General features: G+C 39.0%; 1 protein-coding gene and 1 long non-coding RNA gene across 6 annotated transcripts; one reads left to right on the top strand and one right to left on the bottom strand.

Moving 5' to 3' along the window:
* Positions 1-15,389: 15,389 nt before the first annotated feature.
* On the bottom strand, positions 15,390-18,066 carry LOC133211033 (uncharacterized). Its single transcript, XR_009725079.1, has 2 exons — positions 17,206-18,066; positions 15,390-16,264 (listed from the first exon to the last, which is right to left on the bottom strand). It is a non-coding gene; the product is annotated as an uncharacterized LOC133211033 (long non-coding RNA).
* A 6,694-nt stretch (positions 18,067-24,760) lies between these two features.
* On the top strand, positions 24,761-143,763 carry ANKRD28 (ankyrin repeat domain 28). 5 transcript variants are annotated; one of them, XR_009725082.1, is made up of 29 exons: positions 65,433-66,905; positions 67,969-68,052; positions 88,885-88,963; positions 99,253-99,323; positions 101,850-102,050; positions 102,824-102,911; positions 107,037-107,179; positions 108,271-108,483; positions 115,804-115,882; positions 116,054-116,168; positions 116,596-116,678; positions 118,928-118,991; positions 120,251-120,319; positions 121,840-121,980; positions 125,583-125,694; positions 126,332-126,358; positions 127,282-127,356; positions 127,631-127,832; positions 129,295-129,382; positions 129,863-129,980; positions 130,558-130,777; positions 132,173-132,260; positions 132,357-132,440; positions 132,947-133,092; positions 133,252-133,334; positions 133,473-133,555; positions 135,810-135,901; positions 139,965-140,158; positions 141,744-141,880. XR_009725082.1 is itself a non-coding variant. In XM_061351036.1 (28 exons), the coding sequence occupies exons 1-28, from the start codon at positions 24,829-24,831 to the stop codon at positions 142,028-142,030; spliced, it is 3,162 nt and encodes a 1,053-aa protein (XP_061207020.1). In that variant the 5' UTR covers positions 24,761-24,828; the 3' UTR covers positions 142,031-143,763. The 5 variants fall into 5 exon arrangements, 3 of the variants coding, with proteins under 3 accessions (XP_061207020.1, XP_061207019.1, XP_061207018.1); XR_009725083.1 differs by having other exon boundaries at positions 139,965-140,061; positions 141,744-141,877; XM_061351036.1 differs by lacking the exons at positions 65,433-66,905; positions 139,965-140,158 and adding an exon at positions 24,761-24,855 and having other exon boundaries at positions 141,744-143,763.
* The last annotated feature ends 416 nt before the right edge of the window (positions 143,764-144,179 follow it).

Here is a 144,179-nt window from a genome sequence, read left to right as displayed (position 1 = left end):
TTTCCCAGAAATAACCATTTCTCTGTAATTAGAAAATGGGGAAACCAGAAGGACCAGGGGCAGCTGGGGGAGGAAGCCCATTCCAACCCAAGCAGGAGGTAATCTCCAGCTTCTGGCAACTGCCCTGTATAAATGATTTAAAGCTGTGATGAGAGGTTGGCAGGGAAGTAGCTCCATGTCAACATGTAAATAGCCATATGATCAAGCACATCTAAGTCTAGCAAATTCCTGATACAAGAACTTCCTGTATACCTTACACAAATCAGTTTAGACAAGGGACAATGCAATCAGGCTGAAACTGGCCTGCTTTAGGCGACAGATAATATCAACACTTCTTGTTTCTTTGAGAAGCAGTTTTGCTAGTGGCTCTCCCAAAACAGGTTCATTATCTCACACCTTCATTGCTGTCATAATCAGGTTCTGAAGCTCTTTGCTTTACCTCCATTTCAATTTGTTAGGGTTAGTCTCTCAAATGTTTCATACACAAGTTCAAAGACTCGGTGATGTTAGTAGCACACAGTTCACATCAAGCATAGTCTTGCTTGTTTTATTGCAACTGATAACCATCTCATTCCAAAGAGTGGAAACACTATTTCTGACTAATCAGGTCACACGAGATAATGTGCATGCTTCATTCAGTATATGATTACAGTTAAGCATTACCCCATACAGAGAATATATTCAGCAAACTCATTCAATCCTTGTAATTGCGCCTATAAAAGTGTGTAATGTCCTCATATAGTTGATGCATTGTCATGACCATGGTACTCTGAAGGAGAGAGATTCTATTCTTGCAAACAGCTAATTGCTACAATATAGCCAATGCCATAAGTGATGAAGTCCTGAAACTACCTCACTGGGATTTGGTCTTCTGTATGTTGCACTGTAAAAATCAACTGAATGGCACCATATACAGATTCACAGAACGGTTTGGGTTAGAAGGGACCTTAAAGCTCATCCAGTTCCAACCCCCTGCCATGGGCAGGGACACCTTCCACTGGACCAGGTTGCTCAAAGCCCCATTCAGCCTGGCCTTTGGGGAAGGGGGCACACTAAATGTGTTATCCAAAAAGGATTGCAGACAATACTGCATAACACTGCAATACTGTATCAATACTGTCCTGCCACTTCAGTAATACATTTTTGCAGATAAACCCTGTTTAGCAGGGTTTCAACATTTCTGGATGTGCACTGCAAGCACAAATCAAAAGGGCTGAGTCCTTCCGAAGTTCCTAGGTGATTCCCGCTATGCTCTGATTCTGTGGTTGCTTTAGCTCTCTGATGACAAAAATTTCACAATTCTTTTAAGACTTTCTGCCAATCACACTGTTTGTTCTTGTAACTCCAAGAATTGTTCAAGACCTTTTTTATACTCCAAAAGGCAATTAGTTGCGCTCTGCCAGGCTTGCAAACCAGTTGAGTAGGAAAGCACAAGCAGAAATAACTGACATACAAAGCAACAGTTTTATCTGTGTGGAGATGCATACAACAATCCCTTACAAGTTTAAAACTTGCCATTGCACAGTTGATTGTTCAAAGTAGTTTGTACTGGACATTTTGGTGTTGCTTGTCTACTGACTGAACTTGTGGAAACTACTCCTGATTCTGGCATGCTGAAAACTCTATTGACCGACTAAGGATGTAATTTATTGCTGATAAGACACCATGCCATTGGACATGTTAAAGAGTCTCTTGACTGGGATGGTCTTGTAATGCTTGGCAGGAATGGAATTTCTTACCTGGCTCTGGTAGAATAAGCTGCATATTAACAATAAATTATCTCTGTTTGTTAAAGGGAAATTTTGTTATAGGGAATACAACCCTTTCCTTTATATGCTCCTTTTTCCTCACCTGATTTTCCCTTTTGCAGGTAGACACACATACACAAAACCAAAATAGGAAAATTAAAAAAAAAAAAAAAGACAACTAGGTTGCACGATGACAGATTTCTCTCTGGTTGCAATCATGCGAAAGTCATCTTAATGAGAAAACATGTGCGTCCAGCCGCACCTTGCGTTTTGCATAATCACATCCTGGAGTTTTCATGAATTCGTGTGCTAGTGCTTGTTTTCCCCTCTTCATATTGCTTTCCTCAGCATTTGCACCCTGAGGAGGAAATACACGGCACTGGCTGCTGGAATCCAGGGGCCCTTTCAGTCTAAGGGTCCAAGCCGATCTGCAGCAGCCCCACGCGCTGACTGCGCTGCCCCAGCCTATCTTGTAGCTTCTTCCTCCATTGCATCTGTTAGATCTAAACATGTGTTTGTATCTGCTGCCAAGATCCTTCCAAGCATGGATTATTCCCATTCCTTAATCATGGTTATTGTTTGCTGTTCAGGAATTATTCATGGATAGTGTGTTAGCCCTGAAGACTGCTGAATACACACCCAGGGTGAAACTCTTATTAGGATACCAAGCAGTAAACTGCATCCAGAGAAGGATACTGTGAGGATATTGTAAGAGGATAATTGTACTCTGCTTTTCCTCCCAGTAGATGCCCTCTAGTTCTTTTATAATGCAGAGAAGTGGCATAAAGTAGAACAGATGGGCTTGGTAAAAAGCCAGTGGTTAAACTGGTCAGCACTGAAAAATGCCAGTGGAGATAGGGGAGAAAAGGCATTACCACCTTAGAGCTGTGCCTCTAATCTTCAGAGATTACTACACAACAGAGCTGTTGAGAAAAAGGCAGAGACCCCTACTCCAAGCAGGAACTGCCGGCAAGCCTTTTGTGACCATTCCCATTCAAGGACAGGAGCAGGGGGAATTTTTCAGGAATACCTGGGTGTACATCCCCAGGTGATGAATTTTATTGCTTCTGCTGTGCTAAGCATCAAATTCTCTATAAAAAAAGGTGCATCTTTTTCCTGGAGGGTCATAAGCCTTAAACTGCACTCAAACATGAAGCAAACACGAGACTGGCAAGATGCAGACACTGAAGATTTTTCGCAGTGCCTCAGTTTTCATGAGGTTATATAGACCTGTAAAGCAAATGGAACTTTTAATCAGTTTGCTCTACAAAGATGTGCACAGAAGAAGACAGCAAAGTTAAATAAAACCCTACATCATGCTACACAAAGGACAGTGGTAACACTATGGCTTTTAAATTAAAGAGCATTGGATATTAATCAGTTGACTAAAATTTCTGTGTTGGAAAACAGACCAGAGAGACCTTTGGGGAGGTTAACAGTCTGACACAGGCTGGGAGAACAGGCAGCCTGGAAAGCTTTCTAGCTCTATTAGTCTATCAGCCCCAGGCTACTCATGACTTTGAGTCCAGGATATCCAGTTAAGCCAAAGAAATAACCTATCCAGTGAGCTAGAGAAGGGAACCAAGAGGCAAATGAGTTGGCAAAACTGCATTTCTATCTCTTCATTTTTATTCTTGTTTCCTTCTCCTTTCCTGTTGTATGTGCCTCTTGCTAAGAGTTCAGCCTTGCTGTCCAAGGTTAAACCTTTTTAGAACGGAAGTTGTGAACTCATGAGAAGAAATAACCTAAAAAAACAATCTTTGCTAACTATTATATGTACAATTAATATATATGATGCAGTGGCTGGTCGGACTGAGCTGAATTCTTGCTTTTCTTCAGCCCTGACACTGCAGATAAATGCTGAATCTTTGGAAATCTCTGGTACCAGACCAGTAGGGCTGTACAGCCATGGTGCTCTTCAAAGCTACTTAGTCTGCTCAAGAAAGGGTACACTGTATAATGATGACATGGTTCAGAAGTCATTGGCTCAAAGAAAATGTGCTTTTGCTACCTGCTTTCCTTTTCTTTGCCTCTTTTCCATGTGTTTTATCTCCTCTTTGTCAAGACTGAACGCAAAAATCTGAGTATTGAGCCACTCCCCATGCCCAAAATAAATCTTTTACCCTCTCCGTTACTCCATTACTATCTAAAAAACATCACGCATCCATTATTAGACAGAAATAATCCCATAAGGTACAAGAAAAAAGCGAGGCATTAAGTGAAAGGTCAGTACACAGTTCTTCCTTCCATAACCTTAACTCCTATATCTTCATTAAAAGTTTCAATGGATTTGTAGTAGTGGTTGATGATATGACTAAGCAACTCTCCAGCCTGACTGGAGAGCAATGTGTCCAAAGCATACAAGTCGTGCTGTCAAGCACACATGATGTCAAGTGGCCATCTGGACTGCACTACCACCCTGACACCTGAGAAATACCCCCAGATCCAGACTTTTTGCATCATATCCTCATGTCTGGCAAGTATGCCCACAAAAGAGTGGAGCCTGCAAGTGTTTCGGGCATTCATAACCATCCTTTTGCTAGATCAGGGCCTGTTGCCAGGATTTATGCTGTCTTCTGCTGGCATAGACCAGTATTTGAATCCAATCCTTGATATTAATTAAGAACAGTATTTGGAGCATCTGTTTGCAAAAGCAGTCAGAGTGTATCAGGATACCAAATAACGAGCACTTGCAGCATGTTGTGAGGCCATGTATTTTATCATTTAGAGCTTTCTTGGAACTAAATTCCTTGCAAATACACACAGGATGAATTAGAAAAGGAGTCTAAATGTTCTTTCTTCTTATGCCCCCCCAACACAGTAACGATCGTATAGAAACCACACTGCAGAATCACTCAAAGAAAATGTCTTTTAGGCCATATGATACACCTAAAATTAGAGCACTAGTTTAGCTAAAGAATTGGCTTAGGAAGTCAAAGCACTTAAGCTGAACAGAAAAGAGTAGAAGGAAAGATGCCAGGAGAGTAAGAAACAAAAAGTGTAGCTTGAATTATCTTTCCTTATTCATTATCATAGCCTTGATTTGACAGTTGGGGTTTTTTTCCAAGAAAAGTGGATGATCCTGCTTTAAGCTACAAGAACATAATTATTATTGTATCCAGTGCATACAGTATGTTTTACACTATTGAAGTCCTACTGAAATGCAATGAGAGCTATTTCAAAGTACATGACATTAACCTTACACACTACAGAATAATAGAAATGGCCCCATCTAGATTTTGTTTCTGATTATAGCTTTTGGTGAGCAGCAGGATTTGATGGACTTGTCATTAATCCAAGAATCAGAAATGCTGGTTAGTAATAGAATAAACCCTGCTTGCTCCCTCAAATAGCTATTAGTGAATGCACTTTGACATCTAACTTTGATTCTTATGCTCATTCTTTGGGAAATTGTGATGGGGACCTTTCTCTTGTGTTACAGTGCATAACAGAATTGAATAGCTGGTGAATAAGGTAAAAATATCTCAGAGATGAGCTGTAAAAACACTAAATGCTTCCAGACAGGTCTTTCAAGAGAAGTTAGCGATAATAAACATGAGATGCAGTAACAACCTTATATTAATGAGAGAGGACAAACCATGATGGGACTTCATAGCGCATTTATCAGATGTTCTCACATTCCGTGCTGATGTCACCCGCAAGGCTAGCAGCACTTTCAACATGCTGCAGGAAAACCAATCTGCAGATACCAACCATTTGCAGAGAAGTGTTGATGAGGCACAGAAACAGAAAATGCAGAAAGACAGGATATAATCACTGCAGCCTCCCAGGTATGTAGGAGCAGGGAGGGGCAGATAGTACCCAAACACAGTTTATCCCCAGGGACAGAATGGAAGTGGTGGGCCAGACCTCTTGGGAATGACAATCCAGGAAGGTATCCTCAGCCATGAGTGTATGGGTGTGGGTCTGGGAAGTTTTGGGGAACACTGAGAAGGGCTTTTTCTGCATCAGTGTTTGAGCACTGTCAGTGCCTGTTCTTTACCAGGAGTGCACACAGTAACAGCAAGGGACTGCCCAGATGGCTGTGTTGCATCTTCAGCTCCTCCAAGAGCAGGCAGGAGGCTGATAAACTATGCTAATAGCTTCTGCCTCTGTCAATAAATGTCAGGCTGGGATGTGGCATTTAAATTGCTCTGTAAGAAGGAAGATGAGAGATCTTTATTTTCCATTACATGGAAATGCACACAGCAGTTTTCTTATTTAAACTGGCATATATTCAGGAAGGTGGAAGCAGAGGAAACTACATTCCTGTAAGAGGGGCAGAGGGCTTGTCTTTAAGGACAATACATAAAGATGAGAGTTCAGGTAAAGTAGCTTAGTCTTGGAATCCAGGGGAATATCAGCAACATGTAGGGCAGCTCTTCCTAGGACTAGATTTCATCTCAGGTTCTTGACTTCCTACAGCCTGAAGGAGACCCTAAATTAGTCTGTGCACATGTAGGCATTCCCTTTTGGATGCTACTGGTTTATATGCATGCTTTGATGCTGGGGAGACTTTCCCTTGCACGTAAGTCACCATTTTCCAAAATAACATAGATATCTGTGAATGTAACTTCATGTTCCTATCTCCTCTGTATGGCTTGAAAGCTGTATTCACCATCAAGGTTAAACTGGTTTTATTAAAGCAAATTGTCATCTGTGTTTCTAAAGATTCATTACATTGCAAGCTTCATTACTTTGCAATGTCAGTATTAGACCTATTTATTATTATTAAAGTTATTTGCTTACCATTTGTGTTTTATTTACATGGGCTGTTAAACTGTATCAGTTATTTAACCTGTTTCTGATAGGTTTCATTTTAGGATGTGACTAGCATAAAGGCATGTTATTTAAGAGTACACATTGTAAGATAATGGAGGAAAGTTCACTCGTTGCTTAAAGATTAATAAAAAATAGTTCTCTTAATGCTATCTTAATAAAAACGATGCACCTTTTTTTTCTGCTTTTTTTTACATAATCCTCTCAGTGACCCTTCAAGCTACTGCTGAGCATCCAGCCTCTAACCTTCCAAACTGAAATAAAGCAGAAGCATTCTACTAACAGGGCTCTTGATAACTCACAAATTCCTTGAGTTAGACCACAGCACACTCAGAAACAAATGACAGTGCAACGATGGATGCAATGCTCCACTCCTCAGAGAACTTCTAGCCACATTTGCTCATGTATCCCATGAATAAAATGGATTTAATGTGGGAACTAATGTTGCTGGTCAAATTAGTTACAGAAAGGCTTTCCAGCATGATGAATCTCAGAAATACAGTGAGGAAGGCTGGAAGGGAATCCAAGAACTCGAGAGTAACGTTTGACTTTGCACAGCTTTATGACGTTGATTTTTATGCAATTTGTGAGATATTTTAATTGGAAATGGTGCGTGTTAATTAGTTTGATTGTAATCATTAGAATCAAATTGGGATAAGTAAACAACGAACACAACAGACATCTATTTTTGATTGACTTTCTAGTAGGACCTACCACTCTCTGTCCAGTTTTTACTATTTACACAGAAAGAATTTGTTGTTACTTCAATACTTGAATTCCTGGAATTTCTAAAGCCTGTGATTTTTTGGTTTCTGTCCTCTTTTATTGGGGTAGATAGTGCCATCATCTTCTGAAGGTCTGCTGTAACATCAAAACCTCTTCAAATTTATAATTCTTATAAAGTAAAAAATATTCTCTTTCATTCATAAAAACTAAGATGAGAAAAAAGTTATTCAAGGTAGACCAGCCTGTAATATACTTGCTTAAAAGAGGCTCCCTATGTGTATTTCACTGTATTGCATCTTGCTGCAAGTGTTTCGTGTAAGAGAAAAAGGGACAATTTTTTTCAGTAGGTGTCTAAAAATAAAATGCATTTGGGTTCTTATGTTAAAAGAATCGGAGTCTTTGTAAAACTGCTTAAATACCTTAAAGAATCCGGAGCCTAGGGAGATTTTCCAAGTGCTGAGCTTCCTAATTTCATGAGAATCAAGAGAAGCTTGGTAGCAAAACACTTAGGCAATTTGGAAAGTCTTTTTAGCACCTCTCAGTAGCCAGGCAGATGTCCAGTGCTGTTTTTTGAGCAGTTAGACTGTTTTGATTCTGCTCAGTGAGATGAAGGGGCAAAGCACCAAAAGACTTCTTGTTCATTTCTCATGCCTTGAAGGAGCATTTGGCCCACCCAGTACTGCCTTCTTCCCAGACCTCAGCAAGATACTGTACCTTACTTGGCAGATTCCAGAGAATTACTGAAAAATGTATAACCCAGAAACATAAAAATATAAGCAGTAATGCTGGATGCTGCAGCTTGCATGAAAATAATTGATGCCAATTCTAAGTGTATAATGCAAATTACCATAACTAGATTTGTAGACACTAAAATAACGTCTGTGTCTGACTTTCAAGATGCGAAAATGGAACAACGAGAGGCAAAAACATCTCGCAGCAGAAAACAAACTCAGTGTTGAAATCGGTCAGTAGTGCTTTCAACAGTGGCTTGCTTAATTATTTCTTGCTTTCCTTGTGCTGCTGCCAAGACCAAAGGTCATGTTTAACGACTGCCTAAGTCATTTGCAATATTTTTTAGACTTGCCCTAGAGGTAGGTGATGTAGATCTTTTTGTACTTGGTAGGAAAATCTCGTATGGATTTCCATGTTAAAGAAACATTGTCTGTATTTTTCCTTCTGAACTGATTTGAATCCCTTCACATCCTCCAAAATACACACTTCTATTCCTTTTCTGTTTTCCATCAAATGTTGTAGTGACAGCTCCAACAAGGCAACACTGGTTGTTTCAAGATTATAGAGCACTCAGGACACCCACACCAGCTTTGAAGTAAATTAGTGGAGCCACAACCACTTTCCTCTGCCAAACACAATAGAATATATGTCATCATAGCATCACTGTAATGACATACAACCTTAACCAAGAGTCAGAGACAACAGCACGAATCTGAGGACCTTATTCTCCTTAGTCTTGTCTCTCAAGTAGAAAATGTCATGACTCCACCAGTTGGAAGGAGTGGTTCTAGAAAGTGAAATTAAATACAACCTCATTGTTTTTAATGACAGGACACTCCTAGTTGTTTGCATTCACTTCTCTTCTTGCTTCTCTCAGGGCCAGTAGTTGAGCAGTAAGCAACAGTAAAGTATGTTACAGCACAACACTTCATGATGAGGTGGAAATAGAAGAAATAACAGAAGAAAATGGAATATTAACTTTCTAATACTGGGGACAGCCTGAGACAGACTGCTGGGTCTGCCATCAGGCCCAGAACTGCAGCACGTATGAAGAGTATGCCACAAGAAGGAGGGTTGACAGTGGAAAGAGCTGGGGCTCAAAGTAATGAACTTCATTCCATCTGAGGGACCTAGGTCCTATTACAGAAGCGACCTTGTACTTTCCATAGTTTTTAAAACATCTCAGTAGGCCACAGGGTGAACACAGGGTTGATGCCTACGCTTGACACCAAACCAAGTCATTTTCCCTCCATTTTCTCCTCCCATCAATAAAGATGGTCCTGCCCCATGGAATAAAATGAATCCCACATTTTTTACTGCTTTTTTGAAAACTGGCCCTTGAAATCACAGACTAACTACTTCAATCTGTCCTGTTTATTAAAATATAGGCTTTAATATTAGTGTATGATGGTTACTTTTCAACACTGCTGAAATCTGCTCTCGTGTCCATTATCTCTTAGTCACAAAAGCTGGAAACTAAACTTGCTTTTGTGTTTTAAATGCACGCTGATATTCTGAAACCAGTCTTTGGCCCAGGAGTATGTGCTGGTAACACATTAACCAACGTTGAGAACTGGTAACACTGCATCTATACCTAGGCATGTACTTTCAGACCTTGCAACACAGAGGGAAGAGACAACAGCTAAGCTGTGCATATGCTCCCTGTTTCCCTCAACGTGGCTACAAACAAGCAAATTGTTACACAAACTCACATATCAAGATATTCCATTGAAATGATATACTATAAGCTATCAACAGATTGTCACTTAAATGTCATCCTGAAAGAGTTATTTACAATGAAATAACTGTAGCAGAAAATCAAGTCACAGTGGGGAAGTTTCGCTTGTAGGAACTTGCTGTCCTACTATGTGAGAGCCTGATTTGTTTTTAATGCAGTGGGTAGTGACATGGGTAAAACTTACCCACATGTTGTATCATGGAGACCCAGCAAATGTTAAAACCTTTTAATTAGTCATTTGTACTGATAGCAAAAAATGTCCACAATTACTCTTAATAAGCCTAAACTGGAAAGCTGGCTTTCATTCCTCAGGGAATAGGCACAATACCAGATCATCAGAATGAGGAAAAAACTGCTTTCCTGAGTGCAGTCCACATGTGTTCATTATTAATACATCTGTCATTCCCAAACAGCATGACAAGAGACCCAAGCGCAAGAGGAAGGCACGGGAGGGAGAGACTGTCAGTGCATGTACTTGCACGAGCCTGGCACTTCCTAACACACATCTATAAATTCTACTGGTATTAAATAGCATGAATCCTTGATTCAGAATCCGATGCTTTTACTTATACAGGGCTGTTCCGAAGTTTGTTGCACTGTGTCCAGCAATGCCCATTCTGCCAAGGAATGGCTTGCCCATCTCACGTCTTTCCTCTGGGGTGCTGCCTCACCATCGCCAGGTCCTCCTGGCCCGCAGCAGGATACACGTGTCTATTGCAAGGGGCACTATTATTTCAAACAAGAATTGTGGTAACACGTGGTGGCAGCAGCGAGTAGCAAGCAAGGAATGATGAAATCGCTACTGGAGCTTCAAACAGCATAAAGTAGGGGCAAATCCCACACAGCTGAGTTCTGCACATACCTTTACTCCTTCCTCCCATTCTATACTTCTGCATTCTTTGTACACATCTTTTGCAGCTCCATGTAGGACATGTGAGGGTTTTTGAGGGCATTTTATCCAGTGTGTGTACCTCAACACTTCTAATGAGCGGTTCAGATCATACATACAAACAGTATGATCCTCAGAAACACGTGAGGATGGGAGGCTGAAGCCTGCAGTGAAACGCAGAGGGAAAGTTCTACCTTGCTATAGTGGGATGTCATGTCCTTGCTTCTCTTTGTCAGATGGAGACATTTCCTCCTGAGCATTCCCTTGGGTACTGACAGCTGTTTGCCCCTTTGCTCTGGAGTCAGAGGCAATGCTACCTGTGGTAGAGAACACAGCTCTTTTTTCTAAGCGAATCCTTTCCTTGGAGTATTGAGCAGATGGCAAACATAATTAAGTTAAAATAGAGCTGTATGTAAGACAAAAATAATATTACTGAATCAGTTAAGCAAATAATAAAGGTGTTTGTTGATGGTTTTTGTTTTGTTTTGGGATCTATTTTAGAAAAACAAATACTAGTTTTCTGAACACTGCCAGCACTATGTGGTAGTGCCAGTGCCTGGAAACTTCATTTTGGAAATTAGCCTGTTTTGGGGTCATCTGAGCAGCCTAATGGTCAAACATTATAGTACATCTCTGGGCTCTAACTCAAGAAAAGGCAGAGTAAATGTCAGGACAACCTGACAAGATTAGGTTTTCTACCTCATTTTGAAACTGTGAAGATACATTTTCAAGTGGCAGACTGTAAATGACAAGGGTTTAGAAACTGCTTCATGAACAGCTCTGTAGTCTATGGAGTGGGGACAGAGCAGGTGATCTGCAGGTCATGAGTTCAAGGATGCTCCACACTGTAGGCTGCCTTTGCCCTTTAGCTAACACCCTGTGAAGTAAAAGAGGAACATCGGCATGGATTTGCAAGCACGATAGTGAATGAAGTCTATCCCCAGAAAAGCTGCCAGCCACTAACTACTGTGCTAATTCCAAACATCCATTGTCCATCATGGAATTAGTGTCATTAGTGGGATGTCCCTTTAAAGGCAGCTGAGAGGATGGGAAAACACAACAGCACAAGATTGTTTTATAAAAGGTTAACATTTGTAGGTTTTCATTGATTTTACAAAACGATTGTGGACTGCAGTAGTCATGGTCTACAAAGCCATGACAAAACTGAAGGCAGATACATTTGCACCAGCGGTGATTTCAAAGCTGTTTCCATAAGGCTGTAGCATTTGTAATAAGTGTGCGTGGAGAAAGGATGAAGGGCTGCTGAAACACTGCAACCCTGCAACTGTGGTGGTGCCAATTGGATTTACTGTGGGAAAAACAAAACAACTAGTAAAGAAGGACTTTCCACTGATGCAAGAAGTAATAGCCCAATAATGTAAAGACTGGTCAATCTTGCATTGTCATTTTCTCTTTTCCTGACTAACCATGCGTAAAAGCTTTTATTCTTGATGAACCCAAAATCCTGCCTGTGTCTTCCCATGATCTATATTAATTATTCCCACCACACACTAAAAGGGTCCTCAGCAGGATTTTATGCTAACCTTACTGGTGTTGTTCACATAAGCTGATTTGTACCTTGGCCCACGATGTACTACAGAGATGTTTATAACATTGCCAGGCTGTAAAGATGTTTCTGTAGTGCTGATGGAGAAACTCTAAACCCTAAGTATGCATAGGTCCATATATATATATATATACTGTCCATCTAATATGCAAATGGGTATTGAAATTACAGCCTGAGGTGATGCACTGAGGCCACCTGCTACTACCCTCTGCTGCAATTTAAGTCTTTAGGCTTCCTGATCGAGGCATTTATTTTGAAGTTATGCCTACAGAAAGTATGTGCAGCTTCTAGTCAAAGGGCATTGTAAGGGGGAAAGGAATGTAGGTATTTCAATGTGTCAGCTTCGAAACCCACACTTTTTGCTTAGGAAGAAGAGTTATCCTTGTGCAGAAGCCACTGAGTGAGAGGACACAGAGGAAAAGAGAAACCACATGTGACTGGTCCTGCCTGAGCCTAAAGCAATGCTCAGCCAAGGCATGAATGACGTATTTGTGGATGAGATCTTATCAGCCCCAAAGTGGAAATGGAGCCAGGAAATTAAAGATGTGCCTTTGTTTTTCTCAGGGGCATCTTTGACTTTTGCTAGCCTCCTATAGCTTCCCAGTGCCTTCTCCTAGGGATGGAGCATTGCTGTGGAGAGAAAAAAGGAGCAAGAAAGGACAGTATAAACATCATTTACATTAGCCTTGCATCTTCTGGAGATGTGTATATAGGAAAGGTAGAAAGGTGATCACAGGAAAAACATTCCCAGATTTTCTACAGTTACCTGTTGCTTGCTTTATCTTTTTAGCACGCTTAGGTTTTAGGCACATTTGGCATCACTTCCATCATGCAGTAAATTTCAGCACTGTATGTGGTTATACGCTACACAAATTTAGTTGCTGAGTGTGACAATAGTTTTACAGCACTGTTAGGAGATGGCAAGAAGCATGGTCCCATTAGCATAAGTGGCATCCGTACTTATATGGATTCAGCATTACTGAAGCTGTTTCAAAGGGACTGATTATGTGCTGTATCCTTTGGAGCAGTATTTCAGGCAGATATCCCACTGGGATGGAGCAGACATAAAAAGAAGCCCTAAATTTTATAGTGCTGTGTCAGTATTACTGCAAGAAAAATGTAGTATCTAAAAGAAGGTTATCACACATAGACAATTACCAGCTTAACAGATTTACACTGTTCTTTTACATTTATCTTGATCTGTTTGTTCCCTTCCCTTGATCATCTAATAGGTTTGTTCTTTCTCTAGAAAACAAACGTCAGCATTTTCTGTTACTTGCATGAAAAACATACTCACTTACTATGTGATCTTGGAAATAAGGTGTAGCAGTACTCTAACCACACTGAACTATACAGCTTTTACATACATATATATGTATCTTATATATATTTTTATGCATTCTATGCAGATCTAACATCTTATAAATATTTGTGTATTATCCAATAGGGAATAGTGAAATGATGAAAAATGTCATGTTTGCTAGTGTTACCGTATGTGCACGTGCAGCTGTCTGTGTACAACCTGTAAGACCTGAGGGCGGCCAAGTTTCCCTGTCCAGGTTGGGTCCCTGACTGCGACCGACAATTTACAAGGATGAAATCTAATCCAACGCCAGCTTTTGCTTCCACAGACAGAAACCCAGGCACACGTTCTGGAGAGCAGCCATGACTTCTTTATGAAGAAAGGACTCCAACAGTAGGTCCCTGCCATTCAATTACCCAAGAATTGAAGGGATTCATCCTTAAGTCACAGGGCTTAGCAGCTACAGTATTATACCCAGGTTTGTTATGGGGTACAAATCAATAGACATGACAGTAATGAAGGGCTAATAGTTTTTCAGCTAATCCTTTTTTGTCCCTTGCCACCCCCAAGTTAATTTATCCCTTCCCATACCCTGACCATGTAATCAGATGATTTTAATGTATTCCATGCTTTCAAATTAAGGTTCGGGGGGAAGGGCTGGTTCTTAACCCAAAGGAGACTAGGAATGCAAATATAAAACATAATCTCAGAAAAGACCACAGGCTCCCTTACACTGTCTTTGGGACACATACTGGAGGAGAAAATTGGGTTCTCCATTTTCTTTATTATACTGCTGTGTGAGACAGCAAAGGAAGCATTCCATATTTCTTTTGATATATTATAGAAAGTAAGCTACAGGGTGCTGTAAAACACTGTTAAATATAAATACATTTTGGGAGGATAATTAGACTTAATAAGAGTATTTAAAAACAGGCCTAAATACGTCAGTGTGAATGCAAATAGGATACTTTTTATTTTCTAAATGAAACTGATACAAGAAAAAGTATTTACTTTTTTTCTTTAATTTTGAAGAAAGTAAAGAAAAATTAAGTTTATATTACAAAAGGAATAGCAAGGATTTCCTTTTTGCTCTCCAGAGTTTTCTTAAGCCTGATGTTTTGAATCAATGAGTTGGACAGAAGCAAGATAGCTCTGGATCCAAAACGAGGAACCACATACACGTGGAATTGATGAGGTAATGAATATCACTTTCCTGCATGTTTCAAAGCAAATCAGTTGTGTCCTCCACAAAAGTGTTTGTGATGCAAACAAACACTCACTATCTCACAGCTTCTTCATGTTGTTTCAGTAGGAAGAAGAATGGCACAGGCTATTTGAAGAGCTCATTTAAGAGCATGTTTAGCAAATACTGAAGGGCTCTAGTCGAATCAGTGAGCACCCTGAGATGTCCCAGCCTCACTAACGGATGTGCATTACACACACGCATTTTGGCAGCAGCCAGCGGAAGCAGTCCCATGGCTCCCAGCCCTGTGCTGTCCTTGACCACTGCCGGTAGGATTATTTCTGTGGCTATGCAATGCGCTGGCTCATTGGACAAAGCTCAGTTAAAAATCACTCAGGGAAAAAGGGAAAACAGAATAAAAAGGTGTTTCTCTTTCAGCCAGGCTGACCAGGCAGCAGAAGCAGGTGCATGGTGGTGAGATGCTCACATCTCCAAGGAGGGGTGGGGATGCTTACACCAGATCATGTGAAGCCAAAGCCTCACTGTGAGCCTCCTCTGCTGAGGCATTGGAAAGAGTGAGGGAAGAGCTGGTAGTGCACTTCACACACCCTGGCATTTCTCAATGTGGAAGAGCACCATGCTGGCTCCAGGGATGTAGTGAATGGGGCTGTGTGATAATGGAAATGAGGGTAGTGCCAACCCCAAGAATTCAGTCAGGCGGAAGTCATGAGATTTTTAAAACCAAGAAAGGTGGTATCCTTTTTATTTCCCTGCTGAAGTCTTAGACTTCAGGGTACAGGAGTTACTGAATGTACACATTCTTAGACTTTTCAAACACAGGGACTAGAGTCTTTCTTTGATACAACCATAAACCGAGATTTTCATTCTGTTCATAAAATACATTCAGTCTTATCTTGGTGAATGTTCATTAACCAAGCACATCTGACACTTGTGTATCAGAAAAATGAAGCTGGAAGATAACTCAAACAAGATTTCGCAGGCTGCTGTTGTGGTTGCTGGCTGCCTGGGACTGGCTGTGATTCCTCGTTGCCATCCCCGGTGAGCAGCATGGTCCCCAACCTGCAGACATCCATCTACTGATGTGCCATACACACCAGTTTGGATCATGTCCTGCTCTGGAGCCTGCCAAGATGGTTATCCCCAGGAAATACTGCTTCCCCCCACTCTGCTGATTTAGTTTTGCAAACCCTCTGAAGATCAAAACCTTCCATGAATAGTAATAGTTTCAGATAATGTGTACCTCCTCTTGGCTTTGAGGTTGATCAGAGTATGCCCATACATACCATTTCTTATTCTGATGAAGCGTTTGGACAGAGCTTGAAATTCAGCTACCAGGAGATGGTTCCAGCTCGGCATAGCCGATGGTCCAAGAGAAATCAGAAGAATGATTGCATTGGGTGAAAATCTACAGCTTAGCACACGCAGACCTACCAATATATACACACAGCTCTTACATCCCGCACTGAGATATGTAGCTTTTTACTACCATAACTGAAGTACCAACTTTCTTCTTCCCTTCCATTTTCTCCTGTGTGTCCTCACACGGCACAGCCTTATTCAGGCCTATCCAAAAGTGTACTGAAAGAAAACAAACACTGATTTAGATAGATGAATAGGTGGTTCCCAGCCAAAATCATTTTACCTTGCACATTATTTCTGCTTTGCCTTGTGAGTAATTGTACATCCTTTTATGCAGGATCTGGCCATGTCAGTGCAGAGGGCATTTCTGGGTTTCCATCCTGAGAGGGCAGTGGTGCAGTGTGCTCAGCCCTGAAGATGTACATGTCTCTACCAGATGCCAGGTGAAGGTGTTTTTGTTGGATTTTCCATGGAGAGGAGCAAAGGTATTAACCAGAAAAAGGCGTCTGGAGCTACATTTCATTTGATCTGTTTGGCACAAGGAGAGGTACAGTTCTAGCTGGTCTCCACAGGTGAAGTTATTAATAATCTCTAAGAGCAGATGTGATCAGGCAGTAGAGCTGGCTTGTTGCCCCAGCCAGCTGAAATGCCAGGTTAGTGAGCGGCTGGATGCTCAGCGGGGCTGGGGAACGTGCACCAGGGGCTGAGGCAAGCTTGCTTTCCTCCACCAAGAGCTGCCAGGGAGCTGTGGGTTCAGGGCTCCTTATGCCCTGTGATGCCGATGGACATGTTTATTTTCTGGAAGTGTTAAAAGCATGGCAAGATTAATTCTCCTCCACCTCACTGGTTTGACCCCACCACTTCAGACCACTAAAATCAGCCTGGACAGGCCAGCATCTCTGACCTTCCACTGAGCAGTGCAGTAGCCATTCCCTCCTCCATCCAAACACCCAGAAGGAGGGATCCCCACATGCCTTGTCTGCCATCATTCAGGCACTCCTCCTCCACTGCAGATGTCTGCAGTTGTGCAGCCCTGCCTTTCATGGGGAGCCCACCAAAAGCTAATCCAGCCATTACCTCAACCGGTCATCACACCTGCGAGCACCCAGCGCTGCTGAGGTTACCCTTAGCTGACACCAGCCACCACTGCTGTGGCTTACCTTAGGCTTTCAGGGCATGATCTCTGGAGGAGAAAGTGCCCTTTTGTTCTGTGCTTGTACAGTGGCTACTGCTAAAATGGACTCTCTTCAGCTGAAAGTGTGCTGCTTTGATATTTATAACACATTGCAAAAGAAGCTAATGGCAGGAAATCTTAGCTATAACACTAATGCAAATAATAATTACAGTAAAATCAAAACTTTCACATATAGGCAAATGCCCACTCTAAATGACAGCAGTAAGGAAACAGATATGTTTATGGAGTATAATGGATGTGTGTGTGGGTGATTCTGAGCCATATTTCAAACGTGAGGAGGATGCTACGTGGCATTGTATCTACGGCAGGTCTAATGGCGATTCTCTGCCAAGATTCGTACTTTGGAAGGCATTCAACTTACAGCTTACTGTGATAACACAAGGTGTTTTAAATTCCACAGTAAGACTGCATGACGTCATTCTCAAAAACCTAATAAATTAATTTTAAAATATTTTATATAATTGGAAAACCTGCAATTCAGAAATAAAAATCCAACGTGTGTACAACATTTTCAATACATGTTCATGTTCTGCTTCACTTACTAATAGGCATGTGTGCATATGCAAGGTCTTTCCCTAAATCAACACTGCACAGACCAGTTGCCTGGTGCAGAACCATTGCCAAATATGTCACATGGAACTTTTCCAGGTTTTCAATTTAATTATGTTCTTTCAGTGTATATAAATTTGAATTTCCAAAATTCACCTCATGGCAATGTAGAACTCTACAGTCAGTACTTTAGGGAATATTTGGTGTTAATGTCTTCAGTAAAAAAGCTTTAATTACATTCATCTCAGTGCTGGCTGATCTGGAGGTTATTCTCTCCCCTTTTCCAAAGTAAGTATAATACTTTGCTATTTAAAAAATGAAAATACAGGTTATGCAGCATGCCCTACAAGATATGAAACTCAGGCTGTGGCAGGTGAGGAGGGAGAGCATGCTCACCAGTACAGATCCTGAGCACAGAACACACCGCCTGCAGCCTACTCACACTCAGGGCTCAATCTTTTCACCTACTAAAAGAAACCAAACACTGATTTCAGCGCTGTAGTGCTAGACCCAGCTATGAAAGAGCTGAAACACCTTTCTGATTTCATTTGTCATGGCATATGTTTTAGGGGAGGATGGGGGGAGCAAGTTATCAAATCGTAATTAATAACAAAGTTGTAGGTGGTTTAATGCATTCTCTCTGTGTATGTCAGCTGTCAGGTCCCAAGCAGCTGTAAAATCAGTGCTAGTGAAAACCCTCAAACTAAAATAACCATGTATTAGATTCTCTAACTGCTGCAACTGACAAGAGTACTAACCCTTACCTGTAAGACTCCATTTCTCTTTAATATTTTATATGATGGAAATCCATTAGCATGAGAATGAAGACAACATAATGAAAACAGGAATAAGGTTGTCTATTAAGATGCAAAGATAAATGCAAACTGTTTGTTTCATTCTCTCTTCTTTGAGTTACAAATTTCTTGCTGTCATGAAAAACCTTTTCATCTTCCCTGAAATTCATCACTGTGGCACTCAGTTGACAAATATATTCATCACAATAGCGTATTTCCCAGAGCTTCCTGTCTTCTGCCTCAAGCACCTTATTCCTTTAGATAATAAAGTATTTATCTAAGAGTTTACATACATATCAGTGTGTCTCTGGGCTTTCATACACCATCAAAGTACTCAAAAAAATCATACTTCAAGAAAAAAGCAGCTTTAAAGACAGATATTCTTCATGACAGAACCTTTATTCCACGATGGATGTTGAGTGATTATCCTTCCACTGTGTTTGGACAATTAAATGCTCTCTGCTGTAGCAATTAAGGAGCCTGTAAGTGTGTTTTATGAACTTCAAAGTTTTATCTGAGGTTCTCAATGTGTGGCAATGCAGCTGCATCACCACATTTGTACGTGTAGAAGAAGGCAGTAAGTTATTACTGGGTGAGAACACGTGTCTAGTTGCTGCATTTTGGTTTACATTGCAGTCTTGAGGGGAGCAAGAGCTGAGAAAGTTGACTATGACTGTGGTATTCATAAATCAAGCTTTTCTTCATCTTCACCTTCTATACAGGACACGCTGTCTCCATTTTTGTGGTGCTTACTCCTTCAGTACTGGGTGTGGAAAGGGAACATGTGAAAGCAGAATCCCCAACTGTCCTCCTTTCCGAGCTCATGTTGTGTTACATGTAGCTAACTTTCAAAAGTCTCATTTCAGCTGGAATCTGGCCATTTGAAAAAATGTTTTTTTCCTCCATTCCCACACCCCCTGCCCTGGTGACCAATTCAGTGCTTTGTAACCAAATATGTAGACTATATGTATATGTAGACTATACACTGGAAGCACTTTGCCACAGCTGAAACCAGACCACTCTGAAATCAAAAAAACCCAGAGGATATAGTCAATAAGGCATCTCTAGATCATCAGGACAGGAAAGTTATGTACGCAGACATCTTCTCTAAACGAGCAGCTGGCTGGAATATTAGAATTACATCATCCATCATCAGAAAGTAAGGAGTTTGAATGCTCAGAAACTTATCATTCAGGAGTCAGGAACTTTATTTTGCTTCTCACATGAAAATAAACATTTCCACTTTAATACTCCCACTACTTCCACTTACTATTCCATTTAATACTTTGTTAGAGTGCTGGCAAAATGCATCTTTAATAAAATACCCCTGAGTAGCGTGGCACATAAAACCTCCCAAGACTTTTACTGTGCATTAAGCTTTTGGCTAGCCAAGATGACTGACCAAAACCCATTCCTTTCTCTGCTTCACTTTGGGTGTTACTCTTTGAAGAACTGGCCAAGCCAGAAAAAATAATTTGCAAGATCACATCCCACTGGAGTTTCCAGTTAGTCAATACTGTCCACTCTGAGGTGCAATGAGCACGGCAAAAAAGACATTTTCAGACATTTGTTTATTTATATAGACAAACCAGAATATTTTGTTATTAAAATATTGATAAAATATTTTGTTCCTATAAAGAAATATGTAACAAAACATTCTGTTCTATAAACAGTAATTCAAGGTAAGCTGATGTGACAATGTGTAAGGGTGCTGATATTCACAGTGTTTTAAGAAGGAGTCATTTTGGGATGTATTAATACTAGAAAATATGTTAATTATGTCTTTTCTTTTTCTTTCCTTGTCTCAGTTAAGATTAAAGGTACAATTTATTTCTTTATTTGATTCATTTTGGCTTTACAGCTACTCAGAATTAATAGTCTTTTCTGATTGCATTTGCAAAGGTGTACAACCTCTTTTCAGTAATGTTTGGACAGTTTGAGAGTTACTAAAACAATAAATCATAACAAGATTTGGGATAGAATTCTCCTCTGTGTAAAAGTTAGCACAGAGCTCAGGGTCCTTTATACCTTCTTTATGCCTCTTTTAGACTTTCTATTATCCTGCTGAAGTAGATAAACTTATTATTTTTGGGGGGGGTGGGGGAGTTGCATATTATTTGCACTAGAAGAAATGTGATGTGAACAAGATTTCTAATATGCAAGTCAAAATGCTGCCTACATAAAAGGCACCTTTGTATCCCCTTGATTTATCATTTACTATTAATACTGGCAATTATGCAGCATAAAGACACCCCAAACATCTTGCAAACACCCCACAACATTTTTTCCATCAAAATGCAAGTGATATAATTTCTTACCATTGTTGCCTCACTCTATATATTCTTAATTTTCTGTTTTCTCTCACTTCTACTTGAATATTCCTTAGAACCTGACTGATAGGAACTCAGAGCTGTTTGGCAGGTCCCTGCTGCTTGCTGGTTGTGCGAAGGTCCCTCATATTTGCCCCACCCTCCTCCTGATATTAAATTTGTTCTTTGAATAAGAAGGGTACATGAGTTTCTCTCCTCCTGTCTGCTCCGAACAGGGACAAAATGGGTCAAATGAGCATCCATAAACATAATGGTGCTTTAGAAATGCCAATCGATGGTATTTGATTGATGATGCCATTATGATATTCGATATATTTCCATTACAATCAGTAACTAAGAACAGCCAATTGTTCAAAATGGGAGAGAATTACAAAACCTTGACTATTTTAGATTTTGATGGATAAAATGTGTCACAGCATGTGTAAAAACCTTTATGGTGACGGTCCCAGCATACCATTATGAGTGTGGCTTCCACTGGAAGACTAGCTCCCAACTAATGCTGATTCAGGGTCATAAAGATAAAAGCATCCCTCCATAGGAAATGATAACATTATATTGATTTCAGACACCTTGTGTTCTGTGTAAAAATAAACTCAGCCCTGCTTTGATTTAGGAATACAGGACAGTGTTTGGAGCAGGGCAGAGGCAATCAGGTCCCTGGATTCTATTCCTAGCGCAGCAGTGACTCATGCCATGACCTTGTGTAAGCCTGTTGACCTCTGTGCCTGTTTAGCCATGTATAAGAATGAAAAAAGAATAAATACCTGCTTCACTGGGGTTGAAAACCTGTTTAGAAAGAGCTACATATACAGACATTCCTGGCAAACTAAATAAATCATGAGCATGTTACAGATGAGCTCACAAAACATCTCCAGTATGAGGTTTCCATGGTCTCTTCAATTTGATCCCATTATGTATTTCAGTGCAGCACATATGGTCCTATCTTTAAAACACTGGGTAGTGTTACATGCTGTGGAATAAGTTACAGTGTGAAGATTTAACATTAATGGGGAGCCATGCAGTTAAAGTCTGTGGTGCTCTGCTGAAAGTGTGCTCTAAGGAGAGCAGTGTTGCTAATAATTTACAAACTGTCCCATTTAAAGTGTAGTGGAAATTTCTGACCTTGGCAAATGTATATTCTGAACATTATCAGAAATGCTGTGGCTTTCACTGTTTGTCTGGCAATACTCACAGAATTCTGTGAAACATTCTGTTACTGTTCCTATAGGCTGCCTCAGGAGTTACCGACCTTCTAACACAGTTGCATTTAAAAGCAACATAGGTGAAGTTACCCTGGAATATAGTGTAATAAATAAAGAAAAAGCACTCACTTCCTTACAGCAGAGTTACATTTAACTTTTGAGGTTTCATTTCTGTTATTTCTATCACTCTGCAGTCAAATAATGCACTTTGTGGTACATTAGCAGATGATATTGTTGGTGATGTCATATTTTTTCCAGTTGTAATAACCACTTGGACTGTTCTATGCAGAATAAGAACAGGACAATAATTTATATTGTGACTTGAGAAAAAGTATCCACATGCAACTGATTGTTATAATGGAAACAACACCCAGAAAATGTCCTACTTCTGTGTTATTCACCTTCATGTATGTAATCCACCTCAGCAACCCCTCGTGCTTAAACTGAAACAGGATCTCCAGGATCAGCATTATAACCTCCATGTTTTACCCCTTAAACTTCTTCATATTGTTTTCATACTTCATTACTCACGGGGAGGGGGAAACAAAACCAACAATGATCTGGGGTCAGAGTTCAGTTGGTTGATGACATATTTAAGTACATATGGTAAAACCAACAGGCCTGTCCTTAGCTATAGTCTGAGTATTGGAGTAAGGAGCTGGGAAACCAATACAATAAAGATGCACCCTCCCCTAGTGAAACAGTGCCTGGCTCCAAGCTGCAACAGGTGCTAGTGATTCCATGTACCACGTTGTGATGTGATGACTTGTTGCATACAAAAACTGCTTTAACTAGCAGGTGAACTGAAAGTAGATGTTTGTTGTTTTTTCTGAGCAACTCCATAAAGTGAGAAGCTTCACAGGAGGAAGCAGAACTTTATCAGCTCCCAAACATTCCCTTCACTTTGAAAAGGAGCAGTCTAATTTGTGGACAGACAAAAACAATGTTTCCTGATGTCATTTTCTCCTTCACTGACTGCATTGATAAAATTATCTCTAATTTCCACAACCATCAGTCTCTTTACCACGTTGTTATCACGGTCCTCGACGATTTTGCATAGTGTCAAAATCAACCTGTTTGGTATTTGCATACAGTACGCTTCTATTCATAAAAAAAAAAAAACAAAAAAACCCAAGTAGGTAAAAGGCACAAGTACTAAAGTAGGGGGCTATTTGAAATTAACTAAAATATTTACTTACCATAATTACAATTTCTGGACATATCTGGATGTCAGCAAAACTTATTTATAAAGTGTGACAATGTTAAGGCTTTTTCCTTTGCTGGTGAAAAAGGACTGCAATCTGAACTGGTTAAAATAACATAACATGTTAAGCACACCCCATCAGGCCACTAGTATTCAAAGGTAATGAAAAAGATGACCCTCAGCTAACACCTATAGAAAACTCTCATTTTCTCATGTTGCATCTCATCAGGAGAGTTTGTTCCCGTGTCAGGCTCCTGCCAGAATCAAGCTCATGAATGAGGGCAAAACTTCACAAACGGGCTTTCACGCAGAATGCACGTAGCTGCTTTATTAAGCTGTCTTTCTCCTTGAGGTAATTCTGAATTCTAAGTAGATTTAACTACATGTGGAGTGTTAGTGTGAGAAGTCACAATTTTGAAGGCACAGGCAAGTCAAGAAACCTGGATCGTTCACATTAGTGCTGTCTGTAGCAGTATGAGATTCAAAAAACCCGTCTCTTCAGTTTGTTTTGGTATTTTGGGGAGAAGGTGTCACATTTCAGAAGCAAACACGCCTTCCACAGCAGAGGCATCTCACTGGGCTGTGCGTTACGTTATGGAAGAGCTGCACTTCACGTAATTTCTGTGCTGTATTTTGTACGATGCTTTTTGTTCCGTTCACAAGAAGCTTTCAAAGCCTTATCTATGAAGGTGTCAATTCTATTTACCAGCCTACCACCAAGCCTGCAAATTACTTCTCAAAACACACGAGACTCACACAGGTGACATCTCTACTCATCCTCCACCAGAGATGAACATTCAGTACCTAGGTGAGGGCGGGTGACGCCTTTTCCTCTCGGCAGCGAAAGGACTCACAGCCGCTGGGGGCTGGCAGGCGGTGACCGCACCCCGCACGGCCGCAAGCAGGCGCCGGACGCTCCCCCAGGGGCCAAGCGCTACCCGTGGCCGAGGGGTGCCGGGGACCTCCTGCCTCGGACCAACTCCCGAAAGAGGCTGTACCGAAACCCCGCCCCGGAGCAATCTTGTCCCGACATGTCGCCGCGGCCGGGCCTGGCTCCTACGGGAACAGCGGCTTCTCCGTGCCCACCTCACGTTATCTCCCCCTGCCGGCCCGCCCCGCCAATCAGCACCCCGCTTACTCCGCCCAGTCTCTCGCGGGCCAATCAGCACTGCCCTTGGTGGTGCGGGCCGGGGCCGCGGCCCGCGGCGCGGGCGAGCTCCTTTGATGTCTGCGGGCGGTTAATTCAGGAAGCTCCGCGGGAGAGAGAGGAAAGGGGCGGGGCTGGTCGGGAAGGGGGCGTGGCTAGATCAGGCCCCGCCCCTGGCGGTCCCTCCGCGCGCGTTCGGAGCGAGGCCACGGCGCGGGGTGGCGCCGGCAGTCGCGGCGGGCTCGGAGGGGGGCGTGGCCGGCGCGGGGTGGGGGGGCGGCGCGGCGCGGCGAGGCGAGCGGAGCCCGTGGTGGCCGGAGTCGGCGGCCGCTCGGTCGGTCGGTCGGTGCGGCGGCCTCGCCATGGTGTTCCTTAAACTCCGCGAGCAGGTGGGTGCTTTCTCTTCTCCTTTCCCCTCCCTCCCGGTGCCGCCGGGCGAGGCGGCTGCGCGCCCTTCCCCGCCCCCTCCTCGCCGCGGTGTGTGTGTGTGTGACAGGCGGCGGGCAGGGCGGGCAGCATGGCTGCTTGCCGCGGCCCGGCGGGGACCGGGCTGGGTGGCGCCCGGCCGGCGGCGGCAGGCGCCATGTGCTCCTGGTGTTGTCGCCGGTGCCCCCTCGGTGGCCCCGCTGTGCTGGCTGTAGCCGCCGCCCAGCGCAGGTATCGGGCCTAACAGGTGGCCGCGGAGCCCGCCCGCCCCCTGCGCTGCTTTCCCCTCCCGCTGCCAATGCGGGTCGGCTCCGGAGCGGAGGGAGGGAAGAAGACGCCTTGCCCGTGTGGGGCTGCCCCGGCTGGGGTCCCTGCCGCGTTTCCCGCCAGGGGAGCGGGACAGGCCCGGCAGGGGTAACGAGGGGCTCTGCGTGCTCCCCAAGCCGATGTAGAGGGAACGGGAAGGTCTCTGCAGGAGCCTGGGCCCCAGTGGCTGCCCGGCGTGAGGGGACCGGCTGGAGCCGCCTGGCTGCGGCGGCTCGGGAGCCGCGGTGGAAGGCGGCGTGCCCGGCAGCGGGAGCTGGCTCCTCTCCTGCGGGATCCGGAGCGGGCCGAGGCAGTGCACCCGGTCGCAGTTTCCCGTGCCAGAGAACCGCCTGCTTGTCCCTTCACGCACCACCTTCCCCTTTCAGGCCTTTAAGAATCTTTTGTTCTGCTGCTGTGTCTTTTGCCTCCTCCATGGTGTTGACAAACCTTCCCCGAGTACGCTCACCCCGTCTGAAAACAAGAAGGTTTCTCGTGCTTTCAGTGGTTGCTTTCATCACATCACACCCTTCTTTGTTTGCTAGCCTCTTCCTTCGGTTTCCATCCCTGCTCATGAAAAATACTTATCTCGGCTGCCCTGTCCTCTGGTGACTCCCCTGTCCTACCTATTGTCTCCTGTGCAGTACCGAGATACAAAGGTGGGAGGGTCTGCTCTGCCGGTTTGCCGCCTGTAGAAAGGTGCTTGCTAGAAAATGTGTTTTCTCATGGTTGCATGTGGGTTACACCAAATTCAGTATAAAGGCTCACACGCCCTGCTGCTGGTCTCCTTGGTACTCCAGATAACTGACTGTAATGCTTGGAGACTCCACCCCCCCAAAAAAAGGCACGACAGGATAAAAGCCCACCTAGAAACTTGGCAGTGGTTGGCAGCTGGTATCCTGTGTCTGGTTATGATGCTGATCGGTATCGGCCCATCCTTACCTGATAGTCCTTTCAGCAGTCTGCATCCACGGCTGTCTCTTTACAGGTTGCATAGTCCCTTTTGATATTTGTTCTAAAAAATGTTCAGCAGTATGGGTCTGGGATCTTTATGTCCTGATGTATACAAACTTAGTGAAGTCTCGTAGTATTTTACAACTTCATCTATGAACGGATCGAAATACACGTAGCGTCTTTGAGTTAAGTTTCTTGTAAGGCTTTGTTACTATTCAACGTGAGGCTCTCCATAGGAATGAACACTTGTTCACCTATTAAATAAGTCCTTCTGTTAGAGCCAAGGGATGCAACTTTTCTGCAAGTAATCGGTGTGAGATAACTCACAAAACCCCCATCCTCAGTATGTTAACATGAAATGACTCTAGAGCTCTTCTTCTGGGAAGGATCCTGCTGTTGGCTGATGCTGAGGTGAGCTACTGCACTATGTGGGACCACTGGTCTGACAGTGTACTGTCTGTGAGGATTTGGGCTTCTGTCATAATGCAGGTTTTAATCCAGAAGTATGAGGTGGACTGCTTTAAAAACTTAATGGACATGTAAAGGTGCATCAGTACTGGGAATTGGAATATTCTTTCACTCAGAGGGGCAGGGAAAGGAGGCAGAGGAGGGAGTGGAGTGCTGGTTTTGAAGAAGCCTTTGTAGAGGGGGAGTGATTTTTTAGTAGCACCTGTATTTCTGCTGGATAAGTGTTGGTTCCTTGATAAATCTGTTCTTACAAACTAAATTCTGTTAAAATTGTTTTCTTTAAAAATGCCCAAAATCACAAGGAATTACCATGAAATATCTCAGTTTTGTTAACTGTGGAAAATTCCTCCAGGTCAGTGTTCTACAGTATGCTGAGAGATGTGTTGACTTCAGGACAAGATGCTGCACTAAGATTATAATACCACCTGCTCATTATAAAAACCACTCTGTGGTACTATATGAAAGCAGAGGTGTTTGCCTCTGGTATTTAATGAAATACGCTTCTTGTCTGCTTGAACCGTATACTTTCCTTCACAGTGATATGTTCATTTAGAATAAATTGTCATGTGTATTTGTAATCCCTATAGTAAGTCTGTCTCTAAAGTAGTAGCTGGGTTTCATATGCGAGTGCAAAGGCTGCTCTGTAGGTTGTACTGTTCAGCTGGTAGGAAGTGATTTGCTAGTTTCCAACTGCAACAGCCAGATCAATAACTTTCTGGAATAAAACTTCTACTAAGTAAGTTGTTACTTTAGTATAGTTCTCAAGATTGTTTTTTTTCCAAAATCAACATAAACCTGTTGATTCGGTTCTTTGGTAATGCATTACTTAGTTAATGTCCAGATTATGCCCAGGAAGAGGCAGTGTCAGGGCATGCAAGCAGCTTATTATTTTCTTACACTTGATTTAGTTTAGTTTTTGAAGTTACGGCAAGCTGGTGTAAAAGCAGTGCTTGTGAGCTTAGAGTGAGGTGAGAAACTGCTCTGAGGGTCTTAGGTGAGCTCAGAGGGTGAAGTCCCGGTTCCGCTTGCAGTTGATTTAATTTACTTAGTGCACTGATAAACAAAACTTTGGTCCTATGGATGCTTAAGGTGTTTGTGAAGCTCAAATATTTGGTTATCTTTGGAGGGTGATTTGATACGCTTGACTTTCAGAATAAATGTTTTCTGTGCACTGAGAAGAGTAGGACTTTCCTTGGGTTCAACAACCAGCCAGCAGGTACATTATCTACAGCTTGTGTTAATGCTGTTTGAGCCTTATTGCTTTGCAACCCGATGAGGTAGGAGTATCTCTCAAAGTCTTGAAGTAATCCAGGGTGCACTTTCTGAAGTGATTTACATTTGCTTTCAGAGTATATAGGTATAAAAAAAACCCCACATGTCATATTTGCAAAAAATTGCTTTTGAAGCTAAATTGAGCAAAGTTGCTACCTGTAATGCTGAGCAAACGTTTAACTCTGGCAGAGAAAGAACAGTCATTCAAGTGTCGAGGTAGAAGCTGTGGACTGCTCTTGTTGCTCTGGGTTTGATGTGCAACTTTGAACAGAAACACTTAAAAACAAGGAAGCAAACCTGCCAGTGCTGTCACTGAAGGTTAAGTTATGCAGGTAGAGATGAAAAATATTGTGAGATGAAAAATATAGTAATTGTACCTTATGATTAAGGTATTTGCTCTTCAGTTTGTTTGCCTTCCTACTGTCTTTATAGATTGGTGCTTGTATACCAGGTTCTTCTCGATCAGAAGCTGCTTTAACTGCTCAAATGCCAGGTGAGAGGGAAGCTGTAAAAGTCTGCTTCTTCTGGAAGCACTGTGGTACTCTCCTGAAATCAACTGCCTTGAAGGCAGAGTTTAGGTGAAGGTTCACTGGTGTTTTATCAGGCCTTTCTTTTTGTTTTTGAAGGGGGAGAGGAAAAGGCCTAAGTTGTGAATCTCTGTAACAGTATGCCTTGGTGTCCTGTGTAAAGCCCTCTGAACTCTGCATAGCTAACTCTGAATGGCTAAATGTCTTTGGGTTTTTTTCCTATTCGTAGTTTCCAGGTACGCCATCTGTTTCCCAGGCCAAGTACATTTTCACTTTAAAGGGTTGTGAGTTAGTCTCTCTTACATCCAAGGAGTAATTGACAGTTTAGTTTTTCTTAGTGAGTAGGTGGAATTTGGATTGCCTAACAACAGAGGGGTTTGTTGCTTCTCTGTTACAAACCTTGTCTGTGTATGTGCCTACAGGTTGTCTTCTAGGCTAGCATAGGCCTACATTTCAGTATGCTTTTGTTGAAATGCTTGAAGCTCTGATCAAAATCGCCTTAATTTTTCTTTAATTTTGCAGCTGTAGAACTATTTGGGACAAAGCTCATTGGATGCAGTGTCATGATAGTTGATAAAGCTTTATTTTCTTTTTTCTTTTGGTATATCATAGTTTTAATTATATGTTTCCTGTTTTGTCTGAATCTGAAATATGTAATAGGAAGAAATCTCAGGGCTCACAATAATGAACATTGGAAGAGAATTTGTATGGGATTTTTCTGTGTGACTTTTACCTGCTTGGGGCAATGCATTTATTCCCAGAGTCAGATGCGAGTGGAAAGGATCAACATATGAACAACTACATGAAGATATTAGAGTGACCACTTATCTTGAAAGTCCTTGAACAGTAAGAGCACTGATTTCTTTATTGCCCATTTATATCTTTCGCTTAGCTAAGATGGATCTTGTTCAATTGGCAGTTAAACAAATGTTTGCAGTGTCATAGTGAACGCTCTGAATGCCTCTATGGTTGCTATTTTCATTACTGCCAGCGTTAGAGTTCATTCTTTTAGAATTCATGCCAAGAATAAATGTCCCAACTAGTTCCTTGTTACACTTAGAGGAGGAATGGTCTCCTGTGGTGATGAAAAGGAATTGCTGCTGTTTGATGAAGGAGGGGTATGGCAGGAATGGAATTATGTGGTATTGCTCTATAAATTCTGTTAGGACATAAGCTAATGAGATACGTGGGTTTGTGTTGTTTTGGGTTTTTGTGGGTAGAAGTTACTTTAAAGTTACTGTTTTTTAAAAAATACTTCTTCAGGAAACTTGTTGAAGTTGAGAACCACTCTGTTCTTTATTCCCCATCACACCTTCTTCCTAAAATTTGCATCTAATCTGTTTTAACTGTATACAAGATAAATAAATTAGGAAGCTGTAATACTTACCAAGATACCTGAAGTCTTTACTGTTAATTCTCATGTTCCCAGGCTAAGAACCCACATGTACTGACAAGATAAGTTTCTTTAACTGGTGGACAACTTTGAGTAACTTGAACTCCATTTATCTTGTTATATGAAGTAATTACTAGCCCTTCCATTAGAATGTATTGAGAAAACCTGGTTCTACCACGTGTTCATTTTGGGGGATCAGATAGCCTGATGGTAACTCAGGAACTTTGACTTGTGAGCAAGCAGTTCTCAGTGGAGAAAATAAACTTCTTTATTTTAGAATAAAAGGTGGGGGAGAAACAAAGCAAGCCTTGATTCTGCAGTCAGATCCTCAAGGCAGATCCTGTTAACTCTATGGCCTTCTGTGGGGGTATAAAGGTCTATTCATGTAGATAGCATTGAAGGTTTGTGACCATTTGATGCACAAGGGGGGGGGGGGAAGTAGGCAAATGTGCATTTGCCTATGAAGAAGAGACTTCCTTAGCACTCACAAGAAAGTCGGTGATTCCTGTAGGAAACTAACATTTGTTGAGACTGAACTAGCAATCTGCTATCTGATGTGGATTGTTACATTCCCAAATTCCTGTCACTGTTTTCATTCACTGAAATGGGTTGTGGAATAAGATGACTGAAATCAAATACCTTTGGTAGTCCACACTTCACATCTTCCGCCTCATTTTTATCAGCTACCTTGCTTCTCGGGTGCTGTACCTTTTATTCCTCTCTGGTCAGCTGGGCCTTCCTGAGGTCAGACTAATACCCGATCATTTGTTTTCTTGCTCCTGCCAACTTCTTTATTTTGTTCTTACCTCTGTTCCTCTATTCCTATTTCTGGAAATTGAGTGGGAGACTCGTTGCCTTAGTTACAGCGAGTGACTGTTTCAAAGTTATTTATAATATTTGTGTTTAAATTACCTGTATCATAATACAGATCACAAAACACTTCACGTCAATAAAAAAATAAACAAAGCAGCCCATTGCTGAGTGCTGGGAGCAATCCTACAGTGCTGACTGTTGGGGGGCTTGTTTTCCCTTGTTGGGGGTGGAGGACAAGATCTAATCTGGCGTTTGATGATGAATGTGGAATAAGCTGTCTTGGTGTTATCCTTTGTGCAGATGAGGACAGAATCATAATACTTAAGCTCTGAAATTTCGGGGAGTGTTATTCTTCCTGTCCCTTGTAATGGCAGTGTCAAGGGGTGGGTATATACCATTTTAACCGTGTTACTTCAGTTGTGATTGCTCAGGTGTTGATAAATTGTACAGCACCGATCTATTTCAGCACAAACTTAGAGCTAATACAAGAGTCATGGGACTGAGTAGGTGGGAAAGAAAGGAAGGTAAGACTGATAGCCACTTGAGTGAGTGCAGAGTTAAACAGGAAGCACCAGCAGTGATATGCAAATGAAACAGGGTCAAACTAGTTGGTCCTTAGGATCCTTGTAGATTGAGGAACTACTTGTTAGCTGAAGCACCTAATGTCTTCTCTCCTGTAATAATGAGGTGATCTTTACTGTGAACTGAATATAACCTTAGATTTTCATTGATTATTTTTACAGTAATGTGTGTATGTGAATTGGGTGGACTATACTAGTAAATAGATCGCGTATGTGACTAAGCCTCCCTATTTAGGACAGCCTGAACACATGAATGCTTTTCTCACAAAATTACTGGAACTATATTTGAGAAGGGTAAAGCAAAGGTCTACCTATTCTAACACTTCGCTTATGTTGTTAGGGGGATGGAGAAGAAAGAAGTAGGAAAGAATGCCTCTTAACTATAAACTGACTCATGTTAGGAGAACTTAGTGAATGTTAGGTTTTGAACATAGCTTTGCCTGTTTGTGTGGGTTATTCTATTTCTGACCGATTCCTGAACTGCCGTGAAGCCATCCTAAATATTTAATGCTTCCATGCTCTCAAGCAATGAACTGTCACTTAGTGGGCTTCCTAATTCCTGCTGATGAGCATTTGCTTGTAAATTATTCTTGGTCATTCTGCAGTCATACTTGAGGTTCACTCTCACTTTATGCTGAAATCCTGCACTTCCATCCTATACAGAGAAGAAAAGATGAGCACATCCGCATTATTTATTTATTTATTTATTTAATTTTCAGGAAAGCAAAGGTAACATTACGTTAAGGAAGGATGAGAAGGGGGCACGAGCAAGGATTCTAGTCAGTATGACAAAATGAGAATGAAATTGCAGTAGTTAAAGCATTGAGGACAAAATGAGCTGTTTTAATGCTTACAGAAATTCTGGTAATCATGAGGAATTCAGTGTTTCATTTTAAGATTTTGCTGTTTGTCCTACATTTTGATAGCTCCAGCTGTACTGGTACCTCTAAACAGGGAGGAGGTTGAACCTTCCATTCAGGAACGTGGTCATCCAGCAGCTGGCAGCACAAGAGACCAAGGATCTACCTAACTTACAGCTGAAGGACTTACTTGAGTCACAGACAGCTGAGCTGGGAAGAGAAAAAGAACTAACAAACCAAACCCCCCTTTCAGGAAGTTCTGTAGTTATTTATATACTAACATAATCTGTAACTAATGCATAATGCAGTCATTTAAATCCGTTGTTGCAGACACAGTTTTGTATAATGTTAGGGGTAATTGGTATTCTCTCCTTCCATGTCCTTTATTTAGGTCATCTGCTTCTTGTGTCCATTGCTCATGATAGTGGTCAGGTAGTCTGTGCAACGCCTTTCTTTTCATCCGAAGCATTCATGTCTCTTTCCTGTCTCAGATCTCTGTGTGGTGTCTGTTGCTTTTACTCTGCCTCTGCTAATACTTAATTGTCTCACCAGCGTCACCCCACAAAGTACTCATAGGCTAAAATGAAGGGAGAGCACGCATAAAATAAACAGGTGAAGAAAAACAAATTGCTAACGTTACTTTTTTGGTTATGTTATTACTCATTGCTTTGAATTAGTGAAATATCCCAAGTCATGGTACAAGGACACTTCAGATATAGCATGTTAATGGAATTCCCTCCCCTTTGCCTCAGTTCCTTTGTAACTACAGAGTTCTGTTTGGTTCTTGCTAATGTTTGCTAAAACATGAGGATCAATTGAAAGTTGTCATATGCTTAATAATGTGTTGCTATGCAGTCTCTTTGTCAAATTAGAACCATGTATTGGTACCGTCTGATAGCTTTCATTTCTTCTGCTCCTGTCTCAGTTCCAGGAGCAATATTTTGTTTTATGGCTCTGCTGTATCTGTTGTCTTACATAAATAATAAATAATAATAGTGTTCTTTCATTCTGGGGGAGGTAATTTTCAGTGTTAAGGAGGACTTGTAGAAGAACACTTTTTCTTCTCACTTCTCTGTCACCTGAAAGGCTGCAAATGCTGTTAACGTCCTGCATCATTCCTGATCCCATAGTAACCACCTAGCTCATCTTTTTTTTCCCTTCCACTTCTACCCCATGGTGCTGTGTTCTGTTTCTTTCCATCCACAAGCACACAGCTGTTGAAAGATTATTGTCTGTGCCCACAAGTAGAATTTTGCAGAAAAATAGGCATGAGTTAAAAAGCTGTTGATGACATCTGTGTAGTTCAACCTAAGGTTGCTCTGAAAGTCTCTTTAGCTGTTGCAGTGGCTGTAAAAAATACTGTAAGTATTTAGGGTATCACACTGGTTTCCTGTCTCGACATCCAACCCCTTACATGGGGGAGCAGTCAGATACGTTTCCTTCTATAAAGTTCTTCTCTGGAACTTACATAAGCCAAAGAAATAGTATCTGTTCGAATGACAGGAGGAATAGCAATGCCAGCGGTGTCTGTGGAGACTGTCAGAGGAGAAGTTCAGCTCCCCTTCCCTGGAAGCTTGCCATACTGGTATTAGCAGTGCTCTTCTCCATGCTGGTTGGAGGTGTTGCAAAGTTGTTTGGAACTGTCACTCTGGAGTAGGTTCTATAGAAAACTGGCTCTTTGCTTTCGGCATGACCACAAGCAGAAATAAATCTTCTAGGCCTGAAGTTTGGTCTTGTGGTAGCAGTCAGCATGCTTATAGCTGGACCCAAAGAAAGAATGAATGTGTCTGCAGGAAATGTCTGCTGGAGTTGAGCCTTCTGCACTGTGGGAGCCCTTACTGCCTCTACTGAAGTACATGTGTTTTAGAGATGCTCTCAAAACCCCCTTGGTTTTTATATATCGTAACTACACTGTCCCCTGTGTTGCCTGACACCACTTCTTTTTGGGCAAGATAGCTTGTAAAAGTAGGATGAATAATTCAAGAAAGAAGGGATTGTTGGAATGATCTCATTTGACCTGAAGATTTCACGACCTGGTCTTGTGTAGAGCGCAGTGACATGTAGCATGGCTGTGAAGCAATGACTCATCACAGGGTGCCTGTTCAAAATGCCAGGTTCTTAGTTTGCATACTGTATGGCGTGGTTGCAGAAGTGAGGTGGCAACTGCTTTGGTGTGTATTTGCACTGTCATGGGTTTTTTTATGAGGTAAGAAGCAATGAAAGTGACCTGTAGCAAGCAAGGTTCAGTGCAGGCAGAAACATCAACATACATTTTTCTTGTTATTCTGTTCTTCTTCTACAAGGTTAATTAACAGCCAAAGCATTGCTAATTATGTGACTTACTTAGAAGTTCTTTACCACAGTGAAGGCCAACTGCCAGATAGGAGAAGGAAATACATGAAGGACTGAATGCCTGAATTTCTGGTAGGGCCTAGGGTAGGATTGTGTGTAAGAAATGGAGTAGGTACATTGCCTGAATGTACCTCAATCTTTATAGTCAGTGGATAAATACATTTTTGTGAGAGGGTAGGAGTTACACAGGTTTAGGGTGGAGTTTAATGACAAGCTGCTTCTTGGGTTATATTTCTTCATTTGCAGAGTTTCTAACAGTAATAATTGAATCTCCTGCCTAAGGCCACAGTTTGATACCTGGTTGTAGCTGAGCCTAAGCAGTCCCTCATTCTTTTCTTCTGCAAAGTGGTGAAAAGGGAGAGGACCGATAAATTATTTAGGTTAGCAAATGACTGCAAAGTTATTCCTTGAAAGTTTCCCTGAGTAGGAACTAGAAAGGAGTGTTTTGGCTCAGATAAATTTACTCTAATGTCTTCCTTTGTACCAGCAGTCAAGAGGTGCCTTCCGTGAGTGTCCTTTGGTTTGGGGGCTGGGAGAGGAGTGAAGGAATTTGAATGTGGTCTGCCTTGAGCCTCCCTGGGAAAGTAGCTTTAATGCTCTTGGCCTGGAACTTCTTAGAGTGTGTTTTGGAAGTTAGCAGTGTGCTTAATTTTCTTGTCTGGTTCTGGATTGCTTTGGGGTTTGAGTGTGGTTGTGAATTCCTCTTTAATTGTGGGAGAACCTAGGGTCTTAAGGATGCCTGCTTCTGTTTATAACATCTTATGTTGACTACACTGACTGTGAAAACACTGAAACAAGAAAAGTTCTTCTGTAACATACTTGTTTACCACATGTGCTGCCTTTCAGGGCCCTTGGCTTTTTCCAGTCTCATGTATGACAACTTCATGCCAGCTTTCTTTAAAATGCAGCATTTTAAAGTAGTTTTTCTCCCTTATTAGGCTAATAATGTGCTCTACTACTCATAGTTTTACATTAGAGCTCTGAAAATTACATCAAAAAGACTTTTTCTTCCCTTTATCTGTTCTCGAGAGATTATAAGGAAAGTATAAGATCGTGTTTGGGTAGTCCAGTTAAGTGAAAACTGTATGGCAAAAGTAGTCTGAACTTGCTGCAGCCTTTTCCTTCAGAGAAACATGCATGCACAGAGAGCCCTTCAACTTCTTAACTCCCTTGTATGCTTCTGTATGTGCAGCTCTAATTCTTGGAGACCATCCAGTGACGGCTTGGAGTCATGCCTGTTGTGACTGGTGATCCCTCTATCTCCCTGCAGGAAGATACCTGCTTGGGGCAGGGAAATATCTAGTAAGAAAATACACTTGTAAAAAAATTACTAAGTTGGCATAAACTAACATAGTAATTAGTCACTTCTCTACAAACAATAATTAGTGAAGCATGTCAGCATAGGAATATACTGAAGTCTTCTGTAATGGAAGAAAATATTTCATCTCTGCTCTGTGAGAAATTGAGTTATAACCAGTAGTTAAGCTTACTGGTTTATATTCCACATATCACCTCATATGGTTGTATGGGATACCACAACATAAGCACATTGGCTGTGCAAATATTTTTATCAGCAGTTGGAAAAGATAGTGTTTCAAATTGCCATTAATGAAAACCTTATCAAAATGGACTTCCTCACTTCATTCTGCTTCCCAGTTTGATCCTGCTGCAAAGCTGCTCAAATCAGTGGGTTACGATTGAGGGCATTCATGCATTTGACTCTGGTTTAATTTTCTGGTATAAACGATGATAAAACTACAAAGCTTGAGTGTTTGGTGGTGTTTTTTTTGTTGTTGTTGTTTATTTTAAATGTTTTGACTATGGGATTGCACTGGGAATAATTATTTTGGAAAGTAAAGGTATAATAAAATTGCACTTAGAAGTCTTCACCAAAGAGCTGTATACATATCACTTGTATGTTTCTTAGGAGATGTCGTTGTTATAAGTAGTTTTAGTTAAAAAGTAAGGAATACAGAAGGGTTAAGTTAAAGCCCTTGGCCTTCATAATTGTTTATTTAGAAGCTGGGAAGACTCAGTGAAGGTCAGGTTACAGCCTCTGCTTGGTGCTTGTTCTTGAAACTGCTCCGCAACAACATTTTTGTTTTTCAGTTTTTATGTATTTGCTTAAAAATCACAGTCCTCCAGGGGCTGCTCCATGGCTGTCATCTGTCTCTGCTGCGGGCTGTAGAGCAGGTGAGTGGAGGATCATAGTGTTAGTGCTGGTCCTGGTAGGTGTCAAAGCCCGTATAGGTGACATAAAAGTGTAAAACACACAAATGGAATGCAGTGGTAGGGGAGGCACACACATGACACCAGGCTGACAAACATTCAATGAAGAAGTATTTTACAAAGTGTTAATTAAAAAAGTAATTTGATATGTAAGAAATCTTACCTAAGTATCCAGTTCTACCTTTTCTGTGCCAGAGGACGGAGTATGACATGATAGCAGAATCTTATTAAGCTATGCTGAAATAAATGAAAGCTGTTAAAAGTATGCAAAGTTCTGAGAACACCTGTGGCTATTAGTGTTTAAAAATCAGGTTCAATACTGTGAATTATGTGGCATTTATGGTAATTTTCTTGCTCTTCTGTACTTAATGTTCTCTATATTACGAGAGATACGCTGTACTTTCTGTTGTGCTTTTTGTATTATTTTGTACAAAGGTTCTTAGTGATAAGACTAGACAAAAGGTTAATCTGTTTTCAGTGTGGTTTATTGGCGTGGATTGTGGGAACTTTGAGGGAGCGTTCAGCTCGAGGATGTAGTGAACAGGACAGGGAAATTTCTAATTTAAAAGTTACATTAGGGAAATACATGACTATAACTTGTTAAGATCTAAGTATACCATCTGCTTGTATACAAAGGATTAAAAAAAGATGCTTAAATAGTGTATATATTTGTTGCCAAAGGATTAAATTTGAGCAGTTTCACGGGCGGAAGTCATGAGCTAAGCACTTGGAAGGAGTTTGTTAAAGTTCAGTGCTTGAAAGTGGTATTAGACAACAGTAGTCTCTTCTGGAGCCAATGGTGTTTTCTTTACAATTACTTCTCTTACTTGGTTTGTTCAGTGTTGAAAACCAGAAGAATCTGGGGAAAAGAAAAGCTTCTCTTACGAAGTTTGGCACAATTGTACTTATACTGAAACTCTTGACAGCTTTGTGACCAGCCCCAAGTGGTTGATTCAGCTCCCTAACTGTCCATAGTAGTCCCTTCATACAACTGCTTAATTCAAGACATTTTTGGAAGCTTTTTAATTAGTGGCACGTGTAGTCAAACCAACTTGAAATATTTTTCATTATTTTCTGGTTTTATCAAATGCCCTGATAAAATCATGCATTTAACTATAGCAAATGTTATAAAAGTGAAGTAGTTAATGCATTGTAAAGATTATTGCATGCTATGTAAATGCATTCAAAGAGCAAAAATAGAAACCAGGATAATTTACTTTGATTTGGCTGCATCTGCCCTTTGTCTAAATATAGGTAGAAATCAGCTTTTAAAGTGTTAGTAAAGCAGTCAGCTCTCTGTTCTGAGGAGGGGTATGCCTGGTAGGGAGATGTATTTATTCTCCCCAAGTACTTAGTGCTAGTTTGCTTGTCCTCCCCCCTGTGTGGAGGGATTTAAAGAGTCTAGGACAGAGGGCAGAGAAATTGCTGCAGCACTGCTTCACTACTGTGGAGAGATGTGGTATGCTTGCTGGAATATTATTTTATAGGGTGGTTCTTTTGTCCTGATTTTGGTTGTTTTGGATTGCATCCCATTAAGTGCACATCACTGTTTGGTTCTGTGTTTGGAAGGTTGTCCTTTCCCAACCTTTTCCTATCTGACCCCTATCCTTGTCACCCCTGAAGAAGTAAAGAACATTACCATTCTGCATGGCACCATTCTCCCTGGGTTCCTGTCTGTCAAGGAAAAATCTGACTTTATTTATTTTTAAAGAGTGCTGCACCTAAGTATTTGAGGGTAACCATATGTACTTTGCAAGTTCTGTTTAGTTAGTGTAAGGCCACATCAGCTATAAATGAGCAAGGTCTTGGTTTCATTTAAGTGTTCAGCTTTAGGTTGGTGGCATTACTTGGCACTGATTTTTGTGGGAATGTCTGTGTCTGCTGTGCAGGTGGGCTTATCTCTAACAGTTAACCTGTCTTTTCACACCCCTTTCAGTACTGCATTGTCTGTGAAAATTTAATAGCATTTTTTAAAATGTTTTCTTTACTCCTTAATTTTCCTTGCAAAACCCCTTTTTTCTTGTGTAGTGACCCATCCTGCTGAACTTAAAAGTTGTGCCCCTATGCACAGTAGTCTTCTGACCAGACAGAGAAGATGACCAGCTTCTGGCACCTGACTTTCTCCCCTTTGCAGGCTGCATTAATGCAGCCGAGTCAGATATGCCGCTTCTGCATAGCAGGTAACAATGCCAACTTTGCTCTTGCATTCATGTGGAAGTGACAGTTGTGACTGAAGCTTTAAGGAATTGGCAGAGTGCAGGTAAAAGAGATGTTTGGCTGCTGAGCTCTATATCCTGTCCAAGCAACTGTGTTGTTCCCTGGAGGAAGTCCTGGAGCATGTGGAAGCGTCCTCTGCATTTCCCATGGAGCCACACTGAGTTGTAAAACACAAATCACACTTTTTGCTCAGATACCTGACCTGTCATTGGCTGATTTGGGCCTCTTGTAAGGTGAAGCGCTGCTACATCCATATGCTGAAATTATGCCTCAAGTCTGCAGGCTCTTCTAGAGCTTGCATTGAGCTGTGTCAAAAGAAATAGTTGATGTGTCCCACCTTAAAGCCATGTCTTTGTCCTGTAACAATAGCCTGGAGGCTGGTACAACAACAAAACCCCATGTGCATCAGCAGTTCTGTAAATATTTATATGAAATTGCATACTCATAAGTTTGTTCCAAAACCTGCTTATTCCATGTATTTTGTTATGGTTTTCTCCCTCTTTTTTAAATGGCCTTTTGAAGACATAGTCAGTAGGATTAAGTTGACAGCTGCTGCTTGGGTTGGTGGCCAAATGACCGCATGCACTGTTATTCCATATGTGTTAGCAGCACTTTCTCATTAAAGATCCAGTGGGGCCGTTTGGATGCACTCCTGTTTTTGCTTTCAAAAAATGACTCTAAAGGTAGCCTTTTAAAATGTATTACTTTCCTTTTGGGGGGTGGGAAACTCCATGGAGGTTTTTACATATGATGATTTGCTCCTGTTAATGCAGGAGCTGAATGTTTCCAGTAGACATTCCTTTTATGCCTATCACTTAATTTCATTTCCCAAGTGCATATTTTTTGTTTGAAATAGAATGATAAAACATAAATCCTTTCTGATGGGTGTGTAGGTTCACAGTATTTTCTAGAATGCGCCTAACCCTCTGTGTTTTTCCCACCCTCATATTAGGTTGACTGGAAATGTTAACATTCAGGTACATGGAAATAAAGTTGTGGTGGTTAAACCCCATTGATTAAATACAGAAGTTCTTAAAGGTAATACAACTGGTACGAGGTTCCGTCAGCAACTGCCACCCTGCTATCCTAGAAATACTATTGATCAAGTTTGATCTTTGCTCCTTGGCAAATAGCTAAAGTATTTGATGCTTTCCTCCCTTTACCCAACAGCCATTTTAACTGTTGTTTTCCAGTGGCTGTTCTAAAACATGTGACAGCTATGTACCAGAAAGGCACTGTTCCATGGTAATAACCAGAGGGGTTTTAACTCTTCAGTTCTCTTGTGTTTCGAGCACTGAGGTTTCTGTGAAGCCAAACTGTGACCTTTGAGAAGTAACTTGCTATGGGCAAACGTGTACTAAAATAGCTCTGAACCTGTGTTTTCTTCTTTTATTTTAACATGTATGAATATCAATTCTTGAATTCTAATCTCCTCTTTGAATGTGACAAGCCTGTTCAGGTTGGAAAGCATGACTCTGTTCTGGTCTTATTAAAGTGCAGTGTGTTTGAAAAGTAGCTGTAGGTTCTAAAAAAAACCTGTCCTGGTTGTGAACTTTCTTGATGGATTGATTCACATCTGAACTGCTGTGACTCATGGCACGCTTCCTTATTTTTATCCAGATAATTACCTTGCTAAAAGATGTGTGAAACAGTATTTAAAGATTTGTTCCCTCAGTTTAAGAAGCAGTGCTATTGTCTGCCTTTTTATCAGTCCTTTTAGTGTTATGTCAGATGAGAATCCATCTTCTACTTGCTTTCCTTCCCCATTTTTTTTTAACTGAAATTATATCTGAAGCACTTAAAAAGAGTAGTAAAAATGAAATTGAGGACTGTAAAACTGGTATCTGAGCTGTAGTAGGCTTGATTTAGTTTGTGCTTTTTTAAACTATCTCAATCCCAGGTATAGAATAAGAAATTTTGAAGTTGATAATGACTTTTTGTGCATGCAGTTACTGTTTGAGGAGATCCATGTGCACACACTGAAATACCGTGTAGGTAAAGGTCTCTGGAATCTCTGGAGGATCTTGGTCCTCTTCTGCCTTGATCATTTTTGATTTTCAACAGTGTTGTGAACATCAGAGGATCAACACGTGTTTTCACCTAGGTCATTTGCAATGCTTCATATATTCAAGATTCTCCAGGCTTGCAGATTCATTATTTCACCTCTTGTTTTGTGCTAGGGAACTGTTCTAGCTCAAAGCTTTTTTTTCTGAATAGCAAATCATTAAGTAGGATCCAACAGCAGGAGTGCTCTTACATCTATTTTTGAATCTACTTCTGTTTAAAAATGGCATAATACTTTTGCCATGATCTCTGACAGTTCTGCCAATTCATAAGGAAACAGCTTTGAGTTACTGCTTCATTTGTCTGTGAAGCTCCTCTGAGTGGTAGCCCTTGGTAAACAGGTAGTCACTGAGGAAGTGGTATGGTTATAGCATCCTCCTACCCCCCCTCACATCCTCCCTTCAAATCAACTCTGTTCACAGCTGGACGTATATATTAATGATATTTGGTTTATGTTAATGTGCCTACTTGTGAACTGTGATTACTGGGGGCAGACATCTTTGTGAATAGCTGCTGCTGCTAAACCTACTGGGAATTGTAAATGCTATTAATATAACCTGCAGAATGCACCGCAATAACATGCCTGATTTTACCAGCAAAAAAATTAGAGGTTAAAGTAAATAAACCAACATAAGTTGGTTTATTTCTTCTTTTCCAGATTTTTTTTTTTTTAAGGATAGTGAACAATTTTCTCAAAGAACTGAAAGATGAAGGCAAGAGGAGAAAGTGAGATGCCATTTTAAATTAATTGTGCTTTTAACGCTCCTTGAAGCCTGGTATAAACAAATTACCATAAGGGTTTTGGAACAGTAGGTAGATGCCTGTTCTCACCCCTTCTAGCTTCTGAGATGTCAGGGATATCTTTGGGAGAATTTGTTGTCCTTCCTGTAGGTATTCTACCTTAAAAGTAACCATCATAAATAAGCTACATGTTTGTGCTATGTTGAAACAGTCTGTAACATAATTTCGTGCTACAGACTCTGAGCTGATGTAAAAAATCATAGAATTGCAGAATGGTTTATGTTGTAAGGAACCTTGAAGCTCATCTGTTTCTGAGCTCCCTGCCAGGGCCAGGGACACCTTTCACTAGACCAGGTTGCGCCAAGCCTCATCCAGCCTGGCCTTGAACACTGCCAGGGATGAGGCAGCCACAGCTTCTCTGGGCAACCTGTGCCCAGTACCCTCAAAGGGAAGAGCTTCTTCCTAATGTCTCATTTAAATCTACCCTTTGTTAGTTTAAGTGTCAACTAAATCTAAGTCTAAATCTACCCTCTGTGAGTTTGTATGACAACTTGCATATCCTGAGATTGAAAGTAAAGCTTAAGTTTTTGTATTTTAAAATGTATTGTCTTTATTACAACAAATAATGTTCAGCCTTCCATGTAGTTTTAAGGACTTTTAAAAAGAAAAAAAACCCCAAGCTTTAAACATTTTTCCAGTATCAATAATTCGTTTCATGATAAGCCTTTACACGTTGGTTATGGTTTCTGTGAATTCACGTCCCTTGCCCACACAGCTCCATTCTGTTGGGATGAGACCTCTGAGGCATGTTGCTGGTAGATGTTGGCACCGGTTTTGCCCACCTTCACTCGGATACTGCCATGACACATCTGTTTGGATGAGACCTCTGGCCCCTTTGCTGGGGTTAGTCTCACACCCCATCTTTGCAAGCTCCTTATTTCTTCCAGTGTGGTTGTTGCTTCACTCTGATCAGCACAACTCTGTTTAGAAGGCTGCTTGTCAGCCTTGATTCTGTTATTTTTTTTCCTTTGTCGATGCATTTTGTCTTGTCTGTGTAACAAATGGTTATCTTAAATAGCTTCTCTCTGAATTATTGATGTTCTGGAATGACTTCTTGCTACTATTTGCTTTCTACTTTGATCGTCTCTTGCATTATTCTGTGGGATAAATATATTCATATGAAATACAACATTAATCAGCCTCTGCATTGTCTTTATATGTCAGTCTATAGTATCTCTGTAGTACTATAGGTTACTGTGTAGAATTCTACCAATAATTCAGATTCTGAGAATAAGGTGCACAGTGTGTTGTTAATGTGGGTAGTTCCTATTTTAACTGGTAAGTCTTCCTCTATTCCCCCCTTTAAATGCTTCCATAACATTAAAAGCAGAGCGTCATACTGCTTTGTGTTCTCCCTGCTATCTTGCCAGACTATCCTTTGAATGTGAGTACAGATGGTATGACTCATTTACACTTTTCCTAAGCAGGCGAGGTACTTAACACCAAGTATGTTCCTCCAGCTTTTGATTCCTGTGAAAAAGAGTGTTTCCCTCCCCCTGCCCCAAGTAGAATAATGTTGCTGTAAATCAGGTTTTAGTTCACCTTCCTTTCTCAGTTGGGCTTGCGGGGATTTTGTTTGCGTCTCGTTTTGGTGGTTTGGTCTGGGTTCCCCCCCCCCCCCCCCCCCGACTAAAATGCAGTTGATTTAATTTTAAAAAGCTAACTTACATTTTAAAAGGTGAATTCTGCTGATTTTGTGGAGGCCACTTTTAAATAGGAAAAATGTAGATTACCTAAGAAAGTTGCTCCAGCATTCGAATGTAGAAAATACCCTGAGGTACTGTAACCCTACTCTGCTACTTCTTCAATACCTTTGAAATACAGGTAACTACTTACCTGGTGTTAGGAAGCTAATATATTCTGCACCTTGGGCCATGAGTACATTGGCAAACATTCTCCCTGCTCAACTAGACTGAGCCTATTAGAGCTTCAGTGTTAACCAGACCTCATCCAGTAGGTCCTGAATGTGCTGAGAAAAGGGTTATCTTCCCTCTAGCAGGAGGAAAAGGAGACTTGAGAACTTGTGTGTTTGGTTTAGGGGAGGGTGGGTGTTACTTTCGGTTTTAGTAGGATCATTCTCCCCTCTTTTATCCATGCCTCAGGGGAGTATCTGCTTTTAACAGGTAGTGCAGAGGAGGGTACGGCCTGTTAAATCATACTTGGCACTGAACAGCAGCAAGGGAGAAGTGAGAGCATGGGATAAAGCACAGGCTAATGTATAGATGAGTGCCTTATTTGTTTTGCTTGTCCTTTTTCATTTCAGTCAGACCCAAAATCAAGCTCCATATGGCAATGCATACAGTATCCTTTTGTACTTCTGAAAGCAGTAAGCTTACTGAGAAAGCCAACCAGGAGCACCTTTTTCCTAACTTTTATTTAGTATTACTAATTTAAATGGACAGATCTTGGAAGCTGTTGTTCAGTATTCCATAGCCGTGTCTGCCTCTATATCAAAACTGTATAGTAGCAGTCGTTGTTTTCTTGCTGCTGTTTTCCATATATGCTGTTTATCAACAAAAAATGTGGAGGACCAGCCCTCCCTTAAACCTGTGTAGGTGTTCATAATCACCCGGGAGCTGCATGTCTGCTCTCCCCTGGAAGCTGAATGCCTTTGTTTAAGGCTTGTACTCCCTCTGATGGCAAATTGCCGTGCTAATCTTGCTTTCTGTTTGCTTTCATCTCTTGGTCTCCATTTTATCTTTTTGCTGTTATGATGGATTAGGCCGAGTTGTTTCATGTGTGTGTTTGTGTCCCCCGATGAAAGTGTAGTTTTAATAAAGCTGATCAAATTGAAGGGCTATACCAGACTGCATATATACTAGATAGCAATAAGCTATTTGGTCAGGTGTGGGGAAGGAAGGGAAAGCTTGTCCTGTCTATTTGAATTTATTTTATATTTTTAAATATCACAGTTGCTTTTCTGTGCTTCATGTGGAGTGTATTTCCTTATGCTTAGCTTAATGTGATGACTCAGTCTCCCTAATGCTTGAATAATGATAGTTTGTTCTCTGAAATTCTTTGTTTCAGATGTCAAGTATTTGAATAGTATCAGCTTATGTATAGTACAAAAAAAAATCATGGTACTATAAATACTTTATTGCTTTTGCATGGGATCATTATTAAGAAATGTTTAAGATCTTGAAATTATGCTGATCGACATTTAACATATAGAAAATACCTCTTAAAAACTTCCATTGCGACATGTGTGATAATGATGTGATGGCATATGGTAGTTTCTTATTAGCCATAGGTAAGTCTGGCATGTAGGGTGCAAATAGTGCAAAATAAAGCTGTTTATCATCTATATACAGAAATAAAACAACGATTTGCATGGCTTTGTACATGCTGCTGTACAAGATCAGTTTGAGAGAAACTGTTTCCCATGTGGTAAATGAGCCGTTGCTACATTAACAAGAGGGCAAGGAACAGCAGATCATTGTGTTCTCATTACATCTTCTTCCTGCTTCAGTAGCAGTAGCTTCAAACATTTCTTGGATGTTTATTAAATTATTTAATTATTATGACCTATTATTCATTTAATAAATCTGACCTTTGCTTAGCATAAATTATTTAAATGGATAAAGACTATAAGTTCTGGTTCATTGTCATGGTTCATAGTAGCACTGTCAGGTATTGACTGCATGTGGTGTGCTGCCTTTCATATGTAATGCTCGCAGTGGTATCAGGTGGTCGAAGAGATGCTAGTAGAAGTTTAAATCACTGTAGTGAGTTTTCTGGTGTGTTTGTAGACCTTTTCTGGCAGCATGGGGAGAAGGTAGAATCCAAACTGATGGTGTGTCTGAATCAAAGTCCCCTGTTTAGTTCTGTTTGAAAGAAGAGTTAGCACCAGTGGGATGTCAGGCTTTCAAGTTTTGCTTCTGTTTGCTTGCCCATGCTTGCACCTGCTTGGGAATGTTATTTAGCATGCACTTGGCAATGCATGCTAAATCTTGGTGGAGGCAGGTGAAGCTGTAAACATTAGTCAGAAAGACTGAAGTAGAGCTCTTTTAATTTTGAACCTTTAATGTCTTCTTGAATGTGAAGTCACTAGTCTTAAAAATTTAGGTGCCTATGTTAAATCTTTGAACCTGACTAGAGCCTTCCGGGAGTTCTGGCGCTTGTATGAGAGACGTAAAGGAGCATGTGCTGACTGAGAAGTTTTGCCGTCTTGCGCGAGTGTTTCGGTTTTCTTTGGTGTGCTGCCACCAAGTGACAACACTTGACATTGCTGCGCCTTTTAAGAGGGATTTCCAGCCGTCGTGATCTTTTTCTGTCTTTCAAACTGAAAGGGTATTACTTTGCGCTTTTTATACATTCGCATGCAGTAGTCTAAATTATTACTTGGATAAACAATTGGACTGCTTGAGAAGCCTGAAATTTAAAGGAAAGAAAAATCATCAAAACAAAGCTTTTGTGTTTCATCATTCTGTTCAGCTTAGAGATTCTGGATTTCTGTCAACTGTGGGAAATAATCTGCAGTTCAAAGCAGTGTAATGCAAGTACAAATCCAAACACAAAGGTCAAGTTAAAAAGCGCAGAGATCAGAAAGCAGTAATTGTGGGATCGAAAAACGTGCAATGTATTACAGAAACAAAGTTTGAATCCTGTTAAGACATTTCTTTTCAGGGTAGCTTTGAAAAATCTTATAAAAATATTAAGTATATTGAACTGATACTCTGACCAGTACTCAGAGTGCTCAAAATACTTCATTGTGCTTATCTAAACAAAAATTGCTTGCCAAGTATGTGGTAAGTGGAGAGTGTTGCAGGTGGAGCGAGGGTGTTTGTGCGATGCTGAGGGTGACTTGCAGCTCACACATCTGATGTATGCTGTCTACTTTACCTGCTGCTGAGCACTGTGTGTGGACCGGAATGATGGGGGCTGTGTGTGCAGGATATACAGAAAAGATGATGCATCATCCCTGGTTAAGTACCATTGATTATGTTTACTGTTTATTGTCTGGTCTTTATAGACTTTTGCTCTGTAATTTCACTGCTCAGCAATTTTTGTACCTTCTTTCTAAGAACATAAAGAAAGTAAGACCTTATTTACAGCATAATTTGGGAATATGACTAAAGGCCTGAATTACAGATGAGACCAGAAGCCAAGATGCATCTGCACAGATGAGCAAAGTTACTTTAAATGCTGTCTGAAAAGACAGTAAATTCAAGCCCATGTTACAAAAGTAGTCTCCTTTAATATCCCTCCCTTGTGAGTTTCCTCACCCTCCTCTTGCACTGGTGTTCAGCTGATCTTAGAGTAGGTCACTTTGGGGGATGAATTGGCCAAAGTATTCTAGCTTTCTGCCAGTTGGACTTTAATAGGACAGCTTATGAGCTAGGAAGGTAACTGCGGTGGCAGCACAAGAAAAACACTAGGGACAGGTAAATAGAGCAGTAGCCCCTTTTTGCCCTTGCCTGTATCGGGACTCAATACATTGCCTGCTGCTCTGCCCAGTTTGGAAAGGTGACTGAGGATTCTTTTTTGACCTGAGTAATTAGTTTATCATTAAGACTTATCTAAAGATTGCTGTAATTATACAGTTATTTTGGAAGATTCCGTACCTGCTTACCACAGCTTTAACCTCTCCATTTGCCCTAATTCGACAAGCCCTCTTAACTGTGAAAGCTGAATCTTGAGGTTTGCTTCACCCATATCACACACACCACACTCCCCAGGAGTAAATGAGGCTTCCACAAAAGCTAAAATTCCTTTGTAAGCATCCCAGATAAGAGGAGTAGGGAAAACCAGATTCCTTCATTTTGTCCTCCAAAAAGATGCATCAGCAAAAAGTACACTGGCAGTAAGGACCACAGTTGAATAAGTACACTGAAACTTCCAGTGGTCTCCTCTCTGGCTTGGGAAATCTCACGTGTTGCTGACTACACTGCCAGTTCTGTCCCAAGAAGTGCTGGTGTATCAATATGCTGCTTGTGCTTCTTATTCTGCAAACAAAAAACAGAACAGCAACCCAAGATACGGGTTTGTTTGCCTCAGTAAACAATAGCAACAGTTTTCACATACTTTAAAGCTTTAGTTCTGAGGTGACAGTAGTAGTTTCTGTAAAATACATCCAGCTTGTGATCTGCTGGGTTATATTTAATCATAGTGAAAGAGTATGTAACTTCTGATGTTTTTTCATGTAAACTAGAAAATAATTTTGCCTCTGGCCATTTCTACTCCATTCTTAATCTTTCTTTGTTACGTTGTGTAAACACTACTGCACCTAGTCATATGGCACTTTTCATGGTCAGGAATTTCTGTATTCATTTAAAGCTGTCTGGCATTTCTGTTTTCTGTTTCCTTGTTCTCCTGGTGTTCTTTGAGTGCTCAGGTTATTCACTGAAATAACATAATAGAAAATTAAGGAAATCTAGCATAGGTTGTATGATGTAAGTTTTATTGGTCTCCCTCTCAGAGCTGATCTATACAGGAAGTGTCTGAACTGTTAGGGATCTTGGAGAACTGGAATCATGGATAGACTTCTTAATTGAAAAATATCTACTTTCCTAACTCACCAAGCAGTAAGGAGGTGTAATTAAACAGTGTCTTTATTCCGCTTAACGTAAGCGTGTCAAGGTTGCACGTTACTGTAATTCTGCCATTTTCTAGCTTGGTTTAACTGATGGGCAGCTTAGCCTCACACAGCGATTGCTTGCTTCCCCTGCCTGCATGGGGGAGAGAACTGGCAAGGTAAAAATGAGAGAACATGTGAGTTGAGATGAAGACAGATTAACAGCTAAAGTGAAAGCCACATACAAGCAAAGCAAAACAAGGAATTCATTCACCGTTTCCCATGGGCAGGCAGGTGGTCAGCCATCTCCAGGAAAGCAGGGGTCCATCATGTGTAACAGTTACTTGATAAGACAAATGCCATCACTCAGAACATCCCCTGCTTTTCTTCTTCCCCCAGCTTTTATTGCTGTGCATGATGTCATTTATTCTGGGATATCCCTTTGGCCAGTGAGCCAGCTGCCCCAGCTTTGTCCCCTCCAATTTCTTCCATATCGCCACCCTTCTTGCTTGGTGGTGTAGTGTGAGAAGCAGAAAATGCCTTAGTGCTGTGCAAGCACTATTCAGCAGTAACTAAAATCCCTGTGTTACCAACACCGTTTTCAGCACAAATCCAAAACATAGCCTCATACAAGCTACTGTGGAGAAGATTAAACTGTACCCCAGCCAATACCAGCGTGCTCAATAACCTGAGATAGTGTTCCTTATGCAGTATTTCTGTCCTTTGCATGTTTGGAAAAAGGTAACTATAGCTAAATATAGCTAGCTATATTTATAAGTAAATACAAATAGGTAGCTATTTTGGCATGTAGATAAAATAGGTAAGCAAAATAAAGCTAAAACTTGTCAGGAAGTGATGCCTCTAATTTAAACTTTCATAGCCTGAAAACAAGCAACCTGTGTAAGATCATTTGGCTTGTGCTGGTATTCTTTTGTTGCCTATAGCAGCCTTCCAGTACCTGAAGGGGGCCTATAGGGATGCTGGGGATGGACTCTCCATTAGAGACTGTAGTGATAGGACAAGGGGTAACGGGTTAAAACTTAAACTGGGGAAGTTTAGAATGGATATAAGGAGGGAATTCTTTCCTGTTAGGGTGGCAAGGCACTGGAATGGGTTGCCCAGGGAGGTTTTGAATGCTGCATCCCTGGCAGTGTTCAAGGCCAGGTTGGACAAGGCCTTGGGTGAGGTGTCCCTGCCATTGGCAGGGGGGGTTGGAATTTGATTATCTTAAGGTCCTTTCCAACCCTAACGATTCTGTGATTCTATGTTTATTTTGATAGTTTCTGGGTTGCGTAAGGCCGTGAGAAAAATTCTTTTAGACCTTGTATTGATATAGCAGGTGGTGGAAGTCTTCAAAAGAACACAAGTAGGCTTGCGTTACTGCTGTAGTACCTTTGATGTGTTTCAGCTTTATACCTGAAGTTGGACTCAGTGTGATTTCTTGTGAGATTTTTCTTTTCTTTGCTTCAGTTTCATAACTGTTTTATGTGTCTCCATTTCAAGAATGAGCATCACTGTTCCATTTGAAAAGTCAGATTATTCTTTTTTCACTTGGGTCTCTTGTGTTCATTCATGACAGTGACTCTTGAGTGGGACTGTTGCCTTTCAGTTTAGGCTCTAGCTCAGCTACTTCTGTGCCTGGCAAAATCTTGGAGCAGATTCTCCTGGAAGGCATGCTAAGGCACATGAAAACCAACAAGGTGCTTGGTGACAGCCAGCATGGCTTCACTAAGGGGAAATCCTGCCTGACCAATTTGGTGGCCTTCTATGATGGGGCTACAGAACTGATGGACAGGGGCAGAGCAGTTGATGTCATCTACCTGGACTTGTGCAAAGCTTTCGACACTGTCCCACATGACATTCTTGTCTCTAAATTGGAGAGACATCAATTTGATAGGGGGACCACTCGGTGGATGAAGAACTGGCTGGATGGCCACACAAAGAGTTGTGGTCAATGGCTCAGTGTCTGTGTGGAGACCAGTAACAAGTGGTGTCCCTCAGGGATCGGTGTTGGGACCAGTCTTGTTCAACATCTTCATCACTAACAGGGACAGTGGGATTGAGTGTGCCCTCAGCAAGTTTGCCGATGACACCAAGCTGTGTGGCTCGGTTGATACGCTGGAGGGAAGGAATGTCATCCAGAGGGACCTTGACACGCTTGTGAGGTGGGCTGATGCCAACCTCATGAAGTTTAACCATGCCAAGTGCAAGGTCCTACACCTGGGTCGGAGCAATCCCAGGCACAGCTACAGGTTGGGCAGAGAAGAGATTCAGAGCAGCCCTGTGGAGAAGGACTTGGGGGTGTTGGTTGACGGGAAAATGAACATGAGCCGGCTTCAGTGTGCGCTCACGTCCCAGAAACCCAACTGTATCCTGGGCTGCATCAAAAGGAGCGTGATTGACCAGCAGGTCAAAAGAGGTGATCCTGCCCCTCTACTCTGCTCTTGTGAGACTTGTGAGACATGGAGTATTGTGTGCAGTTCTGGTGTCCCCAACATAAAAAGGACATGGAACTGCTGGAACAAATGCAGAGGAGGGCCACAAAGATGATCAGGGGACTGGAGCACCTCCCATATGAAGGTAGACTGAGAAAGTTGGGGCTGTTCAGCCTGAAGAAAAGAGAAGGCTGCGTGGAGACCTCAGAGCAGCCTTCCAGTATCTGAAGGGGACCTATAAGAATGCTGGGGAGGGACTCTTCATTAGGGACTGTAGTGGTAGGACAAGGGGTAATGGGTTAAAACTTAAAACAGGGAAAGTTTAGATTGGATATAAGGAAGAAATTCTTTACTGTGAGGGTGGTGAGGCACTAGAATGGGTTGCGCAGGGAAGTTGTGAATGCTCCATCCCTGGCAGTGTTCAAGGCCAGGTTGGGCAGAGCCTTGGGTGACCTGGTTTAGTGTGAGGTGTCCCTGCCCATGGCAGGGGGGTTGGAACTTGATGATCTTAAGGTCCTTTCCAACCCTAACTATTCTATGATTCCTTTTTTTCTTCCTAGCATGGAAAAATAGGTTGAGACTGTCTGCACTTAAAAGTAGTTCTGAAATTACAGAAAGAGCATTTGTGTCAAGTGCTTCCCAATGGGAGATTATCCCATGCTAGAATTGCTAATGTAGTGTCTACAGATTCTCTGAACAAAGTAGTCCATGTTGGCAAAAGTTGATGTTAGAGTTTGCTTGCATAACTACTTCAGTGGCATAAAGCCAATGTCCTTCCCAACTTCCATAGTTTTACTGGAAACAATTTTTGACATAGGTCTGAGCTGAAAAGCCAGTTGTTTGCTGTTGAGTTTTTACGCTACTTTTTTGGTTCCTCTTGGAAAATTTAAGCCCTTATGGTTTTTATTCCTAGCTATACTGTTTTGATACTGAAGAAGACCCCTACCCTGAAAGAAGCAGCACTTACATGTTTATTTCAGTCTTGCTACCACCAGGTTAGAAAATAGGAGGCCGTTTACCTTCAGCCTAATCTCACCCTGTTCCTCATACCTTTCACTTGAAATTAGATTAAAAACAGGCGTATGTTGAGACATACGTATGTGACATATACATGAGACATATATATATATATATATGACATACATGTCAGCATGTAGGGAACATGCTGAGATTTGCAGAGCCTCTTCCTGCTCCCATCAGTCTATTCAGTCAACTTTTGCATCCTAATTTGGGACTGTCCTGTGAAACCCAGCCTCTTAATTTTTAAGATACCTTGTGCCTTTCTGAGGATTAACTTTAACTTGATCCTTACAGGGAGAAAAGTGGCTGTGTTTTCACTGTGTTCCAGTAGTAAAACTGTTTTGTTGAAGTGCCTCAAAGAACCTGACTTGACCTCATTTTCCTCGAGAAGTTCCATTAGTCTCTTTCCTTGTATAATCAAGTGAATTTTGTACCTCTAATCATCCTGTTATATCCCCATAGGTACGTACAATAATCAAGTGTGTTCTATTCTGTCCTGGTACCAGTCGTATTTTTACAGTTTTGAAGAGCTGCAGTTCCTGTTAGTTCCTTAACCTCATGTACTAGGAATCTGGAGACCAAGCTGCTTTCTGGTGTAGATGTGTGAAGCTTCAGATTGCAGACCTGTCCTCTCCTCTGATCTTTACCACTTTCATATGTTTGGTGGTTTGTTTTTTTTTTTTCCTCCCCTGACCTGTCCTGAACAGGAATCAAACCAGCACAACTTAAAAGCAAATCAGTCTGTTAAGGCAAAATGTCTTGACTTCCAGGTGGTGGAAAGAAGTGCTGGTTTCCCCCTTTCCTCTTTATGTCTTTCTTGGGCATGAAGTGCCTGTAAAGGTAACAGTTAATAGGGGTTTAGTTAGAAAACTGAAAGCCATGGTTGCTGATACACCTTATCTTGTTCTTGTGCAAATACAAAAGCAATGGACATTCTTGTTTAGAAATACAGTGCTAGCTAAAATAGTACCAAAAAGTGCACTTGATGAAGGATGCGTAGTCTTCGGACAGAGCTTAATAGTCCACTTTTAACAGGTTATGGCTGAAAATTATTCTCTGGGATAAGCAATTCAGAAAACTGGGTTGCCAGACAGCTACAAGCTATTTGAAAATGTGTAGTATGTAGATAAGAGACTTCAACTCAAGGACATTTGGGCTGATTTTTGACAGTCCAATAATAATAAAACCACAAAACGTAAATCCATTATTTGTGTGTAATGGGTATCAGAATAGTGCATGTTTGTTTGATCTTCCAAAATGTCATGTAGCAGCTACTAAATAGTGTGGTGCTGTAACTTTAATTGCTATCAGCAATGCTATTGATGAATATAAAATTAATTTTTCTCCTAATCTTAGTAATAGATGATTTATTTTTTATTTTATTGTTTGCCCTCCCCTGTGGTCTTTAACTGATTCTGGCACCTGATGCAGAAAGCCTGCATCTGAAGTTTGGCTGAGTTGCAAAGCTGGATATGGTAGTTTGTATCATCTTATCAAAGCTTATAGTAGTTAGTATCATCTACCATTTCTGCACGTTGCTAATGCTCTTTCAAATATATGAGTGGAGCAAAATAAGCTTTAGTTTTAATTGCGTTGCATCGGATTTTTTGTCTCAAGTGTGTGCTTCAAGATGACCTGATTTTAATCTTTTATAAATGAGAATAGGTGCGATATTTCCCTTGTTGTTGACCAGATGGTGATAATATTGACTGAAAAGTATACTCTGTTTCACAATGAATGGAATCTACCAGCTGCTGCTTTTTGGCTGGGGTGGAATGGAATGTGTTGGGAAAATACGCTGACTGGCAGTTTGGTTGTTCCGTCTCTGCTAAAAGCCAGGAGCCCTGTGGAACAAGGAATTGATGGGATGTTTTTTCTCTGGGATCCAAAGTGAATCTTTCTGTCCTTCTTGGTTTGGTTTTAATGCTACAGAAGGTCCACTTGAGAAGAAATGTAAAACAAAGTTTGTATTAAGTAAAGAATAGATACTTGAGAATCATTTCCTCTTCCCTTAGGCATGGAAAAGAGATGAGGTAAAGGATTTTATTACATTTGGGTTTTATAGTTTTATTTATAAAAACTGCCAAGCCTCACAGATTTTGTCAAAATATTTGAATACTGTCTTTAGGAAAGCCAGAAACACTTCAGAAAACAAAATTCAAGTGTTCTGTACAAGATCAATAGATTTGAAGTAGCACCTCTAAAGAAAAGACATAATGGAGCTTCTTTTAATTTTTAAGAACTAACAATATCCTTTGTAGTAGTTTTGTCTTGCAGATTTAGCTAAATACATGTATTTCAAAAGAATTAGTTGTGGTGTTTTTTCCCTGTATATTAATACTGCATGGATGTTGTTAATTAAATTAGCTCTGCAGTATTTTGGAAGAGAGGTAATACCCCTAGCAAATAAGTGTTATCAGCCTATTGCATTTATATTACTCTCATACTTTTCAGTGCTGAGGACTTAATCGTTTTATTCAGCAAGGAGTAGTTTGTCAGTGTATCAGACTTGAGATGTATGATGTGTGACTTGACTATTTACATAGATTGCTACAGAGTTTTTCCTTGTCACATGGGATTTTGGTTTGCTTTTTTTTTGGTGGTGGAGGGAGTGTTTTTTCTGTCTCAAACAAGAGGGAAGAAATAGCAGAGGGTTGTTTTGTTCTCTTCATACATGTTAGCCTGTTGGGAAAAGTGAAGGATAACACACTTCTACCGCAGAATGCAAATCTGTAAGGAGCCTTGCCTTTTACGTTTCTTTCTATGGTACAACAGTGCTAAATAAAGCTCCTTGCTACTTGGACATAAATTAAATTGGAAATGGTGAATTTTGTTGACATTCTTAGGTAATCATACAATAACAGAATGGCTTTTGGTTGTAAACATCCCTGGTTCCAGCTGGAGAGAGATACCTTGTCTTTCTGTGTTCCGTGGTTCAGTGTTTGGGGAGGTAGTCCCCCTGCTCATCACAAACAAAAGCTAAGTATTTTATTAAGAGAAAATCAGCAATAGACCAAATGGTGCCCTGGACGTTTCTAAGGAGGACAATGAGACATAAAAGAAAAAGAAGTTACTGGATTTCTGAAACCAGAGAAAGACAGTGCCAAGAGAGTAGACGCTAAAAGTTTTTAAAATGTCCATGAGGTGTCAGTGTACATCAAGAAGAAACCTGAGAAATCAACACATCCTTCTGAAAAAATAGTTGGTTGCCTGTGGATTTTTGGAGGCAAGGGTACATAAAAGTTAATCCTCATGTTTTAGATAAGTAATGTACCGTTCACATACGTTACATATTCTGTTTTGATACCATCTTTCTGATTCTGTATTATAAGTACTCCTTTATAAGGCATTTTGCTGGCTCATAGGAGTGCCAGAATTTTGGAAGTTCTCCTTTAGGTGTCTTCTTAATTAAATAAATCACTGATTGAAGCCAGTGCTAGGAGGATTTTGGAAGAAATGAACCCCAAAAAATCCTGTTTGAAAAACAAATGAACAAAACCCAACAACAAAAACCTAACATCAAGTTTAGTTTTTAAGTCATTTGGGGATAACTGTGTAAGGCTGTAACTGCCTTGCTGTGCCTGTATGGTGATACATGACTTGTTCGTGTGGATTCTGCACACATAATTGTTTCTATGTGCATGTTTTTAAACTGGGCCCTAACATTCTCTATCCTGTTCCTATTGCCATGTGCTTTATAAATGCAGTTAGTGCTGTAGGGACAGTTCAGTAACATAATCTGCGACATCTCTGCCTGGCAAAATGCTATGTTGTTTTAAAAAGAAACTTACCAGGAGTGATTTGTAAGTCATGGGAGAAAAACTAGAGTTTGTCTTGTGAGTTTTTGTGTAATTGGAGTGGATTTCGTGAGAGATACACTTGATTGTAGGAGTGTGCACGTCTGGAGAAGTTCAGGTGTCAAGAAGGCTGGTTTGAGATACTTAAAGGAAAATGGAATGAAGTCATTCTGACACATTGCTGATGAAGGGAGCTCAGCTCATGGGTGTGGTTTCGCATAGCAATTGCATCGCTTTCTGTCACTGTGAGCAGTTTGAATGCTCCCACTGCTCTGTGTCAGCCGTCAGGCTGTGCTGGGCTGGCTCGAATAATTCACCAGCAAAAGAACCCAAAAGTTTGGGGCACTTGAGTCACAGAGGGGCCTGTGCTGGCTGAGGAAAGGGATATGAATGTGCATGGTTCATGAGGGGAAGGGAGGAGTGCAGAGTCTCTCTGGGGGACAGCAGTTAAAATCAGACTCATCCACTGCCTCAGATGGCACTAAAAGACCCAAACCTAACACCCAAACCCCAAACATAAAAGAAATGGATTTCTGGGCTGATAAAGTTTTAATTAGTGTTCTAAATTAATACTTTGTATAATTTGTGACATTTAATTCAGTAATGAACTGCTCAGCTTTTTAAGGAGAGTGCCTTTAATCTTCTAAGTAACAGAAAAACTGATAGCAAAAGTAACTTACGAGAATAAATGTTGCTTACATGCTCTTATCCTGAAGGGATGTGTAAGAGTCCTCCTGGGAGCTGCCTCCCTGCTGGGGCATTGAGGAGAGGACTCTTTGCAAGGTTTAAAGCAGGCCAGTGAGATTCTTGGCTGTTGCTGTATTTCCCCTTGCTCAGTTTTGGGAACAGCCATCCATTTTGGCAGCTGCAGAAGGTTCAGATGAGCTCTCTCATCCCGTAGTAGTGTGTGTGCGTGTATGTGTGTGAATGTGTGGATTTTATCCAGCTGTGTTTTCCAGTGTTTCCAGTCGCTCTTTCTTGGACATGAGGGAGGTGAAAGGGGATCCTAATAATTTCTAGGAAACACAGCTTGCCCTGAATCAGAAAATCCTGATACATAAGACAGCTATTGGCCCACACTACTTTAAAGAGAACCAGAACAATTTGTGTATGGTGTTGGTGAGTGTTTACACTGAAGAGAGATAAAATGCATAAATGTGGTGGTATCCATAGCAACTAGAAATCATTTTGTTTACTTGCATATAGTATTTTGAGTCCCTGGTATGTATGGAAACAAAATCCCACATGTGAGCAATCCAGCTGAACTGCGGCTTCTGTGGCCACAGTCTATTCATATCTGTCCAGAACTGTATTACAAGTATTGCACTGGTAGGAATGGGATATGCGATTTTAGTATTGTACCAGTCAAATATTTATCATCGTGTTTCAACTCTTGTAACCGTTGTGCAAGAGAGAATCCGATTTAAAACATCTTTAACAGAAACCTCTCACATCTTTTGAAGAAAATTAGTCAGTGTATTCAGGATGCTCCCCTCCCAAGTCCATCCTGGAAAAAAAACCCTCACCACCAAGCTTCCCCCCAGCACAGCCCCTGGCACAGCACTCCTCCCTGGGTGGGACAGGGAAGGGGGAGCCTGGGCTGTAGTCAGATTGTGCCATCACATGACTGATGAGGAGGAAAATCTGAACAGAAACTTCTAAAGGCAACAATTTTTCTTGGGGTTTGTTTTTTTTTTTTATTTTTTCTAAAGTTTGGGAATTTTGGAGCTGTGTTGTATTTCAGACTCTTCCTCCCCCCACCGTTACTGACTTCCAAAACTTTCTGCTAGGAGAGTCTCAGTAGTGACAAAAATAGAGAATAGTCTTTTTTAGGGAGTACATTCTGTTGTGCTTTTCTTGCTGACAAGATCAGAGCTGTGTTCTGAATGGTACAAGTTGTGTAGTCTTCTGAGGAAGTATCTGCTGCTATTGCTCTGTCATTCTAAATACAGTGTTTCATGTTGATAATAGTTCTTAGCGCTTTGATTTATCAGAATGTTATGCATATGAGTGAATAGCAGACAGATATTCAAAGCTAATTTAACTTTCCTAAGATGGCCAGACTAGGGAAGTGATAGACAGGAATTGCTTCCATGCAAAGTGTCTCCTTTCCAATGCCCTTCTCGTAGGGAAAAAGCAGCCTATGTTATATTATTGCACCAGCTTAGGGTTGTTTTCCTTCCTCAGTCCAATGCTTGTTATTTCCCCTCATGGTCATTTAATCACAGGAGGCCAATGAGTGCTGTGTAATACTTCTTTGGATACACTGCTGTGCTCTGTTCTTAGCTTTTTCACATGCTGTTCGTTATTCCTTGCTTTTAATTGTTTATATCTTGTTGCCTCTGTGTCTGGATTAACGTTTTGTTAGTACTGGCTGCTGAAATCACACAACAGTGTGAGCCCAAGCCAAACATGGACCATGATGAATCCCCACTAATGTGGCTGAAGCACAACAGGTAGTGGGCTTGCTGAAGCAAAAATTCCAAGCTAATTTTTGCAAATACAGCTAAAATCAAACTTATATAGGTGTAATTATCAGCTGGTGGGCTTTTGGACTTCGACCTACAGAGATACGATCCTCTGAGCTTCTTGGGGTTTGTGTTACCCTTTGGGGAGGCAAAAAAAACCCCGCAGCCCTTCTCCTTTTATTCTTTCTTTGATAGTTGAATGGTTCTGTTGGAAGCAGATCAGTCTTACTTGTTTTCTTCAGTAGTTAACAGCTTATTTTCTTCAATAGTCTAAAGCAATTTGTTACTCGAGAAAAGCAGCCGATTCTGGAAATGTCCTAAGCTGATGTGAGTCATCACTGAAGTTTTTAAATAGTTGAATGTGATGTTTGTTTCCTCCCTTCCATGGCTCAAAATGGTATGAATCACTTTTTAGTGTTTCCCATATAATAGTCTGAACGGAAGTGGTATGTGTTTCTGACTCAACTTCTTTAGTGTTGGAGGAGCACTCCCAACCACTGCTGGTTTTGGCCATGTGGGAATTCCATAGGAATTTCAGACAAACGTATAAAAGCAAACATTTGTAACCATGACAACTTACCCACGAGGATTCATGTGGTTGGTGATGCAAAACTGTGAAAGCCTTCTACTGACTGGCATAACTGACTTCACTTTTCTGCCTAAATTCTGTAAGTGGTACAGGATTAAAAACTCACTCGTAAGAATCACTTTTCAAGTTTGTAGAAGGTATCGTAGAACACAAGGATTTGTGTTTTGTGGCTACCTGCTACTGTTCTTATCTCTCAAAATTGAAATTTCTCTTATGAACCTGAATCTTTTCTGTCATTTCAGTGCTTTCTACATAACATGAAGCACAGCTCAAAAGTGGTATATACTCCGGTGCAACTGGAACGGTGCTGAGAAAACTTAGTCATCTAATGAATATTATGGGGGCCGGAAAAGGAGACTGGCACATCTGCATTAAACAGCAGTATTGGGAGGAATAACCTTGATGTGATTTGGAATGGAGTAACTGCTTTGTGTTATTCCAAACTCATCCAACATGCTGCAGTGACAGCTTTTATGTGTCATCATTTAGCGTGGAGATAGCAATAGAATCAGATTGGTCACTTGTAACAGGCAGCAGAACTAGGGATCTACCTGACTGGTGTTTGCTGCTTCAGAAGCTCATCAGTATGGCAGTCCAGCAGAGTTTTAATGTGGAAATGATAAACTTGATTCCATGTTTCGGGTCCACCTAGAATTCCCTAATTTTCAGTCTCAACACCAGCACTGTCCAGTGCTGAATCTGGGTGCACTGCTTTGTGCTGCCCTTCTTCTAAGGGGGTTTCCAGCCTCCAGCAAAAGAACCAAAGTTAAGGAAAAAGAAAAGTGAAGATAAAGGTTATTGTCTTGTAGCCCATACAGCTAAATGAGCCTCAGTGGGGAAGCTGACTGCCCCAGTGGACCAAGTATTATGTGTTCCTAATCATCCACTGGAGAAGCAGCGGTTTGTTAAAAAACAAACCAAAAAAAGCCTCTGAAAGCAGGGAAGCTGGAACTTGTTCTTTTCCCATGTAACAATGAATGATCACAGTCAGGGTTTGCTTTCCTGTTTGGTTTGGTTGGGGTTTTTTGATTAAGCAGTTGGTGAGAATTGCTTCATTTCCTTGGGATACAGGCATAAGCAATTGGTTTCAGTGCATCAGAGCAAGACGAAACTGCTAAGCCTTTTATGCCGTACTTTAGGAGATCTACTAATATTCAGGGCTGCAGCCTCTGAGGGGTGATGATCTTGTGCATTATAGCCCCTGTCCTGGAAGAACAGACCATGCACTGATCTGCAAGCCCCAAAATACGTCTCTGAAGAGGGAAAAGCAAGCTTATCGTATGGTGAAAATAAGACAATGTTATACTGACCTTTTATTATGTGGATTTGGATTTAATTTTAATAAATGATGAGCTTGATTCTGTTTGCAGAAGCAGTATTGCAGGAAGAAATTTTTTAAGGGAAAATATATAAGATCAGTACTTCCTATGCTCATCATTAGAGTATGACTGTAGATCAGTGGAAAAGTAGATCAAAGGAGATGTACTAATTCTTGTTGGTGTATGTGTGCGCCTTTGTGCCCAAAGGGAATTCTCTTAGTTGTTTTACCAGCTGCCCTAATACATCTTATTAGGATTTTAATTTAAGTTGTAGTTAATTTATGAGAGTGCATGCACTATGGGTATAAGCACTTTCAAGGCAATATGATAGATGGTATAAAACCGAGATTAAGTATTCTGCAGTCATGCATTTGCTCCAGCCAAACTACCTTTATCTGTTTCTTCTCCTTGGGAGGATGCAATAGCATTGCTTCCTGAAGCATCAGGCTGTCAGTGCCAGCTGTGACAGTGGGTTGATGTCTTCCAGTGTCTCTGGGTTGATGTGTTCGCTCTGCTATTGGTGCGTTCCTGCCCAGCCTCACCTCCCAGCAACTGGCTGGGTACTGCTGGGAGAGCACAGCTGACATGTGAAAGAGCAAACAGGGGTTGCTGAGACTGGGCCTTTGATTTTTGCTTGGTTTGTTTCCTTCAGCTCTGCTCTCAGACCGATGTGCACAGCTGAAATTGCTGCCTTCAGTAATTCTTCCTGGAAGGGTACTGTGGTTATTATAGTAATTGATGCTGTTTTCAGTGCCAGAAAGCAAAATTAGCTGTGGACATGGTCTGAGCTGCAAGGAACTAAGGGGACCAAAAGTATTCCTGGTGTCTGTGGCTTTTCTGCCTTCGCTATGCCAACAGGTGGAAGTAATGTGTAAACTATCAGTGAGGCTTGCTTCTGGTATTACAAAAAACGCTTTTTAAAAGCTGTCATACTTGCAAAACACCCTTAAATGTAGAGCTAATAACTGTGGGTTTGTGTGGGTTTAACAAATGCTGAAGTGTTTTGCCTGCTTTCTCTTTGTGCTGGTATTTTGAGGTAATATCTTCATTTTCCAACAGAAGTTGTCTCCTGTCACTTACCTTCTCCCCAAAAGAAAAACTGCTTTAAAACCAACCCTTCACCTGTCCAAAAACCACACCATACTACCTGAAATAGGTTGTCTGTTCTGTCTTAATGGATGCAGGCTTATCTTAACTATCCGTAACAATGTATGTGGATAGATGCATTTTTTTTTTTGTGGTCTCTCTTTCCTCAAGCAGGAGTTGTTTTGAATTCTAGTTGATTTTATAAGGATAACAATTCCACCATCAGACATACATGGTTATTAGGAAAGCTGTTGGGTGTAGTAGCTGCCTTCCATTTCAGTCAAAAGACGGGGAAGTGACTGCGATTAGATGCTGATGTTGAGTCAATAGGAGCCCCCAGCCAGAGCACATACATGTGGAAGCTTACAGTTTGGTTAAGTGTACAAATTAAGTTTACCTCTTAATCATAAACAGACATCTTGCATTACAAACTTTTCTTGTGCTGTTCCAGTAAAGTTAGGATGAATGCTAGATTGTCTTTGTCATGCTTATGTCTCAGGTTTTGTTGCGATGATATCGTTTACTGGATTTTCTTAATTGCAAAGTGTAATGAAAAGTCCTCTGAGACTTAATAGAAGGTATATACTTGCATCAGAAAAAAAAGAACTGGCTGTGGTATCCAGGAAGTGCAAGCAAAGCTATTTTGCTTGTCCTTGGAAGCAGAAATGTGGAGTCTGGAGGTTAAAACTACTCTCCTTTTTCTGCATTCCAACTATGTTCTGGAAAAAACAGAGCAAAATTGAGAAGAAAGGTAGTAATTTCTTGTTGCTTTTGACTGTTTCTTTTGCTGACTCCACCTCATTCCCTCAGGAGTGGGGAGGAAACAGCAGAGGAGTTCAGATGAGTGACTCACGAGGCTTCTAGAAGTATTGTAGCTTATATTCATGGTGATGCTGAACACTCATCTCTGTCTATATGTGGGCAACACTTTAGTAAATATTCTAGCTAAATTATATAAAAATCTGCTTTTACTGGGACATGCCTATGTGCTTAGAGCTGTAGCTATTATAAGCAGTCTTTGTCTTCTGAAGAAATCCATAGATTGAGGTTTTTGCTTTGCAGAACTCATAAGGATTGTTTAAAAAATAATTCGCAAGACTTGGTTCTAAAGTTTGCATTTTTTCCGGCAAGTGACAGAACAATTTCTGTCCTTTCCTAGATCCTTAATTACACAAAATACAAAATTAAACCAGTTGGATTAATCTCAGCCCAAAAAAGGCTTGGTAAGTGCTGATTGACAAGAGAGAAATCTTTATTTGGGTAGGTGTCGTTGATACTGAATGTGCTTCAGTGAGGTTTTCAGTGTCATCAGCAGTGGTAGCTCTGTAGAAAAGGATGCTATATTTAGCCAATTCAGAGTTCATGTTTTTACTGTCTGGTGTAGACATGGCTGCTGTGTTTTAACCTGCAGATTGCATTCTTGTAATACATTCAGTCTGTATGCACCCATGAAAGTCTCTTGTTTGAAATTTCCATCATTTTACTTACTGTTTTGTATTATTTGCAAACAGGTACTGGAGCCAGAGCACAAAGGCTTTTTTTTTTTTTTTTTTTTAGCAAAAATGCATATCCTCATTATTGTCCACGTGAAAATTCCTCCTATTCTCTCTCCATTGTACTTCTTAAAACTTTAGACTTAATATGTAAATCTTACTTTGCTAACCATTTGATATTGTGGAGGCTATTGGATAATCACCCTCAAGCCTCAGCAGGCATGATGTTCTTTTTTCTTAAGTTAGGCCATTTTTGACCCTTCTTGGCTACAACTCGTTTAATAAGCTTCCTTATAGGAATTATGTGACATTTGGAGAAGATGGATGCTAATGAGCTGTCTTCAGTTACTTAAAGTTTTATTAAGATAAACTGAAAAGTTTTTCTTGGGAGGTGCATTGTTCTTTCTTCATACCTTTGCAAAAATCCATTACGATCCCTACATTAGTTTGGGGAGAGGATGCTTGAATTAATCCTCTTGAATTTACTCTGCTTTCATTCTCTGTTACTGTTATCTCTTCTCCTGTATTGAAAGTTAGAAGTATTAGACAATCTGCTGAAAACCTGAAACCTTTGTTTGATTTCTTTTAGTGTAATTGTGAAATTCACCTGTTGGCTTTCAGAATAGCTGTGGGGTAGCATTAGGACTCTGTATTTTGCACCCCAAGATACCTTGGATGATTAGAGATGGTGTTTGCATTGAGGTGAGGGCTCTGCCTTCAGTTGAAAGGGATGGAAGTGGAGAAGGTTGTTCTTTTAAGTAACCTCTAAGTGCTACATCATTGTAACCAAAAGTTTAATGCTTCTAGAACTGGGTTGTCCTTTAGTTACGGAAGTAATTGCACACATGCACATTCTTAGTGCAAGTGGGGGGGAGAGGTTCTGCTTACTTACATGGTTTAGATTGCTATGAAGATCAATGTAATATTGACTCAGTTGAGTTGGTTCTCTTCTAATGCAAACTGTGATGTATTGGCTTTTAAGTCTGTGACCTTAGTAATGTCACCATTCAAAATTACATAATGTTATGCAAGGAATATATTAACTTGTTTTTTTTAAATAGTTTGTATTTTATTTTAATTACATGTAAGATTTCTAGAATAACCATCAGGGTAGAGTCAAATATTAATTCTTCTGTATTTTCACAATTGACTTCTGAAGTCATATACCTTTTTAAGGTGACTAGCTGATTTTAAGTGTACTAAGAACATTAGCTTTTGGAGAATTTGAGCTAAATTGGACATTATCTCTCTCTAGCAACATGTCCAGTTGGTAATTCCAAAGAAAGCATATGAAACCGTTAGCATTTGCTTACTATATAAAGGTACTGATTGGACAAAAGTGTTTATTTCACTAAGCATATGATCTTAGTTAGAAGATCATTATCCAGCAAGTGTGTGTGTGTTGTATGAAACCCAAGTACGCATTTTGTCAGTGTACTTTGCTCGTAGACTTAACACACCCCACACCCCCCTTTTTAATATTTCTTGTTATTTTTAATGAGTGTTTAGTTATGCAACTAAGCTACAGCGTCTATTCCTTAGGGCATTTTTCACAAACAGAAGGCAAACTGTTTTCTAGTTTGTGGTTGCTGTGTTCCTGAGCAGGCAGTGGGGTGTTGCAGTAGATGAGTCTTGAGGATGTCCGTGGTTATATTTAAACTGGTTTTGCTGTGGCCGAGAAGGACATGAGTTGTCATATGTGTTCATGTGAATCTGTGCTGTTTCTTGTTAATAAATCGTTGAAATGCTAGAACAAAGCAGTGCAGTGTACTAACAATGGGGCTCTATATAATGAACCGAATACATTTGTAGAGATGTTTTGTTAGTCACATGCTAGAAATGGGAGCACTTGGGAAATCTGAATCCGAATTTTCATGGTGAATCAGACACTGGTGCTATATTCAGCCAGATCAGCAGTCCCGAGCTCAGGAAGCCTAAGGCTAAGGTGCTCTTTTGCATTTATAAATCCCTTCACTTGCATGAAGTGTCAGCAGGGGTGTGTTAAGCAATTCATTATGTTGCAGTGAAGCCATCATAGACATTATTTCAAGAGTGGTGATGTGAGCTTTTCCTGCCTGTGGCCTCCAAAGGTGGGAATTCAGTATGTCTATTAATAGCCAAGCCATTTAATGTACTGCTTAAACCTGTCTTTCTGCTGGGATTTATATGTGAAACCTGAGTACAAATGCTTTATTGGAAAGCTGTGAACTTGTTCACCATTGACAAAATCTGATCTCTCCAGCCCTGAAGGACAAGTGCCTTCATATTGCACAGCAGAAACAAAATCCCTCCCTCTGTTCCTGTAACACTGAAGCTTATCCAGCAACTTTGACAGAAGCCATTTATGTAATACACCCACAAGCCAGCACCGTTTAGGCAGATTGAAACTGAAAGATTTATTCAGCACGTTGTAGGGCTTTATATTATGTTTTATTATCTTATTTTATATTATATTTAAATTATAATCAATGCAATTTTTGTCAAGCTGAAGGGATGTTTGTCTGTACTAGTTGCAAGTAACCAAGGGTTTGGTCATTAGTAGCTGTCTTCTTAATGGTCAACCGATTGCATTGAGAGTGATTTTACTTTAATTTTCAGATTATTCACGTCCTTGTCTTCAATGAGTTAAGCGAGGGCTATTTGCTGCTCTGACCAGTGCCATACGAGAGCAGTTAAAATGCTAGAGTTGTTTACTGCTCCAATTGTTGTTAGTCAGCAGAGCCAGCACACCACATTTCCTTGCGGCTTTTAGTGGAAAATCTGAAGCGGTTGCTCCCAGTTATAGGATTTTTACGTTTTCGGCTGCGTTAGTCACAGGGCTGGCACAGGCTTAACTGCAAAGACTGCCCCCAAAAGAGAGAAAAAGGCGGCTGTTTTTTGTGCCAGAGGAAGTTGCGCTGGGAGCAGTGGCTGAGCTCTCTGGTAAGTGTGACATGTGAGCATTACTAGGCATTTCATCCCGCCAGCCAGGCTGCAGTCGCTGCTCAGTGGGAATGCTGCTGTGGCAGTGGTTTGTCCGCTGCTCCTACGGGCTGTTAGTGACCGGCTCAGACAGACAGGCTTTTTCTAAGCTCTGCAAGGCTATCTGCTGATTGTGTAGTTTAACTTGTCAAGTGAAAAACCTGATGAGCAGCAGCTCTAACTGAAGAGGAGAAGCAGGTTGGCACAGTGACAGATGTTTGGATAAAGAAGTTGGCTCACAGAAGATGTACGGAGTCTAATTTTTTTTCTTTCCTCTCCCCATCAATCTGAATGAAGACTATCATGGGAACTGCATTCACATGGTGATCAAAAGAAACACTTGAGTGATGAACTGCTTCTGCAGAAGAAATCTCAGGCAGTAGTTCAAGCTTTTGTGTGCAGTAGCTGTCTTGTTTTGCTGAAGCATTCCTCCTCAACACTATTTCTCCATAGTGCGTTCTCTGATGGAGCTACTGCCCGGTGAAGGGGAAACGAACACTCCGCATTGCTCGTCTCCCTGATGGAGTAACACTGTCTACGCCGCTGCCGTTTGGGGAGGCTGGATTCCACCGGCAGCATTATTCAAGGAGTTCATTGTCCCTGTGGTCTGACTCATCGCATGTAAATGTACTGCAGCCGCGCTGCACGTTGCAGATATTTTTCTTGCATGGGAAAGAATTATTTTCCTCTAAGCAGGTCCTGAATAACTGTGGAAATGAGATGTGTTTTCTGGCTGGGCTGTTTCTGGCGCTGAGAAAAGGAAGCTGTAGAATGACAGGATGATCAGAAGGCGCGTTTATTTTCAGTCACCAGAAAGGCTGCGACGGTTGATTTAAAACTGACCTTGCGGGAGCGGGTATAGCTGCGGCGTCTCTCTCAGGGCAATTGTTCCTTGTTCTGTCCTCAATAGGACGGTGTTGTGTCTTCTGCAACAATGATTTCACTGTGAGGGTAGGAGGACACCGTGGAAGTTGTGACATTAACAAAGACAAATTTGCCTGTGAGAGGACAGCTGTGTGTGGCAGTGAGTGCTGCTCGGATGGAATTGGATCGTGGGATATTTTTATCAGCCCTTCCACAGTTCATTTCTGTGGCTTCAATGCCTAGGGAAATCTTATTTTAATGAGAACAACCTTTTTTGTGAGCATTGTCTGGAGCATCTCAGGGTGTTTAGATCTGAAAGATGAAGTGTAAGGGGGGATTGCAGTGTCCTGTTTTAAATGCTAACGCACCAGCGGTAGCACTCACAACTTTGTGAGTGCATGTGGAACAGGTGAAAGTGTTTCCTCATATGGTCCCTGTTGTTATACCTGCGGTCTGGTTCCAAAAATACCATTGCTGGCATTTTTCCGTTTGCTTTTGCTTCCTCAAACGGATCGAATGAGTCGAGTCTGTATTGTTGTTTTGGAGGAGGAGGAAGATGATTCTCCCACATTCATTTCCAAATTACCTCAGGAAAATGTATCTTTGCGTCCATCGCCCCCTGAAAACGTGCTGGTAAGGCATGTCCTTTGTTGGCATATTTTCTGCTTACAGTACTGTTGCAAATACCAATAGTAATATTAACGTGAACGTGCATGATGCTGAAACAAGACAAAGTGGTGAAAACTGCTGATACTGAAGAGGGAAAAAAGCAGAAAGTTAGTTGTGGAGTTAATATTTGCAAGGGCCCTTTCCTTTCCATGTAACTATTTATGGTGCAGCAATAACAGATCTCAACTCTTGTATTAATAGCAGAGGGTTTTTAGAAGGCTTTGTAAACTGTACTTGAAGAAAATGGTTTCCCCTGTTGCACTCCCTCTTCTTCAATGGTACATTTATGCAATACTGCTTTAGAAACTGATGTAACCATTGCATTGCAGTAATATGCTGTGTTTATTTTGAGAACTGATACAGTATATAATGTACCTCAAGCAAGAGCTATTCTCAGCTAGAATAAAAAATAGCATAAGTCAAAATCTTGATGTAACTGATTCAAATCCCCACTTTCTGGAAATGATCAACGCTGGTAACTGCACTTTTATTGATTTATTTTGTTTTGTCAAGTGACTGACTTGACTTAACTTGCTAGCATACTTCAGCAGCTTTTCTGACTAAGAAACCCTGCTATATTTAGTAATAGATGTATGTGAGTGTGAATTTGTTACCATACTGATCTGATACACTTTGCTTTCCATTCTATCCGAACAGGTGAAAAACTTTAGTAACTTTAGTCACTTGTGAATGTAAAAGGGGTTTGCTTGCTTATGTTGTATAGAATTGGCAGCACATAACAGCCCTAATTTTATTATGAGGAGTTTTGTTTTCAGCTGTTACAAGCTAATCCGGCCGTTTTTTTTCCCTCAGTATTTCTTTGACTTGCATTATGTTGACGTGTCTGAGGTTTTTGAAACCTGGCATTTCTTCAATTCTAAATGCTGTTGCTGGTTTCTTTATTGCTGCCTGGGATGTTTTATTTCATCATCATCTTGTGTTTGTGTTATGTATCAAAAGAACATGTGTGTATCTCTGAAAGCTGAAAGGGGTTATATTCTAAGATGGGTTTTTTCCTTCATTTCAGCCACCATTGGTTCAAGCTATATTTAATGGAGATCCCGATGAAGTTCGAGCACTGATTTTTAAGAAAGAAGATGTTAATTTTCAGGTAAAACCAAACACCATTAGCTTTGAATACATTTTAGCATTGTTTTGATACAGCTTTCTGCTGTACTGATCACTTTAAAACTGCTAATTTGTGAGCTGTAGATTTTACTGCTTTTACATAATAAGCTAAGTAAAGCCTATACCTGTACTTAATACTGGGAAGGAGTGTAGCTTTGTAGATTTGGGTTGTGATAGTAAAGACCTAATTCTGTGTTCCTTTCAAATGTTAGTTCTGCAGTGCCTGGGTAACTGAAAAGTCCGTTTATACAGTTGTATCAGACTTCTTAGAAAGTTAGACAAGTTAAGAGTGATGCTATGTAGGCCTTGATTAAATACAGTGTATAGTATACAGTAGACTAGTATAAGAAAATAGTCTGGGGTTTCAGTAGGGAGGTTTAATAGTGGGTTTTAAAAAGGGAAGCCTAATGGTTATGTTAATAAGTAAAAATGAGAAATTCTGTTTATATGTCCCATTTGCAATGCTGCAAACCCAGACACTGCACTACAGAAATGAAAGGGAATTTATTTCACTGGATGAACTTCCAAGATTTGAACAACATGCAGTTATTGTAGTTAGTTTCTATTGAAATTCTAGTACAAGTTTGACATTGTGCAGGGTAATATAGCATAAGCTCTTTACCTTGATTAGAAGTTGCTTTGATTATTAAAGCAGACTGACCTAAACTTTTTGGGCTGTAAAACTATGGGAATACATGTAGCTGTCTGTCTTTCAAGTGACCAGAGCGAGAGTGGTGCTAAAAAGCGAAGGCCAACATCTAGATGCAATGTAGTGGCCAGTGCAAGACCATGATAATTCTTTACATTTTCTTTGTAAGAAGATGTAAACCGTATGTTTGTATATTTTGATATTTAAAAGCATTATGCAGAGTTTTATGTCTGACCAATGACAGCTGAAATACAAGAGAGCCCTCACATTGTCTTGAAGAATTTGAGTTAGCACCCCCTATAAATCAACTTGTTGTCAAATCTGAAGTTCTGTTTGATGAGATTGGACATGTTTCCTTTTTCAGTAGCTTTGCATGTTCTGAAGCAAGATAGAATGGTGCTAATACAGTATCAAAAGACTTGCTCTCATAACTGAACAGCAGATTATCAGTTGCATATCTTTCCAGGCTTCTCATATGTTCACTCTGGTCATGTTGCCATTTTTATTTTTGAAAGATGGTTAGTCTGTATTGTTTCATTTTTGTTCCTTCATGTGTAAGTCAGATTTAGCATTCATAGCTATAGTCCCTGTGAACAAAGTTAGGTTAGTATCTCTCTGTTTTTTCTGATTATCTATTACAAAAGCCTCTGCTAGACTTCAGTATGTGTGCGGTAGTGGTTTGGGTTTGTTGTCTGTTTTATCTCAAGTTTTGTCAAATAGCTGCCTATAAAGACAAAGTCAGCAGATGTGCTTAAATAGGAAAGCAGACAGTTGTTTGATGTCTTTGAAGGTGATTACTTCAGACTAACAGGTAGTGAACAGTGAAGAAAAATGCTGTAGATAGAAAATGAAAACCCTGGAGGTGATTATTCCGTTCTGCGGACACATGTCCCTTTAACAGAATGCGTGTCCATCTTAGGCTAGAAACACCTAAGGTGTGTTTAGAATCTACCCAGTACAGATATGCAGCCACCTTGTTCAGCTTGGGCAGATGCTTCATCATGTGTGACTACTCCTTCCTACCATGGCACTTCTAGTCCTACTACAGTATTTAATATTACATTCACGTGTATCCCTTCAAATGCTGTTGGAACTAAAGGAGTACCTAAATTCACCCATTATTTGGTAGATACAAAGTAAACTGCCTAGTGGGTTTTTTCTTTATGTCTGCCTCTGTGTTTTGTTCTTTTCCTTAGGTTTCCATTTGCTGTATATACTTGGCTGGAGATTGTATGTCCTTACATATTCTAGATCCAGAATTTTCCCCTTAGTTACATGTTATAAATTGGTGTGGACAGGAGGGAAAAAGTGAATAAAATGAAGTGGTTATGTATATTTCCTAATAAAGAGAAGGACTCTGATAAACTGCTTTGACAGTTGTGGATTATATTAGAGCAGTGTATATGTTAGATTTTTTCCACTTTGTTATCCAAGTGCTTCAGTGCAGTTGTTTGAATTCTGGAGCCGTTCCCTCCAATGCCTCTGCAGAGTCATTTCCCCCTCTCAGGAGCAACTAATTATTTTGCAGTTTGTATTCTAATAGCTGAGATTCCTTCCTTTCTCCTGTCCCCAGAGCATGGGTTGGACTCTGCAACTGGAGACCTACCAGGGTTCTGCAAATTACTTTTGCCTGGTAGTGAACTGAAGATAGAGCTGTTGTAGGTCTTTGTTGTGACGGTGACATTCATCTAGAGAAGTTGTTAGTGTCTTGATGAAATGTGGGTGTTTTTTTCCTTCTGTTATCATTGAGCTTCTTTTACCTATTTATTTCCAGGGCATGTTACCATTAACATTAATTGCAGTTGGCTCAGTCTTTCAAAGCTAAGGGAGCTGAGTTTGTACATTTGTCTTTTTAAAGCTAGCCAGTGGTAACTGTTAGATATTATGGTAGTATCTAATGATTGCACCCTGGTTGGGCTGTATTGGAGCATTATTCCTAAAACAGATGATGTCTTCTACCATAGCATTATATTTAGAAAGATTCTGAGATAGGCAGCTTTTCATAGCATGAGTTGCTGTGTGCGACTGTAAGATGACGTACTGATAGCAAACAGGCTTTTTCAGGAAGAAGATTGTTCTCTGTTCATGCCACACCAGACTTCTTGAGTCACTGTCTCAGTCTAGATTTAGAAAGTATGCATTGTATTCCACCCTGCAGTTGTAATCTTTTGAGAAGAAGGAGCTAATGGAGGGTATCCCTAGCTGCTTAAATGGTGGTTCAGAAAGGCTTAACCTTCTCTGCAAGTTGGAAGGGGGCAGCATCTTTATAGACGTAACTGGTTTATAGGAACTTTGTGCAGATACATTATTTGGAAAGTGAAGTCTCTTGAGGCTTCCATTAATGGAAAAATGGAGGGGAAGGGGTTGTCCCCATCTCCTCCCACCTTCCCCAAGAAAGCTTGAGAAACAGTAACTGCTTTTGTTTCATGGATCAGACTTAAATCACACCTACCACATATGTCAAGCCTGGTGTAGTTTCTGTTTTATGCATGGCTCTTGCTACGCTCTCTGTGTGAATGTATATATATGTATGTCATTTATTACTATTTCTTCATACCATCCTGAGCTTTTTGAGACTTGGCAGTAAGGAAGACCTTGTGTCATAACTGACACATTTGATATCTTATCAGTTAATGGGGTTCGTCAACATTTCCTGCTCTTGCTAATTAGATTAGTATGGCTGGTTTGAATGTTACATACTTTTCAGCAGTTAGTTTCAGCTAACTGAATTATTTCAGCATTGCCTTTTTTATGTCAGGATTTGTTTGTTTTTCAGAGTTGGAGACCTGTTACTGTTGCAAACTGCTATTTCCATTCATAACCAAAACTTTTAGGATGTAAGCTCAGTTTAAATGATCATGAAAAACGGAATATTTCATCTCACCTACTTACTGGTCATATAATTCTGTGGAGGGCATACAAGCTTACTGTTAAAAGTAGTTTAAAGGTTTCCTATCTGACTGTTGAAATGATTGTTCAAAATCAGAACAATCTGTCCTCCTCCTAGACCTATTAGGATAATATTTCTTGCCATGAAAAGTGATACTTCAGGTAACCCAATATGCAGTTTTTATAACCTGATTGCATTTGATCTTAGCTGAGGGGGTGAACATCTGATCCTCTCTGGAACTGGTGTCAATGTGCCCCTTGATCTTATGCTAAGCCAAACAAGTGTTCTATTTGGAGGAATCCTCAAACCACACAGATCTCCTCCAGTGTTGGACAGTTCTCACTGCTCCTATTTAAGATAGTGATGTTGACATATGTGAAACGTAGATTAAACACAAAACACCTATATCTTACTGCTCATTGTGCTTTGTGAGATTAAAATAAATATAAACTACAAAACATATTTTAAAGCTGCTTTGTATGAGAGTTGGTGTGGTTTCTTCCAGCATAATAAGATGGGAAAGTGAAATTCTGCATACTGTACTGAGTGAGGACTGTTGGAATCAGGGTTATCTGTACGATTTCTAGTCTGAACTACTTGCCATTCAGCACAGCTTTTTTCTATAGTAAGTAACCCAAAAAAAAAAAAAAGCTCACCTGTGCTGCTATTTTGGGAAGAAAGGAAAAGAAAACAAAACCATAAAACCAAACAATCCTGTCTGCCCTCCTTACCCCACCTGGACTAGATAATGATAAACTATTGCCTATAAACAATGAATTTTGCTCCTGGCACTTACAAGAGGTGTGATTTGGTAGCACCAAAGTGCCAGGTACAAATAGGAGAGTAAGCGTAATTATTTGAATCTATTATATTGAGCAATAGGGTTGCTGTCTGCTGGCTGTTGTAGTAAAGATGTGGGCTCCATTCCCAGCCCTGCCAAAGTTTGGGTAACTTCTTAGTGTTATTTGTGTGCTAGGAGAATATTTCTTGATGTTGGTCTAGGGTAAGAGATAACATCTTATTTGATTTCCTGATGATGTTTTAGCTTATTTTACTCTGGAGGTCATTGCATATACTGAAAGAGAACAAAATAGGTTTGTTGGTTTGGTGACAAGTCTAGGACTTCACATACAGCATTGGGTGTGGGTACAAGGAGAAATAGGTTACTGAGAGTTTCAAATATCCTAGAAATTCAGGAATGAATAATGAAAATTAGAGCATGATTTAAAAAACCGAGAAGGATTGTTTGTGATGCCAAGTCCTGAAAGAGGTTAAGTGGGACAAAAACTGGTAGTGAGTGTGTGAGCTCCTGGCTTTCATCTTAACCTTGTGGGTTACTGGGTTTTTTTCTGCAGACTTGAGAATGCAGTCTAGAACAGGGAATCCTGAATTACTTGGCTGAAATATGGAACATTCAATGTTCTGATCATACAAATACATTCAGTACTTATTTCATATATTAAAAGAATTTTATACATATATCATTATGTGGAAAACTAATTGCTGCCTAATTCAGCAATTGCCTTGAAATAGCTCTGTATGTCCAGAACCTTACAAATAAACAAAAAGCCTTAATGTCTAACAAAGTAAAAGTAATCTTTAGGAATATTTTTACCCTTATGTAATCTTTCTGTGGCCAGTTTTTTGACCAGTGAGTAATGTGGATATGTTTTATTGTTGTTTTTGATAAAAGGTGTGCATGCATGCAGCTACAGATATAAACTCACTTTTGTTTGACATACCTATGCTTCTAAAAACCTCTTTCTGCTTTAATTACTTTGCATTAATTGTTTGAATTATACCTTTCTTTTTGTTTTAATCAGTGTCTTTTGTAACGAGTCATGTTTGTGTAAGAATTTGCTGGTTGGGACAACTGGAAGTTAGTGCTCAGAGGAGGTTAATACATAATGCCTTTCAAATAGTGGTGGTTCCTCTGCAATACCATGTTTCTGTGCTTTTGGGGGGGGTTCAGGGAGGCTTTTTTTTAACAGGGAGTCGAAATAGCTTTGAAAACACTGTAGTTAGCTTTGATAGTTTTGCACAGAGATTTTCATGGGACAGGTGAATGCAATGGGAATGCAGGCGTGACAAATCCTACTCCTTTGCGCTTTGGGAATACTGAAACTATTGATCAGAAAAAAGGGTTGTGATGTTTTGTAACTGTTTGTGGTTTGGTAAACCCGGAGAATGCTTGCAGGGAAATAATTTTCCAGGCCAATTAATCTGTAACACTTCTTGTTATTAGATAAAGCTTTTGGCAGTCAGAGCAAAGCTACCATGTGGCTTTGGTATCTGAACTGGTGAGGATAAATAGGAGTTAAAAACCAGCATAATGTAGCAAAGGCTAAGCAGGAATCATGCAGTTTTTAACTCTTCAAGCTGCTCCTGAAGAGGTGAGCGATTACGTGTTTGCCAGCGAGTCTGTTTGTCCCAGGCGTGCATTGGACCCAGTCTTAGTAGCTATTTTGTCATGATTCTGCAGGCAGCATAGACTATTTGCAGGACTTTTTTGTGTTGGCAGCTGGAGTTGGCAACAAAAACTTGCACTAACGTATTTGGTAGTGTGGAGCAGTCTCTTACTGTATTCCCTGGCAGGACAGACTGTGCAGTCAGCGCTCTTCACTTCTGGTTTGCTGATGTAAATGTGAGGGAGGAATTCAGAAGGCATCCAGAAAACAGTAAGATATTCTGAAGAGCACAGTTTATTTATTCATTTGGTTTAGTTCCTATGTGAATAGGTCAGGATATGAAGCATGCCTTTCTTGAGCAATACTTTTAAAAAATAAGTACTTTTTTTTTAATGGGTCTTTGCTAATTTCCAATTGCAGGCAAACATTTAATAAGGAGACACTGTAATTATTGTAACTTGAACTGTCTAGACTGACAATGTGAATGTGTAGCTGTAATAATGCCTTGGAGGAATGCACAGTTTGGACCTATTTAAAACAATCTTAAATTTAAGACCTTCTCTCCAAAAATGTTGTAATATCTTGAGTCTGTAATCACAGCAACATGACTTTTGATGTGTTAATAAAGTACAGAGAAATATTTGCATGTTCTCCACTGCTGAGAACACTTCTTTTTTTTTCTCAGGGAGATTTGGAATGAGGGCAAATTTTCATTTCCCATATTTTAGAATGTGTTAGTTGTGGCTGATGTGATGCATTATAGCTTCAGGTTTTATCAAGGAAAGATAGTTTTAAAACTGTTTGTTAATTTTCCAAATTATTTGTCAATTTAAAATTCTTTTCAACTTTCGTGTTGGTTTTGGGGGGTTTCTTTGTTGGTTTGGGTTGTTTTTTTTCCCCACTAAGAAGGTTTGTGCTTGGTTGAACATTATTTGTGATCTGGTTTTATTTCCAGTTTAGAATGTAGCAGATTTAAGGGATAAAATTACAGGTGTTTGTGAGTTTGAAAGACTTTTCAATATGACAAGAACATAGGATGAATTACAATTCTAATTTGGTACTAGTAATTTTAATCCAGTTTCATCCATTGGATTATCAAACACAATGACTTGGTGTGATTTTTCCCTCCACATAAGAACTACATATTGAAAAGACACATATGTACATGTGTGTGCCTACATAGATACACAGACAAGTTATATATAAAACGTGTCTATAATCGTATATTTCACAAAGTATGGTAGCTTATCAGATGCTAATGACACAAAACATGTAATGAATTGACAGTAAGAACACCCCTTTGAAACAACTGTAGGAGGTCAGAGAAGAAATAAAATATTCATGTATAAACAAATACTAATAATGAGAATCCCTTCAATAAAATAACATCCATGAGAAGCACAGGCCTTGACATAGTGCAGCAGTTCCTGCCTGGCAGCCCCTGCCTGGAGCCCAGCTTCAGGTGCTGGAGCAGAGAGTCAGATATATTGGGCAAGTGAGGGGCAGTGAGACCTCACAGGGAGCAGGTGGAGTCGGGATGGGCATAAATCACAAAACAGGCTTGGCCATTTTTACAGTTAATGGCTTTATTTAATTTGGTAAGTTTTCATTTTGCATGAGGTATATATAAATGCATTTTTTGTATGTATGGGAGAGATGAAAATAGTATGTAGTCTGGAGGACTGATGGTAGCGCTCATCTTCTCTGCCCTGCTTGCTTATGGAATTCCAAAATTCTCTTAAATGTTTCCAGCACTAACAGGAGCCCCCATTTCCTGTGTGAGCAGCCTGGTGAAATGATGAGTCCTAAGGCTCTCCTGCTTTATAAAGTGTTCATTTCATTGAAAATTCTTTACATTTGAAGAACAGCAGGAAAACACTGTGAAGAATCCTATCCTATTTTATGGCAGTTTGTAATCCTGTGCAGACGGGAGCAGGTTCCACCTGCTCAGAACTTGGAGCTGTACATCAGTCTTAATGTGGTGCTGAAGTGTCTTGTGAGCAAGAAGGTCTCGGAATTGTTTTTCAGAACATTATGTGACTATCACGGGCAAATCTGTTTGGTGTTTTATTAACAAGATAGAGAGTTAGCTTGTACAACATCTTGCCACCAAACATGCTGAAGTTTTAATGAGGTATTTTTAAGGGAGTAGATACAGTTCAGCACTACCATATGGGAATGTCCAGGGGTTATTTTGGTAAAGAACTAAGTCAGTTCTTAAAAAGATGAATATTCATGTTATGTATCTGAAGGGATAGGAAGAAGCTTTGCTGCAAGAAATGTGGGGAAGCTTTTCCTATAGGAAAGCTGCTTCTACTTCTAAAGCATCTGTTACAAGGCTGTTTGATCCATGTATCTGAAGCCTGACTCATTCCAGAAGTGGGGCTTTGGGGACCTAATTCTTCTGAGTTTTGTGGAAACTTGCTGCAAGTTGTATATTGTGAAGAGTATCCCCCAGCTAATCAAAGGTTTCAATTCATAATATAGCAGTTATTTACTGTTATTGAACTTTAAAAGTGGTGGATTTCCTGTTCATTACTGTGGAATGTTTTTTCAAGCATGTCATCTGTAATGAATAATCAGATGTCTTATTTCCTTTTAAGTGGTTTAGAGTGAATCATGTTTTTCAGCTTCAATATCAAGTGTGTCCAAATGGTGTTGAGTTCCTCTTCTGGCGTAGAAACAGATTCAGAGTGCTTTAAATACAATTTTGTATAATTAGGCATTTTTCTTCAGAATTGAAACTCTTAATGAGGGAAACTTGCCAGTCCAAAGAGGAATAATTCCTTGCTTCATGTTGATAACACTGTATTTAGCCTGTGCAAATGATATTTTCAGATGTATTGAGTGTCTGTTTTTAGTGATAAAACAAAACTTCAGCAGAATTATGTGATAGTCTGACTATCATCAGGAAGTTGCTACTTGGTATGGTGAATTTTCTGGATTCCCTTCTCTCTCAAAAAGTTACCATTGCAAAGGTTAGGACTCTCTGAAGAATGTGGTTACTTGGTGTGCTGCATTGTACAGGTAATGAGAGAGATTCCTTAGAGACATCGTGTGAATTAATATTAGTGTGGTCTGCTTCTCAGGCTAATATATCCTCCTTTTCATCAGGTCTAGTAAGCTTGCTGGGTACTATGCTATGGTTATACTGTTTGCTAAACGGGGCAAACAAGCTTGGATATCTGCATGGTGGTGTTTTACCGTATTGGCTGCGCACTGAACTTGTTTTACAGTAATTGGGGATTTGACAGACAGGTTTTGTTTCAGTCATTGTTATTTCTTTAACACTGAAAAAATTGGCATTGATGTACAAAACCGTGGATACTTAGACCAAATTTAAATGTGTGTCAAAGATTTTGTGTCTGAGTCTCCAGTGTGATTCTTAGCGGTAATGATTTTGTAGATCATGCCTGATTTGCCATACTACTTTTAGTGATTATTACTAAAGACTGTAACCTTCAAAGCATAATTGAAGTTCTGCATTTCCTGCTGCTTTTACCAAACAAGCTAGAGGCGAGGTCTTGAATAGCTAAGAGCTTACTGGGGTTACTCCTGGCAGTTGCTGTGCCTGTCGTGCAAAGGATTGGTATTTGAGAACAGAACATCCCCGCTGAAAGAGGAGAGAGAAGAAAAAAGCTCAGTGGAGTTAATGTGTGTTAACTTCCAACATTGACACGGTCTGTAAAGAATGCATTGCCAGTAACAGCAAGATAGGATTTGAATTCACTGATTATTTGCAGTAACTTTCTGGGTGAAAACTCTTAATGCATACCTTTGAACAAGAGAATTTCTCCACTTTGCAAGTGGTTAAAGCCGTCTTGCTGTATCTACTATGGAATACCTAACACACTATCAGTAAACACCATCACTTTCTTCACTAATAATTTTCTTCACTTCTTGTACACAGACACTATGCAAGGCAGAAAAACCTTTTTAAGTTCCTTAAATTTACTCTAATAAAGGATGGATGTACATCAAAAACTTGGAAAAGAAAGTGTTTCTCGTTTACTACTACATGTTGTAGGGAAGTCTCTTGTTGAGTCTCAGTGATTGTAGAACCTAGAAAGGCTCATGCTGGTGTCGTGTCTAAGAACACATGAACTGGAAGCTCATTACAATGAGGGGTTCTCTGGGTTCTTGATAAGTTCAGATACAGTGTCTGTCTGTAATATGAAGTTTGAGGGGGAATTTCTCAGGCCTGTGATATCATCAGCCTGTACCTTTCTGTCTCCAAAAGCAATGAAATTCTGTTCTCTTTTCAGTCTTTTTATAAAAATCCTGCTTTATTATGGCTCCTCCTTATCATTAATTAATTTCAGATTTTATTTGCATGAAATACTAGTTATGTATGTTTGTGATTATGGTAACTTATAAATCAACTACATTATGCTGGCATATTGTCTCAAAGGAGTGCAAATGTCCTGCTGTTGTAGTTGCTGCTAGCTCTTCCTATAATGACATGTATCTAGGCTTATCCCCTATCCACTTTGCTTAAGGAATAGTGCAAGTAAAATACTTTGATCTGTGCTTACCAGCAGTTTTGGAGGAGTTTTGTTCTGTTCTGGCAGAGGCTTTCTGTTGGGTTTCTTTTCTGATCAGTGAGGGGACTTTTTGTTTTGTATTGCAGACACTGTGTGGTAGAAGGATTTTTTAACTCTCATTCTTCAGAATAGATTTTCTTGCCTAACAATTTGTCTCTGTATTAGCACAGATTGTGTTGTCTGCTAGTATGAGTCAGAGGATCAGGGTACTTCAAGGATCTCTAAGCAGGACTTTGCATATTGCGGCCAGATGACCATTATGAAGCTATTAAACATAATGTTTTAGCTTGCTCCAAGAAGATGTGATAACATAAAACACATACATCTTTTCCTGTCACCAAGACAATGCAGTTAGTGAAAATAATACCTGGCTTATATCAGGCAGGTGTAGGATTGTCACTCTAGCAGTAGGCTTTGCAATGAAAAATGCAGAAACCCCACTTTTTCTGAACAGAAGTGTCATGGGCCCAAACATTATGTGGTGGATTTAAATTGTGGTGGAGATGTGCATACCTTACCTAGTGTGGTGTGATCTTTCACTGGAGAATAAACAGAGCCTGTATTGTACTGTTTTCTCTCTTGGCATCTTCTCTTATTTGTGTCCTCAACTGTTACAGAATAGATGACAGGGTAAGACGAGGCAGTCACTGTCCCTTGTTCATCCCGCTCTGCAAGCATAGGCTGGGTTATGTAGATGTGCTCCACATCACTGTACTCTCATTATGGGAAGTCCTCTCTTTTACTGCTTTGTGTTTCTCAGAAACAGTTTCAGGGTTATTATTTATTATTTTTCTTACCAGCAACTGCATTCTGATTAAAAGCTGGGATTTGCTTCCGCTATACATGCCAGGTAAATGTTTACAAATCATTTACTTGCTATTCAGGAAGGGTAAAGCCAAGGGAAAGGTTTTTTTAATGAGATATTATTGTATCCTTTTTGTTTAAACACAGAATAGTTAAAAATGCTACAGAGGTTTGTGGGTGGGTATTTTTTAAGTTTTAATGATGAGGGTTTTTTGTTGTCACCCCTGCCCCCTCTCCACCCCCCAAATGATCTGGTATATTAATAAATAGTCTTGACCCTAAAAATTGTTCTAATTCCTGAGTTAGAAGAAGGAAAATACACATGAAATGTTTCAGCTGCACTGTGAGATCAAGTTGCTCTTATCAAAGGGTAGCAAATAGCTCTTTATTTGTTCCAAGTATTGGGCAAGAATTCAGTAGCCTTTCTTGGTGATAAATGGGACAAATTCTTGATGTTGGATCCTGCAGTGAAAGATTGCAACTGGCATAAACCTGCTTAGTTATTCAGGTCCTTTTCCAATGCTTGAGATCACTCACAAGGAGTCCTAGCCTTTATAATTTGTGCAAAAGAAGTTACATAGATCTTTTTGTAGAATAGACACCTAGGGTCAGCTTTTCTTACAAGCTGTGCTTGTTCTGTACACAAGTTTGAAAACCTGACCAATGAGAATTGCAACAGTGACAGCAGCGTTACAGAACCTCCATGGAGCATCAAGATTAAAGGGTATGAGAAGATGTGTGTTTCCAACAAGCACCCTAAGTAGTAGTTTCAGAGAGAAAAAAATTGAGAGATGTTTTTGAGGTTAATTACTTGGAAGTAGAAGGATACACAGATGCTCGGTTGTTTCAAAATAGGTCTCCTGAAATACTCACTACAAGTCTCAGTCTCCTTGCTGTGTACCTCTGGTTGTGAGAAATAAAGCTGCAGTGTCAACCAGAATACCTCAACACCTCTTGTCCCTCATATGTGTTGTTATTGGTAATTTTTGACCTTCAGAAGTAACATAACTTCTAACAAAAGTAGGAGATTTAACTTCTGTTCTCTTGCCATTGGCAGACAAAAATAAAGGTCTTCCAGTAGCCAAATAAAAAAACGGCATGTATTTGACAAAATTTTGTCTGTCTTAGTAAAACAGCATAATTTTTAAGATCTCGTATTCCAAAATGGCTTGCTTGAGAACAAGGCATGCTCATAACTCACTGTTTAAACATCTTAACTATGTCAAAATAGCTTAGGATTTTTTGAGTGTTTATCTTCTACATGAGAAATTTTTACTCTGATTCTCTGATTGAGAGTTTAGCTGGCTGTGGGGTCAGAGCAATCATATTTGTAGATGGAGTTGAAGCTCAGTAGCTGTTTGTTGTGCTAAATGTGACTTTTTTTTTGTGTGTGTCTTGCCTTTGTGCCCCTCTTTTAAGCAGGCAGAGTTTCAGAGAGTCACAATTGAATGGTGTTTCGTGCCTAATGCTCTTGACATACAACAGCATTTGAGGAGTTAATTTTGTTAAAAGATACTCAGGATAGTGTTATTGAACAATATCAGTTCTTCTGAATTTCAGTTTTCTTTTTCATCAGTCTTACTTGTGTAGTACTAACTCACGGTCAAGATTACAAGTTGCTATGGACATTAAGTTTTGGGATTCAATGAAAGGTAAACCAGCAGATTTTCTCACATCCTCTTCCTGTCGAGTTGTCAATAGTGCCAGTATTAAAGACCAGACTGCCTTTTGGACAAGAGCACTTTGGCATCTGATGTTTGCTCATGTAACTTGAACTCTTGATATTATTTGTGTAATTTTTATTAAAGGTATTTCCAGGTGTTACTTCAAAAATACTGGAAAGACACAACTGAGCTATCTTACTTGTTCTTAAAAAGGAAGTTTTAATAAATGTGGTTGAATATAAGTAAGTATTCAAATAGAATATGTCACTACAATATATACATATGAATGCTTGATGTTTTTTTCTCTGCAGACTTAGTTTTAGTGGTTCCCACCAGATTACTTGACTCTTCAGGCATTTTAGAAAGGAGCCAAACTTTTAATGAGCTTTTTTTTTTTAGTTTGTGTATGAATTGTGGGTAATGGTTCAGTGAGGATAGAGTTTTTCATCAGTTTAGTTTTCTTCTATGAGTAGAATCAAATAATCATTAGCTAAGTAGAAAGTAAATTATTTTCCATGGATTCTGGGACTGTTCTGTGAACAGCAAATTCAGTTGCAGAAATTCGGTATAAAAAATGTCTGGAGGCATCAGAATAAATGAGGATGCTCTTGAGACTGCAGAAGATGTCCAGACAGCAGTCATGCAACATGAATTCTTCCCTGCCTCCTCCTTCATGGGGATTCCCATATATCTTTGTGTCTTGTAACATGGAATGATGCGAGACAGGCACTGTCGTTCTGCTCTCCTCTAGGTAAAGGTAAAACTCATATGTTTGACCAGCTGTTTTCCTGTAAGACTCCAAATACACTTCATGTTAGGGAAGACGTGATTGTCTGGGATGCTCCAATAACCTGAAAAGGAATGGACAGCTGTCCTGTTATGAAGTGCATTAGTTGGTCACCATTGTTACAGTCTCTAAAACTCCATATAAAGATGTATCTGTGATACTTACCTTTTTTTGCCCCGAAAACTCTCATCATGGCAGATACCTTCCTGTCCCATGGATGCAGGCTTCCTGACCTGAGTTCATTCTGCTGTTCTTGTTCATTCATTTCCTATGATGGAAATGTGGATATAGCTCAGAAGATTTATATTGCCAGATTTCTTAGCCTTTTATCACAGCAGTTAGTGACAAAATCAGAACAAAAAGTTTGTCCAGTTCTGTAGTTTTTAATGCCACTCAGCATGGGTTCCTCCTTTTGCCCATTCACCCAGGAGCAAGTTAAATGTCTGTCTTGGCTCTGAAATGTGTTCATATGCAGAACCTGAACACCTCTGGTTTGTCCATTTGCGGTTGCTGAGAGATTGATTTTGAGTTGAAAACGAAGTTTTGAAGAGGAGAGTCAGTGCCTCCATTGCAATTGTATAGTCATAGTCTTTTCTTCTAACATCCTAAAAGTAGAGTGCTTACCCCTTGCTTTGTGTGCCAGTGCAGATCCACTAAAAATTACCTTGTTTCAGGATTTTTAGGATGTTTTTTCTTGTGGCAATTCAAAAAAACTGTAAGCTTGTGCTCTTAAGGGACATGCACACTTAGAGTGATGTTTGTATGTTCGTATAAACTTCTGGTCTTTCATAAAATAACGTTCTTGTGACCTTTTTGAAGGTTGCTTTGCAGTTCTCCTGTGACTTACCTCTTATTTTCTGCTGCATACGTATCACTAGCATATAGTTTTTTAAGGTCTCCACAAGCTACAGTGGCACTCAAAAGTAAATGATTTAGTGGTTTAACCTACAGTATGACCGTTTTTATTATTATTATCTAGAATCAAGTCAAAGAGCGTGCACTGTTAAGTTGGTGCTGAAGATCTTAACTATGAACAACACTCAGGTTTAGAGATTACAGCTGAAGTCACCCTTGCCGCTGATGACACTTCTGCAAGACAAGGTCTCTAGAGTCACTGGTTACTGCTGTTGTAATAAGCAAGAGGGCAGATTCCTCCTCTCTTTTTTTTGTGATTGCTTGAAAGTGTGTAGGTTTGCTCTGTCCTAATAAATGGCATGAAAAGGATATGCCCTGAAATGTAATGTGTAGTGATAAAGTCATACTGGTGGAAATTAAAAATCATAGAATGGTTTGGGTTGGAAAGGACTTAAAGATCATGCAGTTCCAACCTCTCTGCCATGGGCAGGTACACCTTCCAGTATAGCAGGTTGCTCGAAGGCCCATCCAGCCTGGTCATGAGCAATTCTGGGATGGAGCATCCACAGCTTCTCTGGGCAACCTGTGCCAGTGCCTCACCACCCTAACAGTGAAGAATTTCTTCCTAATATCTAATCTAAATCTGCTGTCTTTCAGTTTAAAGCCATTCCCCCTTTTTTCTTTCAAATGCAGTACAAGTGTTTATGCAAACAGTACTATGATCATTAGTTCAGTAATTAATGGTGTCAGGCTGACAGATCTCTTCATGTCAACTGCAATGTATCTGCCTGCCTTCAAAGGATACTTTGTGGTTATATGTGTTATTTTTGTGGTTAATAGCATGCTTTCCTCCTGGTTTTAAGCATGCAAAAGACTAGTATTGTAGCTTGCTAGGCTTGCTCTTAGAGCTGCGTCTTCAATTTGAAATATGGTTAGAAAATAGAACTGTGCTTCTCAAAATTATGTTAGTTGACATTAGTTATAATTTCATTTTTTGACAATGTGATGTTCATGTAATTAAGAAACACTGGGGGGGAGGATCCAAAGAAATACCAGATTAATTACACTCAAGGTAGGGATACAAAATGAATTAGTCACAGATTTAAAAGTTTTGAAAGCCTGATATTTAGTCTTTTTCTGCTACTTTAAGTTGACAATCATACAATTAATTTTCAGGTTCTAATTAAGATACGTATAAGGTATCTAATTAAGATACGTATAAGCACATTGTGGTAAGGCACTTCCAAAGAGGTAGTGGCCTCAGTTACAGAATTACATACCTAACCTAAACTTTTGTGAAGTTTAAAGTTGGAACGTTAAAACCACATATTTAAATATGTTAATTTAAAAAACAAACAAATTCAGTGCAAGTTTTTCTACCTTACGAAATGATAATTCTCAAATCCGTAGCAAAACCTGCAAATAAAATTCAGTGTTCTAGTGACTCTCAAGTGTGACACTGGGGCTTCGTGCTGGGTGAGACCTCTGTGGTTTTGGACACTCAAAAGAATCAGAAGTATATGTTATCTTTGAACTCAGGAGTTACAAATCATGCTGGTTTAATAGTCCTATTTCTCTAGCCTAACTGAAAAATACACTGTATGAAGTGTTACATTTAAAAATAGTTTAACTTGCAAGGAAAGTTTATTAAAGCTATTACAGGATATGTTGGCATTTTAACTCTTTCAAAATTTAGAATTGTGTATTTAGGGTTGATTTCTGAAGAAACAGAACAGATGGTATTGAAGCAGGCAGCTGACAAGTGATGCAGCAGAAAACACTTATTAAATGGTATTTTGTAAGTGTGATCATGAAATAATGAGAGCTTTTAAAGTGTTACTGCAAAATTTGGTTTTGAAGAGCAGATTGCATAAAGAAGGGTTTTTATGAAGGGGGATGTTGCATTCATGCTTCTCCAAAAAGTACTTTAATTCAGAGATTTCTGATCAGTCAAGGGCAAATTGAAGTTATAGTCTAATGTGCTCATGAAGAAAGCATAATCAGGTTATGGCAGTCTTACTGGATATGTGCAGGATAAGAGATCTGCCTTTAAAGGCATCTGGTTCCTTAAAGCTCTCTATAGTTGTGTGTAGTTAGTCTAAATCGATTGCTGAGATAGAACCCAAACCAGGAATAAATTACTGTAATTCAAAGGATACTTACTACTTTAAAAAGAGGTAGATTTGAATGCTGCATGTTTGAATTAGCCATAGACTAAACTAATGGTTATTAACGGTTAAGAAGACATTGTAGAAATTTTGATCCATGAAATAAACAGTGAAACAATTAAACCCCATGTTTTAGGTAGAATGAAACAGAGGTGGCATTATCCTCTTTCTAGGTTAGGTTTGTTCAGAAGAATCTTGTAGCACCACTATCCTGTCGCTTTATTCCACATTCGGTTTTAACAGAGTCATAACCCTCCTATGTATTTCTCATGGTGTAATCCTTATAGAAACCCCTATGTAGATGAAATGTTTTGAAAACCTGAGAAATAGAAGTACTGCGAATGGAAGGATTATATGTTTGTTATGTAATGCAGTTCAAAGGTGCATATAAATATGATGATGGGGTTTTTCAGAACTGCCATTCTGAAAACTGATTTCTTAAGGACCCAGGCCTTTTATTGCTTTTTTTAGTGTATTGACACCAGTGACCAATACCTGGAATTAAAATTTGGCATTCCCTATTAGGAATATATTTTTTTTTGTTGTTTCTACTGGAATGCCAACATTCTCATTCAGCTGTGTAAAACCTGCCTAATGCAATTAGGGTGATGTGTTTCTTATAAGAGCTTTACAGCCAATTTAGAGTTGCAATAGTCCCATTTGCCTTGCAGGTTTTTGAACTGGAAAATTAAGATGGCACAACACTTGCTTTTCTGTATGGTCAAATACTGCAGTAATGCTGTGATATTTGGAATTAAATAGTACCAACAGTGCTAGATTTTACATTTTGTGTAACAGTGCCTTTAATGTACAAAACTGCTTCTCTATTGGAATGTTTCTTTTAGTGCCATTTAAGTTATGAAATGAAAGGAACAACACTTGGACCAATATTTATATTAGTACGGTCTAGTGTGAGGTGTCCTTGCCCATGGCAGGGGGCTTGGAACTAGATGATCTTAAGGTCCTTTCCAACCCCAGCCATTCTATGAGTGTATGATATATCAGCGCTGCAAGATGTCTGCTTCCAAGGTTGCTTGTTAAAACTTAAAGCTTGATTAGCATTCTTTACTGTAATGCTTTATATGGAGTTCTCTGTATTTGCAGATCAAGTTTGTTCATCAAATCGTCACTGTTCTTCAGTAAAAGGTAGTTGGTCTGTATAGCAGTTCTTTAGTGGCATTTAAAATACAGAAATCTCTGTAATTTTTCTCAGATTTAATTTATTAAAGTTCACCAATAAAATGTAAAACTTCAGATGGACCAAAATTAGGATTTTCTTTTAGTGAAATAAAAGACTTATGCACACTGCCGATGGCCTGCTGAATGCAGCGTTTCTGTTTCTGCTTTTGTAAGAAGTTCTGGAAAACAGGTTTTTTAACTAAACCAAAAACTTTCTCACAGAAGTTAAATTTAAAAAGAATTGTTTGGAAGCATCAGAAAATGCCAGTTGTGAAACTGGGGGGGGAGGGGGGGAGGGGGGGGAAGGGCTTATGTTAAAGCATCCTTGGCATGCAGAATACTTGTGGTCAGTAGAGACCCTTGGGCTTGGGATTGTTGAAATACCAGTCTCTGGAGCTGACCCAGAAGACAACAAGCTGTGAGCATCCCAGCAGGCATACCCTGATCCACCAGCCTCCTGCATTCCTACACTCCCAGTTTGTACTCCCTGCTGCAGAACTGGGAGTTGGGTTTGAGTATTTTCAGGCTGTCAGTTAAGAGCAGCATTAACAGAAAGATTTGCATGACTGGAAACAGCTTGGAAACATGGGAGTGCTGGAGTGGAAATGGTTGGACTCAGAGATTGTAAAGGTCTTTTCTAGCCTTAACAATTCCGTGACTACGTTGCTTGTGTTAGAGCTGCTTTCATATTTGTATCTTGGTGGTTTCAGAGTGCTCAAGTTTCTGTTCGTAGAGCTTGGATTTTTGGAGAAGCGTGGCTTGAATTTGCCAGAAATTCAGACCATGGATGTTTCAGGAAAATATATTTGGTGTTTGGTGATCAGTGTTTTTCGAGACAAACAGCTCCCTTCTCCCCACCATTTGATTGAATGATTTATGAGAAGTTGTATCAAACTGGTTACTTGTGTGACTTCTGTCACTTAGACATCAAAAAAACCCCAAACCAAACAACAAACCAACAACCAAACAAAAAAGCCAAACCAACACTACAATAAATATGATTACTATTTTTATAATAGTGAGGTTTTGCCCTTTAAGCAGGGAATGCAGTTCTTGTGTTCCTGAGCAGATACTTTCTCTATGGAGGGACAAACTCATCACCCATCTCGTTTTCTCAAATTCTGCAGTGAAATTGCAGCCAGTATAATATCATACTTGTTTCTGCTTCTTCCTTACTTTTATAGGTTATAGGCTGGTTAGCATTATCAAAAAGGTTTAAAAGGGGTTGCAAAATGTTAGCTAGCTGTAGTCACTCTACTTCTCCAGACTAGAGGAATGAAAACTGATTCTCATTGCTGGCAGCTCGTAATTGCCTTTGGGCTGGGTAGCAAGTTTAATATGTGTATTACTTTTTCACTTGTGCTTCCTGCCTGTGTCTTTATTTTTTATTTCCTTTTTTCCCCTAGATAGCAAGTCCTTGGTGCCAGGGGCTGTCTTTTTGTCACAAATGTGTAATCTGCAATTGAGACATGCTGGCAAGTAATTGGTACTGTGAGGCATTATGTGGTGTTAGTGATACATAGTACAGATTTCTCATTCTGGGTGCATCAGTGTCAGCTTTGTGCTGCTCAATTTGGGATTACTTGTGTGTAATTTAGAAAATTATGTTAGGAAACACTGATAAAATGGTGACTGTGTAACTTTGATGTTATCTGAGCAGATACTAACCAGGGAGTAGTTCTTTGGCGCTAGGGATTGTGGTACATGGAACTGAATGTTGAAGTTCTGAAATTGCATATTATGTTTTAGAAGTGACTTCTTGGGTCTCAGCTCCAGTTTCACTATCAGATCTCTCCTGAGATTAGCTTTAATTTCCATCTTGTATGCTCCCAGCTCTCAAGTAGGGATTCACTGAAGAAGGGTACTTTGGCAAGGGAGAGCAATGCTCTTCACAATAAAATGTCAATTAAAATGTGCATTAATTTTGCTGTAGCTGTGAATCAACAGTGGAATTAATAGGAATGTCTTGTGACTTAAAATTCTTGCTGTTTATAACCTTGATCCCTCACCCCCAGTGTATTTGCAACATTAGCCATCTAAGCAGAGCTTAGGCCAGAACCAGGATGCTGATTGATGGTCTGCCTTTTCTCATCAGTCTTCCCTTAGAGAGCAAACTGGTCGGTTCTTGTCCAGTTTAATCACTTGCTGTGATATGAAAGTGATCTTTTGATTAAGCTGTAAATTAGTTCAGAGAAATTGGCACTGATACTGAAAGAACTGAGGAGTGTTTTGTGCTACTCTTTCAGAAGTGAATCTTAGTATGTATTGTGTATGACTAAGTAAGTTCCCTGCTTGTACTTTCAAAGGACCTTAGATCAGCCAGAACTGATCCGTAGTGCCGGGTCTAACTTGCTTTCTTTCTGCGAAATAAATTGCATATCTACCTTCTTTTGGTATTTACCGTAAACAAACCAGTTGAAATTGGATTTAGGTATTTTTGCCCCTGCTCACTCCAGCTTCTGGTTTAGGTTTAGAAAAGTAACTGCTGAACCTAACTTTAAACTTCCCACAGAAAATGTTTCTCACTAATTGTTGCGTATGAAAGTGACACACGGTTTCTAAGGTGTAGTTCAGCCTGAAGTTCCTGTCTCTAGAGACAAGTAAATGGTGATTTCTAACTGATGGGTTGATCTGTGTATGTCAGGAAAACATTAGTTGAATGGGTAGGTATTAGTCATTCCTAAGGGAGAAGCATGCTGGTCTTAGTTAACAGGACTAAAGTCTTTAGCGTAATTGTTTTCTAGAATATAAATTGTACAGTATTTGGAAGATAACCTTTTATACAGTGTCTTTTCATAACTCATAGAGAATGCTAAAACATACTTTTTTATTTTAAATAAAACCTTTTTTCCCCCCTCTTACCACAGGATAATGAGAAAAGGACCCCTTTACATGCTGCTGCCTATCTGGGAGATGCAGAAATTATTGAACTACTTATTTTATCTGGTATGTTCTGTTCCTGTTAATGGGAAAAAAAATAACTCTATGCACATTCAAAGCAATATTTATGTACATCTTAGACTGTTTAGCATTTATTGAGATACTTAATGTAATAGAAATTAAAGATGTTTGTACTGGAATTTTGGGTTCAAAACTTATCAGTGTTTTACAATACTGTATAGTTCTGCTCTAAAATATTTCTTTGTAGAAACCTTTATCACAGCTATCTTTATTTGTAGCTTGATCAGCTTTAGGTAGTTTAGTCTAAAGACATTATAGTTTGTTATAGGTAGATTTTACTAGCATTGCTTTTGTTTTCAGAAAGATAAAATTGAACATAGAGGATGACATCCAGAGTTGATTGTATTATTTTTAAGTATCCTTTGCTGTTGGCTTAACTGCACAGAATAGAATCAGGAACAGCTGAGTATTTTGAAATCTCACATCTCTTTTCCTATTTAATTATACTAAGACAAAGTGCAAGTTTTGTAAAACAATATACTTAAAAAAAAAAAAAGGTAGAAAACCAAGAAACTAGCCCAAAAACTTGTAAGCAGAAGTTCATGACTGGTATGGATAAATCTGCCTATCAGATAGCTTGAGGCTGGATTTGTGATATGGAGATTTAAGGTTAAACAGAAAGATTAAAACTTGTAACAGCCCCATAGAACTACTTCAATCTTCAGTCTGCTTAATGGTGCACCTTACCTGTGCAAAGCTGGCTATTTCAACACCCCATCGCTATCCTCTCCATGAACCTTAAATAAATTTTGCTTTAAGGAAACACTATTTTAAAGGTTGTAGGTGTCACTCCATAGTTTCAGTTGACATTGCTTGGCCCAGTTGAATTTTTTTATAATTTAGCAAGATACAATTTTCTCATTACATATATTTACTCTATATAATAATATTTAGTTATAATTAATTAGAATCACATTATGGTGGTGTTTTGTTTGGGTTTTTTTTTCATGGAAGTATTCTATAGTCATAACTTGTTGAGAAAATTTCACCTGTGTTACTGAGAAGGTGCTGGCTTTCCCTGTCAAGAAAAAAACAAGTTCTGGTGACTCTTGAAAATACACAGACCCCATTCTTCTGAAGAGAGATCGTGGATTTTGCAAGGATATTTCTTTTTGTTTCAGTTTTCACAGTGATTTAAAACAAAACCAAGTGAAATCCCCAAACAACTGGCCATGTTACAAACAAAAGTTGTAGTCAGGTACTTTCAGGAGTGGAGCTTCTGACCTGTTTAGGTGAACAGAGTCCAGTTACCAGAACTGCAGTTGGAAGAAAATACCTCTCATGGACAAAGGGCATATGGAAGGAGCAAGATTCTAGTTCAGATATTAATGAAACAAGATCCTGATTGGGGGATGGCAGTAAGGGAAGGAAGGTACACAGTGCTATTTGGGCACATAGCCTGAGTATAACTGTGACAAAAATGGGAGAACAAAGGAGGGAAGTGAATAACTAAGAATTAGGGCTGTATGAATAGTCCAGAGTTGAGCTGTTGTGTGATGGAGAGGTTGTGGGGTGATGCTGTGTCTGTAGATTTTTCAAGAAGACTGGGAGGCATTGATATATCTCAGATAAATCTTGATTTTTATTAAATAAATGTTACTTACACAAAACAACATGAATAGTTGCAAAATCAAGAGCTTCCAAAGCTGTGGATTATATAGGCAATATCAATCTAACCTTTGCTTATGTGCTGTGCTGCAGACTTCGGTTATGTGTTTGTGCCTTGCTGTAAAAGCACAGCCTCATGAATTTCACAGGGAGGGGGTGTGCTTGGGAATGAATTGGGGTGGTAAAGCGAAGGAGGCACAGATGCCAGTTATTGATGCATCTGTATGTGAATGAAGAGGGGCGTTTAATTGCAGGATGAGAAAGTGATGTCTACATGTTAAGGCTGTTGAATTTGAAAGGCTGTGCTGTACTTGGCTGCTGATTTGTGTATTACCTGCTTGCAAGCTGTGATCTTAGGCAAGCAGATTAAACCAGACTCTTTATAAAGCAGCTACCAATTTAGTCTTCCTCATTTCTGAATGCTGGATTTAAAATCTTTGAGGTCTGTGAAGTGTGAGCGCTCACAGCTGTGTCTGAAGTGCTGCACCAGCTGCTTCTCTGAGAAATCAGGTCTAGGTGTCTCGGAATGCACAAGCCAAGATCTTTCTTTAAATTCTCTCAATTGGAAGATGGGGCACAGAGGATTAGTGTATTTATCCTCTCCATTTCATAAAGATAGGGAAAATTCATCTATTGTGTTTCAGCTGGAAATCAAATATCTCCTTTGAGACAGATATATAATGTTACATTTTGTCCTAATAGATGAGCATTAGGGAGAAAATAAAGAACATCTGTTACCAGAGCAGGGTTTGAAGAACACTTGCCATGTTGCAAGACCACTTTTTGAACAATAAAAAAATAGTTTGTTGAATAAATAACATTTCTGAACAGCAATCTCCTCTGTGCAGTAAGTTTCCATGTAAAAATTTTATATTTAGCTTTAACTGCCCTATTGTAATATATGTACACAAGGGAATGAATTAGAATACTTTCATCCTAGCATTTCTCACATTGTGGGAGCCTGGCTTTGCAATTTGTAATATTCTCTAATAGAGCTTTGCTGGAATGGTATCGGGAACCACTTTATAGTTTTCCTGTTGTGCAGGCTATACTACGAAGACTCTTTGCTTTGCCTTTTTTATTCTTTCTTCAAACTGGATCTCAAAATGACTGAAGTCAATATTAATCTTTCCACTGGTTTTGCATTATTCTTCCTCATTCTCTATTAAAAAGTGTGTATCCTTTGTTACTTAGACGTAGGGCTTTTTTAATTTGATTGGAACGTCTTTTCCATCCCAGTCCAGGGGTCCACGTTGCTTTCAAGTATGTATTTTGGACCATATGTTGCTGTTACAGTATATTACTTTGCTACAGACTTAAGCAACCCCTGTTGCACATTCTGAAGATAGAACCGATTCAGCCTTTTTTGCCAACTCTTGTGGAATAAGTTTTCAGTCTTACAAGCATACTTAGCTTAGTTTTTGAATTCTTGAGATATATTTGCACCAAACCTCAAGGTTGCCCTGTGACCTCTCCTATGGTAGCCTTTTACCTGGGCAAGGGACCTGAAGGTGATGGTTTTTATACAGACTCTGAACAGCAAAGAAAATTGCTTCGGTGACTTCAGTTTGGGGCTGGGGCATTTAGATTGCCTTTTGTTTTTCATCTTGAAACACTGATCTTCTCTGAACACTAATAAACTTGTCCCCTGAGGATGTGAATATCTTGCCAGCAAATTGTCATACCACTGTGGTCTGTGGAAGTCTAAGTATTCAAATCACATCTCCCTCTTAGATTGTACCTAGATAAGCAATTAGCATTCCTAAATTTGTTAGGTAAGGAGGTGAAAAATAAGTAAGAGGCATGAAGATGCTTGTTTATAGTATACAGATTGGTGAAATGTTTAAGTTTTAGTCACTTGAGAATCATCATTTTAGAAGCATTTTCTCTTGTATGACTGTAAAGAGTCGTAACACATCACAGTTCTATTTTTATGATATATGGACAACTCTGCATCCCTGTGCACAAACACATCTGTCTACTTTGCATAATTGCACTGACTTACTACAAGGGGATGTAGTGATAGGACAAGAGGGGATGGTCTTAAGCTGAAACAGGGTAGATTCAGATTAGATACAAGGAAGGCATTCCTTATTAAGAGAGTAGTGAGACACTGGAACATGATGCCCGGAGAAGCTATGGCTGCCCCATCCATGTCAGTGTTCATGTCCAGGTTGGACTGGGCTTGGAGCAACCTGGTCTAGGAGAAGGTGTCCCTGCCCGTGTCAGGGAGCAGATGATCTTTAAGGTCCCTTCCAACCCAAACCATTCTATCATTCTACGATTCTGTGACTTTAATTGTGTAAATAATTGATGGCAAACTACTGAGAAGTAGAAAAGTAAAATAATTAAGAATTAACTGAATGTCCAACTTTTTGTTCTTTCCAAGAAGTTCTGATTAAAAAAATCAAACCCAGTTAATTTCTGCATGTGAGCTGTTCTGAGGAGGCCTCTAGCTTTATAAAAGGTTATTCTTTCTTTGTCCTATGCTTTCTTCTAATGCCATCAGAGTCTGTTCTGCAGGCAAGAGACACGTGAGGAGCAGGACATGATTCCAGAATGTTTTCTTTTGATTCATGTTTGTATGTGTGTTTTCTTTAAAATACCATGCAGGCTGTTACTGTTTTCACTGGAATCAGTGCAGTTCATGAAAATAAACATCTGAATTATCTGCTGTTTTGTTCTGAATAGTTTTAGTTAGTGTATTGCATTGGTACTTATATACTAACAACACATTCCTGTTTATTTAGCCCAAAATTTTCACTGTGTGGAGCCCAGCATGAATCTGTTGTCAAACTCACTCTCATTAAGGATTGGCAGCCCATGAGTTTTTGCTGTGCTTTCCTCTGGGTCAGCTGGAAAATGTAAGAATTGTGCTGATGCTGGAAAACTATGATTACAGTAATAACGGATTTTGGAGGATAGTAAAGACTCTTCAGTGGTAACTCCACTCTACCTGTGTTTTTCATCTAATTCTGAAGCTATCCAACTATTAAAGTACATGCAGTGACAGTCACGCAGCTCAGCTAATGAAAAGCTATAACAGCCGCATGAAGCTCCCTTTGTTTGGGTTGCAGATGTATCCACATGCCAAGGGCATTTCACAGGGGCTCCTTTTACACTGGCTGTATCTTTCGGCTGCTTCCTCTTCTTTTGACAGTGGTGTTGGCTGCTGTTTTGAGCTGTCCTAACTTCCTTCTGGCAGCAGTAACAGTCAGTTGTTGTGAAAAAAAGTAGCCCTGATGCTCACTGAGAAGGAAAATGGAGCTGACTTAAGAAATGGTAATAGCTTTCAGTAGCTCAGGGAGTCAGAGAACCTTGTGCAGCAGTCTGAAACTTGAGGAGGTGATGGCTGGGTTGCGGCAGAAACTATGAAGTTATGAAAGAAAACAGACTTCTTATATTGACAAGACAGCAAAGTTCTGGAGATTGGCTTTGACTTGATTGTGGTTTTCCTCCCCTTCTGTGGCCAGTGTATCTCCATGTGGTTTTTCTAATGGGGGAAAGGGGTGTTTGTTTTGTTTTGGTGCATGGATTTTTTTGTTTGGTTATTTTGTTTTAAACAATAAAAATAAAAAACTGCTGTTGAAGCATCACTGTGGCTGCTCAAAAGGTATTCCAGTCCTGTCCCACTCAGGTGTTTTTTTTTTCACTCTTCTATAGATCTAAAATGCATTTAGCTTATAAGTAAGAAGCTTTCTCCCAGTAAAGTCTTATTCTTTATTACTGAAGCAGTAAAGTTTTCAATAGGAAATTGTCTTAGATATTTAATACTGATTGCTCCAATTTATCTCTCAAATTGTCTTTTCCTTTACAGACTTTTTTTGTGTTTCCTTCTGAATGTTCACGTATTTTTCTGACGAAAATCTTCTCCTCTTGTTCATTCTGCAGTGTAGTCTGAGAATTTCTGCTTGGCACTCTGGGTACTTCCATGATCATCATCTTTAGATAAAAAGTAGATCATTTAGGAAAGAAAAACTTCTTATGCTAATACTAGCCTGTAATTAAATAGGATTTAATTACAGTAGGACTGCTGGTTATTCTCAGTAATTTAAACCTGTGATCTTCCTAATTTCTGCAAAGATCATTCCTGGAATTATTTCCGTGTACTAGTTGTTGAGACAAAGTTTGTTAACTTTTTAAAATGTAATCTAAAGATTTTACACACTTTATTCCTAAATAAACATTTCAGAACTTCAAATACCGATCATCGGTTGTCCATATTGCATATGTGGATGAAAACACTTCTGCTTTATTTGCTTATATTGCATTGTTCAATCACTCGCACATCTTGTACAGTAACAAGGGAAAATACCATCAGTCTAAAAATACAGACTACAAACAGAACATGAAAAAATGGCTTGTCAGTTCTGTTGTATTTCTTTTCTGAATCTATTTCCAGCTAGTGACACATAAGAAATGCAGCCACTGCATTCATTAGTCTTTGAGGACCTTTCCAAATAGGAAGAGTTTGGTGCTGAGTTGCTCGGGAAGAGAGTCTCAGCAAAAGTTCTTACAAGAGGAACACTGAGGTGCTGAGACATGGCTATATATAGTTACATGGCACTTTATGGATGAAGGAGGAGGTGTGTGGCAGTTCCTTGCAGCATTTCCTGCCCAGTCATTCATTGCCTGAGTAAGCATCACTGAGTTTTTCAGTAGCTTCTGTAATAGATTGATTAAATAAAACATGATTTTGTAATTGTCAGTCTTGTGAATGCAACTTTGTCAAAGGAAATACAAGATTCAGTGGGGAGAGAAGAAAAATATGTAAGCTTCTTCCCTCCTTTTTGCAGAGTTCAAGTTTAAGTAGCGATGATGGCTATCTGTGCTGCAGTATTCTATTTTTTATCTCTGGCAAGCCACCGCATCCTTTTCCTGGGAGCTCTGTGGCATTAAGGGAAAGAAATTTAAAAAAAAAAAAGACATTAAACAAATGAAATATTTGAGCAGTTTAAGACCAGGCCCCTGAAGTCGGGAAGAACCGGTGTGTGGGGGGGGAAGTTTGAGTTTGGTGAGTTCTTTGTTGCCTCTTTAACAAATTGGGGATTGAGGTACCCTGCGCTGTGCTTTGAAAGAGCAAACGGCTGCATAACTGGCATTTGAAGGCATTTGAAATGTGAGAAATGCCCTGGTTAACACGTCAGCAAGTTGAGCTTCACAGAGATAATGTTGCATCGGCGGTGTTGTACAGTGAATTATGTACATACATGTGTTCAAACTGTCTTCAAGCAAGCCCTGAAGCAAATCATCTTTAAGCAACAGATACTCAGTAAAGGTATAATATCTTTTCCAACGTTTGTTTCCAAACCTGGAAACAAACGTTGGAAAATCTGAAGTAGAGCTTTAGCCCAGTGGGTTAAGGCTGTAACTTCCTCACTGTTGCATGGTAGGAGTATGATAGGTTTGAGGGAGCTTTAAGTCTCATAGAGAGCATCTTAAGGCAAAGGGAACAATTGTAACATTTTCCCCAAATTGTGTGCTGGGGAATAAAGAACAACCTGTAGAGGGATTATGTCCTGAGATACAAGGCTGTCTGGAGAAAGGTGATTTATGACATTTAAATCATTCTTGGCAGCATTTCTTGAAGAAATTTAAAGGGGAAGTATGTCTATGTTAATTTAAAATACTGTTTTGTTTAACATATCTAGAGCTATAGAACTCCCAATTCTCACGTTAATAGTTCGTATGTGTTTTTTTGGTAGTGTGCTTGTTCTGATTATTACTTAAAGACTTTGCTTTTCAATCTAGCAATCTTGGAGCTCTTGTAAGAATTGTTTTTTTGGGGGGAGGACGCACAAGTTTGGTGGTTTCCTAAGTAAGTCTGGCAGAGTTTCAGATCTTTTGTCAAAAGTCAACTTTGGTTTTTTACTTTGTCAAACAATCTACAGTTTTTCTGTGCATTTGAAAAGTTATGTTAGTGTCTGTGTATTGCACTAATTAGTAGATGTATTAGACCTAGGTTTTCTTGCTTCTTTGGGTGGAAGATGACTTACAGGGTGGAGCAGATATTGTTGATTTTGTTCTTTTGAGAGGACAATGCTACTTTTAGATACTGCTTTGAATTTCCTGAGGCATTTCTTTGGCTAATGCTGATCTTCTTTCTCACCAGAAACAGCAAACGCTTTCAGATATTCTTTTCCTTTAGTTGTAGCCATTTTGATTAATTTACCACTGGGAAAATCTTTTGTGCAGTACCTCTTGTATTTATTCCTGCTCACTTCTGAGGAGATTTTTAGGCTGTGTGTTAAAGTACCAGAAATGTCAGTGAACAGCTTAGCTAACTCATAAACACAGGCTGGACCCTAAGCACGTTCTCACTAGGGGTTAGGTAACTGCTGCTTCTTTGGGGTGAAAATGGCGGTTTCTCCCCTTCGGCCTGACATGGTGCTTCTCCTGTCTCAGGCTTCATCTCCTGAGTGGATCTGACCTGATCTCAAGTCTTGCAAATGCATTTTCCTGAGGATAGTCAGGATGGTGGTTTGACTAATGACCTAGGAACTTCCATAATTCCTTTAAAATGCTTCAAAAACATTCATATCCTAAAATTAGAAGTAAAAATCGGTAAGGCTTTGAAAGTCTTCATTCCTTGCTGTTGGCTGTACACATTAAGTCAGGTGAAGCTTGGATTACCATTTGGCTCTTATTTTTGTCTCGACTGCTGAAAACAAGGTGTGGCTAACAACCTGGAAAACAGTCAAGAATTACAAATACATTTGAAATATATTGATTACATTCTCATTTACTGATTATTCAGGTTATTGTCTTTTGGGTTGCCAAGAGTCCTATGACATTTCTGATAACTTCTAGACTCCTGAAATTCTTTGTTAGACTTCTGTGGAGAATTTTATACGGTACATTATGTTGTGGTACCCAGTATTGTGCTGTACACTAGGTCCTTACAATGGCTGACAAAAGTAGATACTTGTAATAAGTGTCTTAAATGTTTGTTAGATTTCGGGGGTGATTCTTCAGATGAACTTGTTCTTCAGATGAACTTGAAATTTTCCCATTTCTTCAAACTTCTCAAAAACTTTTGAACTTCGGAAATAGGATGACACCCAAAGCTTCTGAAATTTGGGTAGGGAAAGATGGAAGTCTCTGAAATCTGTAGCCAGTGATTAGACCTCAGGTTCTGTCTGACACTTGGAAGACCCTAGGGTCAAAGAGGGAGTTCGGATCTAGTGTCAGTTTCCATGTTGTGTTCTCAAGCCTGAAAGGGATGGATTGACAAGAAACTGATTAACTTGGAGAACTGACTTTAAATCATTGGTTTGCTTAGTATAGGCAGCCACAATTTTATACAGACTGCTAAGTTTCTTGGTCAGGTTCAGCTTGGCTCAGCTGGAATGGGAGAGACTTCTTTGCTGATGCAGGTCTGAGAGACTTGGATTAAAATACCCCGTCTCCCAGTTGAGTATCCTGCCCAGCAGCCTCTTTGACATCTTGTTGTTTTACTGGCCTTCTATCCTTTTCCGCTTTTTGCATAGAAAAAAAGGTGGCTCTGACATAACAATATTACATTTAGCCTGAGTGGTTAATAATCTCTGACCCTGTAGCATGACTGTTACCGTGTGATGTGATATATATTGCTCTGTGAACTGTTTTTTCAAAACTATAGCATTTTGTCTAAGTTATCGCATCTCTCTAAAATCTCGCCAGTTTTCAAGTAAAGATGGTGAAACTTCCACTGAAGGTACAAAAACCTTCAATTATATGTATCTGTATACCCACATATGTCACAGAATGATTGAGGCTGGAAGGAACCACCAGAGGTCATCTAGTCCAACCTCCCTGCTCAAGCAGGATCACCTAGAGCACACTAATGAGGACTGTATGTGTATATATATACATATGCATGTGTGTATATCAGTAAGAAATTAAATCATTGAGCTTAATCATTAGGTTTTCTTGTTTGTTGAAGTTAGAATGTAGTTCAGTTTTTTCCTTCAAGAAGAAAAAATAATCCCCAAATCCTTCTTTCCTTTGAAGAGAAAAGGTTAACATGCAAACCCAGGCTTATGTCCCTTACAGATGTTTGTAAGACCTTTTTCCTGGGGAGGGAAGAGACGCAGCTGTTTCTCAGGTATTCGTTTAGAAGCAGAGAGGTGTGGTTGTTGCAATTGAGTTCATGAAGGGAGATCCAGAGGGTTGTGAAGTGAGTTAGCTGACCTGGGAAGTAGAGAATATTCATTCCTAAACTCCCAGTAGAAGCAGCAGCATTATTCTATATAACTACACTTCAGACCCACCAACCACAAGGAAACTGGAGGCATGGGGAATATATGTAGCCTCTTTATTTTAATGGAGAATTTCAACTATAGTTGGAAAGTATGAGGTTTTTGTTGCTGAATGATGGCAGGGAGCCAGTCTTTCTACCCAGCAGTCTTCTATGTGCCTTTGGAAGTGCAAAAGATGATAGAGGATTACCTAGTGTAAAAAGATGAGTATGCTTTGATGGAAAACTATTGTGGGTGCAGTGTAAAAAGAATTTCCTCAAAGGATGAGTTTCTCCTGGAGAAAAGACTCCTTTCCATTTCTGTCATGATGCTGTATTATGAGCCTAAAAAAAGTAGTTTCCAGTAGTCCTGTCTCTGTACTTGAAAATATTCAAGTTTTTCTAGAAATGTATTACAAATTTCTGTTACTCTTATTTTTTGTTACAGGAGCTAGAGTTAATGCCAAAGACAGCAAATGGTTGACTCCTCTCCACAGAGCTGTGGCATCTTGTAGTGAGGTATGCTTGGGGTTTATGACTGCTTTGTGTTAAAATAAGACATCTCAAATTAACTTCTGTTCATTATTTAGTTTTTACAAAGTGAAACTACTCCAAATGTTTGGAATTGCAGAACTTTTTTGCAAGACTGGTTTTCCTGTTGAGGTCCTGTGTATGTGTATATACTCATACAAACACATATATATATGTGTGTATATATGTGTATGAGTATATGCACACATATATATATGTGTGTGTATGAGTATATATAATGTGCCTGAGTTGGTGGACAGGGGGAAAACTCTACCCTTCCAGTTCTCAGCTTTGCTCTCCACCATTTCCCTAGCAGAGCGTTCTGCATGAAATGTTCTCATGTCAAGTTTACTTCTCCTAAGGTAACTCGAATGGTTCAGCATGAAAGTAGAGATTAAAATCTAGTACAGCTTTTATAGCATAATCTTTGCATTTCTTCATTTTTTACATACTTGTCTCTTCAGACATTGAAGAAATAAATAGTTCTGTAAGGCCTGCAAACATCTTTTTTTTAAAAAAAAAGTGATTAATAAGTGCTGATAGTATTGAGAATCATCCTAAAATCTGTAAATTAAATATGTAGAAAGTTTTTTTTGAAGTCTACCAGTCACACAGTTGGGAGAATATAGTAATGTAAGAAATGCCTATGTTGTTGTTCCTCTGTTGTTGATGTCCTAATAAAAATTTTAAATGCCTGTAGAAGATAAAAACAGAGAAATGCTGAGCTTGTTATGTGGAAGAGTTTATGCAGAATTGTCTCCTTAGAGATATTGAGTCAAATCAATGCTCGTTTCAGTATGTATCAAAAAATGTTTTTTTAAAGATTCTGTGTAAATTTTTGTGTGAGAAGACAGATACTTTTGAAAAGCATTGAACTTCAAATATTTCATCCACCAGCTATCTAAGCAAGTCTTGCTTCAGTTTTCACTTGAATTTCCTGGATAAATTGCAGTATTTTGTCACTAGCATTAATAGCTAAGTTTTGTGGCGATCGTGTTATTCAAAACAGTGTTTGAAAAAGGATCTTCAAGGGCGCCTTATTCCCAAGTGCTGTTTGTTGTTCTTGATGTATTTTTAGGCTGCTCCTTTGGGAGCTGACCAAAGCATCAAACGCTTCATTCTTCAGAGCTGAGGGACAATAAAAGCTCCTTCTGTCAGTAATGCTTGCAGAGGGGAGTGCTGCAGACAAACTGGACCTAAATTGTAACTCCAAGAACTCCAGCTGTGGTCATATTTTTTAATTGTAGAATATTTTAAACAAAATGCTAATCAAACATGTAAACCAATCAGACTGTTTACCGAAAAGGCAGTGAAAGGTGCTTGTCAGAATTCGCTATTGTAAACACAGTAAGTCGTAGAAGCCCACATATGTGGTTGATATATGTAGACACTGTTTTCTAGCTGGCAAATATGTATGGGGTTTGGGCATTAGATGAAAAAAGCTGCAATGAAAAAACTCTTGATTATTATTTCAGTAAAACAACTGGACTTACTCTTGAAGCAAAGACAGCTGCAATTAAACAAGGGCATTGAAACATGCAAAATTGCTGGAATTATGGATTTGGCTATCAACTGCGCAAGTTGAAGCAACTCCATGTGAATCCTGTCATACTCCAGGCATCTATATTTGTATGCCGGGTGTACTTTCTGGGATGGTACAATATTACTTAGCTGTTGTACCAGAGTGTAATTCAAAATTTCCAGTAGCTACTTGCGGTAGCGCTTTAAGTTCAAAGCACCAACTGTTTATTTGTATGCCAAGTGTTTGAGCAGTTAGTGAATTGCAGTAAGGTGGCCGAGTTGATGCAGAATGCAGTGTTCATCATCGTGTTGATATCACCAACAGCTGTTTTTTTTAATGCATGCCAATTGCGTGCACATATTTTAATAGGATTTGTTTATCTTGCTGTAATAATTGCAGTCTTATTTGTCAAATTCTCACAGTTTGTACTTCTAACAAAAGGCAATTAATAATCTTTGTGAGATGGAATTGAGTTCAACATCAGAAACGGTTTGCAGGAGTTTTGCAACAGTGTATGTTGAAACTTTTTGTGACCATGCTGTGTTTCATCTGAGGTTTTCTAAATGTGCATGTAGTAGGCTGTTCTTCTCTTTGCCATTTCTAGACTTTAACAGTTCAAAATTTTTGCTTGGCAAGTTGATCAAAATGTATTGTAAGTTCATAGTACTTCAATAAACCTTAGAAATGGAAGAAGTCCTAAGGAGGTTTATTGAGCTTTGGAAATAAGTCGTGATGATAAAACAGTTTACCAGCTGGCTTAAGGAACTGGATAAAAGACCTGGAAATGGTTGATTCAGTTGAACCCTGTAGGGAGTGTATTGCTTATGTTTTTGAGAACATGCCCAGATATGGATTTATGGTAATAAAATCCCAAAGCATATGATGTTCACAGAAGAACAAACTGGAAATCATTCTATTCCATTATACTGTCCTTGATTCAAGGCAGGCATTTCAAATTACTCAGTGGCTTCTCTTTTTGTAAATGCTTTCAGGATGCTGTTCAAGTGTTGCTAAAGCATTCAGCAGATGTCAATGCTCGCGATAAAAACTGGCAGACACCCTTACATATAGCAGCTGCAAACAAAGCTGTGAAATGTGCTGAAGCTTTGGTGCCTCTCCTAAGCAATGTAAATCTGTCTGATCGAGCAGGTAGAACAGCATTGCATCATGCAGCCTTCAGTGGACATGTTGAGGTAAGAGTTATTCTTCTTAGCTTGTTTCCCGCTTGTCATTGTGTCGCTCATATTTCTGATGTTTAGTTTCTCAGTTTAAAATCATGCTTTCCCACATCCCTTCGAAGTACCCCAGCCCCTATTTTGTATTTGAATTTCTTTTGTATGCAACTGTATACAGACTGGTTGTGAAAAATACTTGTTAGATAATTTAGTTGGAAGGTTATTGCAGCATTTACCTTTCTTAAGACGGAAGCAGATTTTCCTGAGTTAAGTGGAGTTAAACTAATAATAGATAAATTTTAAATGGGAAAAAAAATATTTTTCTCTCCAGTAGGTAGTGAACATACTGTATGTGTTTTCAGTGCAGTATGGAGGAAATGCCTGTAATAAGCTCTAACTCACTAGTTTTCAAACCCTGAAAAAGCACTGCTGAGAAATTCCCATTGTAATTGTGTATAGGTTGTTGGAGACAAGTTGGCAATAGGCTTGCTTTTAGAGATTAACTTTAGTGAATTCCTTGGTAATAGCCTGCCAGAAGATTTCAAAGATTCCACAAATTTGCCATATTTAACTGGGAAGTGTTTCTGTTGACAAGTTGTCTTCCTCAAGGTCGCTTCATTAGTGCTGCCAAGGTGGGCAGACAGTTTTTTCAAGCTTATGGAATACTCAAAAAACAATACAATGAAATCCTTTGAAAATGCATGTATCTGTTTTTCTCCTGTCATTTTCTTTGTCTAAATTAAGCAGAGTTTTCCATTATGAATAAAGGATTTCTTTTCTTTCTATCTCAGATGGTCAGCTTACTGTTATCTAGAGGGGCCAATATTAATGCATTTGACAAGAAAGACAGACGAGCCATCCATTGGGCAGCATATATGGGTATGTATGTGTTTCAGTTGATTACTGTTGTGGTAGTAAAAAAAAACAACATGTATTTAATGGGTTTACATATTTCTGTGTAAATGACAAGTGAAAACTTTTGCAATAATGTCAAATAGAGAGTAAGCAATGAATAAAAGGAGCACCTGAAACAAGTTCATTACATCAACCTTTGGGATTGTATTTTAAAAGAAGAATATTTCATCTCTAAAACTGCAAATTCTTGCCTAGCTGTTCTTATTCTAGGAGTGGATAATTCCTGTTCTCGTGGTATTGATCTGGCAGTACTGTCAGAGTAATGCACTTAATTGCCTTTTACCAGACATCCATTTTATTAAGTGATAGGAATAGTTTTCTTCATCATAGCTGTAATGAACAGTAGAGTTTTGTATCTTGAGCTTAATTTAAAATATGAGCAATATGAACCATTGGAAGGTGAATTACAGAACATGCATATTGAGAGTCCTAGGCTGACGTTGATAACGGGTTCTTAACTTTGACTAATCATTTTGTTTCTAAGTAACTCACATGCAGCTTCAGATTGCACTTGTCATTGCAGAATATGTTGTACCTGTTCAGAAGACATAAAAACACAGTGCCTCTTTTAACTTCAAGAGAATATCTAAAAATGGTCTTGAGCACGTGCGACGTGTCTCATATATGAGCAGTGAACAATTAAGTTTCAGTGTCAGTTTCAGGAAGAACCCAGTAGAGATAATGCCATGGTCTTGATTGTCATTCAGTGTTTTAGCTTATCGCTTTGTAATTTTATCCAGCCAAGGGAGAAGCATAAAAGCAGTAGCATCAGTACTGTATGAATCTGCATGCCTGGGTAATTTTTTTTAAGATTAAATGGGCAAACAGGACTTCATTATCTGTAATTTTTTGTCCCTGTTATGTTTTGATATGCCCCTTGTGCAATTTGGTATTAATGCTCTTTGTTATGAACCAGAGAATTATTTTAAATAGGCATAATGCTGTGAATCGTGTATACGTGTGGGGTGGCTCTTAAAAACAGACTTAAGGTTACTGCTTAACTCATCCATTATTCTGTGGCACTGAATAACACATAACTGCTTTGGAGTTGTTACATTTATCCAAGCAATGTTTCCCAGTCTTGCAAGGAAAGAACAAATGGAAGCAGTAACTTAAAAGTGGAAATACAATTTTAAGCTTAAATACTGAGCAAAACAAATGAGCAGCAGCATGTGGGGCAGTACTTACTTAAATACAGTTGCCAAATACCTTACCCTGAGTTTTGAGGGTTGATAATGAGTTGCTCATTGTATGAAATGTACTTTGATCTGAGGACTGAGAATTTGGCTTTTATAAATGCAAACCCAAACATTTACAAAATTGAACTTGTTTGTAAGACCTCAGTGGTGATCTTCTCACACCAAAGCAGAATTACTCACTGCTGCCTTTGCACAACTGTGTTTCAGGCCAATTTCATGTTAGTCTTCTGTCCCTGACAACACAGGTCTGAAATAACCTGATAGCAATGCAAAATAAGGCTCTGAAATCCATATGTGAAATGCTAAGAAGAACAGAACACTGTTGAGCGGTCTTAAAAGGAAAATTCTTGGATGTGCCAGTGAATTATGAAGTGACTGTCACAGCATTACTATTCTAATTTATAATTGTATGATATTGCATCTCAAATACTAACACCAGAAACTGAAACTAAGAAGTTAAAGAGCAAGCTTCATTATTGGTTGAAGGTTCATTGTGATATTTTATGTTAGTATTTTCTAATCTACTTTCAAATGCAAAGCAGTGTCTGTGACAGGCTGTCCAGCCACCTTCCTTAAAGTGATTATGCAGATTTTATTGAACGAACTTGGGCATGAGATGGCAGAGATCTGATGAGTGTCAGTGAGAGAACAGAGATGATTTCTGGCTTGTGCTTAACTAGAGGAGAGAAAAGTCTTCTGTTTTTCAGATAAGCTGCGTTTTTCAAATTTTGGTCAACGCTGTTTCATAGTCTATTAACAGGAAACTCTGTTAGTGAAGTCTGGAAAAAATGTAATTTATTTGATGCTTGTCAACCTAAATATTCTTGCAGACAAAAAGCTTTTGAAAGTCTTCAAAAAAAGAAACCAAAACCGAACCAACTGTGGCTCTGTCTTCCCCAGTTTAGAGCCATTTTACACTGCTCCCATTGTTTGAAGAAAGCCTTAAAACTTTTCCATCATATAAAACTGACCATGGAATAAAAAAGAAGTTAGGCTTTCCGTCACTCTACTATAAATAACTTCCTAGGGTTATATCCATTGTTTGCTTTCCTTCCTGCTTTTAACCCGGCTCCATTGCTGTCTTAGCTGCAATGCTGCAACTAAAATGGACTTTCATTCTTGTGTGCTAGCGTTGCCCTCATTAGTGTATCGGGATGTCTCCTCAGCGCTTCCCGCTTCAAGTACCTTCATCTTCTGTTTGAGTGTCTTCTACTGATTGCTGCTTGCGTTTTCAATGCAGGTCAGGGATTTCTTGTTTTGTTTTTTCCTCTCTCTAAAGTTTTTCAGTCACTCTTCTGTTCAGTATCTCTAGTCCTTTCACTGCTTTCAGTATCTTCTGTGATTTTTATCTCATATAGGGCTTGTTTTCATTCTTGTCCCCACTATATTTTGGTCAGAAGATGGTTATCGTGTTTACATGTCTCTTTCTCTGCTTTCCTACAATCTGAAGTAATTCAGAAGTAAAATATTTGCAGCACTTAACACTGCACTGGTGAACTCCATGTTTTTTATCTGTATAGCTGGATGAAATGTCATTTTGTATGTTGTTGGATATGCAGCATAAAATAGGTATTATGGTGACCGACTTTGTTCCTTTGGGTAGACACTTGCTATTAAAACTTTTGCAAATTCTCTTAGTTACTGAGAAAGCAAAGACCTTTTTATAAAGCACTTAAACTGAAGGCTGGTTTTGATACTTCTTACTTACATGTCTAGACCGGATAAGCAGTATTCAGTGTGGTCCCCACTCCTTTTCTAACTAAGGTGTCACTTGAAAGGTAAAATAAGTAGTCCCACATCTGTCTGTATGTATCAGTTACAAAGGTAAAGCACTAACTGTACCGTGGTCTAACTCAAGTGTGCTCCTTTATTCTGCATATGTTTTCATGGTTGTGTGTTTTCAATGATTGCCCTGTTTGGCAGTTAATAAATTGACAACTGAGCAAGAATTATATTTTTTTTTTGCTTACTCCATTTTTATGGTTTTTCTCTTAGCATGCAGTGTCACAGCTGCCTAAGGACTAGTGGGGGAGCATGCAGGCAGGGTAAAAAGGGAATGCTCACTGCCCTTTGCAGCAGTGGGTGCGGTGCTGGGGACCCTGGCCCAGCCACAAAGCTGGAAAAGGGAGTGGCTGCCCACTACTTCAGGGTGAGCTCCCTGCCCTCCTTTACCTTTTCCACCCTCTTACCTGGAACTTTCCCCGGGTCATCCTTTCTCCACAATCCCACTCGAATCTTCCTGTTCTCCCAGTGCCTTAAGGGAATAGTTGGTGCTTTCAAAAGTTTCTCTGAGGTGTGGGTCAGTTGTGAAAATAAAGCTTTACTAGTCCCTGTATGATTTGGGTCCACATTTTAAAGCTATGCAAGTAAAGGAAGTTGGATTGGGAGTATGTGTATATTTTTATTTAAACACAGAATATTTCCATATTGTGTTACTGTTTCAAAGTCTATGCTGAAGTTCTTAAAAACCTTAATGGGAGTGTTTGCAGTTGAGATGAAGGTGGAAGAGTGACAGCCACATCCTCTCTTAAGTTGTTAACAGAAATTTGCAGTAAATGTTTAATGTACAAAGTTATTTCACCTCCCTTCTTCTCAAGTCTTAAAAAAGTCCTGTGTAAGCAGAAGACAAGATCTTATTGTTTTAATATACAAGATTATTTTTGTAGTAGAAATACTATGATTATTGGAGGGGGTATATGGAAATAATTTTTATGTTGCTTTTATAGATCACGATACAATTAGAGTACAAGAACAATTCTTTCTTTCCCAGATTAGGTCCAAGTGAATAATGTCTTGTTCATGTTATAACAATTGTATAATTTTCAAGTTTGTAAAGTCATGCTGTCTAATACAGAATGCAGCTTCATTCTTTTTATCTTTATTCTTTTAGGTCATATTGAAGTTGTGAAATTACTTGTGGCACACGGAGCTGAAGTGACATGCAAAGACAAGAAATCATACACACCCTTACATGCTGCAGCGTCTAGTGGGATGATAAGTGTAGTCAAATACCTTCTAGATCTTGGAGTTGATGTAAGGAAGAATAAAAGTGATACTTTTTTCTGTTTTTGTTGTTTGAAATGCTCTTGTTAGTATTGTAGCACACTGTTTATTTAGGGGCAGGATATGATGTAGTCAAATTAGTATTTCCAAAGATCTTTATTCACATGGGTGTTGGGTTTTTTTTTCTTATAAAACCTCATTCCCCCAGGGAATTTAAGAGCCTTACAAATTTTGCACAATTATTTGGACGTAAATTTGTCTGTAGTAGTTTTTTTTGTGCATTTGGTATGAATAACTCTTAGTTCATTGTACCAGAACTCAGGAATTCTGTTCCTAACTTTGTAATGCAGTCATCTTTGAACTGCAGGAAGTTAACTCTATTGCTTCAGTTACTTGTAGAATATAGACATTACTGACATGCTTACACCACGCAAGTTTTGGGTAATACAAAAAACTGTGAGAAACTTGCATACCACAGTAAGGAAGACCAAATGAATATTGAAATGCAAACTAAATTAAAAGGCTGTATGGTACAATACCTGCATGTAGAAATTATGTTAACAACAGACTGTGAAACTGTAAGAAATCTACATTGTGATTACATGTTAGCCTTACAAGGCTGGAGGGTGCTGCCAAAGTTCTATCTTGAGAAGTAGATCAGAATTATCATGTTGTGTTTAGCAACAACTTATACTTCAGTACATTTTGCCCCTGCCCTTCAGTCTCTGTTCTTAACGGAAGCCCGCAAATGCTGTTGGAAACTGATAGAACTCTGTGCTGTGCTTAGTTTGTGGTGTCTGTCCAAATTGCCACTGCTGGCGTTGTTTCCATGTGTGTGTTCTGTAAGGTTGCGTACTACATACAGGAAACCGGTGTGGAGACAATTGCAGGAGGTTGGCTCACTTATAAAGCAATTGTACTCTTCCCCAGTGTGCATTTCTTAGTCAAAGTACTACATCCAGATCTTGTTTTTAATTTCTGGTGTTGAAGATTTCCAAAACATAATTTAAAATACATTTGTAACATGAGATTTTTCTTTGTCATAACTAAATGCTGCACTAATACAGGTTTTTTCCTACTAACTAATCTTGTTTTTTTGGTTTGCTTTGTTTCTCTGGTAGATGAATGAACCAAATGCCTATGGAAATACACCTCTCCATGTAGCTTGCTACAATGGGCAAGATGTTGTAGTGAACGAACTCATAGACTGTGGTGCTAATGTAAATCAAATGAATGAGAAGGGTTTTACACCTCTGCACTTTGCTGCTGCGTCAACACATGGAGCGTTGTGTTTAGAGCTTTTGGTCTGCAACGGAGCAGATGTAAATATGAAGGTAGGTGAGTCCAAAGCCATCCATTCACTCTTGAAGTTGCAGTTTGCCTTTGAGAGGTAAGTTTTCAAAATCATTGTTATGATAGTGTTTAGAAATTTCCACTGATTGATGAAGTACTTTTGTGAGAAGTGCCATAGAAAAAATGAGCCAGTATGTTGTTTCAAGGAGCTTGATCTGAACCTGAAAACCTTGATGGAATGTAGTGAGTAGCCCAGAAGGGTAAAGAAGAAAGATAATACCTTCTGGTCAGTCTTGGTTATACTAAATGTTAGCATTCCACATAATTGTCTTTCCCAGTCTGTCTTTATGAGTAAGAGCAAATCATGTGGAAAAATGCAAAAGAACGTGATTTTCTTATAAATAAGCCACACTAAAAAAATCAAGGGTATTCCAGAGAAATGTATGAGAGTCTAATTGCTGGAGCTGTTGAAGAGCTGATAACGCAACATCCTAAAATCTAGTTAATAAGGGAGAGGCATGGCAGGTGTATTACAAATAAAAAGATAGGCCAAAGCCCTAAACATGTGGGGGTTTTGTAATTATGCCAGCAGAACTTTGTGAGCAGAGTCAATGTATGCTTTACATCTCTGCTTGGTCACAAGTCTTTGGCTGCAGAATATTCCTTAGAGTCCAGTGTTAGTGTGGGAAGGATTTCTAATCCATACACATATAAAAGCAAACCAGAACCTATATCTTCTGTTATGTTCTCTAGTGTGTAGGGTAAGATCTTGAGATGTGAGAGAGGAGGTCCTGTTTTGTATTAAGTTGATTTTTACTCCACTAATAAAAACTTAACTGTATTCAGAAGGACTCAGTGGTAGTGTCTGGTGTCTTGAGAGGTTTCAAGCTCTGAGGTAAGTGGGAAATGGGTACATGGCATGAAGAGTCCAGGTATTCCTTTTGAAATACTGTTTCCCACACGTGGTAGGAAGAGAATAATTTATCCTTTAGTTTCTGAAATAAATAAATCTGTTCAGAAGTTAGGCCTGAATTTCAGCACAATCCATATAAGAGGTGAATATTAGAATAGCTGATATTTCTGTTAAAAACCACAGGGTGTGTGGGTCACTTCACATAAGATACTCACACTGATAACTTATTTTCAGTTAACTAATTCTAAAATACGATTTTGTTGTTAGTTCAAAATCTGTAGCTCATTGAAAATTTGGGAGCAATTTAAAAATGACATATTTGGTGTGGAAAAAAACATTAGATGTATGTTACTGCTCACTTCTATTTAAACATTCAGCTCATTTAATGAAAACATTCTTAAATTCAGTTGTGGAAAAATTCAACACCAAAGTGCCCTGAAGAAATAAGGAGCTGTGCTGTAGGGTTTATTGTCAACTTGTCCTAAAATACACAGGTCACAGTCCATTTATTTTTGTTGCACCCTTTCTGCTCTGCATAATGTCCCAGACTGGATACAGAATCATAGAATCAAATAGGTTGAAAAAGATCTTTAAGATCCTCAAGTCTGATCATTACCCCATGACCGCCAAGCCCACCCCTAAACCATGTCACTAAGGGCAAACTGATCTCCCCTTGAGATCTCCCCTCATGGCTGCCTCTTATATCTCCACTCACAGCCACCCCTCATCTGCTCCCCATAGTGGCCCACAATGTATAGCTGCCACCCCTACCCCTCATGGCCACCCCTCATACCCCCTCAAGGTCTCCCTTCATGGTCGACCCTCACACCCTGTGGCTACTTGTGCTCTCCCCCAATGACCTCCTCTCATAATCTTCCCTCATGACTGCCCCTCACCCCTCAATGCCACCCCTACTCTCTCCTCAAGATCTCCCCTCACCTGTCATGGCCATCCTTCCTCTCCCCTCATGATCTTCCTTCACAGCTGCCTCTTTTCTCCTTTCACAGTCTCCCCTCATGCCCACACCTCATGGCCATCCCTCCTCTCCCCTTATGATCTCCCCTTGTGATCTCCCCTCTCGGCCTCCCCTTATCTCCTTTCACAGTCTCCCCTCATGGCTGCCCCTTCTCTCCCCTCACGATCTTCCCTTACTCCTCATGGCCACCCCTTCTCTCCCTTCACAATCTCCCCTCATGGCCACCCCTGCTCTCTTCTCATGATCTTCCCTCATGGCCGCCCCTTGTCTCTCATGATCTTTCCGTGTGGCTGCCTCCCTTCTCCCCTCCCACAGATGGAGGTACTGCCTGTGATCACCTGGCCCCGAAGCTGGAAGTATTTCTTCCTGTAGGCTTTGAACAGCTGTGCTTCAATTGCTCTTTGCACATCTGAATGTTATGAGAATTTTCAGTTTCAAAAGCTGTCCCCTTTCTTGGCAATAAAGAAGAAATGGGAACACTTGCCTAGCCTGTTCTGTATGTTGTTCGTTATGTTACACCAGTGTATCACAAGGTTTCTCTTCTCCTCCATGAGAACTGCAGGCGACATTCCAGGCTTGGGGAAGAGTGATAGGAAAGCTGCTCAGTGCAAAAGGACCTGGGGGTGCCGATTAATGGGCAGCTGAACATGAGCCAGCTTGTGCCCAGGCAGCCAAGGCCAGCAGCATCCTGGCCTGTATCAGCAGTAGTGTGGCAGCAGGATTAGGGCAGTGACCATCCCCCTGCACTGAGCACTGGTGAGGCTGCACCTCAAATCCTGTGTTCGGTTCTGGGCCCCTCACTGCAAGAAAGACATTGAGGTGCTGGAGCAGGTCTTGAGAAGGGCAACGAAGATGGTGAAGGGTCTGGAGCACAGGTGTGATGGGGAATGGCTGAGTGAACTGGGGGTGTTTAGCCTGGAGAAGGCTCAGGGGGGATCTTACCATTCTCTACAGCTACCTGAAAGAAGGATGGAGCCAAGAGGTGGCTGGTCTCTGCTCCCAAGGAACAAGTGATAGGACAAGAGGAAATGGCCTCAAGCCATAATTATATATATATATATATAGATACATATATGTTACTTACACAGATAAGAACAAAAGTGTAATATTTCCAAGTAAAGCATTACTGTTTGCCTGTATACTGGGTTGCAAGGGCTCAAGACTTCGTACGTATTTCTGATGTAGAAGTGGGGACGACTTCATCTTAGAAAGATGTACAACAAGTAACAATGGTTTTTCTGGCTATTCATGTTCAAATACACCTTAATTGTAGGTTAGGAATGAAAAGCAAAAACTTCCAACATTCTATTAGGATAATAAAACACTGATAAAATTACTATAATCTTTTGTTTGAACTTAAAATAAGAATCTTATATACGGTATACACTGTAGTTACTGACTCAATCTAGTCAGAACATGAAGTAACCTTAGAAATTGTGCGAAGAATGGCTAATATGTTCAAAGTGACTGGCAAATTTCCCAAATTCTTTGAAGCTTGTAATGTGGGTGTATTTTTATTTGGAGGTGACAAAAGATGTTTTAACATCAGAGAGATGTATTGCTGCTTTCTTTTCCATTCAGTTTGAAGTTACGTGATGCAAAGTATAGATTTGTCAGTTTCTGTAACACTGAAGAGATTGTTGGAAGGTCTAGTACGGGTAAACCCAGGCTTTCTGTTAAGCTTACTCTCAGGTGACAGAATCATGTAGGGATTTTAAGCAATTACAGCTTGAAAACAGCATTTATTCCATGTTTCTGCAACAACATGTGTCTCCATTGTAATTCTTTTACGAGCTTTTCTGTGGATTGATACCAGTATGGCTGTGTTTGGCCTGTGGATTTTTTTTTTTGTGAACAGCCTTACTTTGTATATGAGACTTACCACTTGCACAGTTGAAAAGTACAAGAACTGAGGCAAACTAAAATTGTTTCCAAGTCAACTTTTGCTTCCTTGGAAAGGCTTTTAAGGATAAATCTTGGATTTAATCAGAAGAACAATCCCTAAAAATAGAAAAGGGAAATTGAATTAGAATATGTTGTATAGTTAAGAATAATTGTAGGGTTAAAATGGGATGCTTTTAGAGCATTCTTACTAAGTATTTATTGAAACCAAACCTTTTCAGTTTACAGATACTAAGGCTGAAGTTCAGAGTAGTTCTTAAAATTGTTGAAAGGTTTATTTTCCATCGTAAATATGTTGCTTGTGTAATTTGATGCAGTAGTTCCCTCTGTTGTGCAAGTGTTTTTGTGGGTTTAGAGGTAACAGAGTAGGGAATGGATGATAATTTAGGTGTAGACTAGACAGTATATTAGAGCACTTCTCTGCTGTGAATGACCTAGTTGAGGGAGAGCAAAAGGGAAGCATCTGCCATCTTACCATTGATGGCAGATGGATGGTGTTTGTGCATATCCATGGATGGGGGCCTCATCTCAAGAAGGGAATATGTATCAAAAGATAATGGAACAGTAGAAATATGTTACATGCTTTTTATCACCTCTGTAGACAGAGGACATAATTTCATACTTGGTTTTGAAGTCTTGTCAATGTCCATGTAGTGCTGTAGAACAGTGTATCCTGTTAAGTACTGCTCATTACTGCAGCACTCTCTCCTCACTATTCAGAATTTCCATGCATGGAAGAGCACATTGAAATGAGTTCGTAATGGGACAGTATTAATTATTTTATGGGCCCCTTTGCTGCTTGAAAATTCAGTGACCTACATAGAAAAAAGTATTTTACTTCCTTTGGTGATACTAGAACATCAGAATTGTTGCCGGGGGAGATTTCACTTGGAGGAATGATGTGACATGATAGACCCACATTTCCCCTGAACCTCTGTAAAGCTCAGGAGTCTGAATACAGTTAATATCCAAGTAATCACTTGATAAAACACCTTGTCCTGTGTATTAATTTTTTTCTGTCTAACAGCAATTACTGTTCTAAGCAAATTTCGTATGATCCTGAGTATTTTGTGGATATGTTTTCTCTAGTGATAGAGGAGACTTGGGTGATCTCTTTCCTATTGCTGCACTTAATTGAGTTTCAGTGAAGACAACAGAAGTTATCATTAGCCTATGGCTATTCTGTCATGTGTTCTGATCCTATCTGTTCTCATAAATCAGACTTAGTAGTTAATGTAATATTTAGGTAGTCCATAGAGGCATTAAAAAAAAAATAACTTGAAGGTAGTTTTGAAGATACCTCCTTGCTTATGCATTCCAGCCTTCTGGCATTTCAGGAAATGGTGCTTTGTTCAATAAATAGAGGCTTCCTGTTTCCTTGCTTGAAGAATTCTGGCTACTGGTTCTGATTCTGTATATCCTTCCATAGTGAAGTCTAAGAATGGATTTTGAATGCAATCCTATGCCTAGCAGTTTAGTTTCAACATAGAAATTATCACCATATAATTTTATGCCTGTTAAATGTTTATATATATTGCTAGACAACTGTGTGTTATGTTATTCCTTGGTAGTAAAGGAACTGGAGACTGTTAGACTAGAAAGGGGCACTGTGGATAATCAAACCCAATGTCTTAGAAATCTACATTAAGTGCATTTTTAAGTAAATTTGAGTGGAGTGAATCTAAAAGTCCATTACTGATTGTACTGTGGTTTTAATTTACAACTAGAAAACTATTTTTTGACTTACTTTGCTGTCCTTTGCAAGATCTTACTCAAGTTGTATTGCGAGGGTTCTCACTTGACTGCCGCACTCCTTAGTTTCTAATACTGTTATTTTTATGTCCTTCTAAGGTACTTTATTAATGTGCTACTTTATTAATGAGAGATACTTTATTAATGAGATTAATAACTACTTTCTTCTGCTCTATCTTACTCTTCATCGGCCTTCCTTTGAGATACAGGTTTAGCATATCTGAGCCAGTGAGATTGCAGGCTTCTTTATCTGAGCTCTTAATTTCTTCTGTCTATAATTACTTCACTAATTTATTTTCTTACTTTCTCAGAGTTTCCCCTTTTAAAGTTCAGAACATTAGTCACCAAAGCCACTTTTAGTCACTCACTCCAACTGAGCATATGTGATTATTTTCCTTTTAATTAATCCTTCAACTTAAAGAAGGAGAAAAGTAAGGGAAAGAGATGCCAGATTTGTAAAAAAAAAAAAAAGCTTTAAAGGAGGGAAAAAAATTTGACACAAAGAATATTAATGGTTGGATAAGGAGGGCAGAACTAAACCGTGGGGAGAAAGATGAAAGGTAGACATAAGAAGAAAATTCTCTTTGTAAGAAAATCAGAGCATTGAGATTGCTTGGGGAAGTTGTCACTTATGATGTGTTTGTTTGGCCTTCAGGCCTCTGCTGATAGGAACTGGACAATTATTTTGCTTCTCAAGTGGATTTCAGCCCCATTTTCTGTGTTTCTTTGCATCTGCTGTGGATATGTGGATGTGTCTTTTGGATTCCTTATGGTCGAAGGAATCTGCTAGCTAAAATGTCTGGAGATAACTTGGCTTTCATTATTAGGTGTTTTATTTCTTTCAATCTAGGTCTGAGAATACAACTTTTCCCATAATTGCATTGTTGTAGGTGGTGTATGCAGTGGCACAACTGACAATTCCACATCCAACTCTGCCTAAAAGGGTCTCCAGTAGACTTTCACAAACACATCCATAGAAGCTTTGTCATTTGATTCCAAAGGAAAAGTATAGATGGGAAGACACTTTTGCACATGTTAACAATGTGTGATATTTTAATGCATATGTTCATGTCCTGTTCTTCAAAGCCAACATTTAAAATTTCAAGATGTGGCATCCATGTACACCCAAGACTGCTCTTGTTTTTTTATGAGGGTCATGTTTGCATTTTCCCATTACCTGTGATAAAGTGGGTGTAGGGGAAGTACTCCTCAAGTAATAATAAGAAGGGGGGAAGAAAAATGGTTTCCTAAGTGCATTGTGATTGTGCTGTTAAAAATTGAAATTACCTTCTGCCTTACTGTTGGCCTATCTGAATGACATCTTTCCTAAATAAAATGACTTACATGCACATTTGATATATCTGTCAAATGTGTAGTACCAACTGTGGTTGAATAGTTCTACCCTAGGATTACTTGTGGTTTATGATAAACTGCTTACAAATATGACTTCACAGAAAATTCCATGAAACACATGATCTTTTTAATGTGATGTCTTCTAATGTAATGTGTAAACCTCTATAGTAAATACACCTATTTTCCAAAAAGAAACAAAGAATCACTGTTTTGTTTTAGACTTGGGCAGGAGCAGAATTGGATGTAGGTTTGTTGCTAAAGTTGTGCGCTGTCATCATCCTCTTGAGAGTGATTATCACAAAGGCATAACCGTGAGTGGGCAACACTGGGTTGTCACTCACAGCTAGAAGAGTGATTAAGGGCAGCTTGCCATGTCGTGCTGACTTGTCACTGCCAGTACGTCTTGCAGACGTTTTGTGGATATTACTGGCCATAAGTAAACATGGACATTTTCTTCTTTTCCAGAGTAAAGATGGGAAAACACCTTTGCACATGACAGCCATCCATGGTAGATTTTCAAGATCCCAAACCATCATTCAAAATGGTAAAAAGGGGGGGCTTATTATTACTAAATACCACTGAAATCTGTATAGACTTTTAAATCCAAAGTACTCATTCATGGACAGTTGTTAATGCAAATAATCATCAGTGCTATGATTCTATTTTTGTGACAAAAGTATCTGTATGCCTACTTAGTAATTACTTTCTATTGTAGGAGCTGAAATAGACTGTGAAGATAAGAATGGAAATACTCCTTTGCACATAGCAGCTAGATACGGCCATGAGCTATTAATCAACACTCTGATTACAAGTGGTGCTGACACTGCAAAGTAGGTAACTTTACTGAGATGGATGCAAGCTGATAGAATTCAGAAATGTATTTATTAGATTAACAAAACTAGTACGATTATTTTTTAATATCGTGTTCAACTTGAAATAGGAAATACTTTGTGTGTTAGCCTGTACTGTACTTTTAAGTAGCTACTCAGAACATCGGAATTTGTACAAAAGGAAAGAGAAATGGATTTTCCTCTAATGTGAAATAAAAGTTCTGAAAGTTTTAATAGGCTGTTGCACTGAGTTAATGCATCCTGCTAGCTTAGAAGAAAGCATTTAATATGTGAAGTTTTCCTAAGGCTCAGTATTCTAATTAAGTGGTTTGCTGAACAAACCATGCATGTGCACTTTGGGACACAATTGTGTTTGTTTTATTTTAATTGTAATGAAACTGTGATACCTGATTATGGTGTATCTTAGGCGGGGTATACATGGAATGTTTCCTCTCCATTTGGCAGCATTAAGTGGCTTTTCAGACTGCTGCAGAAAGCTTCTCTCATCAGGTAGGATACTCTCTTAAAATCTTATGGCTGCTTTGTACTATACTTCCATAGAATAGCTTTTAATTAGGTCTTAATTTAGTAATAGATAAAAATATTTATAGTTTGTTGTGTCTGTGTGTTTTAAGTTGGGCATAGATGTGTGATGACTGGTTCAGACCAGAACTGAACTTGAAGGACAAAGATTAATGTTCTTTAAAATGACTTCATGGAGTATCTTCCACTTCCATTCCATGATGGTTTTAGTTTAATACAGGTTAGTCTATTCCTGCAGTTGGTGCCTAGTAGCTCTGAAGACTCTGGACTGCTACATTAAAAAAATATTGCATAGGTGGTTTGTTGTTAGTTACATGTAACCTGAACTTTGCTTTGCTTTCGTTGTTTGGTTTCTCCCTGAAGTTGAGAGAGTTGCAAGGTTATTACTTCCCCTGTTGTCTAGAGTCTTCTATGGTGTGAATTCTGAGCTCTTAGAAGCACTGCAGCTCTGAGAAAGTAGATGTGTCTGTGTGGAAACGTCAGGAACAGAAGAAGAAAAATAAACTAAATGGTTGTACATTAAACTGAAGGCACTTAATGTGTTTTGAAAAAAGAAAAGTGGGAGACAGTGTTGGGGAGAAGGAAGAGTAAGCACTTTCTTCCCCAGCTTTATAGTGTCTGCTAGGAAAGCTTGGGAGGAGAACTAAAGAAGTATAATTAAAACTACCAGTGGTAAGGCTTTTTATTTCACTGCTGCATCATGGACAAGCTTGCAAGGATTTGTTTCAGATAAGAACTGTCCTGTAGTTTACAGTATTTCAATTGGATGTATTTGAAGTGAGGAATACTGTGGCTCTTTTTCCTTTCTGCACATGGTGCTGTGCTGGCTGTGCCCTTACTGAAGATTCAGTATGGCAAAGGAAGCCCTGTGGAAGACTTGCAAGTGGTTTCTGTGATTTTTACATGAGTTGAGCAAACTTAGAGGTAAATCTAGCCTGGAGCAGAAAGGACTTAGAGTGTGTTCAGCCTTCAGACTGGAAAGACTTAGATTCTGCTAACAGCTTATTATTACATGCTGTTGGTGTGGTGGTTGGTATGCAGTCGATGTGCTCTTTAGGTTTTGGGAGGAGTAGTCTCATTTACGTAAATCAAGAATCTCTGATTTTTAAATTCAGTAATATTCATGTGGAGACCTTAAATAAAAAAATAATAATAATTTAATAAATAAAACCCCAACAAACGTCAGTCTGCCTTGTCCCTGTACTGAATGACATTTAAGTAGTTAGTGGTGCTAGACAAGTAACCTAGGGATGTAGAAAGACATCGAAGACTACTCTTCAAATCATAAATTGTTTGCTGTATATCACTGCCTTTTGAAATGGGGGGAAAACAGAGTAGCGCATACAAAACCCACATCTGGGGGGATATAGAGTAGGAAAAGAGTCTTGAATAACACATCCTGTGTTACTGATTACTTATCGTTGTTGAACAATTCTTTAAAAAAAATAATAATTGCATTCCTAGCCAAAGTACTAAAATTGGAGATTTAATGAGTAAGTTTTGTTACATAAAAGCAAGACTCTTAGGAGAATACAGTAATTTTCTCAAACCAAAAATATAGCTTTTAAACCTGACTGAAATAGCAATCTTCATGTCAAAATACATGGTTAGATATGGAATTGCACAGTTAAATTTTGTGATCTTAAATTTGAAGTTATATATTTCACACAGTTGGGGGAGAGAAAGCTACAGTGTTCTCTGAATGGTTTCTCTGTAAGTAATTACTATTTACAGCCTTTGTTCCAGCTTAACAAAATTCTTTCTCTGGGACTAAAGAGCTAAACTCAAAGATGAAATGTAAGTAGCTTCTGGATTTAGTAATGCTGAAACTCCCCATTAAATAAATAAATCTCAGCATAACACAGACAAATTCTAGCATATTCTTAAATTTTCATAGTGCTTCATAGATTATATATTCAATACTAATTTACACAGAAATATTAGGAGGTAAATAGGATAATAAGGAATATAGTCTCTTGCCTCAGTGCAGCTACTTGTGTTTTTTCTTAGCCCTTTCAATTTTACTTGAATGCCTGTTTTTCTGAATACTGTGAATAGCAAGAATGTGTTGCAAGTGGAGTAAATTTTCAGTGCAGAAGTGCTTTTCTGCAAGGGACTGTTAAGCTTGCTGAGCAAGCATTTCTCTTAAGGGTAGATGAGTACAGCTTTGTCAAAGGTGGTCTTACATAACCATTTTACAAAATACTTGATTGTAGGTTTTGACATTGACACACCAGATGACTTTGGCAGGACTTGCCTTCATGCAGCTGCAGCTGGAGGGTATGTAAAAAAAGCATTCATGCTTTCATATTTAGCATTCTTCTTTTCAATTGCTGCCCATTCCTGTTGGTTTTTTATTTCCTCTCTGTGCTTCTCCTGCCCTCTTCTCTTGGAATTTATGTAAACTTTAAAATAATTTCAAGATGGAGTCTATCTACAAACAATATAAATAAGTATTCAGCTCAATAAGTAATTATTGGAGTGCAGTGTCCAAGCCTTACCTTAGGTTTATGCTTGAGGATTAATGGAATTTTTAGAATTTGCAACATTCAAAGATGACATGCCCAGCTAAGATCACTCTAGGGCATGAGGTGGAAAGCAGCAACCTTGAGAAATATGCTTTTACCAGATCCTTAAACAAAAGATCAATCTAACTAAATTAAAAACTATAATTAAATTTCAGAGTTTAGGTGGCTGAAGTAGTCAAAACTACTTGCTCATCACTTGAGTTGTGATCCATATTGATTATTGTTATTGTATTGTAGGTTTTCTATAGCAGCTACTCAAAATTGCCTGGAAGAATTGGGTAATAAATTTCATGATACACTTTGTGGGACACAAGAACTCCATGATATTGCTATTTTCATTTTTCTGTTTCAATGTTGTTTAAGTAATACTGTTAAGTAATCATTCCGAGTCAAAAGATCCTTGATAGATGCACCCTTGTTACAAATGATTATGGGTAAAATGCTATCTTTTCATATAAACCCACATAATTTGTGACACTTTTGCTCATTCATCTCCAGCTTAGAAAAGTTATTAACATAGTGTTTATAAGAAGTATGGTACATGTATTATAATGACTGTATTGAATTGAAAACAAATTATACTAAAAAGTTAAATATTTATGTTGCAACTTCTGTTTGGCCTTAACTGTATAGTGGAAGCTTGTATCTGTGCTAGAATCCTGGTAGCAAAAAGCATGTGATATGCAGGTATTATTATCTGTTTGCTTTAAAGAATTTACATGTCTGTTGAATTAGGTTAATGTTTCTGTGCTTTATGCATGCCTTTTGATATCAGTAGAATTTCTAAATATGGATTTGAAATAATTTATATTCTTTCCTGATTTGGCCCTGCAATTCGGAAATCTATTTTACATAGAAAAATATATTTCTCAAAATGTTCATACAATAGTTCAGTTCCATTAAAACCAACATATGAGATGTATATGTGTAGCAGTTCTGATGTTTGCAGAGGCCACTATTATGGGAAAAAAAAGATCTGCAATCAGAAGTAATATTGCATTAATTTAATAGGAATTTGGAGTGCCTAAATCTTCTACTTAATACTGGTGCAGACTTCAACAAAAAGGACAGATTTGGGAGGTAAGACGTTCCAGATTTGTATACTGCTAAGGACTGTTAAAAGTATTACAGAAGTAGCATATTGCTGTGAGGGCAAGTCTAATAAACTGTGCTTCAGCATATGTTACCAAAAGTTACAAACATATTTTGTTTACTGTGTTGTATTAAGTAGGTGTTTAGTCTTGCTTGTAAAGACTGAGTTCCATATTAGACTATAATACATTTTTTTAGCCTCTTTTGCTTATAACACAGATCTAATGTGTTTAAATTGCTCTCATCTAAGGACATTAGTAATGTTTTCCAAGTAATTTGTCAGTCAAATCTATAAATCTGTTTGTATTTCTAGGCTTTTTTATTTAAAAAATCTATTATTTCATTGCAACTGCTTCACCTTTTCCTTTCATTATATCCATTCCTTTTTGTTTCCTCGTTCATGCTCTGCAGTCTTTGGAATGACATTAATTTCTATTTATTTTTAGTATGGGAATATTTAAGTGTAGATGGCATGATCGGTACTTGTGTAAAATCTCATATTACATCATGGAAAATATGACTTTCCAGGATGTGAATGGCAGGAATAGGATTTGAGGAGAACATTATTGAGTCAATGATGTATTTTACTTTAAATTCCACTTCCATTCTTTCCTGAGAAAGGAACAATGATCTGTCACCAACTGTTGTCATTGAAAGTTGCTTTTTTGTTGGTTTGCTTTTTTTATTTAACATGCATGTTACATAGAACAATAATTTCAGGAAAGGAAAAAATTAAAATAGTCAAAACTGGAAAGAAATAGGGAAAAGTAGTTTGAAGGGAGAGGGAAGAGGTAGAACACTTTAAATTGCTTGACTTTCTTCTCAAAATTGAGATATAGTAGCAATCTCTTCTTAAAAAAAGAAAATGGAATTCTGAGTCATCCTGGTGGTTTTGAAATTTTATCCAAAGTGGTTTATTTAGAGACTTGTTTATGTATTTGAAGCTGGAATAAGTTTTCACTGAGAATATACATAAGTACTAATTTTTATTTGGTTTTTTTTAAGTAGGCAAGGCATATTTTTAGGAGTTTTCTTTACTAGCATAGCAGACATATTGCTGTAGTTAAAAATAAATATGCTTGCCTCAAATAAAATTCTGATCTGTTTGTCAAAAACTTGTCAATTGTTTTATTTTGACCTTGTTTAGTTACTCTGCAGTTCTTGGATTTGTCCATATTTTTTCCACGTGGCTTGGACTTACTTTAACTGTAAAGAATATTTCTAATGTAAACTTGATTTTCCTCTGTATGTTTGCATAAGAAAACTCATCTAGAGCTTCCCTTAATACAAAGTTTGTGCATATTTTGGCTGTCACATAGATCCCCTAGTGGTTGTTTTGCATTATAGAATGGCCCTATTGTTTAATATTGGAATGATGCGTTCTTCACCACAAACACTTGTTAAAAAATGAGGAGGATTTAAGTTTCATTTTATTTTGCTTTTTCTGTCTCTTTATATTATTTTGCTGTTATTTACCATTGTACTTTTTATTTAAATGTGTACTAAAGAACTCCACTCCATTATGCTGCTGCCAATTGTAATTATCAGTGCCTGTTTGCCCTTGTGGGATCTGGAGCTAGTGTGAATGACCTTGATGAGAGGGGTTGTACACCTCTGCACTATGCAGCTGCATCAGACACAGATGGAAAGTAAGTGGCATGCTTTGTACTAAAGTCTTTCTCCTTAGAAACATTTGAGCTGTGAATTTTGTGTATATTCTGCCTTCAGACTTGCCAAATGAAACCCTTTTTGCATTTTTTTTGTTTTTAAAGATTAAATCTGACAGTGTTGTATATAAAATATGTGTCATATATAAAATATGTAACTAATATTTCTGTGAAAAATTAACAATAGGAAAAATTACTGTAATTTTTTGGTTATGTCCTAATTCAGTAATTCATTGGGAACAGAGTTTTTACTCCAGCTGCTGTGTAGTGGGATATTGAGTAAATATCATTTGTGGAGGATATTATGACAGTTATGTGCAGTCATTTTGCTTTAAAATTAAATTCTGATGAAAGATGATGTATTTTAGGTAGGGTTCTTAATGTTTTCCCAAAATCTGTGCTAGAAATACACTAGGAAACTAGATAGAGTAGGCTTACATCAGGTTAGAGATTAACATTTCAAGGTAAGATGCTTTATCCACTTAGTGTTTGATTAAACTATTCATGTTTGGCATTAAAACTCATTAGTGTTAATTTTTTGGAAATAGATAAACTTTTATTAATGAAATGCATCCAGAAACTTCCATAAATTTGCAAGTGTCTCTTGTAAGTGGGGTTTTTTTGTAACTAAGTTACATTTAACATAGTTATCAACTACTTAAATGCTTACATGCAAAATTTACGTAGACAGCACAAAAGTCATGAGGTTACTTAAGCTCCAGATGTTGTATATATTGAGGAGACTTGGAAAGAGTGCCATTTGCACATGCCCACACTCACATACACAGGTCAGAACAAGCTGGTGTGCAGCATCATGTTTCAGATGCATCCAGTGACACCTTCACTGGAGAAGAGTGCTGTTTCGTGCCACATCATTGTATTTAATAAGGTACCTTTTAAAAGGTGAGGTAGCAATATGAACAAGGTGGCATGTAACTTGCAGATTGAGTTTTGAAAGATGTACTTACATTTAAAGTATAAGCCTTTATGTTTCAAAACAAAATTGCTGCTTTTTAGATAAACTTCCAGTTCCTGCTGGAGTTTGCTGAGACAATCTTACTTTAATTGCCCTCTTGCAAGTTGAGCTACTGTTAATTTTAGCTTCACAGTTGCTCTGAAAACCTCCAAACTATAATGGTTTTTCAGATGACATCGTTTTGCCATCTGTCTTACAAAAGGCACAAGCAAGAATGATGATGGCAGTGTTGCAGAGCTTTGGGAGATAACTCAAAGAATCATCTCTGGAAGCCACATGGTATTGCCCTTCTGATTCACAGTTGTCTTTCTAGAAGACAGGCTACAAAGCAGAGTGGCCTGAGGAAAAGCTTTTTATTGATGCAGAAAGATGATTAGTAACAGCTGGAAAACCAGAACCGCTCAGCTCATAGTCAAAATAGGAATGAAGCTAAAAATGATTACTGAGTTGGAATATAAAGTCTGGGGAAAAAAAGGTCAGGAAATTACCTACATAGAAATTCCAAAGATATTTTTGGGCATTTTTATAGTCTTTGTTCAGACATCTTTAAAGACAGATTTGAGGGACAAGGACGCTTTTGTTGAAAATTATTTTCTGGTTTGTGCCTGTTTGGAAGTGTTTCTTTTATGTGTTTAACAAATGCTTCTGATCTGGACCAAACACCAGTAAGCCTCGTTTTGACAAGACTAGGGAAAAAAATGTCTTTGCAGAATGAGATAAACTAAGCAGCATTTTAGGGGAGAAAAGCCCGTGCTCTTTCTATGTTAGAATTATTTAACAGGCAGTACACCAGTAAGTAAATAGAAAATAAAATTAACTTATCTGGGCTTTTACAAAGTTCAATTATCTCCTTTAAAGAGGCCTGTTGAGGACAGTTAAGTATGCAAAAGATGCAAATTCAATCTCTTTCCTGGATGAGAAGAAACAACAAAAATAATTATGTGGTTTTCATTGGAAAGAATGGATACTCAAGGGTTTTTAGTAGACTTTGCCTCCTGCAATATTTAGTGTGTTGTATTTTTTTGTGAGCACACAAACAGAGAAAACAAAGAAATAGAGATTTAGATAGCCAAGGCCAGAAGTGTTTAACGTTTATAAATGAGCCATGAATGTTAATACAAAATCACTGATTAAAATTAACAAAGTTAGATGACTGGACAAGTAAAATGTAGGGACAGTAATTCTCACTCAGTGGGACAAATTGTCTTTCCCTGGACTCTCAGAAATCTCATCCTGTTTCATTTCAAATAAAAACATGTGGGTTCAGATGCCATTAGTGGAATCCAGGCATTTGTTTACTGGGCAAAGAAAACCTGAATTAGTTGGTTACATAGATATGCTTTACAAGTAGCTTTTTATTAGGTACATTGAACTTGTACAGTTACTTATATCTTACATTACATATGTTATTCTTTAAAACTGGAGGGTGTCTACCTTTTTCACTACCTACCTAAGTCCTTTATGCTGGGCACAAAATGATGAAAATGAGAGTACTCCTGTTCTCAACTTTGTAATGAGGCAGAGTATGTTGTAACTGGACATTTCCTTGTTCGTAGTTTTTTCCTGCAGCTTCCCCCCCCCCCTTTCATCTTCACTCACATGGTTTGTACATCATTCAGCCTATGACTGGAAAAGCAAATGTCAGGTCTTCAGCAAATCACTGTTGTTACTCATGAGGTTACCAGGACTTTGACCAAGTACAGCTGTCTCTTACTCCTGCTGAAATGTGTTTGTTTCATCACAGCTGGTACTGGACCTCACTGAGGTGATGAACTTGTCCTGTTATGTTTGCTGACCCCTTCCTTGAAAAAAACTTATACAGAGAGTTCTGATGCTGCAGGGTCATGCTGGCTTCCTGTTGTTCAGGGTCATGATGATGACTTTGCAGAGTGTTGCTGAAATGATAGACAACATAAAATTATTAATAAGAAGTGTGATTGGTTGGAGTTGTCCAGTGTGCATACATGGAATCTCTTAGAAAAACAGGGAAAGGGAGATGACTTAAAGTAATCTTTCATCCTCACGGCTAGCTGTAGTTGAAATTGTGATGACCATGTTCTGCCTTATAACTTCGTGTAATGAAAGTAAGGAATGGTAGGATATAAGTATGCCAACAACTGTTTACTGAGTAAATAAATGGATAAATTAGTGTCTGGTATTGGAAGTGTATGTGTGTGCGATTCGTGGATACCGACCATGAAAAACTGAGCCACTGGTTCTCTTCCTTCTACATTAAGTACAGAAAAATGTACTGCTATGAAAAAAACATACAAAAATGGTAATCATTTATATTAACAAAGGTAACTGCAATTGCAATAGCTTTGAGGAAAATAGCCATGAAATACTAGCTTTAACGAAGTCAGATAATTCAGAGGATGCAGGATGTCTGCAGAAAAGGATTTGCTCAAATTTTGGAAGCTTTGTGTTTGACCTTAAGACTTGGTGTAATGAGTTAGGTGTTCTCTACTCCTAGCCAGTATTGTACATTAAATCAGTGTTCTTGTGTGCTGTATTCTGTTCTCCAGTTGAATTTGAATAATTTGACACTTAGCATAAAGTTGAAATTCAACATTTAGATATATGGTTTTGCTTATGTCAATTTAAATAGGTGCCTGGAATATTTGTTAAGAAATGATGCCAATCCGGGGATCCGAGACAAACAAGGATACAATGCAGTACATTATTCAGCTGCTTATGGTCATCGCTTATGTCTTGAATTGGTAAGATCTATCATAGATGAAAGCTGTAACAGCTGCTCTTATATAGGATGATAAGAGGCCAGAGGATTCCTCCACCTTGACTGTTCATTTTTAAGCTAGGTCAAGAGTGATTTTCAGCCCCTATGAGGATATTTACGCACTTGGTACTCTTAAAATTAAAAGGGGCAAGGTGAGGAGCTAAAAGATGCTAGACACTGGTCTAAAAAGGTAATACATTGAGATGAAGAGACAACTGGTTGAGATGGGGGATATAGTTTTATTTTGTTCCTTAACTCAGAATATACTGCTGATTTTTTTCCTTATGGCTGAAATACAATAACCGAGGTTGTCCCACTTGGGAAGTGTTAGGAAATTTCATAAATGTTGTCTGAAGGAGCAAATAAAAATGTAGGGAAAACCTGTAAAGTAAAGGGTGCCTTTTGAAATAGTTCGCGTAGTGACGGAAACTAATGGCCACATAATAGAATTTTTGATAATAAAGCCTCAGGTAGATTTTTTAATAATCCCTTTGTAAAACTGTGTATGTTATTTGATATGCTAATTTTATCTCCTCTATTGTACAACTTAGTGGTTTTATACAAATATATTTTTATATTCAAATGTATTCGAACTGCATTCTGAATGTTTTTAATTGCAGATTGCAAGCGAAACGCCTCTAGATGTTGTAAGTGTGCATTATTTTCTCACTGTTAAAGTACTACTGTAACATGTAATTTTTAAAATGCTGTTTATTTTTAGACTTACTCAACCATTCCTTCAATGCATAGATGTATTATTTCATTACAGTTGCAGTTTAGATTTAATTGCAATACAATATTTTAAAATAGAAAATTATTTTTAAGCTTTTTTTTTTTTTACTTAAACATTCATATGACCATGTCATTAAAGTGTGATAATGGAAACATAGTGATCTGAACATCATTTCAAATGCTTTTAATATTTTAATTCTATTAGTGTACTAATTGAAATATGGTCTTGAAAAGAGGAATAATTAAAACTTTACAACATATCTTGAAAGGAACAAATAGAAATTTATATGCTTAGATATTTTCATCCTATTTTATAATACTTGTGTCCTTTTTTGCGGTCCATTTATTCTCTTTGAGAAATGTTTTTCTATTCTGAGAAATCAGTCCTGCCTTCTGGCTTTTCATATTGTTTTCTTGCTGTCTTTTCACCTAACCTAAATGCTTACTTTTTTGGTTTGGGTTTTTTTTTTTTTTTTTTCCTACTACAGATGTTCTTACCTGTCCTTATTGTCCCTTTGTATGCATTTTATCTATATTATTTCATATGGCTGCTTCAGGAGATGTAATCATTTTAGATTAGTTTCTGATTTAATTATTGCATTGATATGCAAAATTAACTAATCTTTGGAGATGAATAAGGGGGGGTTGCAGGCATTGCAATTCAGACTCTTAAAGATTGAGGGAGATCTAGAATTGCTAAGGAAACTGTAATCTTATTATTCTTAATTTTCTTCCTTTATTTTTCAATATGGGTATGCTGGAAACTGTAGCAATTATGCTGAATGTTTTTAAAGATGAGGGGTTTTTGTGCTTACTCTGACTTTCTCTCTCTGCTAAGCTAATGGAAACATCGGGTACTGACATACTGAATGATTCAGACAACAGAGCACCTATAAGTCCACTGCATTTAGCTGTAAGTATTTCATTCTTTAGTAATGATAGCTCATCTGATTGCAGACAGTTGTTGACATGTTTATTCATTCTTATTTTTTTAAATGGATCAAAAATAATAAATGAAATGCAGAAATATGTGCTACTATTCCTGAATGAGCTCTACAGGACAGTTTTTGCATTTCATTTCAAACCTGCTTCACGGAACAGCTTTCACTGTTTTCTTTCTGTAATCCTGGTAAGAAAGGGAAAAACGAGAAGGACAGGAAAACTGAAGCATTTTCTTACTCTTGTAGGCCTATCACGGCCACCATCAAGCTCTGGAAGTGCTGGTACAGTCACTGCTGGACCTTGATGTGAGGAATAATAATGGAAGGACACCACTGGATCTTGCTGCCTTTAAGGGACACGTGGAATGTGTAGATGTGCTCATTAACCAGGGAGCATCAATCCTGGTGAAAGATTATGTCGTAAAGAGGACCCCAATACATGCTGCAGGTGTGTGCTAACCTCCAACCTCTAAAATACTGGCTTTTCAAGTGGACCATCTTTGTATTTAGAAGTCTCATTAATGTTCTAAGAAGTTGCGTTTAGGGACGTACAGTGACTTTAAGGTATATGCTATGCTCAGAAAGGTGTAATAAAGCCACTGCAGGCACAAAACAGTATTAATCATTTTGGTTGCAGGAGTGCTGTTCTACACTGCTCTCTCTGGAAGGGTGCATTGTTCTTGCCAATTCAGCTAGCTAGGCTAGCTGTGCTGACAGGTCCCAGTGATGTTACTTTTCCTCATCTTTTGCGCAGCCCAAACTGTAGGCCCAAATTTAGGTATGTGAATTGTGTTGCCTGTCTTGGCAGTAAAATGCTTCTAAATATGACTGGAGTCTTGGAGAATTTTGCCAGTTTGAGAAGAGACATGAAAACTATCCTTTGGGTTTTTTCCAAGGATTTAAATGACTGCTGAGTGTTTTAAAAATAACAGCAATCCTTTGCAATGTTTTCTTGCTGGGTTTCCTAGAAAATGTTTATAAGCCTCTTTTTCTCAAAGTCTGGCATTCGTGATATATTCTTTTTTCCCCTGACTTTGAAAATAGGCTTATTTAAATTGATATTTTTAGTTACAATGTTTCAGAAATATGGCAGTAAAAAGAGCATTATGTACAAAATATCATCATTCTAACCACTTAATCTATTGTCCATGAGTACAAGCTGTATTTTTCTATTTGATTTAGCCTCTCCTAACTTCTGTTAGCATTTCTGTCAGCTAGAGAAGCGTGAATTGTGACTGTTATGTGGACTGAATACAGCAGCTGTATGTCAGAAATAATTTCCCCTCCCAACAAGCAATCATTTATCTTTCATGAGTTGCATTTAAATGTGATTTCTCAATTCTTAGTTTCTTTTCTTTTCCCCCCCCTTTTTTTTTTTTAACTGCTGGGTTAATTACTTCTGTGCATTACATTTCCTTCCCCTCTTTCTAAATGTGGTTTCAGTTAATATTTCATAACTATACAAATGCTACACTCACTAACAGAATCTGTGTATGATTGACTAGCTATGTGTTTACCTGTGCCTTAAAACAAGCAAAAGTTATGCTAATTACTGTATTTAGTTACTCCTTCTTGTGGATGTTGTATAAGCATATATTCTAATTATGGTTAATGTGTGCAACTTTATTTATATGTAAAAAACAAATACCTGTTGGCAGTTGACAGTTGGAATTAATTACTTTTAATACTACACAGTTGAGAATGCCAGATTTCTGAAATCATTTTCTGGTGTTCATTTCTTTCTTTTTTTGTTTTTGTTTTTGTTTTGTAAATTGAAGTTGTAACGATGACAAAGCTGTACAGTGCATTGTCAAGGTAAAGGGCTTTAGTCAAAGCAGGCTGCCGTCCTGTTTGAGGTGTATACTCAAAAGCAATTAATGTAAAGCTCGTATTTTTATGATGTTTTACAGCTACCAATGGTCATTCAGAATGTTTGCGGCTATTGATAGGAAATGCAGAACCTCAGAATGCAGTGGACATTCAAGATGGAAATGGACAGTGAGTTTAAACTGTACACATTCTCTTCTTCACAAGTTACTGCATTTTATAAAAGGAAAACCTAAACATTTTACATTGGTGATTTTTATTACATTAATAGATATTTCATAAATATATCTTTAATGAATAGATATTTCAACCAGGATAAATGCGGTTTTGTATTTTGCAGTAAGCGTAATATTGCTGGTGAAAAATGTTGTTGTTCAGTTGGGAGGAAACTAAAATGTGTCTTATTACCCAGATGCTGGAAAAATGGATTCTAGTACCTTAATCAGGCCTTCTGATAGAGGGATATTTATTTTTTGGAATCTAAAAAGGAAATACGAGCATTGTTCTTAGAGTGAAGTTAGTGCTAGAGAAGATCATTGATGATATAAATTTTAACAGTATTGACCAGAAGGACAGTAACTGTGCTGTTTCAGCTGAATGCTAGTCTGTTAAATTCCAGGTAGATTACACTTTATTTTACCCTCTGCTTAGGACTCCTCTGATGTTGTCGGTTCTCAATGGGCACACTGACTGCGTTTATTCACTCCTTAACAAAGGAGCAAATGTAGATGCCAAAGATAAGTGGGGAAGGACAGCATTACATAGAGGGGTAAGAGAATATTCCTTTTCTGTCCTTTCCAGTTTTATATGTATTAATTTAAACTAAAGACTTAATATGTAGTGATAGTGAATTTATCATTATTCTCATCTTGCTATTCTTAGTTGCTTTCAAAAGTCTGGCTTTTGCCTGTTTGCTACATACCCTCAGAATTGCTTTGGACTCATAGGGTCTCTTAATCTTGCTCTAAAGTGTTGACTGGAGAGGTCACAAGAGTACAGCTTGTTATGGGGTGGGGGCTGGTGTTAACAGGAGGAAGAAAAGGATGATGCATGCCATATGCCAATACTGGTTGTTTATAGTCTCTGCCAGATAAGAGAATTGAATGAGCCCTGGAGATCAGCAGTTCATTCAGTATTATTGCAAAAAATTATTCTGTCATCAATATTATAATACATGGCTATTTTTCCAACAGAATGGCTGTTTCCAGGAATAAAAAATGTATAACTGTGCTTATTTTGTCATTACTTAAAAATGTAAGAAATTGCCTGACATTTCTTGCTTTAGTTATACACTATTGTTCTTACGAATATTTGCAAACTTGCTGTTACCTGTCTGTCTCTCTCAGGCAGTTACTGGGCACGAGGAGTGTGTGGAAGCATTGCTTCAACATGGTGCTAAGTCCTTATTGCGAGACTGTAGGGGACGAACCCCTATACATTTGTCAGCTGCATGTGGACATATAGGTGTTCTAGGAGCTCTCCTGCAGTCAGCTGCATCTGCCGATGCAGTACCTGCAATAGCAGACAATCACGGCTATACATCTCTGCATTGGGCCTGCTATAATGGTAAGATGCATTCAAGTTCAAGCACAGGTCTAAATGTGTTCATTGATATTGAGATAGAAATTATTACTACTTAAAAAAGCAACATATAAAATTCCTCTTTCAGTTTATATTAGTGAATGTGACAAGATGACAGACATGATATCTTGAGGGGGAATGAATTAACATCTAATCCATAATACGAGGTGTTTATTTTTGTACTACATTTTTGTTATGAACTGCCTTTTTAGTTTTATGCCTCAAGGGGTCTTTCAAGAAATTCAGCATAATACCTGTGAATAGAAGTGTCACACATCCCCCAAAAAGTTACCTTCACACTCATGGAAGGAATGGTTTCAGATTAAATCTTTTTTTAAACTTGCTTCAATTCAGTCTTGAGAGGCACAAGAAACCAAAGTAATGGAAGTGATTGAATAAAAATTTTTTCTTCACTGATCTTTTTTTTGCACTGATACTTTTCATGAATATGGGGATGAGGCAGGCTTTAAAAGGTAGGACATTTATTCAGCTCCTTTGCTTAAGATTTTGTTCTGTGTGTTCATTTCCAACATAATGGAGGTTCTCATTTATTTCACCACTGAGTCACATGATAGATCAAGAAGTAATGGTTTAGAGCTTCATTTTACCCTTTTTTTTTTTTTTAAGTTACTAAGTAACTAAGTTGTCTTCACAGCTGAAGCAATTGCATAATACAATGATAATTTGAACTAGAATAACATCTCTTTGTTACATTCATTAAACTCTTGCAGCTTGGTCCATTTGAGTGACCAGTGTCTGAATAAAACAGAACTGAAATATGCTTGACTTGCAGAATGAAACTTTGACAGGACTTGTGAAAATGCAAATCTTCAGACATCAGTGAATGTTGGACTAAGATTCTCTGCATATATGCATTGAAGATCAAACAGTTACAATCATTAGTTACCTGTACAGAAGCAGGCTATAGAATTTTACAAATAATTGTATGATAGGTAGAATGTGTTCTTCTCAAGCTTTTGTCATGACTATCAGCTTGGGCTTTCTTTGGGTTTAGCAAGACATTGGAACAAAACTAAACCTCAAATAGTGGAGATGTTTTCGTGTAGACTAAGTGATGAATGTACAGAAGAGTTGGAAATGTGGACATGTAAATAACTAAATTTAGTGTTCTGGATGTTCTTCAGACAGCATGACATCTCTTCTAAATTTCACAAAGTTTGCGGTGTTAAACGTTAGTTTGATTTTCAGGATTCTAAAAATGTCTTAATTCCTAAATGTAGTCGTATCAAATATAACAAGCGTGTCTTCGAAGCCTTCAAATAAAATACTGCTTAATCTGATTTAGATACATAATTTTTGTTGTAATCCATAAATAGACCTTTCCTTGATTTTGATGCCTAACTCTTCTATTTGCTTAAGGTCACGACAGTTGTGTAGAACTCCTCCTGGAACAGGAAATTTTCCAGAAAATGGAAGGAAATTCTTTCAGTCCATTGCATTGTGCTGTGTAAGGAAGTGCAAAATTATTCTTTATTGATTTCATTGCTGTATTTAACAAAAGATTTATCATTCTGTAAATAACAGCCTGTTTAATTCATTGTAGGATAAATGACAATGAAGGTGCTGCAGAAATGTTAATTGATACACTAGGTGCTGGCATTGTAAATTCAACAGATTCAAAAGGAAGGTAAGAGTGTAAATGCACAGTGAAAGAATACTCTATAATAATTGGGGGGGGGGTGTATTTGTTACTTAGGTTAACTCCCTCTTCCCCATTTTTATCCTTTGAAGATTTTATTTTTATTCTAGGCTAGAAATACATTTTTTAAAATCCTGTTCTGATTCAGTAAACTTCAATTGGCTTTTTATGACTGTGCTGGTTTGGGTTGGAATAGGCAAGGTTGAGCATTTTAAATTGTATCACTTGGTAGGTAGTATCTTACATATATTTTATTTTTCTGAATCAAATTGTATCTGTCTCTGTATCTGTTATAAACTACATAGAGGAATTATTTGAAACTTGAAGATGACTTTCTGAAGGCAGCAGTCACAATTTAGGCAGTACTGACTCCAAAGATCAGTGGGAGGGACTGCCCAGTCTTTTGTATCTTCAGGATGATAGTCAGGATGCCACTTTAAATACAGTAGAAAGCATGGCTGAACATGGCCCTATTGTCTTTTGATCTGTTGTAGAACTCCTCTTCATGCAGCAGCTTTTACAGATCATGTTGAGTGTCTACAGCTTCTGCTCAGCCACAATGCTCAAGTAAATGCTGTAGATTCTTCTGGGAAAACACCTTTAATGATGGCTGCAGAAAATGGACAGACGAATACAGTTGGTAAAGAGAAAGCTTTACATATTTCTGCTCTTCTGTTTGTTAATCTTACTGTGGGTAAAACTGCCTTATAGTTAGTGTTCTTGTGGATGTATTTTGTCAAAACTATGTTTTAATTTTGTACAAATGTAACACATTAAGGCAAATCTTTTATTTCCCCAGAGGTGCTGGTTAGCAGTGCTAAGGCTGATCTGACTTTGCAAGACAGTTCTAAGAACACAGCACTCCATTTGGCTTGCAGCAAGGTGTGTATGTACTCTGACTTACTAGTGCTGAATATTATTGAGCACTATTTGCAAATACTAACTTGTTAATGTTAAAAGGCATCCAAAGCAATTTTTGAAGAGTATTTATTATATGACAGATGTTTGTTCTGTATTAAGGGTCATGAAACTAGTGCCTTGTTAATACTGGAGAAGATTACGGATAGAAACCTCATCAATGCCACCAATGCAGCCTTGCAAACGTACGTATCAGCAGTGGGTGTGTTTTGCAGATGAGTTTTTGGGATGTGTCTTATTCATGGAGGAAGGAGATGTTTCTGAATTGTTTTTCCATATTGGTTGAATTTTAATTGCTTAATAAGTACCAAGAGTTGAACCACTTGAAGTAAAACAGTGGCTTGCTCATACTTAAAGTTCTAGTTTTAGCTGGGTGAAAAGTACGATAAATAAATTGTACAGTATGGGACTCAGGGAATCCTGTGTGGAATTAATGTGGTCCACTGAGACCCCATGTAAACCAGTATTTTCTTGGTTTATAAATTGCTGCACTTTTTCAGTTAAAAGTCATTTCAGTTTGCAAGTTGTTCAAGGCAAACTAAGACTTGCTCTTCAAAGGTAGCTAATTAAAACAAAAAACCTAGATGAAGTGTGCTTTTATTCTTCAGCATGCTTTCTGGTAGCAAAAGACACCTGTTCCTACTAGGATGAAAGACTGTTTTCTGTTCAATATTACGGGTAATACATTATTCTTCACATTTCATGAAGTTATCTCAAGTAGAATTAAGCCTATTTTGTTAGCACAATCGTAAAGAAAACTTAAAAACTTAGTGGTATGTCATACTAAGGAATATATGTCAGGATGAGGTATTAAAATGATTGCATGTTTTTCCTTTTAAAGAATGTGTTTGTGTTACAGGCAGTATTTGACACTTGATATGTTGCTGAGTTATGTACATGAGTTAGACTGCTATAATAACGCTATCACAGACCATTTAGAAATAAAAATAATAAAGACTAATTTATTATTGCTGGAACAAGTAAGCAACTCATGTATTTTTCTGGCCTTACGTCACTTCTGGAATGTGTCTTCTTCAAACTCCCACAGTTCCTCCAACTATTCCCAGAAATCTGCTTGAACTAAGGAGTTAAAGACTTCTTCCTCTGCTCTTGCTGCTTACTGTAACATACCTCAAGCAGCATGAAACAACCAGAAAGCAGGAAGGGGATTGATTGCCTCATTTCTGGCTCTAAGTGAGATTCAGAAAAGAGAAAGCAATAATGAGATGGGAGCAGAAGTGGGAAAGTATGCTACCACAGGCTCATGTAATTCCACCCGCATACCTTGGGTCATGTAGTCTGATCAAGGGATGTCATGGGGAAAAATAGGTACATATTCACATCTCCATGAAATGTTTATATAAATTGCAAGATTTTAACAGTTGTTTAAAATATTACTGGTTTAACAAATGTGTTTTAGTAATTAAACTTCCTAATCAGCAGAAACAATATCCTTCTTTGTGGCAAGATAAGCATTAAAGCTGCCTCTATATTAAAATTACTTTAATTACAGTACATTTTTCAGTATATCTGGTGTGCAGAGGTTCTTGAATTTTAATACTTTAATATAAGCACCATGGATACCACTGCCCCTATTTGTATCTTTTGCATTTCTGGTCTGAGTCACTTGTTTCCAAATCAAAATATAGGTCACAGTTAGTTCAAGCAATTTTAAGATTCTCAAAGTGAATGAAGAGCACTATAAAGCAGAAGGGAAGTAAGCTGATTATTCTGTTCCTGCTGACTGGTGGTAGGGTTTTAAATCAGTGGGAATCAATGCTGAAAAATTGTTGCATTTGAAAAAGGTACAGTTAGAATACTGGAGGTAGAGCTACACTTTCTTTGATAGATCAAGCCACCTTAAAATGGAGTTATGGTTAACAGTTTCAGGTTTCTAAAAGTAACCTGCTTTTCTTGCTTCTTGCATTATACTTAAAATATTTTTTTAATCTCAGTCACAATAGAATATAGTAGTTTCTAAAAGGAAGATTAAATACTTCTGCATTCTCCTAAAAGCATTTATGTGCAATAAAATATGACTGCAGTTCTGCTGTTAGCATGCTAATGATTATTGCCAGTGATGCACAGTAACTCTCAGATGTGACAGTATCTATTACAAGAGTTCAGAGAAGGATTTATCAACAGTAGGGTCTTAACACAATACATTTCACAAGCAGACAGGTCTTTTCTAGTAGCTACTTCCCCACTGTGTGGTGCCATAAAAAGAAGAAAGTGCACAATTGTTATTGTAGAGCTCCTTGGCAGTGAGAAGAGTTTTTCTTGTTTTCCTGTTTTAATTGTTATATCTGTCATATTTATATAATGTGTAAATAACATACAAGTATAAATACTTTAATATTCATTTAAGTAGATGCAAGCTACCTATCTTACTTAATATCTTGTTCTAAGATTTATATAAGAGTTTGCTTGTCTTCACAGACCTCTGCATGTTGCTGCTCGGAATGGACTAACGGTTGTAGTTCAAGAGCTTTTAGGGAAGGGAGCAAGTGTACTTGCTGTAGATGAAAATGGTAAGAAAAACTTAACTTTATTTCCTCATAAGGAACAGTGATCTTAAACTCAGCTTGCTGGAAAGCAATAACCTCTTGGAAATTTCACGTGAGCCTTGTAGTGCATTCACCCATAGGACAGAAGTGTGTTGGTGATGGGTCATTTTAGCAAAGCAGCACAAGTGTAAGGAGAGTGAAAACTTTCAGAACAACGCAGGTCACAGCACAGAAATATTTGGTTTGCATTTGTAGTGAATACGTATGCCTTATAAATACACTGGCTTTGGCATACTGGGAATGGTCAAAAGAACCATTGAATAATGCTTAAAGTAAAACATGACTTTCAGCTATTAAGAATCTGGATTGAATTGCCATTCATTTTGTCACGGTAGGTACACTGGTGTTACCTTTTAAAAGCAAGTACAAACTACAGAGCTCAGTTACTGGTCTCAAGCTTCTGGCTCTTCAGTGTATTTTGGTACATAGAAGTAAGAAAAAGTAACTGCTTTCTCACAGAGAGTAAACCTTACCCCTTGTAAGAACAAAAAGAAAATTAGATCTACTGACTTCTTATTTGCATATTTTCTTGTAAGACATCTGTGCTCCTCCAAAGCTGTGCTTTTAAAAGCATTCAAGAGCTCCTGCTTTTACACCATACCCCAATGGGTCCTGAATGAAAGCAGTAGCTGGGATTTGAGGGTGGAGAGGGAATGTTCTTGCTTGTCGGTTGGGCTTTTTTTGGATGGTTGGTTATTGGTTTGTTTGAATTGGGGATTGGTTTGGGGATTTTTTTTTTTTGTTGATTTGCTATGGGATTTTTTGGGGTTTTTTTTATGGTTTGTTGTTTATTGGGTTTTTTTGGATTGGGTTGGGATGTTTCTAATTAATAGTTTTAATTGTATTTCCAGTGGAAAATTTTTCCTTTCTTAATGTCTACTATGACTTTGTTTCTCAGATTACACTGTTTAAAGGGATACGGGTGATCTAGAGATCATTCCTTGCCTAAAATAGTGGCCAGGGGTAACTGCTAAGTGAAACTCCCTAAAATGAAAAGATTGGGAAACCTATCTTTTGATTCTGTTTCTCATCACAAGTACGCTGACTGAAGGTGTTCAGATTTATGTGGGCTTTTATTGTGCAGCTGGACAGACTGTTGTTAGGGTGGATCTTTGACCTAGCAGAAAAACTTTCTTTGTAGAAAAATGATGGGTCTCTGGCAGCCTGGGAGTGTAACGGCAGCATGTTAAGACTTTTTAATTCTGCTCATATTTTAAAGTAACTGAGTGCTGCCTGATCTTGTTCCTCGCCATGGTTTTCTTTCTAATAGCAATTGCTTTGTTTATAAAATTTTAAGTATCCTGGAGAATATTCATAATGAACTCTTTTTCTGTTGGATGAATATGCCAGCTTGAAGTACAGTATGTGCAAAGTGATGGATACTTTAAGTTGTGAGAGAGCAAGGGAAACGTTCATCTGTCACTAATTTTATTTCCTAATTCTTGTATTAGTAAGCCAGTGGGCTTGCAAAACCTCTTGCAAAAGTCTTGATTTTCCATAGTTGTACCTTTTACATTCGATAGAAAACCTGGCAGTAGTGATAGGCAGGTTCTGCTTTAGGTCTGCCTGTCTTGGATTTTACCATCTACTGCTGGAGTGTGTTTCTAAAAACAAAACAAAAACAGAAAACAAAATCCATTAATTTATTCAATTCTCATAAAGTAAAAATATAGGATAAACTTCTATTTTAGTGGAAATATGATTAGTGGTGAAAGCTTTGTGTTTAGCAAAGCAGACTGAAAAAATAAACACTTTTGAATATTTTAGCTATTCTTAAGAGGATATAGATGATACAGACCATGGGGTACCCTGTGATTTTACCTACATGACCACAGAGCAGACATGAGGAAGTGGGATGGAAAAATCTGCCTTAGCTCCCCAGAGGGAGTAGAAGGGCTGATCCTATAGAAAGAAGTGCGAAGAAGTAAATGGAAAATGCTGTGAACAGGACTAGAGGGCCCCTGCCTCCAGGCAGATGGAGGAGAGGGACAACCGCCGGACTGTGTGGATCAGATGGCCTGGCACATCAGTCCCACAGAAATATAAGGCTCCAGTAGATACCCATGCACAGTGCTCCCTGGTGCCATCAAGCTGTCAAGGTGTAGAGCCTCTTGAATTTCTGGAGTGACAAGAAGATCCCAAGAGTTGACTGTACGGTAGGCTGAAATCAGCCTAACTAGGAAGGAGCAGCAGAAGCACTCTGTTGTGACTGGTCCAGAGGCTCCGTGTATCCTTGCCATGGACTGTCTCAGGAGAGGGTATTTCAAGGACCTGAAAGGGTGCCAATGGGCTGTCGTTATACCTGCCTTGGAGAAAGTGTGATATTAAAATAATTAATAATAATGGTGTTACTAAGGTTTAAGAGTACAATTCATGCATTTTGGGGAGGGTGACATCAGTAGCAGTTCTCACTCAGATCTTTCAGTTCTTTTCCCATGTTTCCAAACCTATCACGATGTAATTTTTTCCATGACCCACATCTAAAAAAATCGCATTGAGTTTGAATTATTTATGCAGGTTTACCTGTCTTAAAAGAGATTACTAACTTCTTGTTTCATTTGATACCACCTGAAGGGTTGGGTTGGGGATTTTTTTGGTCACTTAACCAACTTTCCAATTTTTTGTTTGTTTTGGGTTTTTCCTTTGCTTACTGACTAGGCCAGCTGCATTTCCTGCTACAATCTGCCTTTTAGTTGTCATATTAATGTGCACCACAGCAGTGAGAAGGAGGCATTCTCTACAATTCCAGAGAATGACTTAGCACAGAGGTTTCTCTTATTTTCTAGATTCATCATTACAGTGAAAAGCCTTTCAAGCTTTTTTAAGAAAAAAAGGGGGGGGGGGATTTTTACTATTTTTTTCCCCTGGAAAAGAATCCAGTCCTTCCTTTACTCATATTTTGGTTTATGTTGGACATCTCCATATTTCTGGAAGGAATTTTTCTTGTAAATGATTATGAGATGACTCATGCCTCCGATGACTTTCTTCTCTTTCCCAAGTGCGAGACTTCGTTCAGTTTATCTTGAGAGCTGTCTTTGCACTAACCACATTAATAACCCTCGGGTTTTCCTGTAGGCGCCTTCATGGAACTTTTCAGGCCCCCAGGGAGGGAGCAGCTCTGTGTCTGGGTTGGGGGAGCCCTGCTCTTAGGGCAGTGTCCATCACGCAGGCTCTGTTTACTGTTGTGCGAGGTAGCTGCTTCACCTCACTCTGCTTCTATCGCCCCATCTACAAGTGCAGATTGTGGGGAACTTTGTATGAGAACTGAGGAAGAGTATCTTAAGTGGAGCTGGTACCTTTACTAACATCTTAAGTATTTATACCTATTGTTGTCCTGACGTATAAATGATCACTTTGCAGTTAAGAGACATAAAAATATAATTTGTTCTTATAATTTTAAAGTAACATAGACAAAAATAAAGTGGTGGAGGATGCAAATGTCGGTCTTTCATGGTGCAAGCAGTTACTTAAGGCAAGAATAAAACTGATATTTCATTCCTACTTATGAAAGCCAGGAGCTTAAGACCTACCATCAGATATTAGTATGAACATTGGTTTTGGAGAACTTTTAACAGAAAAAAGTAATCTGTTTAGTCTTTATGTTGGCCTTTAATGTTTTTTATTATGAACTGGGATACTGTTCCAGAATGAGCCTAACTGTGAGTATTCAAGATCTTAGCAAGAAGCAGCCTTCTGAAAAAAGGGGAGGGGAATGACATGACCCAGACTAGAGTGGACCCAAACCAAAAAACCCAAAAAGGTAGCAGATAACTGCTTGTTTTTCTTCTTTGAACTTTTATCAAATCACATTAGTGAAAGAAATGGTGTTGAATATGGTCAGCTTGCATAAACTTTGTGTGTCATCTTACCTTTGTACAACCTCCAGCAACTGTAGATATTGTATGCATATGAGTACCAATTCTGAGCCTTCTGTTGTGCCTTACGTGCCTGAAATGCAGTTTTCACCCACATGTAGTGAGCCCTGGCCCTTGCTTCTGAATCCTCTCAAAATGTGTCTCTTCTGCAGACTGTTAACTGAGCTGTTTAAGTGCTGTGATACCTTACTAACAATGAAAACATCTGCTGCGCTGCACTTCTGTACGGCCCTATCGCATGGTCAGCTGGTGCGTTTTGTGCTTGACATACCCGTGTGTTTCCTTGGACTGTATGCTCCTGTGGGCAGGGACTGTTTCTTACTCTGTTCCGAGCATCAAGCACAAGGTCTGTCCTGAGCAAATAATCAACTGCAAGATTGTCCTTGCTTGCCATTTCTCAATTTGCATCTACAGTTATTTCCCATAATGTGCCTACTGGTTTAAAACTTCTGTGCAGTTGTACGACACAGTAACTACTCGTGGGCTCTATCCTAAAACTTGGCCTGGATTTACTTCTGCAGTAATTATGTTTCCTTAGCAGTTGAAATGCTTGTGGTAGAAGGGGCACTGCCTCATTTTCCATGCCTTCCTAAGATCTGGATAGAGGTACATCCTGCGGTTGGATTTAAAGCCACGTATTATTTTAAATGACTTGTGTGCCTTTTACCTGGATGCTTAACCACCTCTAAGTTGTGGACTGCGGGTGATGCAGTAGTTTACTCCCAAATGTACCCAAATGTGAGTCTTTGTGTTCAACTCAAAGTGGGCATATCTTATCACGTGAGGTGAGAGGTACAGCACGGGTGCTACATGGTGATCTGGCCACCTGCTTCTGTGTGGGTCTTGGCAGCAGAATCAGCTGTTATGTGTGGTTATACTTACGTGGTTGCCCTGCTTCTAGAGCTGCTATTGTCACCACCAATTGCAGTGCCTCAGTGTTGTAGATATACCCTAAGACGTGTGCCAAAACTAATCCTCAGGTGCCTTGCTGAATGGTAAGCCATAAAGCCAGAGACAGGAGCAATGCAAGGATCTCCACTGAGAACTGGAAGTGATTTTCCTGACATTTAATAGTAGAAGCAAGTACGTAGCAAAGGGGGAAGCTGCAAAAAGAGAAATGTTGGAGGACTGTCAGAGGCACAGTTACCCAGAAGAGACTTCACAGTTATATAACCTGACTGCAAATCATTCCACAGCTGGAGCCCCCCTGCATATGGGCCTTGTCACAATAGCATTGCCTAGCAGGAATTTGGCCACACCGGTTGGACCATCAAGTAGTTTCTCTGCAAGTTGTAGCCTGCTGCTAGTCCAGCTGACATTTCTTAGACTTCTGTGGGTTTCTTAATTGATACCCCTCAAATAGACATTAGACCCTAGATTTATAGTTTATATTACTATATATTGCAGTAAAGTATAGGTTGACTGAAACTGGGCACTTTGCCTTTTCAGTTAACTGGCCTGATGCTTTAACCAGCTTGTTACTGAGATAGGCCAGTCTTACTAATATAACTGTTAGTGGTGAATGTGGAAGCTTCTGGATGAAGAAATCCCTGACATGTTGAGCTGCAGTTTCTGCAGTGGCTCTCTAGTGAATGCCTTCACCCATCACTCCTGGTTGCCTTTAGCTGCCTCTCCCCAGCCAGGTGACTGCCTTGCCATTTTCATAGCCAGGCTTTTCTGGCCTGCCTGGAGTGTCTGACTGTGCTTAACAAAGCCCACTAACTCCTGGGTTGGTTTTGTCACTGAAAGTTTAAAAACTCTTAATTGATAATACATTTAATGTTATGGTGATTGTGTTTTATTTTTTAAAAAAGCAGTGCAGAACTAAGTGATATAAAACACTTTTGCAGCTGAAAGATGACATGATCTTGGGGAAAATTTTGCATTGTCCTCATTTTAAATGAAGGTTTTGTTTTCTCTTGACTTCCTAGGATACACACCAGCTTTGGCCTGCGCGCCCAATAAGGATGTGGCTGACTGCCTCGCACTCATTCTGGCCACGATGATGCCTGTTTCATCGAGCAGTACATTACCTTCCCTTACGTTCAATGCCATTAATCATTACACCAACACCTCAAAAACTGTCACCTTCGACTCCTTGCCCATCATGAGGAGTGACCATAGCTCGTACTGTACTTTCAACAACATTGGCAGGGAAGGTGGCTATCCATACACAGAAGAAGACGAACTCAATGACTCAGATTCTGAGACCTATTAGAAGGTGTGTTTTGTAGGTCTGAAGAGTTCACTGTCACGCTGGAAGGTCAGTCTCGTGCTGTCATAAAGCTATCGGTGTCTGAATACAAAAAGAGGACAGACTTTTGAGAAGATGTTTTTTATGTGGTTGCTTACTAAGAAAATAAAAATCTGTGAGACTCTAGGAGGATTTTTAAGAGCTTATTTTGCAGAAGATGCAGAAATTCTTGAATAAGTACTTGGAATCCATGGCAAAAAAAAAAAAAAAAAGGAATGTCAAAACTTTTATTTAACTGTATTATACCATTCTGCTTCTGGTGCCGGGAGTAATTTCTGCAGACTGGGCACCCTACTTGATGTAAATGAACGACACTGTTGTACAACGCAAAGGATGCTAGATTGAAATATTATCAATGAAACTCAAACCGTTTTGAAGGCAATAAATGAGTTTGGTACAGGAGGCATTGTTTGTGCTGCAAATTGCCAAAGGACCAAATAACTTAAAGATTTTTTTGTTTTTAATTAAGTTTTTGTGGAAACTGGAATAGGTTATTTGAGAAGTTGCTTCAACCAAACCTTAATTACTTCTGGAAAAGAAGTTTAGATTTGGTTTTAAATGTTGATTTATTTTTTTTTAATCATCTGAAAGCCTTCCGACACTATTAAATGTACCATGAAAGAAAGCCGACGTGCTTTTAAGTTTTATTTTCTTTTCCTTTTAGGTGACATGAAAACAAACTTGTCATACTTTTATAATACTAAATTTAAGCCAGCTAACAAGGTGAAGTCAGGGTGAAGCATGTACAGTGTAATAAGCAAGGGGGGGGGGGGGAGCAGTGGGAGGGGAGCGGTAATTGTTGCACAGTTTTAGACTTCTTTTTGGTTTTTAATTTCTGGGGTTTGGATTGAGATTTTTCTTTTTTAATTTAAGACTACACGAGTAACCTGGAAATTCTGAACCTACGTAAAAATTGCAATGTCTCAATAACCCTGCTGCGACCGAGAGTTCTTTTCAATAGTTACTCCAGTCCTCCCATCATAAATTCATGTCTAAGGTTAAAACTTTATATCCCTATCACTTTTTTCCTTTTCTTATCCTGGAGTTACAGGGGTGGGGGAGGTGAATATAAAAGTGTATTTCCCTATTAGAGGATAAAGTACCGTGTCTGGTCTGTGGGAAGAGCTGTGTATCTTTGTTGTGCTCCATTTAGAAAGCAGACGGCAGAAACAGGTCCCTGTAAGGTAGTTCAGATGTGCCCGGAGATTTTTATTTTTCTTTAATTTATAACAGACTACTGTGGGGTTTTTAATTGCCTGAAGAATGAAAAAACTGACATGAGTAAGCTCAAGTTTTGTCTGTTAAATATGAATATTTACTTTATTTGGCTCTGCTTCAACTATAACTGTTACTTTTCAAGCGACTTTGTCTGTGTACATGCAAGGAATCCTTGCGTGTCCTGGTAAAGTACAAATAAATTACTACAAACTGATTCCAATTTCCTTTTTATCCTTTTTGTATTGTGAAACTGGAAATCTTCATGATATTGTAAATTATCAGCTGGTTTTCTGAACATAGTGTGGAAACACGGGACAATATTTTGATCTATTTGATAATTTTGAGGGGTTTTTGAAGAATTAATGAGCATGTACATAGAAATAGTGACTGCTTGAATACTGTATTTACCTGCACTCTTTCAGTACTTCAAGATTCCTGTATATTTTACAGTGTATAATAAAACCCAAATGTGAGTTCTACTAATGAATAATTTATTTTTATCTACAGAGCATTAATGACAAAGTCTCTTTTGTTGAATTGTTACAATTTATAAATCTACTTCACAAAGGCTTTGCCAGCACTTTCATTCTGAAGTGAAGCTGAGCTATTTACTTTTAAAGCGTTTTAAATGTCAGTTACATCATTATTCCTTTAGACTTCCTTTTAAGTACCACTTTCTTCGACATCTGTGCCTGTGCTCATTGTTCTACTGCAGGGTTTGTCTGTGAGCAGAATGAGATGACTTGGGGGAGATGGTGATTTCTGTACTTTGTTCCCTCTGAATCTTTCAAGTATGGGGCAGTGTGGGAGTGACATTCATGCCTCAGCTGAGCATGCAGGCAGCACTCAAACTCCGTACTGGTCTGTCCTGGGATTCACAGCATCTGTTTAAATA

The sequence above is a fragment of the Neopsephotus bourkii genome, unplaced genomic scaffold (assembly GCF_033783945.1).
Source record: "Neopsephotus bourkii isolate Nb327-2 ecotype Australia unplaced genomic scaffold, CSIRO-AGI_Nbou_v1 NB_549, whole genome shotgun sequence".
Lineage (NCBI taxonomy): Eukaryota > Metazoa > Chordata > Aves > Psittaciformes > Psittacidae > Neopsephotus > Neopsephotus bourkii.
The sequence above is the reverse complement of the archived record's forward strand: the minus strand, read 5'-3'. Positions and strand labels throughout refer to the sequence as shown.

Bases quoted from the DNA above. Each gene is read 5' to 3' on its own strand.
- ANKRD28 (XM_061351034.1), top strand. From the start codon at position 66,789: ATGAGTCGAGTCTGTATTGTTGTTTTGGAGGAGGAGGAAGATGATTCT. The intron at 108,484-115,803 runs GTAGGTGAGTCC...CTTCTTTTCCAG, and splicing joins GAGCAGATGTAAATATGAAG to AGTAAAGATGGGAAAACACC. The intron at 133,556-135,809 runs GTACGTATCAGC...TTGTCTTCACAG, and splicing joins ACCAATGCAGCCTTGCAAAC to ACCTCTGCATGTTGCTGCTC.